Below are 121,896 nucleotides of genomic sequence, written 5' to 3'. Positions count from 1 at the left end.
ACGTTGAGCCGGCTATATTCGAAAGTGTATAAAATAAACCCATTTGGAGACACTATTTAGAAAATTTCTGCCATACAGATGAGTCTTTAATAATGAAAACGTATCAGTAAATTAAAAAAAAAAAAGAGTCATAGCCATTATGGAACACAGCAGAACCCTATCCTGTGCTCTTTCAATGAAACACAAGACCAGCTGCCATCTCCTTGCTTCAGGGACAGTCTCTTAGCGATCAGAAATTATTCCTTGGAATGATCTCTGATAAGGATCAAGGGAAAAAAAAAGATGCGCTGGATGAGTGCCGGATGACAGCTGCGAGGGAAAGCAGTGAGAAGGGAAGCTGTGGCCAATGACTCCTTGATCACCACTGGGTGCAGGGGTCTTGACACTGTTTCTCTTCTAGATGTTCTGAAGTGAATTTCATACACATATTTTCATACTTTAGCTGATTATTTCTCCATTGGCATGGATTTTCTACAGATCATGCAGAACATCCCATGCATCACCACGTATGGAACACATTCACTTATATACAACTATTTCACACTTCTACAATCGCTTTGGGGAAGCCACCATGACCTTCTTCAAGCACCACCCCCCCCCCCCCTTAAAATCTTCTCTCCCAGCCTCACCTGTCAAAGACCTCCATTTCTACCAGTAGACGCTTGCCCCTGGCACAGTAGCAACCCGCACAAAGGCAGCTTTTCAGTAAGTGCCACCAGGCACTTTTCCAATTGGTTGATCTAAAGTTCAGGCTGCTCACCCAAAACAGCAGGTGATGCTGGTTGTCAGTCACCCCTTTTGACAGATATAATGGATTTATTTAAAAAAAATAACCTTAGTACTACCTAGGAGCACTCTTGGAAACTCTGGCAAGGAGTTTGAGGTCAATGAAAAACTTTCCAGCAAAGCTGTCACTACTGCATTAACTCTTCCCATCCCCCATTACACATGAAGATGACCAGATAGCTCCATGTTATCGGGGACAGACAAAGCTAGTTCTGGTTCTCCTCTAAACCCCTCACCATTCCCAGTTATATCTTTTGAATGTGAGTCTCAGACAAATTGGAAATGCAATTAATACCAGAACGGTCGAGTCTCCTTCACCCATCAGTGCTAGAAATGAGTTAACTCAGCAGACAGCTATGCACTGGCAAAATATATATCTTTTTATAACAACACTTTCCTAAAGGGAGATATAAAAGCAGACAATAAAAATCCAGTGATCAATTGTTACATCTTCCTAGGCTTGGAGTATATATTGTCCAAATTAGACTCTCTCTGTCCACTTTGCTTACCCTTTAAGCATGATTTCCCCTCTCCCCAGGATCTATTTCCTTCAGATGGCCTCCAAGTTCTGACCTGCCAACCACCTGCAAGCTATAAGGAACAGTTTGATCCAGATCAGAGTCAGGCTCAGCCAGTCCAGACTTCACCATGTCCAGTGCATCTGTGGACTTGTAGTTCCACGTTCTCTACGAAAGGCAAGGACTACAAGTCCAGAGAAGACAAAGATAAAACCAGGATTGGCTTAGACTGTCCCTAATGACAATGGAGTCATCTGGGAAATCATCATACATCTTGCAGCTGATCTTCCAGGGGAGTGTCTTTTGCAAGGTTTTAGCTCTGCCTGGTCTGAAACCACACTTAAGTCCCCTGCATCTGGAATGTTTTTCACTGAATATGAGACTCTAGAACCTTTGCTACTGCTGAAGTTCCAGTGGGGACGTGCCCAGTTCCTCCATAAAAATGGATCTGGGTGTACTAGGCTGGCATACAAATGATACCTCAACATACTACATTTTCACTATCCAGTTGTAATCCAGAGGCAGAGGATGGAATGAAAATAAAAGAACAGGAAACAGGAGACCATGGGTAGACTTCGCTTCTGGATGAAGAGCAGGAACTGGAGCTCACATTGCTTGAGGTTGATCTGACAGACATATAATCGCGGAACAATGTGGTAAAAGGGGTATAAATCAGTTTCTGGAGTTTACTGTTATACCTCAGAATCTATCTGGTCCATCTCTCCCTTTGTCTGCTGTGCCCTTATCCTGCTGCGACTTGAGGCCTCTGACTGAAGCCTAAAGACACAGGTAAGGAAGAGTCTTGAGGCATGATTGAGGTTCATGGGGAGGCAGTGGGCCTCTGTGGTGATTGTAATTTCTGAGAAAAAAGCCCTGTCCCGAGAGAGTTGTGTATGGCTGCTTCCACCTTCCAAGTCCTCAACGACAGCCAGGATGTCTTGCCGCACTGCCTGGTTCCATGTGCCGCGCACATCCAAGATGGCTGCCAGGTGGCCCTTCCTGTGGAAGAGATAGGAACATAAGATGAAAGCACAGAAGCCATGATTCTTGAGGCACATCCTGATGGGCTGATCCAGTCCTGACTTTACCCCATTGTATCCATGGACCTGTAATTCCTGCTTTTCTTAAGAGAAACTGGAACTGAAAATATACAGATATAATGGTGCAAAAACAGGCCTTGATCAGCCTCTCTCATTTGATCTGGAACTGAACCCCCTGTGTTTAAAAAAATGTCAGATTTGGAATAAGAAACAGAACCTCTGTGTCAGCAGAAAACCAGGATCCTGCATTAAAAGAAATGTGATACACAGAGGTAAATGAAATCCAAAGTCCTTCTGGAAATGTATTATGGCTTGTGGGTAATATTGTTCTTTCTATTCTTCTGGATGTTGTCCTTCAGTCTGCATGACACATACATGCTGCCAGATCATCCACGCCAAATGTGATTGAATATGAGCTTTTTCAGCTGTTAAGAATTGTGTGTGTTTAGAAATAGGATTTAGGTTATTTTGTGAGCTTGTAGAAGTTAGTATTTGTAAATATTAAAATCATGAGTTTGCAAAGGTCAGTTTATCTAAAAAGGTAAGCACACTGATTCCTGGGCAACTAAGTAATTACTAGTTTGAATCACTCCCTCCCCAGGTTATTTTTATGTTAAATAGATAATTCCCCCCCCCCTCGCAGTTATAAGAAAAATCTTGAAAATGCAAGTCAATTAGCGATTTTGCAAAACAATTAACCCTTTTAGTGACTAATTTTAGTCTTGTTGCTGGTCATTCACAAATTAACAAAATTCAGCTAGTTATCAATTTAAAAACCTTAAATTTTAAAATACACTAAAAAATGTAAAACTCCTTAAATTAAGACATTCCTACTCTATAATCAGCTTTAAAACTTTAGCAACTTAATAAAATTAAGATGCAGACAGAAATCCAGCAGCATGTTGAGGGCTATCCAGTCTTTTGCACAAAGTGTCACATGTATGATTATCTGCCTATTGGTGAGATGTCTGCACCAGGTGCACACATACAACAAGTCCAATCTCTGGAGGAGCTGAGGCAGACAGAGAGGTATTATAGAGGAGACCTTCAGAGACATAGTAAAGCAATCCCAACTCCAGTCAAGCAGCCCTTGTGCTGCTTTGGAAGAGCAAGGTCACCTGCTAGGAGACTATCACTTTGTGTGGCATGAAGTGATCCCTTAGCTAGGACCCACCCTCCAGATGATGCCTTACTCTCTCACACCAAGGATGCATCTGCAGGGCTCTGTGTCCAGGAAGAAAGGGCTAGGATGGCCATTATATGAGTGATTCGATCATTAGAAATGTAGATAGCTTGATGACTGATGGGCATGAGGATTGCTTGGTAGCTTGCTTGCCTAGTGCAAAGGTAGTGGATCTAATGTGCCACCTAGATAAGGCTGTAGACAGTGCTATGAAGGATCCAACTGTCCTGGTACATGTGGGTACCAATGACATAGGAAAGTGCAGGACAGAGGTTCTGGAAGCTAAAATTTGGCTCTTAGGTAGGAAACTGAAATCCAGAACCTCCAGGGTTGCATTCTCAGAAATGCTCCCCGTTCCATGTGCAGGACCCCAGAGGCAGGCAGAGCTCCAGAGTCTCAATGTGTGGGTTCTGGGGAAGGGGAAACCTATTCTGGTGGGATGAGCTCCACCTTAACTAGAGTGGAACCAGAAGATAGAGCAGCTTTTAAACTAAATGAAAGGAAAAGCAGACTGGCTCAGAAGCACATGGTTTGGAATGATGTATCTTTGAAGGATACTAACAAAACAGAGATGTTAAAGCATCCCGATAGATGTTAAAACAGTCCAGGTACCTTTAAGTAAAGGAGCAGAAAGATTCCAAATTACCCCTGTCAATTGATAAGCAGGTTGTTAATACAAATAAAATACATACTTTGAAATGTCTGTATACAAATGCTAGAAGTCTAAAAATAAGATCACAGAGTTAGAATGCATAGAACCGAATGAAGGTGTAGATATAACTGGCATCTCAGAGACTTTGTGGAAGGAGGATAACCAATGGGACACTGTGATACCAGGGTACAAATTATATCTCGATAGGATGGATGAATTTGGTGGAGGGGTGTCATTTATACTAAAGATGACGAAGTCAAACAGTATAAAAGTTCTACAGGAAACAAAATGCACTGTAGAATTTTTATGGATAGAAATTCCACATGAGTAGGGGAACAGAATAACAGTGGGGGTGTATTACTGTCCACTTGGCCTAGAATGAACAGACATAATTAAATGCTGACAGAAATTAGGGAATCTAACAAAATTAGCAATACAGTAATAATGGGCGATTTCAATTACCCAGTATTGACTGGGTAAATGTCACATCAGGACATGCTAAGGTGGTAAAGTTTGTGGATGAATAGAGAACTGCTGCATGGAGCAGACAAAGAGCAGGTTGCTATTTTAGACCGAATCCTTAGTGGAACACATGATGTGATGAAAGAGGTAATGGTGTTAGCGGGCGACACTTGGCAACAGTGATCAGAACACGGTCACATTTGAAACATCTACAGTAACTGAATGTAATCCACTTTGAAATACCTGAAAAGCAGAATTTAAATCAAATAGAAAAATGGAGGGAAGACTACCTCGATAGCATTTAACTTTCATAAAGGGAGATTTTGAGAAAATGAGAAAAATGGTTAGAAAAAACTGGAAGAAGCAGTTGCAAAGGTCAAGAGTTTATATCAGACATGGATATTGTTTTAAAGCCTAAACCAGATGTATTCCTTACATTAACAAAGATGGAAGGAAGGCCGGCATGGTTAAATGGTGAGAGAGGCTGGTCTAGCCAAATGAATGGAAATGGGATCTAAAGGAAGAAAACAGCAAAAAACACTGACAAAGTTAGATGTAAAGCATTGATAAGGAAGGCAAAGAGAATTTTAAAAGAAGCTTGCTGTGGAAACAAAAAAAAAGCTTTTTCAGATATATTTGAAGCAAAAAGCCTACAAGGGAGTCAGCTGGACCATTAGATCAGGGGTCGCCAACTCCAGTCCTCAAGAGCCACAAACAGGCCAAATTTTCAGAATATGTACGAGATACATTTGCGTGCACTGCATCTTTGTATGCAAATCTCTCATTCATATTATTGTGGATATCCTGAAAACTTGAACTGTTTATGATTGTTGAGGACTAGAGTTGCCCACCTCTGCATTAGATGATTGAGAGGTAACCAGCTATTAATTAATCTGTAAACTATCATTAAAATCAGCTACTGTACCTGAAGACTGGATAGTGGAAAACGTAATGCCAGTTTTTAGAAAGTGTTCCGGGGTGATCCAGATGTCAGTGCCAGGAAAAATGGTTGAAACTATTCTAAAGAATAAAATTACTGAACATATAGACATACATTGTCCTATTAAACTAAGTCAATATGGTTTTAGCCAAGGGAGTCTTCCCTCACCAATCTGCTACATTTTTTTTTGAAGACGTGAATAAACATGTGGATAAAGGTGAGCCAGTTGATAAGAGTGTATCTGGATTTTCAGAAAGCATTTCTCAAATTCCTTCATGTGAGACTCTTGAAGAAATTTTAAAAAGTCATGGAATAGGAGGCAATTTTCTATTGTGAATTGAGAGCCGGTTAAAAGATATGAAAACAGAAAGTAGGGCTAAATGGAGAAAGGTGAATAATGGATTGCCTAAGGCATTCTAGGATGGCTGCTTTTTAAGATAATAAAAAATGACCTTGAGATAGGAACAGCGAGTGAGATAAGAACATAAGAAATTGCCTTGCTGGGTCAGACCAAGGGTCCATCAAGCCCAGCATCCTGTTTCCAACAGAGGCCAAACCAGGCCACAAGAACCTGACAATTACCCAAACACTAAGAAGATCCCATGCTATTGATGCAATTAATAGCAGTGGCTATTCTCTAAGTAAACTTGATTAATAGCCGTTAATGGACTTCTCCTCCAAGAATGTATCCAAACCTTTTTTGAACCCAGCTATACTAACTGCAGTAACCACATCCTCTGGCAACAAATTCCAGAGCTTTATTGTGCAGAGTGAAAAAGAATTTTCTCCAATTAGTCTTAAATATGCTACTTGCTAACTTCATGGAATGCCCCCTAGTCCTTCTATTATTCGAAAGTGTAAATAACCGAGTCACATCTACTCATTCAAGACCTCTCATGATCTTAAAGACCTCCATCATATCCCCCCTCAGCCGTCTCTTCTCCAAGCTGAACTGCCCTAACACCTCTTCAGCCTGATCAAATCTGCTGCTGATACAAAATTATTCAAAGCTGTTAAATCACAAGAGGACCTTGCAAGACTGGGAGACTAGGCATCCAAATGGCAGATGACATTTAATGTGGACAAGTACAAAGTAATGCATGTAAGGAAGAGCAACCCAAATTAAAGCCACATAATGCAAGGTTCTACATTGGGAATCACCAGGAAAAGGATCTAGGTATCATTGTGGATAATATGTTGAAATCCTCTGCTTAGTGTGCAGCAGCAGCCAAGAGAGCAAATAGAATCCTAGGAATTATTAGGAAAGGAATGGAGAATAAACAGAGACTATCATAATGCCTCTGTATGGCTCCATGGTGCTATGTCATCTTGACTAGTGTGTGCAGTTCTAGTCCCCGCATTTAAAAAAAAATAAATAATAAAAAAACACAAAACAGAATTAGAAGAGATACAGAGAAGGGCGACCAAAATGATAAAGGGGATGGAACAATTCCCCTATGAGGAAAGGCTAAAGAGGTTAAGGCTCTACAGTATGGAGAAGAGATGGTTGAGGGGAGATATGATAGAGGTCTATAAAATAATGAATGGAGTGGAACAGGTAAACGTGAATTGATTGTTTCTCTTTCAAAAAGTACAAAAGACTAAGTAACATTCAATGAAATTACTAGGTGATTTAAGAAAAATAGGAGAAAAGAGTTTTTTTACTCAATGCCTAATTAAACTCTGGAATTCACTGATGAAGGATGTGGTGAAAGCTATTAGTGTAGCTGGGTTTAAAAAAGATTTGGACAAGTTCTTGGAAGAAAAAGTTAATAATCCATTGTTAAGGTGGACTTGGGAAAATCTAATACTTATCCCTGGGATAAGCAGCTTGAAATCTTTCTACCCCATGGGACCTGCCAGGTACTTGTGACCTGGATTGGCCACTGTTGGAAACAGGATACTGGGCTTGATGGACTTTTGATCTGGCCTAGTATGGCAAATGGTATGTTCTTATAAGTGGCTTCCTTTGGTATAAACCATTTTACTACTATAACCCCAACTAGGGTACATAAAACACCACCATGTGCTAAGGGATTCCAATCCTTGCACTGGTCAGTGGTCAGTGTGTTCTAAGCAATGGTGGAGCAGATGGTGTAGTGAACTGGGTGCAAAGGGTTTTTTTTTTGTTGGGGGTTGTTTTGGGTTTTTTTTTTTTTTTTTTACTGGATAGGGATACTTCTCCCCTCTGGATAAATAGACAAACCATATAGTACTTATTTATCTAAAACTCTTTATATTCTGCTTCTTCCAATTTAGTAAAGTGCAGATTAAAATAAAACATACATAAAGCTACAATAAAAAATAAAACCACAAAAACAGCTATTAAATTATATAAAATTTCACTTTGCCAAATTAAAGACTGTTAAATATCACCTGTAAACACTTCATTAAAAACTTTGCTTTTAGCTGTTATCTAAAAATCTTAATATCCTTCAAAATACCAAACTCCACAGAAAGCCCATTCAATAAAACTGGTGCAGCGAAGGAAAAACGCAACTTGTATGCACGTGCCGAAGATATAAATAGCAGATTAGTATATGAAGTAACATAGTTTTGCAGTCTATTGGCTAAAGAACAAGGATTCTCAATTGTTAAAAGTTTAAATAGAATAATTAACATCTTGAATTGACATCTGGCTTTAACAGGAAGCCAATGCATTTCCCGCAACTTAGAGATATACGATCCCTAGGACCTGCCCCAACTAACAGCTTGGCTGCACAATTCTGTATTACCTGCAAAAAACTCGAAGATGAGTATTAGGCAATCCCACATATAAACTGTCACAGTAATCCAGCTGCTCAAAAAGCAACAATTGTAACAGCTCTAAATAACTCCATATTAAACAAGGTCTTCAGGCGGTTTAAGAGTTAATTGTTGAGTCAAGACTCCTACATTTCTAGTTTCAAATTTCACTCACAGTGTGACTCCTTCCTAAATCACATCCAACCTACTACCTGAAGGCAATCGTCTACCTATCCATATTATAATATTGCAGTTTTTTCAGCATTCAATGCCAATTCATTGCCAAGAGCTAATTTGTACTGTACTCTAATTGAACTTCACTTTAGGGATTTCACCTTAAATGGCATATGGGATGTAGAACTGAATGTCATTGGCATACAGATAATGAATAAGTCCTAAAGACTTTATTTCTAAGCATACGGACAGGTGGATCCAAAACCAGTGTGTTCCTCGGGGTATGCACCTCTACCAGCCGATGGAAACTGAGCAAAGCTGACATCATTGTTTATATACCCTTGAACTGACATCAGCCTGGCAGTATTCTCCGTCTCCAGCAGATGGTGGACGTGCATGTCCCTACTGGGGAGTGCTTAAAACATTTTTCAATGGAGAAGAGAAGAAGGAGGTTTATTTGCCCCGCTCTGCTGTGATAACCTTATGGTCCCTCCCCTCAGTTGAGAATTCCTGAGGTGATATCTTTGGATCCCTCCTTCAGTTGAGTGCCTTGGTCCGGTAGCTGATTTTTCAGCTGGTGTGCACTTAGCTGTAAAAAAAACAAACAAACAGAAAACAAAAAAAAACAGCTGGATGGATTGAGTAAAGGGTTGACCCTTAATTCATTAAAGGTACAGGTGGCGGTTCTTGCCTGTTTGAGGTCAGGTGAATGGTGGACCCTTTTTCGTCTCTTCCAGATGTGGCCTGTTTCTTAAAAGAATGAAGCACATTTGTCCTCCCTTGCGGATGCAGATGCCTTTGTAGAGTCTTAATCTAGCTTTGGATTTTTTTTGCGGGCCCCACTTTTTTGACCGATGCGTAGCCTTTCCTTGACTTTACTGACCTTGAAAATGGTGTTTCTTGTGCAATTTGCTTGGTCTTCCAAAGAAACGTAGTCATAGTATACAATTGGGTTCAGAATTCAGCAGCTTAGTTGCTGGCAGATTCTAAAAATCTAAGAGAGGACACCACCTATTTTAGCTTAGTTGCACTGGCTTGCCATAGAACAACAGGATTTGTTTTAAAATCCTCTCTGTCTGGAGCTCTTGTGTGTATGGATGGGATAAATAAAGTTGGCTGCCCTTTCATCAGGTGACCCTGGGCCAGTCATCGCCTCCGTGCATCGGTCAGGAGCTCAGACGCTTTACTTCATGCTTTGAAGCAGCAGACCAGAGGGCCTTGAAGCCAGCTGGAGAAGCGAAGAAAGCATTTCCGTTCTTTGAAGGTACCTATCGGCCCTAAGGGACCTGGAATCGCAGTGATTGCAGGATGTTGGCAGGATGTATAGGGTCAGGAACAAAGGCACAGGCTGCGGCTTCCCCGAAATCTGCACAAACCTCCAGGGCTCTGGCCTGGGGTTATCTCACACTACATACACAGGAGAACCCCCTCCTTCCACAGGACGAGCTGTTAATGAGAACAGAGCGTCTTGTGTCATGATCCCTAGGATCCATGCTCTGCACGTTTACAGTCCGAGCCTTACCTGGAGACCTTCCTTTTCCTCAGAACATTCACCGACATTAACTCTTTTCCTCCCCTCAGCAAGTGCTTTATGGCAGGACTGAGATGCACTGACAGAGTTGTGTGAATGTGAGAAGGTCTCAGTACTGGACCAGCAGGAGTGGTGCAGGGTAGGAATGAGGTGCATTGGCAGAGCTCCGTGTGTGTGTGTGTGGGGGGGGGGGGGGGGGAGGAATAGAAAGAGTGTGCTGAAGGCAGGAGTGAGGAGCACCGACTTAGAAGTACATGGGGCCCAGTTCAAGAACAGCAGGAAATGATTCTTTTGCCCTCTTGACATTAACAAACCCTTCCTTACTAATGTCCTAAAATAGACCTGTGTCAGTTTTCTATCTGCTTCCAATATGGCCACCCTTATGAGAGGAAGTTGCTCTTCCTTCCATTTCCTGTTTGAGACTGGCTGCACAGTTTTTCTCCTCCTCCAAGTTGCTGCTCTACCAAAACTCTGCTCAGTCACATAAAGGCCCAGATAAAACAGGAAGCGCCTGCCAGCCACACTTAGCAGGCACTCTGTCCTCTCTGGAAACAATACGCCAGGATGCAATAAGCAGGAAAAGGCAAAAGGAAAACAAATAAAGTTGTCTCGATAAGATGCTACCGGCCCACCCTGAGTGACGCAGGCAATGAGTGGCTAAACTTCGTTCTTCAGCACTGCACGGAGGAATATTTACACTTTGCTGGACTTTCCACCCTTATGGGAATTGAGAATTTGACACCACCAGCAGTGCAAAGAGCAGGAGGGCAGGAAAAATGTATTCCATCTCCTTTTCAAATCTCCTTTTTCAATTACACCCCATACCCTTTATTATAAATAGGATTTCCTATATACAGAGAGCTTATGAATATGAAGTTACAACTAACATCGGTGAGATTGGGAGAAGCCATGGCGGTGGTGGAATCAATTTGAACTTTAAGACAACACAAGAGTTCAGGTGACCAATGATTTTTCATTATCTCAGAGGATTAAAGGCACCGTTATAGGGTTACCAGATGACTCCAGAACATGGCGACAAAGCTGGGGCTGGTCCTGGTTTTGACCTCCTTTGCACTGGTGGACTCAGTCCAAATTTCTCTTAGAAAAGCAAGAAGCACAAGTCCACAGCTGCAAAGGGGCAAACCTAGGACTTGCTTAGCCTGTGTTCCAGATGAAGGGAGCCTGTCTGGTAAGGCTACGCTCCAGCCTTTGGTCCTCAGGCAAAATGGCTTACTACCCATCAAGTTCAGTCATCAAGAACGTTTTGAGCCAGTCCTAGCATTTCTGACAATCTCAGCCAAGAATTCCCCCAGGACACTCACCAGCTCCGTCCTACGCGCCTCGCCTCCTCCAATAGGAGCTAAACAGGGCACATGCCATATCTGCTAGATATGCTTCACCTGCCCACATAAGATGGCTGCTTTTCTCCATTGGACGGAAGCCTGGGTAAAAATCCATCATCTGTTATGCTCTATTCTGCAAAAAAGCTTCCACTGGCCCTGTATGCCACATCCTCATTCCAGAACAGCCTGCAAAACAGCTCGAAGAAGTTGGCTGTCTCTCTGCCAAGGGCCAACTCCTACCCTGTACTCAGCCCTCTCTTCCAACTGGTTCCTCACCAACCTCAGAAACAGCAGTAAATGATCAGTTCACACCCATGCCACCAGACTGTGTGTCCTGCAGACGTGTAAACTCCTCCAATAAATCATTTTCCACCTCACTGGGATCTTGCATGCTTCATAGGAAGATCAGGAACTGCATCCTGATCCCATGAGGGCAGCAAAGGCATGAACCCACAGAGCTCCTCAATTTTGGGAAGAGGCACACCTGCAATAAGTCACACATGGGCTCAGTGTCTCAAACTATCCATGAGCTCACCTATCAATGAGCCACATGCTGGCTGGACATGTCAAATCAGCCATAGCATCTGTAATGCCACATGTGGGCTCTGTGACTAAAACCAGCAGTGAAACGCATACTGTTTGAGCTATCCCAGTCAACGGCAGACACACCTGTAATGAGTTACACATGGTTTTTAAATGGGCCTTCATGTCACAGGTTTCTGTGAAAGGCAAAAAAGGGTTAACCCTTCATATCCCAGAGGGACGTTCTACCTTTTGTGCTTACCGTATGTCAGGAAATTCTGTCACCAGCACTCCAACCTCCATCTGCACTGATGGTGTGTCCTCGTGAAAAATTATCTCAGCAATATGAGGAACAACGCTATCCAGCCACGAGGCATCAGATTCCTGCAGGGAATAAGGGGAGTTACAGCAGAGCTCTGAAACCCAGATCTCACCAGCAGGTCATCATACACTACTTTTCTCCTGACTGCTTCCTGCTCGGCTCTCTTCAAGGAGCCATCGGCTCTCATCAGGGAGCCACTATGCCCAACAATTTGGCTCACGCCCTTGTCCAAGTTCAGCCAACCATAAGTCAATAGTATTAAAAACAACAAGCCTGCTCCTTGACAGTGGCTGTGTGCATTTTCTGAAGCAACAGATTGTAAAAAAAAAAAAAGCACCAGGCTCCCATCTAACGAATTCAAAATTATCCTTTGTATATAGAAATGAGGGGTTGGGAGTGGAGGTAGGGGAACATGGAGGGCATCACTTTCCCAGCAACGGTCGGCCCTCTCACCAGCTGTTGAAAGAACGCCTGTAGCTGCTGCGCCTCGTGCTGGAGCTTGGCCGCCATCTTGCCTCGGGCCTTCGCGGAATTGCACACCATCTTTGCCTGCAACAAAGGCCGGACGTACTCCAGCAGCACCTGCCGGTGCAGCTCCCGCACCAGGGCCTACAGCCAAGGAAGAAGCAGAGCATCAGTGATGGTCAGTGGGGGGGGGGGGGGGGGGGGGGGGGGGGGTGAGAGCAGACAGCCTACCTGAGTGGGCCTAGAGAAGACGAGAACGGCCTTACAGCTTGGAAAGGCAAAGAGGGAGAGAGACAGCAAGAGGAACGGGTGATAGACTAACTAAAGAAAAGAAAAAGCTAGAGATGGGAATGATTCAAACAGAAATCCTGACAAGCAAGAGAGAGAGAAAAACAAAAAGAAGTTGTGAGAGCAGAGTGCAGCATCCATTACCACTACTTATTTCTGTAGTACCTCGAGATATACACAGCGTTGTGCAGATTTACATAAGAGTCCCTGCTCCGAGGAGCTTACAGGCCAACAAAACAAGGAGGCGGCATCGAGAAATTTACTTAGTACAGTAAACATGGGTAAAATTGACAAGGCTATGAAAGAGTGAAGCCAGGGTTTAAGGTTTAAAAGTAACCTCAAAAGAGATAGGTTTAAGGGATTCGAATTAATTCTAAAAACCAAGAAAGAGCCAGGAGCAGATCAGGGCCCCTAATGCCAGCCTTCTCTTCACCCAATGCTCTCGTCAAAAGAGGAGGGAGACAGGGGAGGAAAGCAGGTGAGAGAGAGGCAGAGAAGAAAGGAGCGGGCGCGCGACAGCAAGGGAGGGAAGACTAGAAAACCTCCAAGGAGGTTAGAGAAAGACTAAGGAGGACCAAGGCCCTGGAACGCCGTCTCCTCCTCCTCCTCTTGCCCTCCCCCCCCCTCAGGCTCTCTCTGCCTCCCCCATTACAACAGGCACCTGGTAAGGCTGAGAGCTCATCTGCCGCAGCTTCTCGGAATAATCTGTCAGGGTTTCCACGATGCTTTCGAACGCCTCCGAGCTATTCAGCCACTTCTTCTTCATCAGCTTACCGAAGTATGGCTGGAAGGGGTAGGAAGCCAGCGTTACAGCCTTATAACTCAGAAGTGGGCCATGTTTTTTTTTAAACTGGGATTACATTACTGGCTTTTATGTGCCTCAGGAGCCGGGGGCCCTTGGAGCTCCATGAGCAGGGTGGGAGGTAGTAAAAAAAAAAAAGAAACACACGCTACTTCTGATATTTTCTGAAAAACACCCCATGGCACAATGAGAAGACCAAAACAGCACCAACAGCAGGAAAAACAACTCAGGGCACCTTGGCAGTACACTTTCTTCGCCTCCTGCTAAACTCTTAATTAAAACAAACTTTGCTCCCCAGTCTTCCCACTGTCCTGATCCCAACCAGTCTCTGTCGCTGCTCTGAGCCTACAGCTCGATTTAACCTCCATGGCAGTTCTAAGACTTTCGGGGCTGACTTATGAACTGGTTTGTTTGTTTTTCATGAGCACAGAAAAAAAAAAAAAGATAAAAATCTGCCATAAGGCCTCAATTTGCCTTCTCTCTTTCTCTAAGCACCCTGCACTTTCACTGAGACAAAGTACTTCAACCCTTCCTCCCAACTCACCAGTCCCAGAATCGGAGCAGCTGCTGGACCCAGGCCGTGAAGGGCACAGAGCCGAGTTCTCCCTCTGCCGTCACCCAATTCTAATGTGCGGAGCAGCGCAGGAGCAGTGAATCCTGGCCTCTGCAGGATGCAGCGCCGTCCCCAGCCCAGGCAGCCAACGTCCCCTGCCGGCACACAGGTGACCCTTCACTTGGCTGCTGGTGCGCGCTTCCAATCCATTTGCTCGCCCCGCAGCTCCTCCCTCACGCGTGACCCGCGGATCCGCCGCAAGGACAACACAAGCCTTCCTGGTGGCAAATTTATGCTGCTACTCTGGCAGGGCACCTCCAGAGCTCTGCTGTAGCTCAAGGACAGGTGCTGGAGCTCCTTCCTCCAACTGGCACTTGCAGCAGATCAAAGGCACCAATCAGAGTTAACAGCAGCGGCATGGCAGTAGGATACAATTATGAACGCGCGTGAGGTGGGAGAAGGCTCAATTCTGGCCCGTGAGCTTTAGTTTGCCCACCCCTGTTATAAATGTATGTGGAGGAAGAGGAGGCAGGAAGAAGTCATGGTACCTAATGCCTATCATACACCATACAAGACAGCACTGACCGTGCCTACTGACTTCTATATACCCTCTAAGAGCATCTACTAATTTTTGTTATACAACATAAGAAACATTGCCAGCATTGCCTATTAACTTCTGTAATACACCATGGCTGATAGCATCAAATACCCTGAAATACAATGTTGTATCTCCCACACCTGTCACACATGCTTTTCCCTTTCCCCTGCCACTATCCTCCCCTTCCTCTACACTAAGAGGAATCACACTTACCTTGAGGTCATCAAAGATCAGCTCGGTCAGGACTCCGTTACAGAGGTTTGTGACCCGGTCGAGCATTGCTGCTGCTCTCTGTCCCACCTCCTCGCTCTCGGCTTGGTCGAGTTGTGCCAGGCGAGCCGCATACTCCCTGTGCCGACACAGAGAGAAGGACTCGATCAGTCGCGCTGGAAACTGGGCGTGCCATCCGACGGCCCGGGAGGCTCTCTGTTTTGTTCTGGCGCGACCCTCTTACCTGAAAGGTGGGCAGCAGTTGCCAATGGCGATGGTCTTTGCAATGTAGGCCTCAGCGGGAAGCCTGTTCTCGGCCTGCCTCTTGTGGAAACCCTGCACTTTCTTCTGAAAGCTGAAAAAGGCCAAAGGAGACGGAAAAGAAACTGAATTATGAAGTGTAAAGTGTCCCCCTGCCGAACACATGCATGGCCCACTCTCCTTAGTTCTAGTCAGGAGCAGGCCTAGGTCCAAAGGCCCAGTGATTAGGCTTTTTGGGTCACCAAACACATCCACCTACCAGTAGCATGAGGTCTGTGGTGACCAAGGGGCCCAAGCTCCCCCACCCCCAGTAACGCTGCATGTCTCTGTCACAAGCTCTGGAAGCATGCAGCACGTGTGGCCCCATGTCTGAATTGCCACAAGGGGAAGAAAAATGGATGAACATCCTGCAATGTGAGGGAGTCATTCAGCGTGGTTACTAAAATGATCGTTTTTCTTCTATCCCATTAGGGACACGGGCCCTCAGTGCTAATCAGACGTCTCCCAAAACAGATTGAGAAGCCAGCAGCCGTTGGGCCTGTCACCTAAGGCCCTCACCCACACTTCCGTGACAGCTCGTGCATAGGCTCTGCAAAAGGGCTGGAAAAACGTTCTGCTCTTGAGATTTAGTATAAATTTGTTATGTTACATGTTTTTGTTTTTTTGGTTTTTTTTTAAGTAGGGGTTTTTTTTTCCTGCATTCTAAGTCCGTTATTAAATATTTAAAAACCGAGGTTGCATCATATCAGGATACGCCCCACAGTGGCCCTCCCCAATCATGTTCTATTAGTTCTAAGTTCACCGCCCCCCCCCCCCCCCATCCTGAGCCAAGTAATTCCAGGAAATGTTATGTTCCATCTTCTCCTCATTCCTTGCACAAAAATAAGCCAAACTGTCTATATATAACCTCGCCAGGGCTCCCAGACACGGCTGCCGCCGTTTAAATGACCCAGCACCTCGGCCACACTCTTTCCTCTGGAATTGCCAATGTCTGCTTATTAGCTTATTTTTACCTCCCAGTGTCTCGCTGCTCCGCTGCTGGGTTTCCTTAGGGCCCCTGGGGGAGGGGGCACTGTTTTTCACTTAATGACGGGCAGGTCAGCGTCCCCAGGGGTAGCAGCGACTCTGCATCTTCCTCCAGGAGGAAGCCCTTGTTTTTCCGGCTTGTTTTGATGAAGCATTTTTGGCGATGCTGCCAGTATCCATTAGCCGGTTTAATGTGCGTGTGGGACCAGTGCAGAAAGGGCCCATCTAGACTGTGACCTAGAAAGCAGTTGTGAGGGACAGAGGCGTATCTGTGGTGTGGGTGGCCGGAGAGCTTATTTGGCTCTTTCTTCATTATTTTTCCTAAACTGCATCTCACCTTCTCTATTCCCTCCCCTGCAGGAATATTTTAAGATTTTGTTATCTAGCGCGTCGAGCCGTGCCAAGTTTCCGCGTCAGTTCAATTCAACTTGCCCCTAGTGCTTTGTTTTTTTTCCTGTTTTATCAGCAGAGCACAAGGCCATCTCACCTAGGTCGGTCACGGTTAATTCAGCCTGAAATTCTTGGCCCCGCATATTCTGCTCCTCACTGCACCTCGTCCCTCTCATTCCTCCGCCCTGCAACCTCGTATCACAGCTGCCAAGCAGGACCGTGGACCGTCTCTCCTATTACCCCTCCCGGGCTGATGTTTACCCCCCACGGCATGCACTGGGCTTGTAGAAATACTGCAGTTTCTTAAAGGCCTCTGGTCAGTCCTGGTGGGATTTCTGATGCCTGGCCCTGTCTCCCTAATGCTGCTGATAGAGGAGCTCAGGTAAGAGAAGGGACTCGGCCCTTAGCGTTTATCATGCAGGTAAATGTTCGGCACTGGAAGTGGATGAGCCAGTCCTACTCCTTTTTCTCCCCTCTCTAACTTGCATGAGGACCACCTCCAGTACCTCTGTAAAAAGTCTGCCAAAGCGCACAGGCAACAGTGCCCAATCCTTGCACCAAACTCTTGTGTGATGGCGGGGGCGCGATCAACGTGAGTTTTCAACAACTGCCAATGGAGAGAAAAGCAAAAAAAGAAAACGAAAATTAAGAAAAGATAAGACAAAATTAGGGAGATAAGATTAAAAAAATGACTCTCTTGTATGCTCAACGTCTGCATAGAGAAACTAGAAAGAAAAGCTCAGGATGTGTTCTCTGAAACGAAGATATTTGTTAACCAGAAACAGCTTACTGTTTAAGCTGAGCTCTGTAATCTGTTTTTCCTCTACAGTAACTGAACATTAAAAAAAAAAAATAATGTTATTTTTGTTTAAACGAGTAATTGGTAGATATGCTCTGGGAATCACAGGACATATCTACCATATAGTGTCAAATACAGAGAGTTCTCATGGGTACTCAGATTGATGCTCACCAGGAGGCAGATCAAATAAAATGCCACCCCAGTTTCTGAAATGGGCTTACTTGAGTACCAGCCTCTCCTACACAACCCTGCCCATCAGTATTCATAATGGGGAAAAAAATAAATTTATAAAGTTTTGCAATTATAGACTGGACTTTTAAAAAGTATATTATATAATTAGAAACCAAGTGGAGTTCACAATGTGCGGCACAACAGTTACACACACACACGTCTTACATACAGGCAGTTATTCACATGCCCACTTCATTAGCAGAGCAAATAATTACACACTCTATATAGCAGGGTAGGACATTACATGTAACCCCCCCCCCCCCCCCCGATACACACCAGCACATTCAGATATAGACCAGTCAAGCACACACATGCACACTCACACACACTGATGCATTCAAGACACACGTGAAATGTGCATGCTGGCATGCGGACACACAGATGTGAGCGTAGGAAGCTCGTACAGAGATCACTTTGCTCGGCAGTACAGACTGGTATTCCTCCAGCTTCACCTCCCGAGCCCACCTTTCCCCCTCCGCCTGCAGCTCCTGTGTCATCCCGGGTTTGATTTTCTCCTGAAGGACAGACAGATGGATTTTTAAAAGGGAGAAAGATTAGAATTCTGAACGTCAGCTCATAAACATCTGCTTAAGAGAAGTGCAAACATTTTGCCCACCTAGTCCAATACCCGGGGATTCTAGCAATTGTTCCTTGGTAAATAATCTGGTCTATGCTGAATAAAAACATGCATTCATTTAGGGGGCAATAATCCAAACTGCCTACGTGCAGTGTTTGCCACATGTAATCAAAGCAAATGTATGTATGTGTGTCCTTCTGCTTCCATTGTTGCCATAGGTACACATTATGCACAGTATTTGCAACCTGCTTTTACTGAAAGTAGAAATTTACATACCAATTACACATGCACATTTCAAAATGCTGTCTAGGCCTGCGATTTTCCTCCCTGACCTGAACACGCCCATGGGAATGCCTTTTCTGAACATGGCTAATACTCTGCATGCTGTAAACAGGATTTTACTTGCATTGAGGGGGATGCAATTTTCAGCAGTCCATTTCTCTGAGTACTGGAACGAAAATTGCCCTCCCCCAGCACGATCTATTTATAGAGAGCCACCGGTAGACTCAGTACTGTACTTTTAACCCACAGAAAATTATCCCAGAAAAAAAAAAAAAAAAAAAAGTTACTTGCACATATTTACACTTGCTAATTTGTGCGGCAAGGTTCTCCAAAACAATTAAGGGCAGATTTTTGTATTTCCAAAAATATAGGTGGAAGAGCAAACCCCATCCCAGGCAGAATCTTGTGTTCAGGGGTACGACATGCCTATATTCACCCGTACACCCTCTCTCTCTATTGGCGAAGCACTGCTTTACCCTCGGAAACAGCTTTGAAAATGACGGCTCGATTTTCTGTGAGCGTATTGCGTTCTAAAAATCCACCGAGGAGACTCTGCCTCTATGCAAAACCTGACTGTTTTCTCATCTACAATAGAAGTAGGCATTGCAAGCGGGGGAGGGGATGGAGGAAGGGGGGTGTACTAGGGATAGAAAGAATTAACGCACACTGATTTTCCAAAGCCTGGGCATAAATCTTCATGCACAAAGTCACATTCTAGAGCTTGGGAGCGGGTGTAACTTTGTACGGTGTCTGTCCACGTGCGCACCTAGAGAACCAGGGACATCTCAAAGGCAAAAAAAAAAGGGGTTTTAATGTGCATGTCCTTGTTAAGAATGTGAGCTAAAGTCTGCATGCAAAACGCACTCTGCGAGTAGCTAGACAATGTCGCCCTCTGAGAACAATTTTCAAACTGTTCGCAGATGTGCAAAACCTGTGGATACTTTTTACCCCTGGACTTTGCACCAATTTTCAAAAGTGAAAAAAAAAAAGGTTCCCTTTGAAAATTGCCCAAGAAAACGTGCACAACTTTGTACCCGCTTTGTGCACGGGTACAGTTACATGCGTAAGTGCAAATCCTTTCCCAACTCTGCCCCAGAGGGAAAGGTATAGTACATGTGTAATTTCAGCAGCACCTAGAGCTGGGCAGTTTCCAAGCCCCCTCATTTTACCCATGGAAATGGGTTGTGAAAATATCCGAGTGACTTGTGAAGGTCAGACAGTGAGCGATGGTTAAGATGGATGGAACTGCCGTGAAGGGAGGTACAGGCTCCAGGTTGTCTAGACAGGCTTGGTGTTATCCTGTAGTAAACAAAAGTTAACAGAACCAAGCAGAGGCTGCAAGTGCATGCTGGCAAAAAAAAAAAAGGAGTCAGGACTAGACTGACCTGGCTTAAAAAAAAAAAAGAAAACAGCAATGCCGGTGACCCAAGTTAAGGTGGTAAGAGTGCAGAAGCTTTGTAAAACGTGAGGGGCATCAACTACTACTAGTGAGGATTTCTTTATAGCACAGCATAGGCACAGATAACAGAGGCAATTCCTGCTCCCTGAGGCTCCCAACTTCAAACCCCGCCCCCCCCCCCCCCATCCTCTGATGGATCTCTTTGCTCCTTTGCATCATGGGAAAGTTGCCAATGTCAAGCTCAGTAGTGGTATTAGCCCGCTCTCATAGGCTCCACCCCCTACGTACAGCAACCAGGAGGGGCTGGGCCTAAGAGCACACGCTGACTGACTTCCCACTCCCACGGCTCCCATCACTGCGCAGCCTGGGAACGGCTTCAACAGCTTTCCCCATGATTCAGGAGCAAAAGTCCAGGGTAGGGGGTGGTAAGGGGAAGCAACAGCAAAGAGGGCTAATATTCAAGGTTGGGGGAGCTGGGGCATGGCACCCCCAACCCCTCCATTCCAGCACCACTGACTCGGGCCATTACCTTCACAGCAGAGATGCATGCCTCCTCCAGGTAGCACTGTGTCTCGGGGGGCAGCAGTGGGCCTAGTTCCTCGGCATGGACTAGGGAAGCAATCTCCGCTCGCCCTAGCACTTCCCTGGCAGAAAGAGAGAGAGACCAGCCGTTAGCTACAAAGAAATATTAGCCAGAGGGAAAACCCCAGAAACTGGAATAGATTTATTTAGCTAGTTAACATTTCTTGTTGACCACTTCCCCAACATATCAATTGGGTCAGCCTGCTTCTGCAGAGCAGAGCTTGCCAAATCTGTCCTGTTGGCCCTACAGCCAGTTGATTTTTTAGGCTGGCCACAATGAAAATGCATGAGATAAATTTGCATGTATTGTAGTGCCGATGTATGCAAATTTCTCACACAGTCATTTATTTGGAGATCCTGAAAATGCAGCAGGCATTGGGGTCAATAGGATTGATTTAGGAAGCCTTTCTTTATATGTGATGGGGCAAAAATCAGGAATCTCATATTGTATCTGATAACCAGGAAGTCCATTAGCAGAGTTTTGTGTGGGGGCCTCATTACTGGAATAACAGGGGGGGGGTGGGGGTTGCAGGGCAGGAGGGAGGTGCATTGGTAGAGCTGTGAGTATGTATGAGGAAGGTATCTCAGGACTGGTATAGCAGTGGGTACTATAGAGTAGCACTGAGAGGAGTGTGTGTATTTGCGTGGTGGGAGGGACTCAGTCCTGGGATAGCAATGGGTACCATAGGGCAGTACTGAGCTGCACTGACTTATTCCTCACCTGCTGTAAGCATTACAGTTCCAGTCCAGCACAAAATAGAGATCACTGATATCCAGTTCCCCTTGGACAATTTGGCCCAACCAGCTGGCAATGCCTTCATGGTAACTCCTCATGTAGACTCTGAAGACCTGGAACTCCTTTGGATAGACACACACCAGGTGGTTCTTCACTGTGTAGAGATCTTCCACTGCACACTTCTTCAGCTTCTCCACCTGCGCCGGGATGGAGCCGCACTTGCTGTCCAGGCATTGGCAAAGCCTTTTGTCAGCTGACTTCTTTACTGCTTCCGCCCACCTTTTCTTCATTTCCCTGGGCCGGCCACTGGTGTCTGGTTTGGCGGTGTCTCCCCGGCCCTCCAACCACTTCCTGTCCATGGCCTCCTCTTGGTTGATCACATGGATGAGGCTCTCCAATGGTGAATAGATGCTCTTGACGGTCAGAGACTCTGCTACCATATCCCACAGTTCCTTCATGAGGGCTTCGTAGAGCAAGACCACATCCCTGGCCTTGCGGCTGCAGTCCTTGCTGCCCTCAGCCCCTTCACAGCTGCCCCAGTCACACTCAGCCTCCAGGTCAATGATATACTCGTCAGCTGTTTCTAATTGCCGATTCTGGATCAAACTGAAGATTTCTAAAACTGAAACAGATCAGAAGAAAACATGAAAGCAGCATGTAAGACATTAGTGGCAGCCAAAATGCACCAGCAAAGAACCTGGAATCTTGCAAGTCTCTAGGATTGGATGGTCTAGAGGACTGGTCCAGGTATAGCTAAGCCTTCGATATAGCAGTCAGGATGGAGACAAGCCACACTAAGATCCAAGTTTTGGATTTCAGAAATATATCTTGGTATAATGGGGACATACCTTGAGAAGGAGTTAGAAGACTAGGAGAAGATGGGCGAGGTGGAACAAAAGTGGGGCAAACTAAAAGAAGCTATTACAAAAGGCAACAAAACCTTTATGTCAGAAAAGTAAACAAAAGTAAGAGAAAACAAGAAACCAATCTGGTTCTCAAAGGAGATGGCTAATAAAATAAAGGCAAACAGGAACCACATTCAAAAAATAAAAAGGTTCCCAAAAAAAGAGGAACAGAGGAAAGAATATCTGGTGAAGCTGAAGGAGACGAGAAAAGAAATCAGTAAAGTTGAAGAAAGGATTGCCAAAGAGGTCAAAGCAAGGTGAGAAAAACATTTTTCAAATATATTAGCGAAAGGAGGAAGGTCAGAAGTGGCATCTTAAAACTGAAGTGAGAAAAAGGAGTAATGTTTGGCTAAAGATGAGGAAAAAGCAGAAATATTAAATAAATACTTCAGTTCAGTGTTCACTAAAGACGACTCTGTAGTAGGACCAATGCTGGTTGACAAAGAGTATGGATGGGATGCAACCCCATATACATAAGCGAATGTATGTGAAAAACTGGGAAATCTGAAAGTGGTCAAAGGCCATGGGGGCCGGATGAGGTACAACCCAGGATACTGAGGGAGCTCAGAGATGAGCTGGCAGGACTGCTGAAAGACCTCTTCAATAGATCCCTGGAAACGGGAGTGGTGCTGTAAATTCGGAGAGTAGTCCAGTTTCCCAAAGGTGATAGCAGAGAGGAGGCTGGAAACTGTAGGCCAGTTAGCCTCCCCTTGGTGGTGGGAAAATTAATAGAAACTTTGCTGAAGAAAAAGGGATAGTGAGCCTGTGTGTTGCTCGACCTGAGGCACTATTCTTTCACCAGGGGAAAGTGCTTTCAAACAAATCCCATTGATTTTATTTTTTTAATATTGGGCAATTAGAGAATTAGATCAAGGAAGCATAATCGATGTGATCTACTTCAAATTTCAGCAAAACTTTGATATGGTCCTGCATAGGAGGCTCATGAATAAAATGAGAAGCCTGGGAGTAGGTGAAAAATTGGTGGAATGGATTAAAAATTGGTTTGACTGACTAAACAATGTGCAATGGTAAATAGAACTTGTTATTGTTATTTTAGTTGATATTGATATTTTATATTGTTGTATGTATGAAATGGATTTATATGAAATGATTGTAAACCGATGTGAAGGTTAAGTCTATACATCAATATAGAAAAAAAAAAAATTGGTAAAATAAATAAATAAATAAAATACTCCAAAGAAGGATCAGTGTTAAGTGGAGTGCCTTAAGGATCAGTTTTTGGTTAGATTCTGTTCAATAGCTTCGTGAGTGACATTGCAGAGGGGATAGAAGGAAACAGTTGTCTTTTTGAGGATGATAGTAAGATTTGCAACAGAGTGGACACACCTGAAGGAGTAGAGAGAATGAAAAGTGGTTTAAGAAAAAACTTGAAGAATGGTCGAAGGTTTGGCATCTGGAATTCAATGCCAAGAAGTGCAGAATCATACATTTAGGGAACAGTAATCCCAAAGAATTGTAAGAGATGGGTAATGAAAGATTAATGTGCATGGACTGGGAGAGGGACCTTGGGGTGATGGTGTCTGGCAATCTGAAGGCAATGAAATAATGTGGCACGGTAGTGGCAAAAGCCAGAGGGATGCTGGTTTATATAGAAAGAGGAGTAACCAGCAACTGAAAGGAGCTGGTGAAGCCCTTGCACAGGGTCTTTGGTGAGGCTTCATCTGAAGTACTGCGTTCAGTTGTGGAGACCTTATCTCAAAAAGGATAAGGACAGGATGGAAGCAGTCCAAAATGATGTTGGCTCTACATCAAATTCCATATGATATGAGACTTGCATTGCCCTCAGCTCTTGTGCCTTAGCTTGAGCGCCTATGCAGTCAGTTAAACCTTATTCCCAGTTTAAAATACCAGAGAGAACTCAGTCCTTGAATAACAGATAACATTTATTAGAATGATGAACAGTTCAACACTCATGGAATGAGAAGGCATCAAGAGTAGCCGCACAGAAAGGAAACTGTCACATCTGTGATAAGTTTTGTCTAGAAGCTCAGTAGTCCGAAGGAGGCAACTGGGGCTGAGACAGAAGCTGTAGAATTTGAATGGTGAAAAGCAATGCTTCTGTAGAGCCAGAGGCAGGGATCATGAGTTGCTGCTAGCCTGCAGAGAACCCAGTTCCAACTGAAGGAAATTACAGGAAGCAAAAACTGTCCCAGCTATTCCTAGCAGCAAGATACCAAAGAGAGCAAGCAAGAGAAAACAGACAAAGCAACACAGGATAGATCCAATAAGGAGCTCAGGATCATTCAAAAGACAACCAATGTAGAAAACCCAAACTGTGCAATATCAATGAAATGACACAGGGTGGCAGCATAATAAGGAAACATATATACATAGATTTAAATATACTGTGAAGGCAGAACAAGACTGAAGAACTGAATACGTATACCCTGGAGGAGAGAAGGTGTAAGGGAGATATGAATGATATAACTTTAAATACCTGAAAGGTATTGATACACAAACAAGCCTTCTTTGCTGGAAAAGAAACTACAGAAACTAGGGATCAGGATATGAAATTCCAGGGGTGGGCAACTCAGAACCAACATCAGGAGATATTTCTTCACAGAGAGGGTGCTGGATGCATGGAATGCCTCCCGGAAGAGGTGGTGAAGATGAGAACGGTGATGGAATTCAAAAGGGCATGGGATAAATGGGGTAGTGTATGTTAACTCTAGGTGTAGCACTTCTGCATGGAGATAATATGGAAGGAAGGGTAGTTACTACTACCACCCTTAACAGAATGCAAGGGTGTAACCTGCATGGACCCTTAACAGTAGGCATGGGCTAAGTTGGACGGAGCAGCAATTACTACTAAAAGGTTGCTGGGCAGACTGGATGGAACTTTAGTCTTTATCTGTTGACATTTACTATGTTATTATATCTTCCAGAGAGGGAGAGACAAGGGTACATGTGTATGGAGCTGGAGGAACCTGCACTGCTGCTGCCTGTGATGTCTCTTCTAAAAAAAAACCAAACACACATCTTACAGTTGGCGTCATGAAACTCCCACCAGGTCACACACTGCTGCACAGCCTGCTGTGACGTTCACTCTCTGGCCTCTCTCATTGCCCTATTTATCCAGTCATCCTCTCTCCCAGTTCCATGCTATTAATGGGTCCCATGGTGTCCGAGGATAATTAGTAAGTGGGGCGAGATGGCGGCAGGGCGGGGGTTGGTGGCTTTAGGATATGGGTCACTTCCTGCCTGGCACAGTCTGAACCCACCTTCATTTCCAAGCTATTGTTTATGACAGTTTGCAGGATCAGCGCACGGCTCAGAGTTTAATAAAACCCATTTCAGGGTGTCATGGCATCCCCAGGACCTCAGGTCCACAATTGGCCACCTCCATGAAGCCATAAGGAGAAAGTGTCAGCACTACTTGAGCCAAGGGACCATCTCCATTAGCTGCAGTCAGGGGAGTAATGTTATCCTGTCCTTATTGCCTTATTGGTTCTCACGGCAGTGGCAGCTGAGCAGAGTAATAACTCAGTGAACTGAAACAGGACTAAGGGCAATAAGCGTCCCTTATCCTCTATAACCTTTGGCCCTGCTTCTGGCTGCTTAATGCGTCCTCCCATTTCCCGTGTTGATGGGGAATATGAAAAATGTGTATGAGAACTGAATATCCCCACCTCCCTCCCCCAACAGATTACATTTTGACTGACTGCTTTTAAGGTACGACAGGTCCGGGTGTATATGTGGAGGTGAACACCATCCACATGTCCTCCCAACACACAGAAGCAGGTCCCGCCTCCACCTGGCCTGCTGCCTTCCTTCAAAGCTTCTCTCTCCCTTTGTGCCTGTTAGTCGTAGTCTGAGGGGGCTGGTAAGAGACATGGTGTGTCTGTCACACTCACCCCACTATACCATGTCTCATCCACACTTGCCCTGTCTCATTCTATTTCTTTTTACAGAGCCGCAGCTAGCCTAATGGCCATAGGAATGACTGTATGAGCGCCAGCCACCGGGCCATGCTGTGGCGGCCAGCAGTGTAGAATGAAGCACCCAACCTACCACAGCGCCCATGATACTCTACAGCTTCGGAGATGGAGCGTTCCCTTCTTTGGCTTCCCTCCCTCCCGGGACAGGGTCATGGCATCGACTGGGACACTTACAGCAGGCGCAATGCCTGATGCAAGCAGACTGAAAGGGCATGGAAAAGGCGGAAGGAGGCCAGCTCAGCACCGGTGAGAGCAGGAAAGGAACGCATGTCTGGAAACTCAAGAGGCCTGGCCGATGGCTGCCCTAGCCCAAACCGAGGGAGAGGAAGACCCACGGCAGGCCTTGCAGAGCAGTGCAGCAGTAACCCCCTGCACCTGGTAGAGGGAGGGATATATTGCTGGTGTTGATGGTGGTTGGAGAGGGGAGAAGGGAAAGGGAGATAATAGTGCTGGCTGAGGGGGAGGAGAGGCAGGAGAGAGGAGGAGGAGATGTTGGCGCTAGCCTGATGGGGAGAGAGAGGAGGATGCTGATTCTGGCCCAAGGAGGGCTAACAGAAAGGGGGACATAGGAGAGGATGCGGATGGTGGCCCATTAGAGGGATGGGAGGAGAGGGTGAGGAAGATAGTGATCTCGCTGGGGGTGGCAGGAGCAGAGAGGGGAACATTGGGAGCAGTGAGGAACAGAGGCAGGAGCCAGGCAGGGCAAGGAAACACAGCGAGACAAGGCAAAGGAGAAGCAACCCGCACTGCAACACCCAGGAGGACCTGTTGCTGGTAGTCAGAGGAAGCCTTACCTAGGCAGGGAATGACGACGTCCCCTGAGTGTGCTGGGAAGTCTTTCCCACCAAAGATCATTTAAGAATTGGAGCAGCGGCCGCACGCACGCCTAGAGGAGCTCGGGAGAGGAACCGGGCGACAGCGTGTTTGGGTTGGACGGCATTCCTGCTGCAGACTAGGCCTGAGGCGAGCCCGACATTACAGAAATACTGGTGGTGGCCCATTGGGAAGTGTGGAGGGGAGGCAAACAGATACTGGGCAGGGATAAGGAAGAGAGAGTGGCTGGCAGAGGATATCTGCTTTTTCCACTTGGCCACAGGGGCCGGTGGCCTGGCTATGGCTGTTTATCTCTCACCCTCTCTCTCTCTCTTTTGCTCGCTGGCCTTGGCTCCTCATCCTCCCCTGTCCTGCATCCATCTCTCCTGTGAAATATTAATTCCTCTAATCTTCTAGGGGAATTCTATCCAGGCCATGCACTTCCCCACTTTTCTGCTGATTACTTCCTCATACACACACACACAACACCACTTAGCAAGAGTCCCTTAGCGTGCCACTGGGAGCTGGATATGATGCTATTTCTTAAAACGAGGAGATACCTGCCAATAGCTCCTGTTTCAGCTACCTATTGAACTGTTCATGTACCGTGCTTAACACACTCAGGGGCCGATGCGATAAACCACGCGTAAACACATGCGTCCAAACCGGGTGCCTGACACAGCCACGTGTCAGGAAAATGGACGCTGGTAAATTGAGCATCCGTTTTCCTAAGCTGGCCACCGTCAACACTTTTTTTTTTCATGTTGCTGCTTTCTGTGGTTCCCCCTACTTAGTATCGTGACGATACCAAAAGTAGGAGGCACCACAAAAAGCAGGATATTTTGGGTTTTTTTTTTGTTTTGTGTTTTTTTTTTTAGTGAGCCCTTGACTCGCAGCAAGACTTAATGCCAGCTCCAGGGTTGGCGTTAAATTTGCCGTGTTAAAAAACGTGCGTCAGGTGCACGGCAATTCTTTGCATCAGGGGTAATAGCCAATAGCCTCATCTACATGGCATTTACGTGTGATGAGCGCTGTTAGCTATGCGTGAGAGTTTGGATGCGCGTTTTGGACACACTAATCCCCTTGTTGCATTGCGTATTAGCCTAGCGCGTCCAGTCACTGGTTGAGCTGTCACTCACTAGCCTGAGCGCACGATATTGCATCAGTCTATTCAGTAAACCAGTTAGGGAAATAATTTCTCCCATATATTCAGCAGGATAAACATCCCGCTGAATATAATTTCCTAAAATCATCCAGTTATGTATGGGTTTTTAAGTTGTCTGGCATTATGTGGCCTGATAATTTGTTACTTGTCCGGATATCCCCCCAGAATACCTCCATCGCCACCTCTCTTTATCTAAATTTTGTGCTGGTGATGAATGAGCAATTTTTGGTTTTTCTCTGGGTATCTAGGTCATTGAATATTGATCTCTAGGTTACTATGTTGAGGCACTGTAGGCTGTCCCTGCAGGTAATGCCCACGTGTGCCTCTTCTCCAAGGCTCTCAGCTCCTGACTGTAACAAGTGCAGAAATGTGATTAGGAGTGGCCTACAGGCTGAAAACCAAGGAAGCCCGGGTTCAGTGCTGACGACACTCCCTGTGATCTCGGGGAAAGTCACTTCACTCTCCAATGTCTCAGGACAAAAAAAACTTAGGGGGTCAATTACTAAAGCGGCTGTATTTTTTCCTAGAGCAGAAACTGCATGGTGTTTTCCACGAGGAAAAATACCACAGGGTAAGTGACCCCCAAAACACACACCTGACGATGGAGCCCAGGGACACCATCTTCTTAAAAGGTTATAGCAGCCTCTCAACCCCAGCCCGTTCATGCACCCACTAAGCAGCCCTTATGTCCAAAAAAGTCCAATAAAAATCAGCGTTACACGGAACACACCATACCCGTCCCGTACCCCCGACAGATACAATAGAGGCATAGCTTTTATCACTCCGGCCAGCACCACTTTGAATGCCAAAATTGCTAGGCCCAGAACCTAGGAGTCGCTCCGGGCCCCAGTAGATCACTAGGTATGTCCAAGGGATGGGCTAGGGTGGGTCAGGGTAATAGTGAAACACAATGGCAGAAAAAGATGGTTTGGTCTATTTAGTTTTATAATTCTCGTCATTCCCTCAGAGATCCCCTGTAGTTAACCCGTGCTTTCTTGAATTCAGGTAACGTTTTTGTCTCCACCACCTCCACTGGGAGGCTGTTCCATGCATCCACCATCCTCTCTGTAAAGAAATATTTCCTAAGATAACTCCTGAGTCTACCCCTTTTCACCCTCATCCCATGACCCCCTCTCGTTCTAGAGCCTCCTTTCCATGGCAACCTTTGAGATATTTGAATGTCTCTATTGTATCTCCCCTGTCTGGCCTTTCCTCTAGGGTGTGCATGTTTAAATCTTTAAATCTGAGGGAGCCTGGGCTAGCATTTTTGCTGCGCTGGGTGAAGAGTTACTGTGCTGCCCCTCCCCCCCCATTTTGGTTTTTGGCTTTGTTTTTTTTATCACCACAAAAAACTTTGTTGTTTTAACCACCACACAATAGAAACGGGTCAGTCTCAAGCTCTGTCCCAGGCCCCCTTTCACTGCTGAAGAAAAAAGCCCTGCTCCCTCCAAAAACTGTCAAAGCTGACACAGCCCCTGAACTGATTTTCCCCCATCCAGAGGTGCAAAATTCATAAAATTATGTAGGAGTGGTCCCCAGGTGCTCCTGCCCACCTAGCGGTGCGCAAAATTGGTACCGGTTGGGCCCTGTAGCCGGCATCGGTTTGTTGTACATACACTGCTATGGAGCTACTCAAAAAACCCTGCGAATGAAGACACTTGGAACCCTTATGGCATTAGGCCTATTGTAAGGCATGTTGGGTTTGAGTTTGGGCCTTGGACAGTCTGGATTAAACTGAGCGACAACAATATAGTAAATTTCCCACACCAAAAAACAGTGCTAACTGCAAGCACTCAAACAGGAACAACCCTGTCTATGTCAAGTCAAGTATCATCCCAGGTCCCAAACATCACCTATTAGGAAAGCAGAACAGGCTCCCATTCACTCATCCATCCCAGACAGGCTCCCATTCACACACACAACCCAAGCAGGTAGTCCGGGTCCACAGGGTCTCTTACTCCTCCACTGCTGCCGCCACCATCGCTGGGGAACGAATCCTGTCCTCCCTTCCACAGCTGTAGGAGCCCTTTCTGTGGTTCCTCCTCCCGTGCCAGCCCCGTGGTAATTCAACGCTTGTGCTATTGGCAGTTCCTGTCTGCTCATTTTGTGATGCAAGAGATGAGCAGAGAGGACTTGCTAGCCCCTCGATTGTTGAACACCGTGGGGCTGGCACACAAGGAGAAGCTGCCGACGGGGGTCCCTCTTCTTCAGCTGCTGGGTCGTGTCATGACGCTTGGAGTGCGGGCCTCTTCCTTCTTCCCACCACTGGTGGGATGGGGTCCACATGGGCCTTTCCATTCTGCTACAGTGGGATGGTATCCGCCGGTAACTGCATGGGCCTCGCTCTTCTTCTGCTGACAGTGGAATAAGGGCCTCTCGCTGCTCCCCTTTGGTCGGCCCCTGGCATTGCAGCCGCCGCCCCATGCAATTGCACAGTTTTGCATGCCCAGCAAATCAGATTTTCAGGATATCCACAATTAAATAAGCAGGAGATAGATTTGCATGCAATGGAAGCAGTGCATGCAAATATCTCCTGCATATTCATTGTGGATATCCTGAAAACCTGACTGGCTAGGTGTGCCCCCAGGACTGGGTTGGGAAGGACTGGTATAAGGTAATTCAAATTTAGGAACCCCTTAGATTCCTCTCTAGTAAACATGATCCACTTGCAAATGCAAGTGGGGTACACATACTTATGTCCTTCAGCTTCCTCTCACATGACTTATGGTAGCAGCCTCTCTCTAGACTGCTCTAGTCTTTCTCTATCCGTTCAGAGGTATCGTGTCCAGAACTAAACAATATTCTAGGTGAGGTCTTTCTCTGCTGGCAATGCTTCTCCCTATGTACTTCAGTACCCCTTCTGGTTCTGCCCATTGCTTTATCCCCCAGTTTCACTACCTTGAGATCAGGTCTCTCCTGCTTGGTGCACATCAGTTTCTCACCCCCCCTGTCCATTCCCCCCAATTGAGTATTGCTCCCTCCTATTTCTGCAATTGAATTGCATAACTCTGCATTGAATCTAAAACTGCCAAGCACTTGAGCACTCCTCAGGCTCCCTTAAATCACTTCTTATTCTAGGTACTCCTTCAGGGATGTCTACTCTTGCAGACCTTCATATGATCCACAAACAGGCCAACATTTCCTTCTGACCCCTTTCAATATCATCCATAAGGATATGGAAGAGAACTGGCCCCAGGACTGGCCCCAGGACAGCTAACCAGCTTTCTTTCCATTTACCAGCACCCGCCGTGGTCTCTCTCACAACCAGTTGCTAATTCAGTCTTCCCCAGATTGTTTATGAGCCTCCTATGCGGGACTGTATCAAACGTTTTGCTGAAATCCAGCCCATGCCCTTGATCGAATTCTCTAACCATACAATAAAAGAAATTGCTAAGATTTGTCTGGCATGACCTCCCTCTGGCTTCTTTGGGCCCTGCTGTCACCACGTTAAACCTTTTTTTTTAAAGGGATTGTTTTCCCTTGCGTACAGTTAAAGCAGTGCAGAGAGAAAATGAATCAGAAAAACATCAAACACACCTTCTTTCTGCAGGTGTCACCAGCAAACAGGTCAGAAAATGCTGAGTGCCATCAGCGATTCATGACAACAGCTGCTAAGAGATCACAGCCTGAGCTTTGACATCTATTGTAGCCACTCAGCAGCCCAGGCGTGTTAAAAAGAAAAAAAAAAAAGATTTGTATTTTGTAACCAGGAAGTCTTGCCTCTTTCGGTAAATACAAATCTCATTCTCTCTCCGTCCTTTTGTCAGGCTATGTTTTATTTTCCCTCAGTTTGGGGAAGTAATAAATTTAAAATGTTTGCACAATGTGTACCGTGGCAGTAGTGCGCTTATTCCTGCTACCCCTAAGTGCCGTGTGGCTGCCAGAGGCCCGAGGAGGAGACGCAACAACAGGATGCAAGCAAGAATCATCCCTAGTGCGCAAATAATATCCTCCCGCCTGACCCCTGGGAGCTCTGGCAGAGCTCAAATTCATCACGAGCCATGTCTGCAGATGGTGAGGAGATTTGGGGGGAGGGGGGTGCTAGAGATGGAGAGGGAAGAGGTGGTAATCATAAAGCGCTCAGGAAGTCTCAGAGAGATATTATAAATCTCAGGAGTGGATTAGGAGGGGCTGCTGCAGGGCAGGACTAAGGTGTATTGGCAGAGCTAGGAGGGGAAGAAAGCATTTCGGTACTGGAATAGCCAGGGGTGCTGCAGGGCAGGACCAAGGTATATTGGGAAAAACATGCATGGTCCCAGCCTGTGCGCTGCTTGCCTTTAATCACTGACATTTTCTCTCCCAACATATTAATATATCAAAGGAAGACTGAATGGCTGACACTGGCCAGACTAACCTGACAGAGGCTGTTTTTCCACTCTCTTTGCCTCTTCTAGCACCGGGATGGCCTCCGTGGACTCGGGCAAGAGTACTTTGTCCACCATGGATTCCCGACGCGGTCTGACTCCACGCCCCAGCTTCAGAAGGCGTTTCATGGCGTCACCCCCATTGCCCCCCTCTTGGGGGCTTAAGTCCTGATTGGTGAGGCTCTCCTTCCGCTTCCCATTGAACATCTGCAGGATGCTGAAGTCCTCAGAGGATCTACGCGGCTTCTTCCTTTCTGGAACTTTCAAAAATTGGTCCCCCTTGGTCAACGGCATCATCATATGTCCCAAGAAGGATCTCCTCTCCAGTCCCTTCTCTCCATTCTGCTGCTTTTCTTTGGTTGCCTCCTTCTTGACCTTGCCCATCTTGAAAGGAGACAAGCCCACCAGCTTCTCCAGGGTGCCTCGGCGCGAGGAGGTGTTGCTCCGGAAGCTGCTGTTGAGCAGGTCTCCATTGAAGTCATTGCTCTCTTCCTCCTCGAAGGGGTTCCTGCTCCCAGGGGAGGGAGTCTGGCAGTCGCCCAGGAAAGAGTCTCTCTCGTTCTCCTCCGTGTTGCTCTCAAAAGGGTTAATGCTGATGTTCATCTTTTCCAGGATTAGCTTCCCATTGCTGCGATTCATGCTCCCATTTGCCATCTTGAACTGACAGGGGCTCTTAAGGATAGGCATCTTCACCAGTGGTTAATGGAATCTGAAACCAAGAAGAGTTTTCATGTCAAATATCAAAAGCTACGGGTAGATCCCCTGGTCCTTCTCTCTTCCCAACCTGCAATGCCACAAATGCCCTAAAAAGGAAACGTCACTAGGGCCACTTTAACCACTTATGAGGCCCTGGACAAACTTTTGTATATGGGCTCTTTTATATCTTCCCAGATTACATGGAGTGGGGGGGGGGGGGGGGGGGGGTTCCAAGAATGGAAACATTTTATCTATTATAAAACAGCTCTAATTGCCAGGACCCAGACAGTAACAGCTCAGCCTATGAAAAATATTACAACAGGTGCTAGATGATCAATGCACCACCTATTGGAAAACAGAACGAGCTGGACTGCTACAGATCGTAGCACAAACTGTACGTTAACAGAATCCCTCACCTCTGTCACATGTAGAACACAGATATTCTGCATCTGTTACAGGCTTATTGACCACAAATTAGAAACGTTCAGACAAAACTGAAATGGAAATCCTAAGAAGTCAGATTCTGCATGCAGTGCAACACTATGTTTAAATTTATGTTTATCTGTAAATTTAATATACTGTTTTTCCATAACTAGACTAGAGTATAAATTTGTAAAACTCCTTAAAAACCTGATTTGTTTCTAAAAGTTTATGCGTCACCTTACCTCCAGATCCCTGGATCCTGTGTATGTGTGTTTAAGAGCTTGCTTATGCAAGGCTCGAGCCAGTAGAGCTCCCTTTTAACTCAATGCTAATAGAATTTTTGTTGCGCAAACTTAAATTCTCTCTCCACCCCAGAGATCTGAAGGCGCTGTAAGTCTTCCCTTTGCAGTTCCACATAATATACTCTAGGAGGGGAGCAAGTATCTTTATGCCTCGCTTCAAGCTGACAGATCACCCTCTCCAAGGATTGTTCCTTCCTTTTCTGATCTTTATTTAGGTGACTGGCCAAACCAATGATCTGCTCTCGTATCACTGCTTTAAATGCCTCCCAGATTACAATAGGAGAGTGCGTGGCTCCCTGGGGCACCTCCCTGTACCACTGCATTGCTCTAGTTATGTTACAGAACTGTTCGTTGCTCAATAAGGACGTACTGAACCACCAGCGTTTGTCTAAGCCCAAGCCCTGTAAAATAAGCAATGGGAGAAGTACTGGATGATGATCTGAGATGTGGCAAGACAAAATATCCATATTACGGGCTAGTTTCATCAATAAAGCGAGAAAAAGTCTATGCGGCAGCAGGTTTACTGCCTTGAGGAGAAAAAAAAAAAAAAAAAAAAAGTATAATCTCGGCCCGAAGGGTATTGTATACGCCACATATCCACTAGACCTAAGCGCTGCATGAGGAAACGCAGACCTGAAGCCTGTCTCCCTGGTCCAAAAGGATCCAAGAAAATATTCCAGTCCCTTCCCATAATAAAAGGGATAAGGTGAGAAACGTTCCAGTTCAGCAGTCAGTTCTCTGTAGTGTGATCAACTGACCTTCATTCGGTCTGTGTATGTTAATGAGCACAAACTTCAGCTCATAAATAGCACATTGCAGGGCAATGAATCGACCTTCAGGATCAGACAGTTAGTGGGAAAGCCTTCTGTATCAGAATGTGCACCCCCTCTACTTTTGGAATTGTAGGCGTAAACCTGACCCACCCTGTCGTGGCATATAGTTTTAGATGTTCAGCCTGAGACATATGTGATTCCTGCAGGAGTGCCACCACGGCCTCTATTGCTTTCAGTAAGCTCAGGATCCTTTTTCGCTATACCCCTAACATTAAGGGAAAGGATATTCACCACAGTGCTAGCCATAAGATTCAATAAAAACTATATGTAACGTGAAGACCACGTTTCCAACCAGTAGAACTCAAACCCTCCCCACTCCCAGCAACCATTAACATGTAAACGTCACCCACAAAAACTCCAGTGGCCATAAGACAAGGTGGGAGACCTGTCTCCTTTCAATAATTGCTGCCCCCTTTAATGCTAGACTGCTAACCCTTACGCAGTACCCACGCAACTGGAGAAGCAGCGTGTCTGGATGAAGGAACCCCTGAAACCCAGCAACATTGCCCCTTAGAACAAGAAAATATCCCACCCCAACTTCACCCACCCTTTACCAAACAATTCCCCACCTATACCCATTGCCCCACAAATGAAACCATTGTCCGTTTCCCAGTCACTCCCAGCCCTTCCTTGAACCCATTGTCCAGTCCCTTGCATGTTGCATCTTTCCTCCGTGGAGAGATGCCAGACAACTTTGCCGTGCATCGTCACAGCACAGGAGTGGCCAACATCGCGCTATGCGCCACAAATCCACGGGGCTAGGCAGGCCCCTATCTGCGTCACAGCCTTCTCCATCACCTCGATGATAGTTATTGCGAACAAGGGCTGAGATTAGTGTAAGAGCGCCAAGGAAAATGTAAGGCACCTGCAATCTGGAGGGATAGAGCAGTGTGTACGAGATCTCCCGCTGCTGGAGCTCTTTTTTTTTTTTTTTTTTTTAATGTCAGAAAAAACAGTGTCTCTTCCATTGTACTTCAGTAGAGAAGTCTTGAAAAAAAGTAAACCCTATGTCCTTGGTATAGATCTCCATCTTTCTACTGGCATCTAGAATCCTGGCCTTGTCCCCATGATGTAATTGAATGTTCAAAGTCCCTGGGCCTTCCGTTGCTTGCTGATGCCAGTGCTCTATTCATTTTCAGCTTGCCTTGTTCGTAAGTCCTGGCGCAAGACCTCGGAGATCCAGAGCCCCCAAAAGCCAGAAGGGTCAGAACCCTCTATCTTCTCTAGCAGACCAACAATTCTTAAAAATTATTTCTGCGACCTCCATTCTTTATATTGTCCAACTTGTCCGCTGCAAACTCTGGGGCTTTTTTTTCCTATGTCAGAGTATGAAAATCCCATAAGGAATAAAAAAAAAAAAAAAAAAAAAAAGCACAGGACTGCTTCCATGGCCAAGTCCATAAGCAAAAGACGGCAAGCAGCACTGTCTGAATTTTCAAGAAAGCTCATCGCCCAGTAAAAACGTTGTCAGCTGCAAGTTTTAGGGGTTATCATAAGGCTTGGGGATACCTGCACGGAGCAGCTGCCACTTTTGCCCATAGGTAAAAAGTGGTCCTGGAGAGGAACACACCCCATTGATATATGATCTTCCCTCATGGGAGATGGACACAGAGGAAGAAAAGTCATTCAGGCAGTTCCTATGTTTTGGACTGAAGACAACTTTAATTAGCCCTTTCCTCCGCTTCCTAAGAAAGGCCATTTCCTGACACAGTTTCTGTCTGTTTATGCAGTGCGAGGTATTTGGCTGTAGGAGAGGGAGCTTAGGAAAAACCATGCCATGGGGAGAGAGGGGGCAGTTTAACAGTCACACTGAACACCTATTCACATGGCTCTTGGCCCACACCTATGCAATGCCCAGCAGCTGCCTTACAGGACATCTGAACGTGAATTCCTAGGGCAGGCTCCTTTTACAGCTGGCTGCAGCGGGGGACTGCAGGGGCAGCACCCACAGTCTCTAGAGAGAAAAAGAGGGGGGGGGGGGGGAGTCCCAGTCATCACATGGAAGGGGCACCTAACCAACCAGATTTAAGAGTCTTACTTTTTTTTAATTGGCTTGGAATAACGTTGGTTATAAATAAGAGCGTCTGGTTCCAGAGGGATACCTGGTCGATATCTCTCTGCCAGAGCACCTGTCCCTGCAGTGACTGGGGCAGAAAGGAGGGGGAATTTAAAAATAAGGGGAAACCCAGGTCGTTCCGAATGAGAGCTCATGGTAGCATAGCTCAGCGAAAGCCAGTACAGACTAAGCTGGAGGTCCAGTTGGAGCAGGAGGAGACAAATGAGCCACAGCAGGGTCTCTAGCACCCATTTCACCTAAGATCCGTGCCACAGTGCCACATCCACCTACTCCCATCACCCAAACTTGCACGGCTGAAAGAAAGATACTAGGAAAAAACAGAGGATGGCGCCAGGGCTACCTAAAACAGTGATACCTGGTGTGAATGCCTGAATGGTACCGATTTCACATGGAAGCAACAAAAACTCTGAATCCCACAATGCACTGGGATGCAGCCTTCAAAACCCAGGACAGGGCCCATAAGTCTCCCTCCCTCCAGAAACTGACCTGCTCTAGTGTGGACCAGAAGAAAACCATGAACTTCTGTACAAACATGGAGTGAACTGTGGATGGCAGGAGCCTGCTCCCTGTAAAACCTAAACTGGATAAAAAGTAGACATGAACATGCACTCTTTCACCCAGAGAACAATAAGGCTTTATTTTCGGTTGCTAACCCCTTTAGTGACGATTTTAAATCCCAATTGACTTCCCTTTTGGTTTGCAGTGCCAACACTGAACATTACTGACTCTGCCTCTGCACATCTGTAAGCAGATCTGCAGTGGTGATCACATCAGGAGCATGGCGTTCATGCCTGGATCTTCCTACTACTAAATTTCTTGTAGGATCATTTTTTCCCCCACAGAAGAAGCAGTTTACCAGAGCAGGTCATGGTGAGAAGAGGGACAGCAGCTCCCAGTATTTCCAAATGCAAGTAGTGAAACCGAGATATACTGTACCAGGAAGTGGAAACACTCAGTCCTCCTACAGAGTCTCTCTCAGCTATTAAACAGCACATGCTTTAGAGAGATGCTCAGTCCTCCTAGAAAGTCCTAGCAGTAAACCAGGGATATAATTTTTGAGAAGAGAGGAAGAGGGGGCAAGCAGGGGCAATAACAGAACAGAAAGTGGCAAGAAGAGTTATGGGGGCAAGAGGGCAACAGCAGACATAGGAAGGTTCAGATGGAGAGCAGCACTGTCAGCAATCTGAATTCCAGTTCCCGGGCACTATTTATTTTTATTTAACAATTTTTATATACCGGCATTCGTAGGACACATCATGTCGGTTCACATTTAACTGAGAAAGGAAATTACAATGAACGAGGATAGAGTCAACGATATTACAATGAACTAGGAACAAGGATAGAGAGAGTCAACGAGCAAGGATACAACTTTGTAAAACGAACTGGATGATGATTATGCATGTTAAGAGTAGGTATGCATCAGGATGTAAAGGATGCATGTACCCTTAAGAACTTAACATATGAAATTATTTACAATATTAATATTAAATGTAGGGGCAGGGAGAAGGGGAAGGGGGGTAGCGAGGAGGGGAAAGGAGAGGAGGGGGTAGGGGTATAGGAGAACGTTAAGGCAATGGCTCTTTCAAGGAAAGGCTGTTTGTAGGAGGAGAGGGGAGGGGTAGGGGAGAGGCAGCAGGGTGCTGGGAAGGTGAGGGAGCTAGAATGGTAGGGGAGAGGGGGGAGCTGGGAATTTTATTTATTTTGGGATGGCGAAGGGGAGGTTGAGGAGGGGGTGTGTAGGCTGAGCGGGAGCTCAACACGCAGGCACACTCCAGACAGCAATAATAAAATAAAAAGGTTACAAATAGTAAGAGTAAGCCCACAAATGGAATAGCACTTTCTAAAAGTCGGCAAATGGATACACTTCAAAGTTTTACTGGTACATGAAATCTGAATGCAAACAAATCCTGTTTCCTCACGGGTGTGGCTAGAATACCACCTGCCCCTGAAGCCCTACAGGAGAAAAACCATCTTCTCCCTGGGGTATCTGACCATTTTCAGGGCTCACTTGCTGCTGGTCAGGGGGGGGGGCTGTGTGGTACACACATTTTATCATGGACAGGGCCAGAAATCTAGAAATGACGGCAGAAAAGGACCAAAATGATCCACCCAGTCTGCCCAGCAAGCTGATGCCAGTATCTGCTGCGCTGTGCAGGTTACCCCCATGCTTATCAGTTTCCCAGACCATAAAAGTCAGGGCCCTCATGTGCTGTTTGAAATCCAATTTCCCTTAACTGTTGCTGTGGAAGCAGAGAGCAATGTTGGAGTTGCATCAAAAGTATCAGGCTTAGTAATTAAGAGCCGCATCAGCAAGTTGTCCCCATGTTTATTTGCTCCCCAAACCGTAAACGTCAGGACCCTCCTCGGTTGCTGTCTGAATCCAATTCCCCTTTTCCCACTGCTGTTGAAGCAAAGAGCAATGATGGAGCTGCATTAACAGTATCAAGGCTTATTGGTTAAGGGGAGCAACCGACAGACCAGCAAGTTACTCCCAGTTACCCCCATGCACCCTTTTTTTTTTTTTTATTCCCATCTTCTAGCCTTTATGGATCCACAGTGTTTATCCCGTGCCCCTTTGAATTCCTTCACAGTTTTAGTCTTCACCACTTCCTCCGGAAGGGCGTTCCAGGCATCCACCACCCTCTCCGTGAAGAAATACTTCCTGACATTGGTTCTGAGTCGTCCTCCCTGGAGTTTCATTCAAATCCTCTAGTTCTACTGATTTCTTTCCAATGGAAAAGGTCTAACAATTGTGCATCATTAAAACCTTTCAAGTATCTGAAGGTCTGTATCATATCTTCCCTGCTCCTCCTCTCTTCCAGGGTATACATATTCAAATCCTTCAGCCTCTCCTCATAAAAGTCTTCTAATGCTGACCCCTCACCATTTTGGTCACTCTTTTTTGGAGCACCTCTATCCTACCTTTATCCTTTTTGCGATATGGGCACCTGTACGGAATGCAGTTCTCCAGGTGAGGCCTCACCAAGGACCTGTACAAGGGCTTCACCACCTCTTGTTTCTTACTGGTTATTCCTCTCTCTGTGCAGCCCAGATTCTTCTGGCTTTAGTTATCGTCTTGTCACATTCCTTCGCCACCTTCAGATCATCAGAAGCTATCATACTAAGGTCCCTATCCTAGTTCGTGTGCATTAGACTTTCACTGCCCATCACATACAACTCTTTTGGATTACCACACCCCAGATGCATGACTCTGCACTTCTCGGCATTGAATCCCAGCTGCCAAAATTTAAGACCACTCTTCAAGCTTTCTTATATCACTTTTCATTCTCTCTACTCCTTCAGACATGTCTATTCTGTTGCAGATCTTAGTATCACCCACAAATAGACAAATGAAAGAGTTTGTCTCCCCAAGCTCAGTATAACAAGACTTGATTCCATAAGAACATAAGAAATTGCCATGCTGGGTCAAACCAAGGGTCCATCAAGCCCAGCATCCTGTTTCCAACAGAGGCCAAACCAGGCCACAAGAACCTGGCAATTACCCAAACACTAAGAAGATCCCATGCTACTGATGCAATTAATAGCAGTGGCTAACTGGCTATTCCCTAAGTAAACTTGATTAATAGCAGTTAATGGACTTCTCATCCAGGAACTTATCCAAACCTTTTTTGAACCCAGCTATGCCTTAACCACATCCCATGGCAATGAATTCCAGAGCTTTATTGTGCGTTGAGTGAAAGAATTTTCTCCGATTAGTCTTAAATGTGCTACTTGCTAACTTCATGGAATGCCCCCTAGTCCTATTATTCGAAAGTGTAAATAACCAAGTCACATCTACTCGTTCAAGACCTCTCATGATCTTAAAGACCTTTATCATATCCCCCCTCAGCCTTCTCTTCTCCAAGCTGAACAGCCCTTCAGCTTTTCCTCAGAGGGGAGCTGTTCCATCCCTTTTATCATTTTGGTTGCCCTTCTCTGTACCTTCTCCATCACAACTATATATTTTTTGAGATGCAGTGACCAAAATTGTACACAGACCATAAGAAGTTGCCACACTGGATCAGACCAATAGGTCATCAAGCCCAACATCCTGCTTCAAACAGTGGCCAAGCCAGGATACACATACCTGGCAAATACCTAAACAGTAAATAAAACCCATGCTACTAATGCCAGTAATAAGCAGTGGCTATTCCCTAAGTAAACTTGATTAATAGCAGTTAATGGACTTCTCCTCCAGGAACTTGTCCAAACCTTTTTTAAACCCAGCTACGCCTCAAACACATCCTATGGCAATGAATTCCAGAGCTTAATTGTGCGTTGAGTGAAAAATAATTTCTCCAATTTGTTTTAAATGTACTACTTGCTAACTTCATAGAGATCCCCTTAGTACTTGTGTTATCTGAAACAGTAAATAACTGTTCTAGTCCTCATGATTTTATAGACCTATCATATACCCCCCTCAGCTGTTTTTTCTCCAAGTTGCACAATCAAATAAAAAGTTATTTGATGGAAGTTCATTTGTTTATCAATTCTTAAAACACATTCATCACTGAAAATAGGTATTAATGGAAGGATAAGACCTCGGAATACAGCATATATGGTTTTAAAATATGCTTCAAATATTATAATCACTTGTCTAAAAAACCTTCCAATTTTATCAATCTCTTAACAAAAAATTTGTTGATAGTTTTATCTTAAAAAAATTTATCATGTGATAGGAGCAGAACTGCCACACCACCGACAATGGCCAGCGTTTTGCAAAATGTTGCTTCAGGACAGTGTATTTGTGGCGAAATAAAGTTCACCGAAGGTACTAGGCCATTCTCCATTACATTCACCATCGCTTACCTAATAAGTCCTAACACTGTTTCGTTTTTACCTGCCGCAACACACTGAGCCGATGATTTCAATGTATGACATTAATAAGCACCAGTCCAAGTACAGATCCTTGAAGCACGCCACTGTTTACCTTTCTCCGTTGAGAAAAAACTGACCATTTAATCCTATTCTGTTTCCAATCTTTTAGCCAGTTTGCAATCCACAAAAAGATATTGCCTTTTATCCCTCCAGTTGTCCTGAGGGAGAGTCTTGTGGCATTTCTAGGGAGAACACTGCTGGAGGGCCAGGTCTGCAACCTATCCAGGTAAAACACAGACAGTGCTGCGGGACAGAGGCCAGGGGTCTGTTCAGCAATGCCATCACCTGCTAGAGAGGCAAAGAGAGAATGAATACCTCATCTGTTGCTGCATCACCGGAGTTTTCCATACAGCTGAAGGGGGAAAGTCATCTTATGGAAGTACCAAGTTACCTTCACAGCAACCAGTCATACGTGTGCCACTCAAACACGTGTCTCCAGAGTTATCACCTCCTATCATGTGTGTCACTAGCTACAGTAATGTAATTAGTCACAATTCTCTTCTTTTGGATCTTTTTGCAAGTCTGCGGGTATTTCTAAGAAGCATCAGCAGAAACCAGCAAACCTGCACCAGGCACAAGCTATTCAGAACAGCCTTTAAACATTCACAGTCAAATTTTAAACCTGCTCTTGGCTTCCCGTGTGACACCAGTTCTACAGAGTGCAAAACATGAGACATGATGAGTCCTCATGCAAAAAAATGAAAAGGTGAAATTTGGTCTTACCTGTTATTTTCCTTTCCTCAAGTCCTGCTACACCAGTCCAGACCAGCAGATGGAGACAGAGGACACACCCCTTTTCAGTGACATCATCACTTGGTATATAGGTTAGGTTGGTGCTGCACCATCAATAGTCCGTATTCTTATGCCAAAGCAATGGAAAATATCAACTGCCCCTAAAACAATTAACTTCAGGGACAATAGAGTCTTCCTAAAGAGAAGGGATGGAGGAAACTCACCCCTCTGTTTGTCCTGCTTAGAAAGCAAACTCTGCTCTGCAGGAACCAGATCCCATGTATCTCTGTACAGAACTACACACATCAAGCAGTGCCACAGAGAAGATAAATAAACAGAAGCAGCAGCCTTGGGAATACCTCAAAGGCAAAATTGACATTTTCTGCCAAAGGATAACTGTGCACGCCTTGAATTCCCGGCAGGGTTCTGGACTGCTGTAGCAGGACTCAAGGAAGGAAATTAACAGTTAAGATCAAATTTCACCTTCCTTATCATTCTACTATACCAGTCCAGTCTAGAGAGGGACATATCTGAGCCCATTCCATCATGGGTGGGAAGACAATAGGAATGATCTGAGAATGCCTGCTCCTAGGCAATATCTCCCTTGGCTTGCACACCTAATCTATAGCATCTGTGAGAGACTATAATGACCAAGAAGCTGCTTTACAGATGCCTCCCAGAGCAGGCACTATAGCCTCTGTTCCAGAACAAGCCCAAGCCCTCCTAGAATAAGCTCGAAAAATCCTCTGAATCTGTTCACCTTTCAAGAAAAGATGAGGGGATCATCTGATTTCCAAGTGCAAAAAGGATTCTGCTGAAAGGAATTAGCTACCTTTTAGACACCGCAGGAAGGTTCAAAGATCCTTTAATAAGGGAAGAGATTACCCTTATCATCACATATTCTTCTTTATGGGACGCTGGAGGAGATATTGCCTATTTAACTAAAGGCAAAAATGACCTTGGATAAGGAAGACATCCTAGTTAAATATGACCAACTCTGTAAAAAGACTATGAGGATCACTGTCAGATAGGATCTGTAACTCTGAGCATAGGCCACTAGGGATCCAACTCTAAGGAATATCCTTCAAGAATGTGAAATTCAACATCTCAAAGAGAGGAAACAATAGTTCTAAGAGCCAGATCCAGATTCCACTGAGGCTCTGGAGTCCCAAGGAGAGGATAAACACGCTTAACATCGAACTCCCTGAATCTGATGTCTGTACCATAAAATAGCTGTAACTAAGACCCCCAGGGAATTAAAAGCTCAGCCCTTGTCCCAAACCCTTTCGCAGGAAGGTCAGCATGAACAGGAAGTCCACTTACCAGGATATGAGCTGTTCTCACAAATTGTCTGCCTTCGCTTGAATTGCTAAACAGTCAAGTTAAACCTTCTTTTTCCCAACTTCCCGATATCAGAGAAATCAGTTCTTGAATGCCAAACAATTCAACACTCACTGTGACTTGCAAGGTAACAAGGATAGCTGTACAGACAGTAACCTGGTTCAGCTATTATGAGTCTCTGGAAACTCAGTAATTAGACAAAGACAATTACAGCTGAAGCAGAAGTTGCGCTACTATGAACAGTAGGGAATAGTACCGGATGAGAAATAGATAAAGTTGAAAAGGCAATATTTTTAAGAGCTTGTAGATGACACAGAACAGCTTTTTTCCCCAACTGAAGCACCCCCCCCCCCCAACCAGGAAATAAACCATCCCAGACTGCTTTTTGTCAAGGGGCCAACAGAAAGAGGAGAAAGAACAGAAGACAGAGAGACAGAGCAAAACAGGAATAGATCCAGTAGGGAGCTCAGAAACATTGAAACAATAACCAATCAGAAAAAAAAAAAAAAACAAAACAAAAAAAAAGAGTCCTACACTCTGCAGAGACTCTAAGCTAAACAATATCATGAGATGACACAGGGTGGCAGTGTATTAAAGAAATATACATATACACTGTGGAGACAGAACAGGATGAGACGCTAGGGAGTTGAAATAAGTCCCAAGCCTAGTGTGACTCCAGCAGAAAGCATCACTGATGAAGAATATTCCTCTCCAAGCCAACACATTCCCCTCAAAGGTTATGCTGATATGGAAAAAAAGCTGGTTCCTGGCATACTAGGCCATGAGCAATTGATTAAATCGCTCTTCTTTTTTTCTGGAAGATGAATCATCTGCCAGCTTTGGGAACTTGCAATTTGGCATCAGATTTAATTGTGGGAAATCCCCATAACTTATTCTGTTCAGGAAGGCTTCCAGTCTGACTAACTCTGGGGACTAACTTGTTCCTGTTGAGGTGGTCAGTTTAAACATGAGCTACCCTTGCAATGTGAACTGCTAAAAACTGCAGTAAGTTCTTCTTTGCCCACTAGAACAACCTGCTTGCTTTCTGGGCTACCTATTGGTCTCCAAGCATCCCCTTGCCCGTTCACATATCAACCATTAAGGGCAGGATCTACAATCAGGCCGGCCTAATAACCTTAAGTTTCCTGGCTGTTTACAGACCACATACTGCTACTTCTTCTTTGAACCCAATTCCTTGAGCTATGCGAGGGGCGACATAGCACACCCAGCTTACTCTGATATGCCCACAAACAAACAAACAAACAGGGAGGATCCAGATCCATTAATTTGATAAGTCACAGTACTTGCCACCCAAGACAGGCAACCCTGACTGAGGGCAAGAGGGAGATGTCCCCTGCAATATTTTCACTTCAGGGACTAGCAGGACAATACAGACATGTGAAGTCACAGTGGTATCCTGGTCCTGGGAACTGGATTCAGAGAGGCCATCACAGAACCCAATAGCTAGTGATATTTCTTCACCTCAGGGGAACTCTGGGAAATAAATCTTCCACTTGAGCAAACCATTTACTGACTCTCTCCAGAGTCAGAAGGCCTCTATTTATTTTAAAAAAAACTTTATTGCTAGAAAACTGCACAAAGTGAGGAATAACCAAATTATCCCAAATATAATAATACCAATAACATTCCATTACCCCTCTTCCTTCCACACCCCTTTCTTTCAGGCCATTCCTCCCTCTCTATAACTTACCAATTTGTTTTAAGTTTCCCTCATGTACTAATTTGTTTAAGATGCGCCCAAGTTATCTCCTCCCTTGTTCTATGTAAGACAACTTTTGTTACTGTCAATGTTTTGTTGCAATGTAAACCGGAATGATAATTAACTCCGTTAATTGAACTTCGGTATAAAAAAGTTATAAATAAATAAATTAGAACAGTCAGGAAAACTACATTTAACAACTGCCACCTCCACCATTAGGAAAACATGCATTTGATTTGAAGAAGAATTACAAATACTTGGCATTTATCAGGTCACCCAAACTTTCTATTAACTCATTAAATCTTTTGCCCTATTACTGTTGCTTATCCCTGAGCAGGGCTGGCACATCAGTTAGGCGAAACTAGGCGTGCTGCTCGCGGCCCTGAGAAGCACACCAAAGCAGGTCGGAGGCAGGGGTGGCATGACCGGGGGGGGGGGGGGGGGGGGGGGGGGGGGGGGTGGGCGCGCAAGGCAGAAGGCTCGTCTAGGGCGCCTACTAACCCTTGCACCGGCCCTGCCCTTGAGCCAGTGATCAGTCTCACAGTAAGATACAAATGATGGCAGATAGAGCCCAAACTGGTCCATCCAGTCTGCCCAGTTGAGATTCCTCTGCTTTTTACCCACCACTGCCATTCCAGGGCCGATGCCAGAGTATTAGGTGTGCCAGGCAAAGCTTACAGCTTCGCATGACCCCTTCCAACACACAATTAAAAAATTATGCAGATATAATAAATTTCACATGGAAAAGGACATTCCAATAAGATAAAATAAATCTTTATTTTGTCCGGGATGGCATAGAGTCCAACAGGATAAACATCCTGCATGAGACTAAATGCAAAATTTAATCTTTATGGGTGGAAATCCCTTGTGTGTCGGGGAAGTCTATAGTGATAGGAGTATACTACCGTCCACCTGGTCAAGATGGTGAGACAGAGAGTGAAATGCTAAGAGAAATTAGGGAAGCTAACCAAAATTGGTAGTGCGGTAATAATGGGAGACTTCAATTACCCCAATATTGACTGGGTAAATGTATCAATCGGACACGCTAGAGAGATAACGTTCCTGGATGGAATAAATGATAGCTTTATGGAGCAATTGGTTCAGGAACAGACGAGAGAGGGAGCAATTTTAGATCTAATTCTCAGTGGAGCACAGGACTTAGTAAGAGAGGTAACTGTGGTGAGGCCGCTTGGCAATAGTGATTATAATATGATCAAATTTGAATTAATGACTGGAAGAGGAACAGTATGCAAATCCATGGCTCTCGTGCTAAACTTTCAAAAGGGAAACTTTGATAAAATGAGAAAAATTGTTAGAAAAAAACTGAAAGGAGCAGCTACAAAAGTAAAAAGTGTGCAAGAGGCGTGGTCATTGTTGAAAAATACCATTCTGGAAGCACAGTCCAGATGTATTCCACACATTAAGAAAGGTGGAAAGAAGGCAAAACGATTACCGGCATGGTTAAAAGGGGAGGTGAAAGAAACTATTTTAGCCAAAAGATCTTCATTCAAAAATTGGAAGAAGGATCCAACAGAAGAAAATTACCAACATATTTAAGCTCAATAAGGGATACCAAATCCTTCAAAAAAGAACTTAAAACCTGGCTATTTAAGCAAGCATTCACAGTCTGAACTTGATGTCCACTCTCAGCTATTTGAAATTCGCCTTTGTAAGAACCCTAACCCTCTCCTCCTCTCTATTCTTCCAATCCGCTTAAATTTATTCCCTACTCTTTCCTCCCCTCTTTATGTTCTCCCCTTGCTTACCTTGATCCTTCTCTCTCTCTTGACTTACCCAGCCCTTACTCTTATTTCTATTCTCACCCCTCCTCATCTCTAATCTGACTTTTCCTTCCACTTAAGCTAATATCCCCATTATACATCAGAAAACCCAATTATAAGATACTTTCTTTAATTATGTTATTTAATGATGTTCTATATTACTCTGCTTTAGTCGAGATGTTAATTATAATACTATTGTTTTATGTTACAAAATGTTCCATGTATGAAGTTGTTCAATTGTAAACCGGAGTGAAGGCTTCCCGCTATACTTCGGTATAAAAAAGAACCTAAATAAACAAACAAACAAACAAATAAATAGGATAATGCATGAACGTTGGCAAGTTAAAGACATTGATAAGACAGGCTAAGAGAGAATTTGAAAAGAAGTTGGCCGTAGAGGCAAAAACTCACAGTAAAAACTTTTTAAAATATATCCGAAGCAGAAAGCCTTTGAGGGAGTCAGTTGGACAGTTAGATGATCGAGGGGTTAAAGGAGCACTTAGAGAAAATAAGGACATCGAGGAAAGATTAAATGATTTCTTTGCTTCGGTGTTTACTGAAGAAGATGTTGGGGAGGTACCCGTACTGGAGAAGGTTTTCATGGGTAATGATTCAGAGGGACTGAATCAAATCATGGTGAACCTAGAAAATGTGGTAGACCTGCTTGACAAACTGAAGAGTAGTAAATCACCTGGACTGGATGGTATACACCCCAGAGTTCTGAAGGAACTAAAATATGAAGTTTCAGACCTATTAGTAAAAATTTGTAACCTATCATTAACATCATCCATTGTACCTGAAGACTGGAGGATAGCAAATGTAACCCCAATATTTAAAAAGAACTCCAGGGGCGATCTGGGAAACTACAGACCGGTTAGCCTGACTTCAGTGCCAGGAAAAATAGTGGAAAGTGTTCTAAACATCAAAATCACAGAACATATAGAAAGACATAGTTTAATGGAACAAAGTCAGCATGGCTTTACCCAAGGCAAGTCTTACCTCACAAATCTGCTTTACATTTTTGAAGGAATTAATAAACATGTGGATAAAGGTGAACCGGTAGATGTAGTATACTTGGATTTTCAGAAGGTGTTTGACAATGTTCTTCATGAGAGGCTTCTAGGAAAAGTAAAAAGTCATGGGATAGGTGGCAATGTCCTTTCGTGGATTGCAAACTGGCTAAAAGACAGGAAACAGTAGTATTAAATGGACAATTTTCTCAGTGGAAGGGAGTGGACAGTGGAGTGCCTCAGGGATCTGTATTGGGACCCTTACTTTTCAATATATTTATAAATGATCTGGAAATAAATACGACGAGTGAGATAATTAAATTTGCAGATGATACAAAATTGTGCAGAGTAGTTAAATCACAAGCAGATTGTGATAAATTGCAGGAAGACCTTGGGAGACTGGAAAATTGGGCATCAAAATGGCAGATGAAATTTAATGTGGATAAGTGCAAGGTGATGCATATAGGGAAAAATAACCCATGCTATAGTTACATAATGTTAGGTTCCTTATTAGGTGCTACAACCCAAGAAAGAGATCTAGGCTTCATAGTGGATAACACATTGAAATAGTCAGCTCAGTGTGCTGCGGCAGTCAAAAAATCAAACAGAATGTTGGGAATTATTAGAAAGGGAATGGTGACTAAAACAGAAAATGTCATAATGCCTCTGTATCGCTCCATGATGAGACCGCACCTTGAATACTGTGTACAATTCTAGTCGCTGCATCTCAAAAAAGACATAATTGAGATGGAGAAGGTACAGAGAAGGGTGACCAAAATGATAAGGGAATGGAACAGCTCCCCTATGAGGAAAGACTAAAGAGGTTAGGACTTTTCAGCTTGGAGAAGAGATGGCTGAGGGGGGGATATGATAGAGGTGTTTAAAATCATGAGAGGTCTAGAACGGGTAGATGTGAATCGGTTATTTACTCTTTCGGAAGACTAGGGGGTACTCCATGAAGTTAGCATGTGGCACATTTAAAACTAATCGGAGAAAGTTCTTTTTTACTCAAGCACAATTAAACTGGAATTTGTTGCCAGAGGATGTGGTTAGTATAGTTGTATTTAAAAAAAGGATTGGATAAGTTCTTGGAGGAGAAGTCCATTACCTATTAAGTTGACTTAGAAAATAGCCACTGCTATTATTAGCAACAGTAACGTGGAATTGACTTAGTTTTTGGGTACTTGCCAGGTTCTTATGGCCTGGATTGACCACTGTTGGAAACAGATTGCTGGGCTTGATGGACCCTTGGTCTGACCCAGTATGGCATGTTCTTATGTTCTTAACCCTACCTAAGAAAAAGACAACACTGTAAATATTACACCAAGCCATAAAGCATCAATACACCTATTAGGAAAATAGAGCAAACCAAGTTGCAGTAGATCCGTACACAAAAACTAGATGCTAGCAGAATACCTCACTTTGGTCACCCACTCAGAACCTCACCAAATACAGAAAAGAAAAAAAAAAGGTGACCATAAAGTATAAATAACACTGCAACAAGCCAGACTCTGTACAGAGTGCAGGAATGGAAAAATAGAAACATCACCATTCCTCACAAAACAATAAAACCAAGAAATCTAAACAACAAATAAAGAATACCTATTTCAAAATAGCTGACAAATAGAATAACATCCAATAATTCATATTATTTTTTTTTTAATTTTACCAAACACCAGTAAAATATTTCAAAACAGATACATCAAATAAAGTCCAATAATTAAAACAGAGGTGAAAAATATCCTCAGCTCCCGATCCCTGGAAACTTTTAATTTCCAGTCACATTGAAATTGTCTTGGATTAGTGGGGAGAAGGAGGGTGCTCACTTTATCCTCTCTCTCATAAACACACACACGTTCATTCCTTCTCGCTCACATATACACACGTTCACACTGAAGACACGCCCTCTCTTTTTCTCACCCATACACAGACGCTCACACGCACATTCACTGGCTCTGCAGCTATTCAACAAAGAGTCGGAATGTTAAACTTTTTGTTGCTTGCGCGGGAAAGCTGCAAAGCAAAGAGCCCTGCTGCCTTCGCAGGCCACGCTGACAGTGCCAGCCACTAGCTTGAGGCAGCCCATGTGGTCTCATGGAGGGCCGAGAGGGCGACTACAGGTAGAGAAGCTCCTTCCTGTTTACATGTGCACAGGTGTGGTAGGAACCCAGCGAGACCATGTGTTCAGAACAGGGCTTCCTGTTCATAGGGCACAGTGCTAAAGGCATTATGTAGGCTTGCAGCGCAAGCCATACTCTGAGAGCCTGTTGTGAATCTTGCATTCATGTTCTGCTCGTGGGATAATGCCTGGGCCCCAAGTCTCCCTGGCTAATAACAGCAACTCAACATGCCAGCAGACTGCCTACCTTTGCAGTGTACTCAAAACACAAGGTTCGAGAGAGTCAGGATCTCCTTGCTTCTGGAGACACAAGGACCTCCTGATCCCAGCTGGGTTCACAATCTTCAGGCTACATTCCTGGTCCCAAACAGGTTAAAGAGGGGAAAGAGTCACTCCATCACATCCACTATGTTACTTGCCTTGACCACGTCCTCTGGCAGCAGATTCCATACCTTGATTGTGTGTCGAGTGATAAAATATTTCCTATAAGTTTGTTGCAACCGTCCCTTTCCGACGGCTTCACTCCCTCTACCTCTCTTTGTTTGCTCCTCCTCATGCTGCGGATGGACGCCTGGCTGCCGCAGCGTCTGCCTGCCAACCTCTCCGGCATCCCCGGACCGGCTTGGGCGCTGCCTCCCGCCATGCTCCGCTTGTATCATAGGGCACGCGCGCCACGCAGCCCTTCTTATTTCCTACTTGGCGCGAACCTCCAGGGTGACCCCCCCGTAATGACGTCATGATGCCTGGATATTTAAGCCTACGATGTTTGCTAGCCTTTGAGTTAGCAAGGGGAATCTTACAGATGGGATTCGCTCTCCGTACCCAGCTACTCTGCCTCTCTAATTTCCATTGGACTCTTAACGCTAACGGGGTACCCGCTCCTTGGGGGCCTCACTTGCTTTTCAGGTCGCTATCAGGAAACCGGTTCTCGCTCCTCGAGGGCCCATGTTCCCTGACTTGCTGCCTGCTCCTACCTTCTCTTCTGCCTGGAAGGATTCGCTATCTTCAACACCAGTGAGTACTACCATCTTCACCTCAGAGCTGTTCCCCGGAACCAGGCACTTGCTCCTCGAGGGCCTGACTCCATTCCAGCCCTGGTGCCAACTCCTACGTGGAACCGCTGGGCGAGTACATTACCTTCAAGCCTCTCAGCTCTCAGGGATCAGATACTCGCTCCTCGAGGGTCTGCTCTCCCTACCCTGGGGATCTCCATACTGGGGTCTTGTATATTCTCCACTGTACTCATTCTCTCAGTTCTTTCCACTACAGCACTGCTACCGGAGGAGTCGCTGTTCCAGCACCTGAGGGATACTAGCCCAGCTGGGCTATTCCAGCTGCTCACTACTGCCACCTCTGGTGACTTCCTTACACAGTCTAATAAAAGATCAATCTCTGTGTTTGTGTGCCCTGAGCTAAGACTGACCTGTGTGGCCCCTCACGGGACTTCCCCCTGTGGGCATGGTCAGCTGCCACAGTGTCCAAGGGTCCACCCAAACCTCACAGCTTACAACAAAGTTGTTCTAAATATGCAGGTTGCTAGGGGAGGTGGAGTGTCCCCTAGTCCTTGTGTTGTGAAAGGGTAAATAACCGTTCCCTATTTACTCACTCCATGCCACACATATTATACATTTCAATCATATCCCTGCTCAGTCATCTCTTTTCCAAGCTAAAGAGCCCTAATCTGTTTAGCCATTCTCCATAAGGGAGCTCTTCCATCCCCTTTTATAAATTTTCATCACCCTTCACTGTACCTTTTCTGGTCCACTATGTCTTTTTTTGAGATGGAGCAACCAGAACTGCACACATTACTCAAGATGCGGTCGCACCATGCATCTATGCAAGGATATTATGATATTCTCAGCCTCGTTCTCTGTTCCTTTCCAAATAATTCCTAACATTCTATTTGCCTTTTTGATCATCGCCATACACCGAGCCGAAAATTTCAAGGACTCAAGAGATCCTTTTTTGTGTCATCTGCAAATCTGATCACCTCACAATGGCTGCTCCTGTTAAACTTCCTGTCTCTACAGGCGACTCCTTTATTGGGTGCAAGAAGCCTGCTGCAATTGGCTCTGCAGCCACATGACTGGCCTAGCCAGCACACTGGGACATGCCCACATAGGCCAATGCACCCCTGTGGACGGGGAAGCTGCAGACGCAGCGTTCACATCACCTGGAGAAGAGACCCCCCCCAATCACTGTGTGCGCAAAGTCATCTAGTGGCTGGGTTTAGGGCCCATAAGCCCAAAGGTTTGAAGACACCAGTGTATGACATCATTATCTGGATTGTCCTGCCAGCACCTTAAATTTAACCTGGACAAGACAGAATTTCTGGTTTCCCCCAAACCCTCTATCCTCTCTCTCTGTCATCCTCACTGTTCCCTCGGCCCATAATGTTAGGATCATCTTGGATGCCTCTCTCTCCTTCTCTTATGCATGTCAAAAGTAATGCTAAAGCTTGCCATTTTTTTCTACATAAAATCGCTAAAAGTTGTCCCTTTCTGAGTGTGCTACCTAAATGCTCATCCACTCCCTATCACCTCCCCTTGACTACTGAAACTTGCTCTTAACAGGTCTCTCACTAAACCACATTTCTCCACCGCAATCTATTAAAAAATCAGCCGAATAACTTCTCTATTTTCAATGTTCTTATGATCTTGTAATACCTCTTCTCAAGTCATTACATTGGCTCCGTGTCTGCTTCCACATACAGTTCAAGCATTTCTTACTCACCTATAAATGCATTCACTCTGCAGCTCCTCGTTACTTATTTCTCATCTCTCTCTCTCTACACATCCTTCCTCATGAACGCCGTTCACGGGCACCTCGCTCTTATCTGTGCCCTTCTCCTCCACCACAAAACGCCAGGCTCCGTGCTTTCCACCTTGCTGTGCCTTATGCCTGGAATAGACTTCCTGACTCGATGCTGTCATGCTTCCTCTCTGGCCGAATTCAGATTCCGTGCTTTTAAATCCTAAGTATGTCTCTACAATAAATGCAGTTCCCGTAGACTCATTTGTCAGGACCAGAAGCCATTCTATAGTAAGGCAGGGTGAAGCGGCCGCTTCAGGCAGCAAGATTGCCCCCTAAATCCTTCCTGCCACAGCCGCCTCACCCTTCAGGCAGGCAAATTCTGGCAGCATGGAGCAGTGACATGCTGGCGGGGTTTTCACTCCCTGCCAGTACAAGATAGGTCCCGGCATCCTGCGGCGGCGCAGCTTTGTAATGTGCAAGAAAGGTCCCGCGGCAGTGCCAGTGCAGAGTGGCAGAGAGAGAGCAGTAAAGCGAGGTGGCTGCAGCCCAGAGTCCCGGGGATTGAGATGGGGTGTGTGGGTGTACGAGAGGGTGGTGAGGGCATGCATATGATAGGGTGGTGAGTGCAGGCTTGGGTGTGTGTGGCGTGGGTGTGCATGTGTGAATGAGAGTGTGGTGGGCAGGGCCGGCGCATCCATTAGGCGAACTTCGGCGGTCGCCTAGGGCGTCAAGCAGTACGGGGCGCCAAAGAGCAGCCACGCGGTGCCGCAAGGGGGGCCTATCCCGCTCACGGCAAACAGAAAGAGAGACTGTGTGCTTCTCCGGCCGCGAGAAGCACACAGTGTTGCGCCCCCCCCCCCCAAACTGTTTCGGTGCCGTTTCTATTTCTCTTTCCCGTGAGCGGGATAGGCCTCGCTTGTGGCACTACGTGGCTGCTCTTTGGCGCCCCGTACGGCTCGGTGCCCTGAGAAGCACACAGTCTGCGCCCAATACACTTGCACCGGCCTGGTGGTGGGGGTGGTGAGTGTGTGTATGAGAGGGTGGTGGGGGTGGTCTGTATGTGAGGGTGGTAAGGGTGGGGTGGTAAGTGTATGAGAGGATGGTGGGGGTGGTGTGTTTTTGTGTGTGCACGTGTGTCTTTGTTCTGCTTGTGTGACTGAGGCTTTAGGTATTCTGCTAGCATGTAATTTCTGTGTAGGGATTTACAACAACCTGGCTTTGATCTGTTTTCCTAATAGGAGGTGTATTGGTGTTTAGGGCCTGATGTAATATTTGCAGTATGGCTTTTTCATAGGTTGAGTGCTGGCAGTTATGATATGGAAGGCTTACTATATTGGAATTGTAGTTTAGTTTATTCCTGGCTTTCTGTGGGCCAAGTCCACACCCAGTGCACTTTACCATAGGCCTAATACCATATGGGATCCAGTAAACCGCCTTGATTACTATGAGAAAGATAATAGTTTAATAGACTTAATAAACTATTATTGAAAGTATGGTTTGTTTTTGCAGTGTATGGCTATATAATATATATGTTGTTGTAAGTGATATTTTTACTTAAGAAGATTGCGCTTTGAATGTCTATTTTCCATATGCAATCTGCCTTTTTAGGTTGGTGAAGTTAATAAATTTTAAAATGGAAAAGAATGCATAAGTTTAATTATGTGGGGAAGGGAGGGAAGGGAGAATGAAAGGCTGAAAGGTTTGTCCAGGGGATCTAATACCCTTGTATCAGCCCTAAGAGAGAGTGTGTCAGACACACAGACTCTCACCATTCACCAACCTCTCACACCCCCAGGGGGCAGATCCTGGAGAAGGGTGGGGGGGCAGGCAATAGGGAATGGAGGAGTTCTATTTCTAGACCCAGGAGGTGGGGCGGCCAAAAGCCGCCCCACCCCACTAAACATTTCTCCAGCGCCCCCTAGTGTGGACGCCGAAGACTGAGAACAAAAAAATAACAGGCCCGAAAACTGAGTGGTCAGAGCAGTGAGCTGCAAACAAGGGAAGCCAGGGTTCAAATCCTATTGCCATTCCTTGTGACCTTGGGCAAGTCACTTCACCCTCCATTGCCTTCCCCCTGCCCCTTGGTGATTGCACCTGCACCAGGCCATGGGGAGGTGGGGGGTGCCGTTTCATTCTCGCGCCTCGGGCAGCAGATTGCCTTGAGCTGCCCCGGTCATGTATATTTGCCTGACTAGACCATAAGGTTCATGAAGCAGGGACTGCGTAGGTCTAGCAGTGCTTTAGAAATGATAAATAGTAGCAGTAAGTAGTATGGGCCCTGGCAGTGGACTGTCCCCATGATGACTGGGCTGGGTGAGTTGGGAGGGGATATAACAAGAAAACCTTTCAACTTCCCCCTCCCCCCCCCCCCCATAAAACAAAGTTGCTTATCTATCACAAGTGTTCTCAGAGGACAGCAGGATATAAGTCCTCAGCAATGGGTGGCATCGTCTGACAGAGTCTGGTGCGGAAGATTTGCAGCAAAGTTTCTGGAAGCTTTTGGCAGGCTTGACCGAGCACATGTTGTATGACCCATGGGGCCCCCTCCGTTCATTCGTAGTTATTAACAGAAATGCAAAGAACAAACTCCAAGGGGCGCCGGGGCGGTTTGGTGAGGACCTGTGTCCTACTGTCCTTGGAGAACACCTGTTACAGGCAAGCAACTTTTGCTTCCTCCAGGCACAAGCTGGCTTATGAATTCTCACCAACAGCGAAACCCTAGCCCACAGACTGCCTCAAACATTAAAAAAAAAGGGGGGGAATGCAATTAGAAAATACCTTACTCCCCCCCCCCCAATGTATTTTTTTTTTTTAAATAAAAGGCAGCTTGGAAACAATAAAAAGGGCCCTAGGGGGGATGGAATTGGTTCTACACCTTAGCCGGACTCTTGAAGCCATGCTGACCAAACCTGCTGTCCTATCAGGAGTCTCTAGCCAAACATTAATGAGATGTGAACGTGAGCACTGAACTCCACCACACAGCTCTGCAAATCTCCTCCATGGAGGAGGATTTCAGGTGGGGCCATTGACGCTGCCGTGCCCTACCAGATTCAGGTCTGCATGGGCAGAAAAGAAGATTATGTTAAACAATTACTCAGAAAGAGTGTGTTTGGCAATGGCGGTTTGTCTAAGGGCTTCAACCCACTCCGTAGAAGGCCAAGGCTCTCTTGCAATCCAAACTCTGCGGATGCTTGGTCATTCTTGTGGACACGAGGCCTGGAGAAAAATATTAGGATGACTGACTCGTTAAGTTGGAAGTCAGACACTACCTTAGGTATAGGAACGTAGGGTGCGCACGCAGAATCACCCTGTGCTAAAAACCTTAAAAAGTCAATTTTAAAAGCCCAGCGAGTGCATCATTTAGGGGATGCGCAAACAAGTCGGGCTCGCTCGCGTGCCCACCATATTTTAAAAGCCTTCCAGATACGCGTGCATCTCCTACTGAGTGCACAGCTCACTCAGCTTCTATAAGGAGTGGATTCTGGGCAGGACATGGGCATTTGGGGGCAGCGCATGCAAATATGCACCAAAAGTCGACCAATACCGCCTGGTGCCCCGATATCAGACCAACTGGCGGAAAATGACAAAGAAAACTTGGAAGACACTTATAAACCACCTAGTGAATCTGAGGAAGGTGGAATCCTGCATGAGAAAAATTAGTTCTGAGGACCTTTCCTTCAGACAGAGAGGGGAGAGGGAGAGAGAGAAAGAATGAACTGTGACCATGAGGGTCCATGAAAACATCAAGACTGAGGGGGTCCCCACTCGGCCAAGCCATGCTGCACATGCTCAGTTGACAATGCCACAAGCTTCTACAAACTCTGATGCACATCTTCCGCAGCGGGCTCCTTTAGATGACGTCTCCTGCTATTAAGGAGTTATCATACTACTTGTCCTCGGAGAAAAATTAATTGTACTTCGGTAGAAAAATAATCTGTTATATTACTCAAAACACAAATTAAGTTTGGTAACTAGTAACCTTGCTATCTAGTAATGTGAATAGCTAGTTTAGTGCTTCTTAAATTTGAAGACTTGGGAGAAAGCCTCACATTCAGCCAAGAGACGCTCACATTCTGGAACAAGTCACCCTGCTCAGGGCCCACTGCTCCCCGGGCCAGCTGAGGATGCTGCAGCTCTCGGGGGACCGGTGTGATGGATGTGGGGCAGCAGCACATGTCACTTGAGAGAACCAATGTGCAGAATGGAAGACAAATCTGTTGAAAGGCAAGCGATTATGTGAGTTGAATATGGGACAAGGAGGGCTGGTGTGCTGAATGAGACAGGCCTACAAATGCATTGAATGTGGGACAGGGGTATACACCTGCTGCATGTAATTCCTGGTTTAAACTCCAAGCCAGCTCTCCGTGTTCTTTGACCTATGACCTTTTCCCTCTCCTCCTCTTCCCTTGGGCATACAAGGACATTGCCTCATGATAAAATGCTAATCTAGAGAGAGCAAACAAACCTTAATTCCTCAGTCAATAGCTTGAGACTTTCAGCAAGAAACTGCAAATAAAAGAGGGCCTTTAAATTTTCAGTTTAAAAAAAAAAAATCTGCTTTAACAATGTTCCCCAGGAGCTCTGGGGTATATACCTTTATCTACTGTTTAAGTTGTAATCCTGCTGTGACTGAATACAATGTAAAGAACACTGGCTGGAACAGTTATAGGGTCTGCTGGAAAATTCATCCAATTGTACTAGCTACTGATTGGAACATGCATAAGAACATAAGAACATAAGAAAATGCCATACTGGGTCAGACCAAGGGTCCATCAAGCCCAGCATCCTGTTTCCAACAGAGGCCAATCCAGGCTAAGTACCTGGCAAGAACCCAAAAACTAAGTCTATTCCATGTAACCATTGCTAATGGCAGTGGCTATTCTCAAAGTGAACTTAATAGCAGGTAATGGACTTCTCCTCCAAGAACTTATCCAATCCTTTTTTTAAACACAGCTACACTAACTGCACTAACCACATCCCCTGGTAACAAATTCCAGAGTTTAATTGTGCGTTGAGTGAAAAAGAACTTTCTCCGATTAATTTTAAATGTGCCCCATGCAACTGGCCCTCCACATGTTAATTAAGCCTAAACTCATGAATATCATCTGATCTTCTCTCTGACATAGCCTAAGGAAAGTGCATGGACAAGCTAAAGGGCAGGTGACACCACGTGACTGCAAAACATTAAATATCCTGTTTTCCCAATTTTAAAGGATGTTGGTGTATTGTCAGTACATAAAACATGCCATGCTGAGTCAGACCATGGCATCCTGTCTCTGATAGGATCTGATGTTGCCCAATATAAACCTATCCATATTTGTGATCTATCACCCCCAAGTCTCCTCTTTCCCAGCGTGATCATTGGTGTCTATATTCACAGCCCCCAGCTATCCATGGGAAGAAATAGAATATTCTGCAACACATTTATATAGGATAGCTTATTAAATAATGTGCCATGTGTCAAGACTAGTAGAGGAGGCATGGAGACTGATTAAAAATGACATATTAGAAGCTCTGATAAAATGTATTCCCACAGGTTAAAAAAAAAAAGATCAAAAGAACAAATGTCTGCCAGTGAGACTAAATGGTGCTGTTATAAGAGGCCATCCAAGCCAAAAATGTCATCCTTTAAAAATAGAAAGCAAGATCTAATGAGGAAAACAGAGGTACAGAAGCACTGTCAAAGGAGATGTAAAACATGAATAAAAGACAGGCCGAGAGAGTTTTTGAGGAGACACTCGCCCATGAGGCATAAGTGGAACTAAGCTGCTGGTGTTTAACATTTATAAAGGAGATAGAGCAGCTTTTAAACTAGACAATGGGGGGAAAAATCCAGAGTCATTCAGAAATGCATAGTTTGGGTCAATATATCTTCCAAACATACTTGCAAAACAGGGAAGTTAGAATATCCTAGTAGAGAGACCATGATTAAGGCTCAAGTAGCCCAGACAGACAAAGAGCATCCAGATGTGAGTGACTCTAAACTGCCTGTGCCATTTGCTGATAAGCAGGTTGTGAATACAAAGAGAAAGGGAAGTACAAATAAAAAGCAAACATACTTACAAAAAATGTTTGTAAGCGAATACCAGAAGTTAGAAAATATGGTATTATACCAGGACATAGACATTGTAGGCATTTCAGAGAGATAGTGGAAGATAACCAATGAGACATTGTGATATCAGGGTATGAATTATATTGATGTGATAGGGCAGATCAAATTGGTGGAGGGGGTGACACTATGAGGTGCATAATCAGCCACTGAGCAGTTGTGCTAGTTAGCCAGTTATATGTAACTGCAATCCGGCTAACTAGCCTACAAATTTTAAAATTAATCACATGGATGTATAGTGATAATTTCTGTAACACTGTACATGTCACAAAATACATATACATACAAGTGTTTAGAGACCTGTCACCCCCACTATATAATTAGCTTTTATTTTGAAAGCTAATTATATATTAGGCTAATATGTCTCAATGCTTGTATGTATGTATATATTATGTTTATTGTATTTTGTGATATTGTGTAAAATGTTATAGAAATTGTTAGTTAATCACATGATGTACAGGGTGATAATTTTAAAATTTAACGTGAGAAAAAAAAAAAAAAAAGTGGTTTCGGGGAGCAGCCACGGCTTGGGGAAACAGCCGGGAGAACAGACGGAGGTAGACTCTGGCTGTTTCCACACACAAACTTTATTCACAATAACAGAAGAGTACAGCACAAAAAGCTGCGTACCTTTGCAGACCTTAACTTGCTCACAGTCCTCAATGCACAATAGCTTCCCTACCTTCTGTCTGATTCTTTGCAGTGTGGTGAGGGGAACCTCCCTTCACCTATATTCCCTTGCAGGGATGATTCTTAAGGCGGATCCTTGTAGATGGTATATTGAAATCCTCAGCTTTGTGTGTGGCAGCAGAAAAATCAAATACAAAGTTAAGAATGATTCAAAAAGAAATGGAGAATAAGACAGAAAACATCATATTGCTTCTGTATTGATGCATGGTGACAGCGCACCTTGAGTACTGAATGCAATTCTGGTCACCCCCATCTCAAAAAAAAAGAGACATAACAGAAATTAGAAAAGGGGCAGAGGTGACAAAAATGATACAAGGAATGGAATGGCTCCCCTCTGATGAGAGACTATGCAGGTTAGGGCTCTTCAGTTCGGAAGAGAGACAGCTAACAGTGGACATGGTACAATTAGATTTCACCTGCTAATTTTCTTTCCTTGAATCCTGATAGACCAGTCCAGACAAGTGGGATTTGTCTCCCCCATCAGCAGATGGAGGCACAGTGCAAGCTGGAACAGCTGGGAAGAAGTCAGTACTTTCTTAGTCCTCCAATTCACTTTGTTACTTATTTCTTCTTCTTTTGTTTTTGTAAATTTAGACAAAAACAAAACAAATGATGTAGTTCAGAGAAGTGTATACTAATGGGCTCCTCTGGGTTGAGCACACTCTCTTCTCTTCCTTCCCCAGGCTGCATTTCTCACCTGGTATGCAGGCATTTCTCGCTCTCTCTTTTTTTTTTTGCAAATATAACAAAAGGAAAGAGACAATTTGAAAAAAAAAGATATTCTAAAAAAAGGGAGCCATAGGGATGACCATCACCTCTGCTCTTCCTTCTCTCCCCAAGTTACATTTCTCACTTGGTGTATCTGCATTCTTCTTCCATACTCTCTCTTCCTGTTTCTGGCATGGGTTCTGGACCAGTCTATCAGGACTCAAGGAAAGAAAGTTAGCAGGTAAGACCTAGTTCTACCTTCCTCTTTGCCCTGCCAGACCAGTGAGATGTAACTATCCCAGGCAGGACATGCCCAGATCTATTTCAAAGACTCCCATAGCAAATTTTGCCTTTTCTTTCTTGGAGATTCAGTCTATAATGCTTCTCAAAATGTGTGCACTAAGGCTTATGCGGCTGCCTTGCAGATGCCAAATCGGTACTACTGTTCTGTTCTGCCCACGTCACCACTTATGCTCTTGTGGACTGTGCTTTTAGACCCTTTGGCACTGGTCTACTTTTTATCATATAGGATATCACTATTGCCTTCCTAATCCTTGGAAGCTGCTTCTCCATTTCACCCTCCTGTGAAAAATATGAACAGGCTTTCTGATCTTCCGAACCTCCTTTTTATATTCTCTATATTCTGTTTTCCTGAACCTTAGCAACAAATGTTTTGACTGAGTGGCATTCTGAGTCTAGCTTTGACAAGAAAGATAGCATTGAACATAAGAAATGCCATACTGGGTCAGACCAAGGGTACATCAAGCCCAGTATCCTGTTTCCAACAGTGGCCAATCCAAATCACAAGTACCTGGCAAGAACCCAAACATTAGATAATAAGCAATAGTAGCTTGTGATCTAATTACCATAATAGCAGTTTATGGATTTGTCCTCTAGGAACTTATCCAAACCTTTTTTAGACCCAGTTACACTAACTGCTGTAACCACATCCTCTAGTAATAAATTCCAGAGTTTAACTATGCACTGAGTGAAAAAGAATTTTCTTTGATTTGTTTTAAATGAGCTACTTGCAAACTTCATGGAGTGCCCCCTGGTCCTTCTATTATCTGACGGAGTAAATAGTCAATTTTAATTAAATTTGTTCAAGTCCTTTCATGATTTTGTAGACTTATATCCCCCCTCAGTCGTCTTTTCTCCAAATTGAACAGCCCTAACTTCTTTAGCCTTTCCTCATAGAGCAGCCGTTCCATGCCTCTTATTTTGATTTCCCTTTTCTGCCCGTTCTCCAGTGCAGCTATATCCTTTTTGAGATGCGGTGACCAGAATTGTACACAGTATTCAAGGTGCGGTCTCACCTTGGAGCGATACAGAGGCATTATGACATCCACTGTTTTATTCACCATTCCCTTCCTAATAATTCCTAACATTCTGTTTGCTCTTTTTGATCGCCACAGAACACTGGGCTGACGATTTCGATGTATTATCCACTATGATGCCTAGATCTCTTTGCTGGGTGGTAACTCCTAAGATAGAACCTAACATTGTGTAACTACAGCAAGGATTATTTTTCCCTATATGCATCAATTTGCACTTGTCCATGTTACATTTCATCTGCCATTCGGATGCCCAATCTTCCAATCTCACAAGGTCCTCCTGCAATTTATCATAATCTGGTTGTGATTTAACTATTCTGAATAATTTTGTTATCTACAAGTTTGATTACCTCATTCATCGTATTCCTTTCCAGATCATTTATAAATATATTAAAAAGCACCAGTCCAAGTACAGATCTCTGAGGTACTCTACTGTTTACCTTTTTGCACTGTGAAAAAAGACCATTTAATCCTACTCTATTTCCTGTCTTTTAGCCAGTTTGCAATCCACAAAAAGACATCGCCTCCTGTCCCATGGCTTTTTTGATTTCTTAAAAGTCTCTCATGAGGTACTTTGTCAAACACCCTCTGAAAATCTAAATACACCATATCTATCTACCGGTTCACCTTTATCCATATGATTAATAACCCCTTAAAAAAATGTAAAAGATTTGCGAGTCAAGACTTCCCTTGGGTAAATCCATGCTGGCTGTGACCCATTAAACCATGTCTGTCTTTACGTTCGGTAATTTTATTCTTTATAATAGTTTCCATGATTCTTCCTGGCGCTCACCAGTCTATAGCTTCCCAGATCACTTCTGGAGCCCTTTTTTTTTTTTTTTTTATATGTAATTTTTATTGATCTTTCCATTTTACAAAAGAAATACACAGCTTTGTATACTTAACTTGTGTATAGAAACTTACATTTAAATTTAAACAAAAACATAGTTTACATTCTGTGCATTCTAGAAAAAAATAATTCACTAGTAATTGCAGAAACTGGTGGACTGAAATTTGAGCAGACTATTGCAAAGAAAAATCTCAAAGATAATGTGTCTGATCCATATCTTTCTTAATCCCCCATATTATACTAGGAGATACTATAGGACTAGGAGTCCAGGAAAGCTCGTAGCTGGTCAACCTGATTAAAAATATATCTATTATTTTGATAGAGAACGATACATCTACAAGGGAAACTTAAGATAAACTTAGCTCCCCGCTGTGTAACCTGTTCCCTCAATACTAGAAATTCTTTTCTTCTTAATTGAGTATTTAAGGACACATCAGGAAAAATCCTAATAGGATAACCATGAAAATTTAAACTCTGATGTTTAAAATATAATCTAAGAATTATATCTCTTTGTGAAATGTCTGCAAATTGGACAACTAATGTATGGAACCCTTTTTAGATATCGGGGTTACATTGATCATCTTCCAGTCTTCAGGTACAATGGATGTTTTTAATGATAGGTTACAAATTACTTGCAATATGTCTGAAACATTTTTTTAATTCCTTCAGAACCCTGTGCATATACCATCTGGTCCAGGCAATTTGTTACTCTTTAGTTTGTCAATCTGGCCTACTACATCTTCCAGGTTCACCATGATTTGGTTCAGTTCATCTGAATCATCACCCTTGAAAACCTCTCTGCAAAATGAGTATCTCCCTTCCTTGTAGTGAATTGCGCATCTAGATAGACCAACGTCTGGTAGGGTACAGGTGGCTCTTGGCCCTGTTCACTACCTGACCTAGGTTCCGCAGTACTTCGATTACCCTTTCCGTTTCTTGGCAGCATTCCTGGGAGGAGTTGGCTCTAATAAACCAATTGTCCAGGTACGGATGTACTCTGATTCCTTCCTTGTGCAGGAAGGCTGCTACGACCACCATCACCTTTGTGAATATCCTTGGAGCTGTAGCCAGACTGAAGGGTATTACTTTGAACTGATAGTGCTGGTCTAGCACCATAAAATGCAAGAGGTGTTGGAACTCCTTCCTGATTGGGATATGATGGTTTGTCTCCAAGAGATCCAGAGAGGATAGAAATTCTTCTTACTGCTATCTTTACCATCCCTAGTGTCTCCATATAAAAATGTGGTACTCTCAGGGCCTGATTTACCATTTTTAGATCTATTACAAATTGAAAAGTTCTTTCCTTCTTGGGAACCACAAAGTGGATTGAGTAGGTTCCTTTTCCTCTTTCTTCCCATGAGTAGTCATCTGTCTACTGCTTGCAGGACTGCCTTTTCCTTGTTTGTGCTGCACAGTGATGGCAGGAAGGCCTCTCTCATTGGAAATTTCAGCTGTGGAGTGTATATAATGTCGAAAACCCACTGGTCTCCAGTGATGTAATATCCCTGCAGTGTTCCTCATACTGGGGGAAGCAAGGAGTGGACCTGCACATCATTGTGGGCCCTTGCTGGTGAGTGAAGCTTCTGCTGCTGCCCTCTCTTGGGATCTGCCTGATCCCGTGAAAGGGCTGAACCCATTCTAGTGGTTCTTGAACTGTGTGTTCTAGCCAGTTTGTACAACTTACTATCCTTTGGCCATTTCCGCTGGGCTGCTATCTACGTGGACCTCCTAATCCTGTCCTCTGGCAGTCTTGGCAGCTTTGACTTCCCAAGGTCCTTCACCACCCTCTCTAATTCTTTGCCAGATAGTATTTTCCCTGTAAACAGCAGCTTACCTAACATGGTTTTGGAAGCAGAATCAGTCACCCGGTTCCTTAGCCATAGTAAACATCTGGCCATTATTTCTGTTGCAGCCTACTTGGCTGAGACTCTTATAAAATCAGGAGGCACCCCTATGCCATAGAGTGCAGGAGTTGATGCTAATTAAAAAGTTTATGGTAAAGTGGAGATTTTCCCCTTATGGGAAATCTTTCACGTTTAACAAAGTAGAACCATCTGCTAGAGATGCACAGGATGTGGAAAGCACAAACGGTTAAGCCTGAGTGAGAGTAAGAATGTTCCAGAGCTGCTAGGTCTCCGGTCAGAGGGTGTTGCATGCCCTTCTTGATGGACAATGAGATACAGTCTTTATAGGCTCAGACAACAGGAAAAGTGATAAAAAGTCTCGACTCTATGATTCTGGGGCTGCTTCAGATTTGGAAGGGACAGAGTCAGGTTGGATCTGTGATCCTCTCCCAGGGTTGCAGAAGGAGGGCAGAGATTTTCTCTAAAATCTCAGGAGGCCTGAAGGGATGAAGTTAAAGTGCTGCAACACTGGCTGGAAGATGTAAAAATAAAACCCCCCCCAAAAAAAAAAACTGTACTTAACTGCTGCAGGCATCTGTCTGGACTAGGAGGACAAACTGTGCCAGCAGTGACTTGTTGCAGGGCTCGGTGGGTTCCTGTCTCCTGCCCCAGACGGAATCTCTCCTTGAGCCGAACAGGACTGTGCGAGTAAATATTATTTTAAAATGATGGAAAGGAAGAGGCCAGGATAGGCCTGTGAGAAAACAGAGTAAAGAAAAGAAACAAAGCTTGGTTTGATGGCAGCTATCCATGGGCAAGGGCGAATGTGTGTCCTTTTCAGTGCTCACTGCTGTTTGGTTGGAACCCACAGTCTGAGGACTATTCGGTTCATCTCCACTTGCCAATGGACATCTGTTGTCGCCTCCAGTGGTGGTTGCAGGAAGCTCATCGGAGAAGGGGACCCTGAACTGTTTGATGCTCACAACAGTTGTGAGTCTCCAGGGTTGGGGAGCTCACTGTCAGGAACTGATGGCCCAGGGGCGTTGGATGGCCAAAAAGGCCCTCTGGAACATCAATCGCCTGGAAGTCCAGGCGGTTCGATTGGCATGCTTGCAGTTCAGTCACAGACTACAGGGTCGAATGGTGCACGTGATGTCGGACAACGCAACGATGGTGGCCTACATCAATCGCCAGGGAGGAACCAAAAGCCAGCAAGTGTCGCAGGAAGTAGATCAACTTATGGAATGACATCTATAGATGATCTCAGCCTCCCACATCACCGGAAAAGATATTGTAAGCGCAGACTCTTTCTGCAGGGAGAGTCTGGACCCCGGTGAATGGGTGTTGTCCGCCGAGGAATTTCTCAACTTGGGGAGGGACCTTTAGGTATCACTGCAGGCGAGCGGGGCTTTCATTTCTCAATTTAAAATTCTCATTCCAAAAATCACAGCAATCCCCATAGGGAGATGCACGTCCTCCATCTGCTGAAGATGGAGAATACTGGCAGGCTGGGGGTCACTGCAGGCCTGCTCCATCTCCATCTACTGGCAGGGGAGCATAAACCCACTGGTCCTGGGTCCATCTGTCTACAGGCTAGGAAATGAGCCCTTTTCATTTTGACTAGGAATCTCAGTTTGCAAACTTCTTGCTCTGAACCCCTGAGGCAAAGGAACAGGCAGCCCCCCTTCATGGGATCCGTAAGATATTGCACCCCAGGCAGCCGAGCAGGTGGACAGAGCAGGAAACTCTCACAGGAACAGAAAGCAAAGAAACAAATCCCACCCTCTCTTTCTAAGCCCTCCCCCATAGGGTTGATCTCATCCTGGAAATAGGCAAGTTAACCATACCTGCTGGGAGATTGCCATGGTCTTTGCCAGCCCTCTGAGAAAGGACAAGTTTGAAGGATCAGGGTGGTCTCTCCTATCTCCAAGGGTCTGTATGCCCTGCAACGTTTAGCTCTCACCCTCTTAACTTGCCTTGTTTCACTTTCACAAAACACCTGGAGGGAGGAGCAGTGGCAGCATTCCCTGTAGAAAACCTGCTTGGTAAACACAGACCTTTGCTCTCTTGGCAGCTGGATAAGCAGTCCCGGAAGATTGCAACTGTTCTTCGGTTCTGGTTTTTATTTTGGCCCTGAGAAGATACAGATTTGAAAGCTTTCACTACTTAAGAGTTCTTAAGGCTAAAACATTGGATAGTGGGTAGCTCTGCTCCTTCAGGGCAGCAAAGCAGGGATTTAGTGTTTGAGACAGGCACAATGAATATGGATCAGGAACATTTGCATTAGTCTAACAGCAGGGGTATGGCTAGCCAGGGGGACACAGCGATCCTGTCCCAAATCTATTGGCCCCAATCTCACACAGCTGTCCTGTTTACTGCTCCCCCGCACCTTCCTTCCAGGGGTGAGACTAGAACAGCCACTTCAGGCAGTATGTGGGGTGAAAGCAGAGTGAAGGGGTTGGGAGAAGGGAGCATGAGCAACGGTTTCCGATCTGCTGCGTCCCTCAAGTCACATCCCCTCCCACCCTGTCTCAACGGGAGTGGAGGGGGCTGCACCAGATTCAGATAGCCACAGCCTGTAATCTTAGGGTTTCATACTTGGCTGAGGGCAGAGTAGAGGAGGAGGAAGGAGGCATCCTGGAGCACAAGAAGGAAAGGAGGTGGTAAATGCTGGTACTGCAAGGAAAGGTTGCAATGTGAGAGGGAGTTAATGTTAGGGGAGGTGAGGAGGGAGCTGAAATCAGCTGTCTGAAGTGATGAGAGAACCAGGGTATGGGGGTGCATGAGACCCACGTGGGAGGAGGGGATGTGGCGGGGAGTGCAGCAGGAACACAAAAAACTTTGTGAGCAGATGCAAAAGAGCTAGCGGTAATGGGGTGCAGGCTCTGTATGAAACGAAGTCTGAGGTGGTGATGGGGTGAAGAAAACTAGAGATAGCTTTGGGTTATGGTAGGGCAGAGGTGGTAATGGGGACAGGGGGAATAGAACTAGAGGTGACAATTGGCAAGAATGGAGAAAAGCCAGGGAGAACTGAGGGTAGCTGAGTTAGGAGGTAGTGATTAGGAGGAGAAAGAAATGGGGAGAGGGAGGATGGGGGGTTGGTGTGTAAGAGCAGAAGGGAATACGTATGTTAGAAAGCCAGAAATGACATGGGTGGAAGGAACAGTAAGTAAGGCGATGACGTAGGGGTGAGTGAATTAGAGAGAGGATGATATGGAGAAGTAGGAGAGGAGATAATTGGGGTTGAGGGAGTTAGAGCAGGGATGTTGGGTTGAGTGTGGGAGAATGTAAGAGGAGGTAAATGAAAAGGTTGCGACGGGTGAGAAAGTCAGTATGGGGATGAGGAGGAGTGATGAGAGCAGACTATTGGGGAAGGCTTAATTTGAGGGGGGTGGAGGAACAGCCAGGAGCACAGTTGCGGCACTGCTTTTCAGGCTTAAGAAGCAGAGCAGCAGGGGTGGTGTTCTCCAGCCCCTCCCCTCCCTTCTGGGAAGGGAAGAGGAGAGGCTGAGACTGAAGGGCACAGAGAAGAGAGCATCCAGCCCCTCTCCTCCTCTAGTGCAGGGAACAGAAGGGGAAGGGGCGATACTGAAGCAGAGTCTGCAAAGAACAGACCCAAAAAGCTGAAACTTGGGAGCAGTAAAACCAATTGGCAAGGCTTCAGCTCTGGCCCTAATGATTGGCACCAGTGCTCACAATGTTTAAACTTGGCTTAATTCAATCTCTTTTTGGGTTAAAGAGCTTCCATTTCTTGCAGAACCCATAAAGGTGTCCTGCCACCTTTTCTTCTGGAATCCAAGAAAGCAGAGCAGAGCTGGCAGTGCATATCAATTCTAGCTCCCCTGAGGAAACAGAATAGGAGCCAATAGGTGCATGGATTATTTATGGCCCCTCAGCCCTTGGAGGAAGCAGAGAACAAAAAAAAAAAAAAAACAGGGGGTGGAGCTCCTTACCCTGAGACAAGGGCGGACACATGGCTTTTGATTTTTTAGCATTTTTCCCAGCACGATTTAGGAGGCTACACTGCTTCTTCCTTTCCTGGGTGCGGTGGCTTCCTGCTTATCACGTGACTATCCCAGACCCTTCTGTCTCTGCTGCTGAGGACCACAGTGGGGTGAAAAGGGCCCGGAAGGAGAGAGTGATAGGATGGGATGTTGGAAGGCAAAAAAAGAGTGCGTGAAGGGATCAGAAAGGCTGTGGGTTTTTCTATTCTCTTCACCAGTGTTTAACATCTGTCAGACTTACTGTCCTCCTGGCCTACTTTCATATAATTCCTCCCCATTCATTAAACTATTAACCAATGTAGATTTTGATTTAAGATCCACTATTTTACTTGAAGATTTCAATGTACATGCCGATCAATATCTGCTGTCAGCTCCCTGGAAGACTTTTTGGAAGCAATGTCTTGCTTTGGCTTGGGAGCAAATTATTTGCTATCCCATCCATAAACATGGTCACAGATTGGACCTTGCGTTTGTCATCTCCACCCTTTACACCTATAATTCCTCAGCTGTCACTGCTGGAAGTGAGCTTTGGTCTGAACATTGCTTGTTACCTTTTAATGTTGTGTTATCAACCAACCAAAAAGTGGAAGTTCCTGGTCAGCAAATGGTGTTTGGGTGTGGTTGCATTGAAGTTGACCACCTTAGAGGCCACCTGTTGCCCCTACGTGTTGATTCCAGTGTAAAGGATTTAATTATGGTGGCTGACACTTGGCATTTGACAATGAGGAAGAATTAAAACGCTGGATTTTTTGGTGGATCCATATATTTTAAGTAGAAGGGTTGGGTTATTTATAAACATTGGAAGGGATGCTAGAGGAGTCCTCAACATTTTCGAACTGTGCGGCCTGATCTAGACACTGAAGGTTTCAACACTAAGTTGATACACACTTGAAGAGTATATTGATAACTTCAGAATCGATATTATTTAGATGCCATTTTGGTGCTGGTTATATGATGGTAAATGGAAGAGGTGTGTGTTGCAGTATGGTGAGTAGTGTGTATGATGATAGAGTGGTGTATTTTTTTGTGTATTTTATTTGAATGGGTTAATATATTTATTGATGCTAATGGGGTTTTAAAAAATTTTGAGGTTAAATTCAGAATGTATAGTGTAATAAAGTATTCACAATGTTAAGATGTTCTCTGATGAATAAATATATGAAGACTGCGTGATAGAGATAGCGCTGGTCATAAAAATGTCTTCAGGTCTTACTGTTCTATACTGGTTTATTTTTGTCTTTAGATAAAACAGTGGTAGGGGTCCTTTTGTATGCACATTTGATAATGACTGACAAATTAGCCCCCTTGAGACCAGTTTCCCTGCATCATCTAAAGAAGGCACCTTGGTTACCCATTCCTTAAAATATACCAGTCATTATATAGACTGGAGCACCACTGGCGTAATCAACCCACCATTTTGAGTCCTTTATGTTTATTAAAATTTAAGAAATTGCCTGAAGCACTAGGCAATTTACAAATGTAACATTCAAAATAAAATACAGAATTATAATAAAATTAATAAACAAGAGTATTGATTGCTTTAGATTCCTATAGGACATTGGTAAATAAAGCAAAAAGATCATATTATTCCCTCAGGATTCATTCCTCAGAGAATAATCCACATGAAATAATAATTCAGACTGAGACATCTTACCTGTCGTTATTCAATTGCAACTGATAGATCAAAATCTGCACTGTCCACTATATCATATAAGGACTTTGCCACCTTTTTCTCAAAAATTGAGAAATGTGGTCATTTTAGGCCATACTTTCAAATCCATGGTTAATAAGCCTAGAGAAAATGGGACCATTTTTCTTCAGTATTGAGAACTGAAATTATTCAAAATTATGAATAAGATAAATTACTCTTCATGTCCTTGAAAGCCATGTGCCATAGTTTAACAAAAAAAAAAAAAAAAACAACTATTAAAGAAGATAAGCATTTGTGTCACCAGAGTTAAATTTCTCCTTAACTGAGGGAGGAAGCCGATACCTGAATCCAGAGAGGAGGAGGAGGATCCCCGAGGTGAGAGACAGCTTGCCGCGCCGACAAAAGGAGAAAGTGAGGGAGAGGAACGCCCCCCTCGTGAGCCCTGACGTCGCTGGGAGGAGCCCGGAAGAACTATAAAATCAGGGGCACAGCAGCGCGCCAAAGGGGCGCGCCCCTGGGAGGAAAAAATGGGGAAGAAAAGAAAATCTAAGACCTGGACCTCTTCTCCTATACCCTCCACATCGATAAAGTTTGGGCCGATGGACGACCACGTGGTACATCTGGGTGGGTCACCCTCGGGGATATCTTTGAGTCCCGGCCCTGTGCAACCACCCCTACAACCAGTAGCCTTGCAATTGGACAGCGGGACACTTCCAGGGGCAACTGTTGTCACCCCCCAGGGTAACCACCACTCTTCATTAGGGGTGGAAGGACTTGGGGGAGGGGATAGCAGAGGTACTCCTCGTATTGAACCGGTTATAACTAATCTATCCCTTTTGCCTTTGCCTGTTGTAATACCTTCTATAACTGAGCCAGTTGGGGGAAGTACAGAACCAGAAAATGTCTCGTTGTTGGATTTGTGGAGACTTATTTCTCAGGTAGACAAGAAAGTGACAAGTACTATTTCTCAAATTCATAATTTCTCATCTCAAACGAGAGATAAGTTACTGGAACACGATAATAGGTTAAATAATTTTGCTACTTCTATTTCTACATTTAGTGCTCAGTCTGGTTCTTTGCAAAATGTATGTACGTCCTTTATTAAGGATAATTTATTTCTTCACAACCAGATTGAGCAGCTAGAGAATGAAATAAGAATTAATAATTTACGTTTTCTTAGTTTTCCGATTACCCGCCTGCTTTCCTCTAAGGAACTATTTAAGAAATATGTGTGTGATATTCTATCTTTTGAGGAAGATAGAGTACCTGTTCTATCAAAAATTTACTATATTCCAAATAGGAAAAAGATAACAGCACAGGAAGGGGGAATGGATGTCCTGGAAAGTCCAGGCATCACTACATTCCTGGAAGATTCAACTGATAATATAGCATCCAGAGCCACTTTGGTGGTTTCATTTTCTTTAAAATCTGAGAGAGATTTGGTTTTCCAAAAATATTTTCAAAATAAACATGTAGTTTTTTGTGGACAAAAAGTCCAAATTTTTCTGGACGTTTCTAAAGCCACCCAGGCTCGCCGGAAGCTATTTTTGTCTTATAAACAGAAGGTCCTAGACATAGGAGCTAGATATTTCTTAAAATACCCATGTAAGTGTTTAGTATGCCAACTCAGCGACTTCTTCATGGACCAACATCACTAAAAAGGTTGCAGACCAAATGTGCCCCATGACGACTAAATATATCAACCCTAACAAAGACAACAGGAAACCTTGGTTCACTCCTGAGCTGAAAAAACGCAAACATGAATTGAGATCCAAGGAACAAAATTGGCGAAGAAACCCATCTTCAACCACCCTCCTCATCTACAAAGAGTGCCTCAACTCATACAGAAATGACATCAACAAAACCAAGAGAGAATTCTTCTCCAAAAAGATCCACCACCTCATATTTGATTCAAGAGCACTTTTCTCATACGTTTCTACCCTTACTAAACCTCCTGCGCCTACCATTCCAGACGACCAAGCTCTCAACAAAGCGAATGAACTAGCTGCCTTCTTCGACAACAAAATCACATCACTCCTAGCCCCCCTCAAAGGAGCAGCTACACTTCCAAACCACATTCAACAATCAGCTCACTCAACCGCTCAACAATCTTTGGACACAACAGATCAACAGCCTCCGCACTCAACCGCCCAACAATCATTGCACTCAACCACCTTACAACCCAACACAACCCCATCAGTGCTGGACAAGTTTGATCCCACATCTACTTTAGAAATAGAGAACATTCTCAAAAAAATAAAACCTTCCTCTCACCCATCGGACCATATCCCTTCAAACACCCTGAGTATGATCACCAACACCATAGCCAAACCTGTTGCAGACATCATCAACTGCTCTCTCACTCAAGGTCAAGTTCCCAACCAACTCAAGTTAGCCATGCTCAAACCGCTCCTCAAAAAACCCAACCTTCCCACCTCAGATCCAGCCAACTTCAGACCTATAGCAAACCTCCCTATGTTAGCCAAAACTATGGAAAAAGTGGTTAACAAACAACTTTCAGACTTTCTTGAAGAAAATAACATCCTCACCCCAAACCAATTTGGTTTTCGTAAGACTAGGAACACAGAATCGCTATTAGCCTCACTATCAGACACCATTATCTTTAATCTAGAAAAAGGCCAACCTTGCCTCCTCGCTCTCCTGGATCTCTCTTCAGCGTTCGATACTGTAAACCACCTGTGCCTCCTGCAACGCCTAACGGACATTGGCATTACAGGAGCAGCGTTCAACTGGTTCAAATCTTTTTTGGAGGACAGATCATACAAGGTCAGGATAAATAACAAAGAGTCTCGTGCCATCGAATCTAAAAGGGGAGTTCCGCAAGGTTCATCCCTCTCCCCGACTCTCTTCAATATATATCTTCTCCCTCTCTGCCAATTACTCACCAACCTCAAGCTTATACACTTCCTATATGCGGATGACATACAAATCCTCATCCCTATAGAGGACACACTACACAAAGCCATGTCACACTGGAGTAAATGTCTCGCAGCTATCAACAACCTTCTCACCAGCCTCAACCTAGTCTTAAACACAAACAAAATTGAAATCCTCATTATAGCACCGGAAAACTATGTCCCATCCACTCCTCCGAACGCCAACCAAAGTCCGGATACCTTTTCTCAACAAGTAAAGGACCTGGGAGTCATCTTAGACAGTGGATTCAGCTTCAACAAATTCGTCAATAACACAACAAAAGAATGTTTCTTTAAACTACAAACCTTAAAGAAACTAAAACCACTCCTTCTGTACAGAGATTTCCGCATGGTTCTACAAGCCATCATACTCCCAAAACTGGACTACTGTAACTCTCTCCTCCTTGGCCTACCAGCTTGCACCACAAAACCACTTCAGATGGTCCTGAATGCCTCGGCAAGAATTCTCTCAAATGCCAAAAAAAGAGACCATATCACCCCAATCCTGCATCATCTACACTGGCTCCCGATAAAATACAGGATCCAATTCAAGTCCTTAATGATGATACATAAGGCCTTACATAATATCGCTCCACTCAATTTAACATTTCAAATTCAGCTACACACATCAGTGAAACCAACTAGAAGCGCATATCAGTACAGACTAACCACACAACAGGCGAAATCCTCCCTCAGGAAACGTGCTCTATCCACAGCGGGCCCTTCTCTCTGGAACTCGCTCCCTCCGGACCTTCGCCTTGAACCGTGCCACGCTACATTTAAAAAGAAACTTAAGACTTGGTTGTTCGAACAAGCTTTCCCATAGAACTAATGAGCAAGAAAAAAGGCATTTCATATCCTCCGTATCTTCCCCAGCTTATATTATATACCTTTTCTCAAATTAACTATTTTATGTTTATGTTTTCTCAAATTAACTATGTTCAATGTAAACCGCTAAATGTTTAATGTTAACCGCTAAATGAAGCGATAGTTACGGTTCCTTAGAGATAGTTTTGGTTCCTTGTAAACCGGGGTGATATGTATACTATACAGGAACCCCGGTATATAAATTCTTTAAATAAATAAATAGTAACTTACCAGAATAAAAAATTTGTGTTTGTAGATCCTATGCATTTGGATCAGTTTCTTAGAGACAAAATTGAACTTCAGGTAATTGCAGTTAGAGGGGCGGAAGGGGAAAGTAGGTTGCAATAAAGAAATGGATACTGTTTTCAGGTTATTGTTTTGCTTCTAACCTCTACATGTGGGCTATATAATTGTATAATTGCTTGATTGGTACATGTTCTATGTATTAATATATGATTATTATTTTATTTCTTAAATTATGTCATTGTTTAAATGTTATAATTTCAATAAAGAGTAAATAAAAAAAAATTTCTCCTTAACTGAAGGCCTGTTACATGTTCCAAAAAAAAAAGTCTGCTGAACCCATGGTTCTGGCGAACTATCGCCCAATCTCATCTCTCCCGTTCCTCTCAAAAGGTAACTGAGATAGTTGTGCTTAACCAACTGATTGACGTCATTGATGGATATTCTGTACTTCGTTATCAGCAGTTTGGCTTTTTGGAACACCTCTTAAAGTTATTATCCACCTTAGACACTATTAGATGGGGGTTTGACAGTAGTATAAGTTATGTTATTAGATATATCAGCTGCTTTTGATACCCTGAACCATCAAGTCCTGATCTCTAGGCCAGTTAATATCCGGATATCTGGCATAGCTTTGTCATGGTTTGATGTCTACCTGGCTGACTGCACACAACAGATCAGGATTGCCTCCAGGGTCTCCTCATGGTACCCAATTACCAGAGACTAAAGTAAGTTGGGAGCAGATATAAAAGGGGAAGCATCTCTGGATAGTTGTGGCTGAAGGTTTAGGGTGCCAGACCCTGGCCCCGATTCCAACTGAGCTGGAAGTACAAAGCAGCGGGAGGAAACTGCCAAACAAAAACAACGAAATCAATATATTAGAATAAAATAACCACGAGTCCTTGGAATCATATCCAAAGCGGGAACAGAATAAAACTTTGCAAGCTATCTGAATGCAGTTTAAAGTGATGAGACTCCCCACACACACACACTACACCGCCAACCCTCTCCTCCCCCCCCCTCCTATAAAAACGATTCTCAGCCACTTTTAGCATTTCCTTTGCAGTGTGTTGTGGGGCAAGTTAATTTGATCAGGCTCCAGTCCGTCTGTCCCAAGAAGCTAAAGGGACACTTGGAGAGGCAGAGAAGAGAGAGAGTTAGAATATGAAAGGGGCACTTGACCTTGATGCGGGAGGTCATTTTCACTTTCAAAATTTCAGTTTCCTTGTAACTGATTGAAGGCAGCGTCTCAGAGTGGTATGACGACACGTGGGCTGTACAGAGATGCACAGCTGACTGTGCCTGCTTTCAGTTAGGTTGGGCAAATACTACCATCCAGCTTTGGCTGGTTCCTCCATCCTTCTTCAGGGCAATGTCATGTCCAGATTTCAGCAAAGGCCACAAAGCTTAACATTCATAAATTACAAGAGATCACAGAACGAGCAAGACAGGTGACATCATCTGGAAAAGCTAATAGAAGCTGTGAAAGCAGAACAAAAAGTGGAAATGGAAGAAAAATAGTTAATAGCGTAAAATGGGGGGGGACAAGACTTTTTACAAAATGTTTTTAGATATGTTAATAACACCCCTTTTTGGGGGATCTCCCGGAATGCAGGAGCACATGGTTTCTCCCAGATCTCCCTCTTCTCACACCAGCATAATATTTGCACCCTGGGGTGCCAGGGTCTCTCTGGTGGGGAAGGGGATTCAACCTCCAGGGCCCTAGGCTTACTGGGATGGGGTCTAACACACGCTCTTGATCTCTCTACTGTTCATCTCCCAGTTGTACTCACAATAGGAAAGCCTTGCTTTAGGGCACTGGACACACTGGTGGAGTGTTCCAACCAAAAATTATTGCAACTAAAATATTTCAATGTCAATATTCAAAAGCCAGATAAGTAGGGCTTATCCAGCTATCTAGTGGCCACTGAATATCCCGTTATGTTCAGCAGCCACTAGATAGCTGGAGAAGTCACTTATCTGGCTAGCTCGTGGGCAGATCAGAGTGGTGCTATTTAGCCAGATAACTTATCCGTCTAAGCAGCGATATTGAGACTCAATAGCAGGTCTAAACTTATCCGGCTAAGTAGCAACTTCTATGTATATTCATATACACACACACATCCCTGGAACGCCCCTAATTTATCCAGCCAGACAAGTGCCCAAATATTCATTTACCTGGATAACTTTCCAGTATGGACCTTAAATAGTATTGAAAGCAAGATGACTGTTTTTGTGAGGAGCTAGATAAACTAAAAGTAGATAATGGAATGGGGCTGGATGGGATACATTGGAGGGTTTTAAGGGAATTTAGAGGCGCGCGGGCTGACCTTGCCTAGAGTCAGAAGTAGTTCGGGAGGACTGGAGGCAGGTGGTGGTGTTTCCTCGTCACAGGAGGCCGGGAACTGCAGGCTGATTAATCTGATTTCTGTGGTGAGTAAACTATTGGAATCGCTGCTAAAAAAAACTCAAAGGTTAATGCAGTTTCTGGAATTTAATGGATTACAAGATCCGAGGCAGCAGGGTTTTTACCAGAGGTTGGGCTTGTCAGACAAATCTGACCATTTTCTTTGACTGGGTGACCAAAGAGTTGGATCAGGGAGCGTTTTAGAAGTAATGTACCTGGATTTCAGTAAGGCCAGCCCTTTGACATGGTGGCACATAGGTGACATAAATAAACCGAGTGCCCTTGGTGCGGGTCCTAAAGTGACTGACTGGGAGTCAAAGGGTAATGGTAAAAATGGAGCTCACTCCAAGGAGAGGGGAGTTACTAGTGGTGTATTGCAGGGATCAGCCCTTGGACCAGTTCCATTTAACATTTTCATAAGCCATGTTGCAGAAGGACTACTGGAAAAAAAGTTTGTCTTTTTGCAGACGATAACCAAAATATGCAACAAGGTGTGGATAACAGGAGTTGGGATCTAGCAAAGCTGGAGGTATGGTCTTACTTTTCTTTGTATTCATTTTATATTCTTTTTGGCACTTCAAAGCAGATTACATTCAGGTACTGTAGGTATTTCTCTATCCCCAGAGGGCTCACAATCTAAGTTTGTACCTGAGGTAAAGGAGGGTAAAGTGACTTGCCCAAGGAGCAGCAGTGGGATTTGAACCTTGGTTTCAACCCTGCTCTAACCACTAGGCCACTCCTCCACTGGTCTAGTATCTGGCAGCTAAGATTTTATGCTAAAAAAAAAAAAATGCAGGGAAGCACTACAGTCTAAGGGGTGAAATTCTATGCATGAATCAAGAATGGGAACTGGGGGTGACTGTATCTCATGATCTCAAGCTGGACAAACAGGTAGGTAAAGATGATGGCAAAAGCCAGAAAGCGGATTGGGTGCATAGGGAGAGGAATGGTCAGCAGAAAAAAAGGAGGTGATATTAGCCTTGTCTAAGTCCCTGTGAGAGCTCGTTTGCAATACTGTGCATAATTCTGGAGACTGCACTTTCAAAAAGTATGGAGTTGGTGCAGATGGTGGTTACTAAAAGGATCAATGGTCTTCACTGTAAAGCATATGGGAACAGACAAAGATCTAAATATGTACACCCTAGAGGAAGGGTAGGATAGGGGAAATATGAGAGAGACATTTAAATAAATACACTGGAGGCAGGCCTCTTTCAATGGAAATGAAGCTCAGGAACGAGGGGGTCATGGGATGAGGAGACATATGTCTTTACAGAAAGGGTGGTGGATGCATGGAACAGCCTCCCAGTAGGTGGTGGAGATAAGGACAGCATCTGAATTCAAGCAAGCATGGAACAATCTCAAGGATCTTTGAATCAGGTGTAGAGATTGTAGAGCTGAGTAGTTGGAGTGGGCGGGCAGATCAGATAGGCCATAGGATCTTTTTCTGCCATCATGTTTCAAATTTTGAAGGTGTTAGCCAAGAACAGGGCAAGTGCGACATCTGCCCTGGGGCATAATGCATAAGAGAGCGCTGAACCATCACGCTGCTATTGGCAGTGCAGAATTGCCAATACGATGCTGTCAGGTGCCGCCTGTGAGAGTCAGACCACGCGGTATGCGACAAAGCCTGGATGAATCTGCTGCCGGTACAAGGGGGAAAAAAAGAGAGGGCAATGGATGCTGCTGGGGAGGGAGGGGGAGCGAGAGCAAGATGTGGTTGGGTGGAGGAAGGAGGGGTCCTACCGGGCATGGAAAGAGCTGGGAATGCTGTTGGGCAGGAGGAGAGAAGAGGCAACGAGAACAGAAAAAGGAAAAGTTGTGCCAGAGCGGCAGCAGGAGAGAGCACTATGCTGCCACTGCTGAAGATGGGGAGGAAGGCTATGAATTCAGTGCCTACGGGTGACAAGATCTTAAAATGTATTTATTTTACTTATGCACTTAGATTTGATACCTTTCCCAAAAGCTGGTCTCAAGATGGCTTACAGCAAAATCGACAGCAATTGAGTTATTGCCGTGTGGGCTTGTTGTTAAGGGCTTCCTGACCTAGTCCTGCGGCCAAAAACAAGAGTACAGGGCAAGAGAAAGTCCAGCGAAGTTTCCCAGAACAACAGAGGGAAGTTTCCCACAGATTTTTAGCTTATTTTTCTCACTACAGGAAAAACTGCGAGGGTCTGTCAGTCTTTGCCTTCCCTGCTTGCCCCTAACCAAAGACCGGGAACGAGAATCTGGATTGGGGGTGGGGGTGGCCTTCCGCTTGCCGGTTTTGGCCGCGTCAGACGTTCCCCACATTTTTTTCTTCCAGCTGCTTCCAATCGTTTCTCACTTGAAAGTGGACTCGGTTTGGTTGGATTCTTTGACTGTTTTTATAAGTAGGGTGGAGGGGGCGACGCAGAGCTCAGCAAAACGGGCTCCCGATGGCCCTGGGAGTGACCCTGGCTTTCCGAGGGAGTATTACTCCTGTGTCAGGGGAGACGCAGCGGTATCTGCTCCTTAATGCACCAGCAAAACGTGGATTCGTAAGATCCCCTCTTCTGCATTTGTATTTATTAAGGAAACATTAAGGTAAGAAGAGTTTATTTCTGTCTCAGCCACTAAGCAGATCGGAGGGTGCTGTGCAGATTAGGGATGTGAATCGTTTTTTGACGATTTAAAATATCGTCCGATATATTTTAAATCGTCAAAAATTACCTGGGGTCCAGAGGAAGGGTCCCGGTGTGATCTTTTACTCTCGGACCTCCGGTGCTTGTAGAAATGGCGCCGGCGCTACCTTTGCCTTGTCATATGACTGGTCAAAGGTAGCGCCGGCGCCATTTTGTTTTTGTCCCCCGAGGTCAGGAGCATAGGAGATCGCTCCCGGACCCCCGCTGGACCCCCAGGGACTTTTGGCCAGCTTGGGGGGGCCTCCTGACCCCCACAAGACTTGCCAAAAGTCCAGCGGGGGTCCGGAACGACCTCCTGCAGTCGAATCGTGTTGTCTACGGCCGGCGCCATTTTTGGCGCCGTAGACAACACAATTCGACTGCAGGGTAACCCGCATGGTGCAGCGGTTACTACCATTAGCCCAACGCACGGGAGTAGCCTGCACAATGAGGCAGTTACTACCATAAGCCACTTGCTGGGCAAAGTGCCTGAACCATTTGGTCTTTATCTGCCGTCACTAGGTTATCTTACTTACGGACGTAGCTAGGTAAACTCCAGAGCAGAGGCCTCATGGGATGGCTTGCTGGATTTGAGGCTTGGGGTGCAGGGTAAGGGGGCCCTCGTCCAAAGCTACGGACTCCTCTTCGTCTGTCGACGCAATGCTCGGAGCCAGCATTTGAGCCCTGTGCAGCAGCATCCCGTTTAACCTGCCCCCTTAAAAAGGCACAGCATTTTCTGATGTCGTGAAACATGCCTCTTAAGCTTTTCCTCCTATAGCCCAGGTATATTATCTTCGAAGGGGATAATTCTAATATGGATAACCTTGAATGGTCTGCATTTCTGGAGTCTTCTACGGAGCCTCTTGTTTCTAGAGTGCCACTGTTGGTCTCTCTGGCTTTTGACATCTTGCTTTTGAAAGAGAGATACGGAGCTCTGTAAGGCCAAGATCAGGGTTTTCCTTCATCTTTCCAGGCGGACTCAGGAAGATGAAAAAGCTTTTTTAGGACTCAGGCAAGCTGTTCTTGGATTGGGAGCAGATTTCTTTTTGAAATTTCCTTTTAAGGCATTTGAAATTTAACTAAAGAGCTACATAGGTGTTTTATAATCCCACTCAGCTTGAGAGATCTGTGGAGTCCAGGGTGGCGTCTGGGATTAGCCCCGCACCGATGGGGGGCAGTGGTTGATTTTGTTTGTTGCACTCACCCACCTGTTTTATTTAGTACTTTCCGATGTTCTTTCCTTTCCTGCTGTTTCTTCCTCCCTCCCTCCCTCCCTCCCGTGACCTTAACTCTCTCTTTCAATGGTACTAAATATTATGTTCACGTTATATTTGAATTATTGCTTGTTTCTAGGAAAGTGGGTATTTCTGACAAAGAATATTCCTCTCTTCTGTAAAATTCATTATAAACCTGTTAAATAAAAGGAAAAAAAAAGATGGGCTGGGCGTCACGGGCTGGCACACTGCATACAGAATGCGGAAACGGGCCCAGTGTGCCGGTGCCTACTACTGCCCCTGCCCCCAGAGAGGAGGGGATGTGACTGAGACTTTCAAATCCCCCCATGCACAAGATGCATTTCTTTCAATGAAACAAGTTCCAGAACAAGGGGGTGAGGATAGATGAGGCTTAAAGGCTTGGCTTTAACGTTACGGAAATTCTTTTTCTCCAAAAGGGCGGGGGTGCAGTGAACAGCCTACCAGGGGAGGTGGGAGGCCAACATAGAATCACAACTCAGGAAAATCACGGGCTAGTACAGAGGAGCAAGGGGTAAAGCCCGGGATGGGCAGAGGAGAAAGGGGTAAGCCTGGAAATCGAGTAGGCTCTGTGAAATCACAAGAGGAAGGGAGAATAAGCAGAGACTGGATGGGCCAGCTGATCTTTATCTGATTTTAGTTTCCCCAATTCTGTGCTTGCCAAATGAAAATAAGACGCAAGAAGCAAAACATGCCCTTCGGCCTCTTGTTTTACATAAACATAGTAACGTGTGTGTGTATGCAGTTAACACTATTTTTACACCTGATACCCATGGGATGTCAAGATGAGTTACATAAAAATTGTATATAAATAGAAGAAACATCTAATTGTAATCACATACATAATGTCTGGGGCATTTAATGTAATAAGTGACAGCAGAAAAAGCCCAAATGGCCCAACCATGTATTTTCCTTCTCAGTTCTTAGCTCCAATCTGTTTCTTTTTCCTTCCCAATCTCATGATATAATGTAAACGTTACTATATTAGGAAGCCTTATTGTATGCTCACGTATCACACTTAGGGGCGGATTTTAAAAGGGTTACATGCGTAATATACGTGCGTAACCCTTTCAAACCCGCTCCTGCGCGCGCCGAGCCTACTTTACATAGGCCCAGCGACGCGCACAAGCCCCGGGATGCGTGAATGTCCCAGGGCTTGAAAAAAGGGGCGGGGAGTGGGCGGGACCAAGGCCTCCAGCACAGCGACCATGCCGGGGGATCGCGTGCCGGCACCTGGAAGGCGTAAATTAAAAAAATAAAGGTGTGGGGGGGGGGGGTATTTAGGTAGGGCTGGGGGCGGAGGGAACGGGGAAAGCCAATTAGCTCTGGAATTCATCATTATTAAAGGACATAGTGAAAGTTGTTAGTGTAGCTGGGTTTTAAAAAGATTTGGACAAGTACCTGGAGGAAAGTCCATAAACCTGTTGCGCCCGGTTGCAGACGGCTGCAACCTTTGCTGCTCACCTCCTACGACTCTGGGAGAGATGGCCACCTCTACCTCTGCATGCCAACCTCCGTGGCGTTCCCGGGACGACGTGGGCAATCCCGGCCACCATCTTGGTTGGGTATAACCTAGGGCACATGCGCGCGCGCCTGCCGCACTCTTATCCACGTCATGGCGGGAACCTCGGGGGCATCCCCACCGCATGACGTCATTTGCCTATGATACTTAAACCCAGCTAACCTTCCTAGCTACGAGTTAGCAAGGATTTCCGTCTTGCTTCATTCCACCTTGAGACGTTTGCCTCGCTGTGCGTACCTTCCAGTCTGAGTATCTCAGGTACCCGCTCCTCAGGGGCCTCGCTATACTCAGGGCTATCCGCTCCTCGGAGAGCCTTCTCTGCGAGTCTCTTTCTCCAGCTTACTGACTATACGCTTGCTGCTACTACGGACGAACCTCCAGTGCTCCGTTGCCTCTGGTCTTCACTGTGACTACGACAGTAGAGTTGCTGCTGGACTACAGAGTGAGTACAAGATCTGCTCTACTCTCCTCTTCACTGTGTGGATTCTCGGGTTATCCCGCCCTGTGGACCACTATCGGATCCACACTGCCTCGTGCCTGCTTCTATCACCAGCCTCCGGCCTACCCCGTGCTGTGGGCCACTACCAGAGAATCCAGCTTGAGAACCATCTACTCTGGACTGTGTCTAATATACCCGCTCCTCGGGGTATCTTGCTGTACAATAAAACCTCTTGCCTCTAGTGTCCATCACTGCTGACACCCCACCTGTGATGGTGAGTGGGAAATTGCCATTTTGCTTGAATTTCCATGTTCAGTTTTGGTCTGTGAAAATCACTAACCAGCAAGATTCCTCAGCTAGTTAGTGATTTTGCATAATTTTTGTGAATGGCTTCACAAACACAAAACTCAACATGGAAAAACATCAGATGGTGCATAGAGACTGGGAAAGTGTGATTACACATGCTATTTGCCATTTTTAAGCAAGATATTGCTTCTGTGAAGCTCTTTGTGGGTTAGTACATTGGCCTCTAAGAGATTGCCTGGGTTAGATTTAGCATGGAGCAGACAGAGAAATCATCATCACCTTAATTAGGGACAAAAATCCATTTGTTCACTATGAAGCAACCAGACTCTGGGAACACTGGGACACTTATGCACCAGAAACAAAGCTAGGGATAAAATGATTTAAAATTAAACAAACAAACATTCTTTAGCCTGTATATTCAAATAGCTTTTAACATTTAACAATGAATTAATGAATGTCGATAGGTCACGGCAGTGTTCTTTTTTGCATAGATACCCCATCTTCCTTCTGTGTAAATGACAAAATGTGGAACTAACCTCAAAACTGAATCTATTTGGTAAAAGGAAAAAAAAACAAAACACTAGAAGAGGTTCCAAGGCTGAAGTGTGCTCGCCTTGCTTTTGACCCAGCAGGGAGGTCAGCAAATCCCAAAGCAGAAAACAGTTTAAACAATCCCCCAGCCACAAGAAACCGCTTTGACTTGCTTTTACCAAGACAGACTGAGGGGACGGAAGGGAGGTTCAGCACCCAAAGCCTCTTTCCTCTCTACTGCAAACAAGGATCCACTTCCTCCTTCCAGAAAGCCCGGGGCTCCTTTACCGACTCGGTTAATCTCTTGCTCTCACCTGGAGCTGGTAAAAAGGACCCCCGAGCGCTAGAAAACGCTTGTGCTCCCAACGTATTGGTTCTTACAGCCCACGAAGACTCCCGATAGCAGTTTGCAATGTCTAAAAGTGCAGGAGCATATTTTATGTACATAAGCGCCCCCCTCCCCCCGGTATTACCCACCTCCTGAGGGGACCGTGCAAAGCAGCTAATCCATTCGGCAGTCAACCCTGCCCCCACACCTCCGAGATGCCTCCTGCCACTGCGCCACCCTGCAAGCTGGAGTCCTACTTTTAGCGAGAGGGAAGATGGGGGACGTTTCCTGACGGGAAACCCCACCCAGAGCTGGGGCTGGACCTCAGAGGGGCTAAGGTCTCCTCAGGCTGCTATCTGTCTGTCCTGAAACACCCTCCCCGCCCCACTATTCCTGGAGGAGGGGGAGGGGCGGCGTAACCATTCACCGGCATGCACTGCTAGAGTCTGGAAGCATTCAGGAGAGGAAACACGGATTCTTCAGGCAAATTCAAAGAAGTCTTTGGTTGGGAATGATGTAACCCTGGAGGTGTTAAAATAACAGGAACCCTACCACCTCTGACTTGGGGAAGGGAGAAGCAAAAAGGGTTTATTATTATTATTTAGCACATAGGACATGTATGTAGCACCGTACACAGGCATAAGGAAAGGTTATTAGTGGTATATAAGAGAACCATGTAGCATAAAAACCTCTAGTTACATATAACTCACCTGCATCAGGTACTGGATTCTGTAAACACACAACGCATAAGTCACTTGGCTCAGTTCCTGTCTCCATGTGTTTGTGTGTCACTAATCACAGTCAGGCCGATACAGTAAAGTGCGCTTCGACGGAGTGCACTGTTAGCTGGCATTTGGACGCGCGTTTTGGACGAGCTAGCTTTACCCCTTATTCAGTAAGGGGTAATATTTATTTATTTATAGGTTCTTCTATACCGCGGTACGTATAGCAATACATCACCTCGGTTTACAGTGAAACATTAATTTAGCAACAGGCTTCACATGTAACCGTATAAAATAAACAGTAAAACAATTAATAGCAACAGGCTTAATTAATAGCGCGTCCAACCCCTCCGAACCTAATAGCGCCTGCAACATGTAAATGCATGTTGATGGCCCTATTAGGTATTCCCGCGCAATTCAGTAGCCTTTGGGTAAGTGCTAATTTCTCCGGGCACCGGAAAAGTGCGATATTAAGTCGGAGGTCCCGAAAGTTTAAAAAAGTTAAAAAAAATAATAATAAATAAATTAAAATACTGTATCACGCGCATAGGAGAGTGGCTCTCCCGCAATTTTACTGTATCGGCCCGCATGATTGGAGGATCCTGTCAAACCCCAGGCTAGAGGAAGATCCTGCCCCAGGACAGCACATCCACACTGCAGTTAGACATATTCTCCCTGGTGGAGGCTGTCACAACAATGCTTTATCTGATAATTCACAGGGTCACAATATCCCTGTCTCAAACATGAGTGAAAAATGTGCACTGAACTTTACTCACCAGTTAAAATAAGAGTTAAAGCCAATGCAGTAAGCAAATAGTATGCTAATGCTTTAGGAGTAAAAAACAAAAAAGCTTGCTAACCCATAAATGTATGCACAGACATGCCTATTGCTTAGCACATATAAAACATATTTTGCATAGAAAATGTGTAATGCTCACAAATCATGTTTTTCGTCCCCAAAACATGAGTTGTACATAAAGCAAGTTCTCTGCATATAAAACGCGTTTTCTCTGCATACATCACAAGTAAAAGACCCTGGCACCACAAACTCCAGGTTCAGCCCCATAGACTTAACATAGACCTAGAAACTTTATTCCACCTCTGACCAGGAGTTAAATTCCCACTGTTAAGAAAATGTGAGTTAAGTCTACACACCTCTCTGCGTTGGGGCGTAATAACTAATACCTTGATTCAGTGGCATAGCTACAGCTGGGCCTGGGTGGGCCGAGGCCAACTCACTTTGGGCTCAGGCCCACCCGTTCAGGGCTGCCCAACACCAAATGAGACCTGAAGAATGGCCGCCATGAACCGAAGAAGAGAGCCCGCTGAAGAAAGGCTGTCACGGGAGCCCATCTGTGGCAGTGAGAGGGCCTGCTAGAGCAAGGCTGCCATGGTTGGCCATCCCCATTCCATAAGGTCGCGCTTATTTGAGTCCTGAGAATCAGTGCTTTGATTGTATGATATGGCAAGGGTCTCGGAGCCTTATTATTATTTATTTATTCTTGCAGGGGGTTGTGTTATTTCACAAACTGTTTTGCAATGGAGGGAGTCTTTTTTTTTTTGCTGAGGTGACTCCAGAATTTGAATATAGTTTTTTTTCATATTGGGTTGTAATGTGAACTGTCATTGTTTTGCTGTGCACCCATTCTTAGGATTATATTTTATTGTAATTACAATGATCTCTGACTTTCTGGGAAGAGGATTCATGAACGAATACATTGATATTTGTTTTATGACATGATTGACTATTCTTAGATTTTTACATGATATTCTTGTGTATTTCTAAACTGCAATATAAAGATTAATAAGGAATTTTTTATGTTGGTAAATGCTTGAAATAATTGAGTTAAAATATTCTAAAAAGTTTCCCTCATGATGCATAACAGCTGTTCTAGACTACTTAGAAACCCATTGAAGGTGCATGCTAAGGCATTATTTATCAATAAGAGTACAACTAGTAGGGTTCAGACCTGAATGTCTACAGCCTATCCATATTAACCTTGGGCCCACCCAAAAAAATCAATTCTGGCTAAGCCACTGCCTCGATTAACATGGAATTTAAACAAAGCACATTAATGTGTGTGCAGTTTTCCTAATGTTTGTGAGCACATTTTTGTGCACTAAACTACTTGTATGGCGGGAGTAAAGTTGTATGTACAAAAATGTGCATACAAGTGCATGTTAATATGTACACACAGTCGAGGGCACCTTATTACATTGAGGCCTCAGTTTGCAAAAAGGGAAGGTAAAGTGACATGCAAAGGAAGAGGATGCTACCACATGTCCTGATGCTCCCAGAGTAACACCCCCTCCCAAGTGTGACAGAGATCTTGGAGGTCTCTGGAGACCCCCTGTCCCACCCCATTCCCACTGCCCTTACTGGAGTCCGAAGCTCCCAAAAGTTAAAAAAAAACTTTAGAACCCCTGGGTGCAGGCCCCGCCCACCCCCCTTGTCAAAAGAAAACCCTCTCCTTAGAAGTCGTGATATCTCTCAGAGATTTCAGCAGTGTGAGCAACGTTTCGTTTTCACATGGAAGACTTTAGTGCCTAGTGGCCTCAATATGAAATAGAATGGTCTACTTTTTTTGTAAACATCAATGATTGTGGTCGGTGATAGATGCAGCATTTATGGTTTAGGTCAATGTGTATACCTTATTGGTTGTTTGGTTAATCCCTCTCCCAATACGCAGAGAAATGAAAAGTTCCCAAAAAGGGATGGAGTGTGGGCATTCCTGGATTCCTCAATGAAACCGGCGCGTAAATACATGCACAAGCACTCACTGGGGTTCCCTACCATGGAACTTTACTTTGTTGTGAATGTGTGTTTGGTGGATCCTCGGGTGCATCCATGTGCGCAAGCCAGAAAGCGAGAGCACGTGCGCCTGCACGCCTGTTTAAAAGTTACCGTCTCATTTTAAATTGGTTTTCTATAGATAATTATTGGTTTGTCATTTGTAAACTGCATTTTCTATGATAAGAAATTTTGGCCTTTTGATTAGTAATTTATATGTATTAAAACGTTTAAAAATTCGTATATGGATATTGTGTAGTAAAAACATTAGAGTTCTCTCATTAGATATATATATCCCTTATACAACAGAGTTTGTGAACGTGCAGTGTTTGTTTGTTTTTTCTATAATAGAGATACTAACATATAATTTGACTGAGGTAGCAGCTTGCAGACCTGTGAGTGTAAACTGCATTAAATGAGAGGTGGACCACAAGGACATTCTTATTCAAACCCAGCCTGTGTGGTCCAAAAGGGTCTGCGAAAAAATCAGCATTAGAGCAAAGAATTTTATAACCAGCAAAAGCAGAGATATCCACCTGGGAGCCAACTTCCAAGCTGGGTCCAGACACCAAGATAAGAGTCGGATTATAGTCCCACGTCTCCCCCTAGTGGCAAAAATCCAAAACAATAGATTCCTTATTACTGCACTTTCTCTGAGTTTCTCGGGAGTTGAAAGACCACAAGCTATTTCCTTTTAATTACCATTGAGGTTATTTTATATTAAATATATTTTATTAAATTTTTAAATATAGTAAGAACCATCTTGTATATAAATTCTAATGTATGTCAGAAAACTCAGTCATTTAACTTGGTACACTGATAATCTGTTAGGAAGCGTTAGGAGAGCGGTTCCACTTTGCAGGGGTTTGTTTTATTTATTTATTTAAAATCTTTTCTATGCCGTCGCTAAGTTATATACCATGGCAACGGTTTACATGTAGGCACATAAAGTAGGTGAATGCGTACAATAGTACATTCTAACAGGTGCCCAATAGGTTCATTTACAATATATCAAAGACAGACAATCGATTGTTTAGTGATGTAGGTCCTGACCATGTGAACCTGTAAGGTACTAGTCACAGGTAAAATTCACAGTCTCTGTGTTTTACTATTATGTTAGTTGTGAAACAGAGTTATTAATATTATCATGCACATGTTGAGAATAGTGCTGTGTGCTGGTGCTCTTCTGCCTATTCCTGTATATTTTCTGTTCTCTGGTCTCTTTAGAAAATGCTTGTGTTCCACAGTGTAGGGCCTGCTAAAGATAAGGCCCTTTCTCTCACTTGGGTTAGTCTTGCTGTCTTTACTGAAGGAATGGTTAAAAGTGCTTTGTTTGCTGATCGAAGGTTTCTGTGTGGGATGTGTACTCATAATGCTGTGTTTAGCCAGTCCGCCAGTTTGTGTGTCCTTGGACCACGGCTCGACCCCAGAGAAACGGAGTCCAGGAGCAAACGAAGACCTTGGACGAAGAGTCAAGTGAAGACGTAGGTACTTGGACGAAGACTCAGGCAAAGACATAGGTACTGGAATGAAGACAAGGAGTCAGGTTCTGTAGACAAGGTATCAGGAGAGAGGTTCAAGACCTGGGTTGAGAGAGACTGTGATGCACCAGGCCTTACACTGCCCACCTGCGGGGCTGTTCGCAGACCACGCTGGGACCGATGTAGACTCTAGACGAGATAGTGGAGTAACTGAGAAAGGCATGTTGCAGAAACTGTAGAGGCCTGCACCGGGGCGCGCCCTACACAGCCGCCAGTGGTTGGTCGCGGACCATGCTGGTACGGTACAGGTTCTGGCAGAGTCTTTAGCAAGGATGGAGCAGGCACAAGGAATCCGATGGCTAGCAAAGTACAAGACACAGGACCAAGACAGGACTTGGCTTCAAGCAAGGATTACCCTCCGGAGGCTTGAGCTGCGGTAGTGAGGAAGTCATTGTACCACGAAGCGCCCTACTCAGCCCACCCATGGGACTGGTCGCGGACCACGACATGGCGCGCCAGGAAAGGTGGCGACAAGGAACCTAGGGTTCAGGACTTCTGGAATGGATCACAAACATCAGAAACAGGAGACGGATGTCAGGGCTGGATCACGGACATCAGGAACAGGAGACGGACATCAGGGCTGGATCACGGACATCAGGAACTGGAAGATGGACATCAGGAATGGATCACGGTCTTCAGGACGAGACATGGAGCTCCAACAGGAAACAAAGAACACAGGACCTTGAAGAAGAGCTGGAACAGAGAAGATTCCTGGAGCGAAGGACAGGAACATCCAGGAGCAACTAACTCCTTGCGAAGGCAAAGCTGGAATGAACGCTGGGCCCTTTTGCAGGGCTGAAGAGGACTAAGCCCAGGGAGGAGCTAGCAGGGGACACACCTGGCTGGCCCTGCAAAAAAAAGGAGAGGCATGCACCCGCACCTGAGGAGAGCTGGCGAAGAGAGCAGGGACGTTGCTGGCGTCCCTGCCATGTGGAAGGCCCGAACAGGAGAAGAACAACCTGCAGGAGTGGCTCCCTGCTGTGAAGAAGGCAGGCAGGCTGCAGGCACCGGCAGGGACAGCTTCCCTGCAGGCTGAAGACCCTGGCAGCAGCGATGACTGAAGAGGAAATGCAAGCAGGCTGCAGGCACTAATAGGGACGACCTTCCTGCCGGGCAAGGACCCCGGGAGCGGTGGCAGCGCGTAGGGGAGAGCAGGAGCAGTGATCCCTGACCGCGTGGGAAGGGTCCCAGCTGGCTCAGCCCTGCCGCGCAGGGCAGGAGGCGATCGGGGAGGAGCCCGGACACAGCGACACGAGTGCTGCGGAGGAAGCAGCACCAGCGGCCCATCTGGCTGCGAAGGTAGGAGACCTGCCCACGAGTTCACAACATAATCTTAACCTCCCCCTCTTCCTCATCCCACTCCTCCCTCTTTTTAGGTCATATTTCTTATATTGCCCTATCTATGAGCTTCCCACTCAAGAATAATGTCTGGAAAATGGGGGGGGGGGAAATCCCATCGCGGTTACTCCAACACCCAAACTCATTCAAAATCTGACTTTGAGCAGTATGTGGAAGCTTTGAAATAGATGGTAACCATATATCCAAAATTATTTTCTTTCTTCTAGGATGTGATGATTTACATGACATTTATTCCATCACTAACAAATGATGTATTTTATTTTGCCAGAATGTGATGGAAGGAATGATCAGTTGTCTCCAAAAATATAGCATAGTAAGTCTTGCCAACGACAGAATCTTCCGTATCCAAAGTCGCTGTGAAGTCAAGCAATGGGAAGATGTACGAAATATCTCCAAACAATGCAGATGAAGCGTCAAAGGTCAAGGACTGTGAAGTAATCCATTCCAAACAGGCATATACCCTTCCCCAGAAAAGTTGTATTGTACAGCAAAGCCAAAGAGAATGTCCCAAACGTCCCTCTTCAGTTAAACATTTAATAGCTTCTCTAAATCTGTTCTGTGTACTAGGAATTTTTGATGTTGTGAAATAAAAGCTCTATTTGAGAACTTAAATTGAGTTTCTCATAATTGCACATTACACAAAAATTGTTGTACAGATTCAAAACAGGTATCAAACAACTTTATAGGTAACCAAATCTGCAATTCTCACAACTTTTTATCCCACTAGGATGTATATTCCCATTTACCATCTAATCGAATCAGTGATTTATACAAAGAAGATAGAGTAAGCCTCCTTCTGTGGTCAATGTCAAACCAATCTTGTAAGATTCCCCAATTTTCTTTCATCAATTGAGAATGGTTCAGAGAGCTCACACAGTGATGACACTGTAAATAATTAAAGCAATATTTCCCAGTCAAAGCAAAAGATTCCTGCAAATCCACAAATCTAAGAACATTCCTGCGTTCTCTCAGGAATTGTCCCACCATTATTAATTCCTGTCTTTTCCAACTAGAAATATCTCTGTATACCCGGAGTAAAATTTTCATTTCCTTCCAAGGGTAAAAATGGGGAAATTCTAAAATTCAACTGGAGTTTACCACTTAACCCTTGCCACTTTTTTTTTTTTTTTTTGCAAAGGGACAAGCAAACAATGATTCTTCAAATGTGTAGATAATTATCCTCTCTCCGCAGCAGTGGTGCCGCCGTCGCAGCTTCCATCCATCCCATGGTCTATCCAGTCTGCCCAGCCATTTGGCTGGGCAGACTGGATGGACTTTTGAGGTACTTTTATAAGGTACTTTTGAGGTACTTTTATAAATAGTGGGCTGCGCATTTTGGCCTGTTCCCCTCGGGGGAACATTGCGGTAGGCTCGGGGGGAATTATTGAGGCAGCTTTTTAAAGCGCACAGCCGGCCTGATTAGCTCGATACGGGAGGTAAAGGGACCGGTTAACTTTCGCGGGGGGGGGGGGGCAGAATTGTTGAGGCGGCTGCGTTGGCCAATACAGGTGGCAGGGTTCTCTGCTTCTCCTGCCCTCCTCGCGGGGCAGCCAACCCACCCCCAGACGTCCAAGTCCCACCCCCGGACGTCCAAATTCCGGACGTCCAGGTCCCGCCCCAGACGTCCAAATCCCGCCCCAGACGTCCAAATCCCATCCCCAGACGTCCAAATTCGGACGTCCAGATCCCATCCCCGGACGTCCAAGTCCCGCCCACGGACTTGGACGTCCGAAACTTGGACGTCCGGGGGCGGGACGTGGACGTCCGGGGGCGGGACGTGGACGTCCGGGAGGTGGGTTGGCCACCCCGCAAGGAGGGCAGAAGCAGAGAACCCTGCCACCTGTATTGGCCAACGCAGCCGCCTCAAGAATTCTGCCCCCCCACTATTTATAAAAGTACCTCGCCGTGAAAGTTCACCTCCCGTATGGCGCTCACCAGGCCCGCTGTCTGCTTCAAAAAGGGGCGGGTTTAATGGCTCCACCCCTTTTTAAACATCTTTCAAAGTGCGATAACGAGCGAGACCGACCAACCAAAGCCCTCGGGTCAGCCGTGATGACGCCTCAACGGACGTCCCGACTCTCGCCCCTTCCCCTCGTATCCGACCGGACTCGGCGGAGCCCGGCTCGCACCTATATTATTGGCATCCAGCGAAACCAGATTCCCCCGACCTTTTATCATTCTCTCCTGTGCCTCCAACAACCGTTAGCACTGCCTTCAATGCAATGTGGGCCACTTGGCTCCAGCATTATTACCTCGTAAGCGGTCAAGTTCTTTTTCTTTGAACCCTTTTATTCAGAGTTCTGCAGACATCACTGTCTGACCCCCTACCCCGCAAACTAAAAAAAGTGCATATCAAGGAAGGTTTTGGCTTGATCATCATAGAGGTTGAGATGGTAGATATATTTTTAAAGATGAAAGGGCTTAGCGCGTCCAAACGCGTGTCTATACTGGCGCATACCTAATTGTGCTCATCACATGCAAATGCTAGTACCCCCGATGTAAAAAAAAAAAAAAAGGTTTGCCACTGCGCACATTTTAACTCTCAAAAATTAACACCAGCCAAGAGCTGGCATTAAGTTTTGAGGTACCCCAAGCCATGCTCAAGCAAAATATAGAGCTTTTCTCTGGTTCCACCTACTTAATATCATTGTGACACTAAGCAGGAAGAACCACAGAAAGCTGCAACATGAAAAATCTTAACAGCAGTCAGGTTAGGAAAAGAGGACGACTCAGATCACGCCCCCGGACGTCCAAGTCCCGCCCCCAGACGTCCAAGTTCGGACGTCCAGGTCTCAGTTCCGGACGTCCGAGTTCCGGATGTCCAACCCCCGCCGCCGGACATCCAAGTTCGGGTTATTACATCGATCCTGAAGATAGCTCAGGAATACTGAGTCGTCCTCATCTGCATTAAAGTAAAAGCGGCGATACGTTTCAAACTAGAATGATTTTTTTTTTAATCCAAAAGACCAATTCAGAAATTTTTAAAAATGAAGACATTTGTGACTTTAAATATTTTTTCAAAAGTTGGCAGTCTTTTCAAAACTGTACACTTTCTGTCTGCAGGGAAAATGCTGTTCTCACCCAGGTCCGGTTATTGTGGGTTGCTTTCAGCCTGGGGTTTGAGATTTGGGATTGGATGTGGGATCTGCTTTGGGACCCTTATCCAGACCTGCTGAACCTCCCAGATGGGGCAAAAATTTGGTATGCATTGTTTTCCCACGCACAAAACCTTATTAAACATGCCTTGAACGGGAAATCGCGTACATGCGTGTAACAACCCGCCCCTCCACGCGGGGCCACCAACTGTTCCAGACGTCCAGGTCCCGCCCCTGGACGTCCAAATTTCCGGACGTCCAAGTCCCGCCCCCGGACGTCCAAGTTCGGGTTTATTACATCGATCCCGAAGATAGCTAAGAGACTGCCAGCTCATGCTAATTAAGGGGGCAAATTCCAATCCCAAAAATCTCCCCAGTATTATAAGTATTCACATAACACTATTTATTTATAAGGAAGCCCATATTAGTCAAATCTTATACTTTTATAAAATGGTTCACAGCTCAGGAATACTGAGTCGCCCTCATCTGCATTAAAGTAAAAGCAGCGGTACCTTTCAAACTAGACTGATTTTTTTTTTTTTTAAATCCAAAAGACCAATTCAGACATTTTTAAAAAATAAAGACATTTGTGACTTTAAATATTTTTTTCAAAAGTTGGCAGTCTTTTCAAAACTGTACTCATGGGGAAGTGTTGTACATTTTCTGTCTGCAGGGAAAATGCTGTTCTCACCCAGGTCCGGTTATTGTGGGTGCTTTCAGCCTGGGGTTTGAGATTTGATGTGGGATCTGCTTTGGGACTCCTATCCAGACCTGCTGAATCTCCAGCTGGGGCAAAAAATTCTCAGACATTGCACCTGATTCACCAGGGCTCTTCTCTCATACCTGTGTCTATGGAAATAAAAGCTTAGCAAATTAGGACCATTATCATTGTAGTTAGTCAGTGATCACAGCAAAGGTCCTGCCAGAGCCGAGAGGAACAGAGAAGTAACTGCAACAGAAGAGATTTAGGGGAATTAGCAGCACTCACTGGCATACAAAGAGAGACAGAGAAATGCTTCTCCTGGGCATCTAAAACTACTGTGACTGTACCTCCCAAAGGCATTGCTTATTGATATGTAATAAAAAATTGATGTTTCTACTAAATTTGGTATGCATTGTTTTCCCACGCACAAAACCTTGTTACATGCCTTGAATGGGAAATCGCATACATGCGTGTAACAAACCGCGACAGCTTCGGCGCAGCTTATTACAACATCCCCATAAGCATTTTTATGTCAGAACCAAGGTCCCTCTTGTGGAGAACCTTCCAACCTGCAACAATTTCTCAACTGTAAAGGAACAGATAGCCGGTCAAATTCCCTCACCCCCAATGTCTCCTCCCTCCCTCATATTCTGGTCTCTGAAGTGGCTAACGGCAGAACAGTTCAGTCCAGACTGAATCAGTACAGAGGAATAGTTTACCCAGCAATTCTTGCACTGCTAATTGGTTCATTTTATTGGTGGAATGTTCACCTTCTGATTTGAGTCTGTATGTGGTAGGAACTTTAAACAACTCCTTAAATAAGTTTTCATTGAAAAATCATCTATTACTGGGGCCGGATTTACCTCTAGTGCATCTCTAGACTGGGAGCAGAAGAGGAGATCTCTTTGGAAGCTGTGGAACTGTGGTAAAGGGGTTTGGTTCCCCTCCAAGGATGCACCCCCTAATATTTGGGAGATCTTCTTTGCTTTTTCTTGGCAATTCCGTGGAGCAATCCTCTTATAAAGAGACCTGCTGTTCCTCTGTTTCAGGGCATTACTCGGTCCTGGCTGTAGCTTCTCCTCTGGTGTCATTATATGCCAAGCGTTCTTAGCCAAGGAAGGCTGTAGTCTTCTGCTTGTATTGCTACATTATTTATTCAAAGTCTTGTAGTCAGAGGGATGTATGGATTGCTAGCCATGCTTGGCTTGCTCCTTTCCTATCTTTTTCCACATAGTAATTCTGCTGTTTCTTCTATGCAATGTTTTATCTGGAGCCACTTTCTGTTTGGGTTGTCCTCAGATTGTTTGCTTTGATTCTATTTCTTAATTTCTTCTGGGACTCTGGTTTTATGTTGCTGTTATTGAAACATTCCAGTTTCTTACCCCCCCCCCTTTTTTTTTTTTTTAGAAATTCTTTGATTTGTATCATCCTGTCTGATGTCCATGGATGGCTAGCTGATCTCTTTTGTTCAAAACACTGGCGTCTGTGATCAAATTCTATCAGTCTTTCTTATTCCTTTCTTCTTTCCTTTAGTCCAAATAGACTGACAAGGTCCTGAGACTTTTGACATCCATCTTTAGCATTATAATCACCTTCACTGGGGGTCAAGATGGTGGTGGTAAGAGACAACATTATGTCCTGAGCTCTTAGGGCCCCATTTACTAAAGCTTTTCTCCCATTCTGTGTCAATGGCAAGAATACTTGATAAATCAGGCCCTTACCCCTAGATTCATCAAAATGTGTTATTAATGCCTGCGTTATTAATGCCTGCATTAAGAAAAAGGGGTGTGTTTAGGGAAATTTTAGAGTTACTGTACCATTCAGTAACCGAGAGGGACTAGGCAGAGATGTCCATTATCCCCACTTTTATTTGCTTTATCTCTGGATCCATTATTGCGGACTATTCTCCGTAAAACACATATACATAGTTTACAGGTGGGACACAGCAATTTATATTATCCATGTTTATTAAATGCATGTAATGGAACCTGTGGACTCCTTAGGTGAATTGCTTAGAGAATTCTAGGGCTTTGGCATCATATTGGGATTTAGAATATGTATATGTGTATTGCGGACAATAGTCCGCAATACACATATACATAGTTTACAGGTGGGGACACAGCAATTTAAATTATCCATGTTTATTAAATGCATGTAATGGAACCTGTGGACTCCTTAGGTGAATTGCTTAGAGAATTCTAGGGCTTTGGCATCATTTGGGATTTAGGATAAATCTGAGGCTCTTCCTATAGGGAATGGCGATCACATCGATGGGAGGGTACTTTTCCCCTTAAGTGAGCTGAACGGACAATAATAAGCCAGGATGGAGGCAGTCCAGAGAAGAGCAACCCAAATGGTGTAGGATCTGTATCAGAAGACCTATGAGGAGAGGCTGAAGGATCTGAATATGTATACTCTGGAAGAGAGGAGGTTCAGGGGAAATATGATACTGACCTTCAGATACCTGAAAGCTTTTAATGATTCTGTTGGAAAGAAAGCAGTAGAACTAGAGATCACAAAATGAAACTTCAGGGAAGACAACACAGAAATATTTCTTCACAGAGAGGGTGGTGGATGCCTGGAATGCCCTTCTGGAGGAGGGTGGTGAAGATGAAAACAGTGAAAGAATTGAAAGGGGCATGGGATAAACAATGTCGATCCCTAAAAACTAGAGGCTGAAAAATGCAGAAAAGAGTGCATAGGGGTAACTTGCTGGTATGGCAGTAACTACCCTTAACCAATAACCCTACATACTTTTAATGCAACTCCATCATTGCTCTTTGCTTCAACAGCAGGGGGAAAGGGGGAATGGGATTCAGACAGCAACCAAAAACGGCCCCTACTTTTATAGTCTGGGGGAAACAAATAAGCATGGGGTTAACTTGCTGGTGCGGCAGTTACTACCCTTAACCAATAAGCCTGATACCTTTGATGCAATTTCAACATTTGCTGTGTGCTTCGATGGCATGGGGTAACAGGGAATTGGATTCAGACAGTAACCAACAAGGACCCTGACTTTTACGGTTTGGAAAATTGATAAGCATGGGGGTAACCTGCATGGCACGACAGATATTACCATAAGATGGCTGGGCAGACTGGATGGACCATTTGGTCCTTTTCTGCCGTTATTTCTATGTTTCTGTGTTTGCTTGGAAGAATATATTTATTTAAAATGGTTGTATTACACAAATGGTTATATGTTTTTGGGACATTCCCCCTATATTTGGCAAAAAACTAAGGAACTACTTGTGGAGGGGGGAAAAACTGACAAAAAAACCAGCTTATGAAACCTCAAGGTAAGGGAGGACTAAGCTTGCCTAATTTGAATTTGAACAATATGGCAGCTAATTCACATCATATATAGAATTGGCGACAGGGGACTAATCATTATATATCATTTTGTTTCCAATCTGGATGTTTATCTTTTGTCTGTATCATTTGTTCATATTTCTGTTGCAAGCATGGAATGGGAAACTTGAGAGCTTGAGCCCCTGTGCTGTGGCGCAACCTGCACAACCCGGGGGCTGGCTGCGGTCCACGCCGCTGGAGGACGAAGGCATCCGGGCACAGGCTGACTGAAACTGGAACAATCTTTTCTTGGAACATGGCTTGAACTTGGAACACTTGAAGGCCTTGCTGAACCTACACACAGACCTTTGTGAAGGCAATGAGGAAATGACTGAAGAGCCCTTTTATAGAGCTGGCTGGAGATGACATCATCTGGGGGGCCCCATGGCATTTCCTGCTGCAGGTCCTTATGTGTGCGTGCACGCCTAAGGAGAGACCAGTGTGCAGGAGCAAGATGTCGGCATCCCACAGGCAGCAAAGATCCCAGCAGCCTCAGCGGTGCTCCTCCGCAGAGGCATCATAGATTGAAGTGGCACTCTGGCTGTGCCAACAGACAAAGCTGCGACGGCGGCACCACTGCTGCAGAGAGAGGATAATTATCTGTACATTTGAAGAATCATTGTTTCCTTGTCCTTTTGCAAAAAAAAAAAGTGGCAATGGTTGAGTGGTAAACTCCAGCTGAATTTTAGAATTTCTCCATTTTTACCCTTGGAAGGAAATAAAAATTTTACTCCGGGTATACAAACAGAGATAATTTCTGGTTGGAAAAGTCAGGAATTTAATAATGGTGGGATGTATATTCCCATTTACCATCTAATCGAATCAGTGATTTATACAAAGAAGATAGAGTAAGCCTCCTTCTGTGGTCAATGTCAAACCAATCTTGTAAGATTCCCCAATTTTCTTTCATCAATTGAGAATGGTTCAGAGAGCTCACACAGTGATGACACTGTAAATAATTAAAGCAATATTTCCCAGTCAAAGCAAAAGATTCCTGCAAATCCACAAATCTAAGAACATTCCTGCGTTCTCTCAGGAATTGTCCCACCATTATTAATTCCTGTCTTTTCCAACTAGAAATATCTCTGTATACCCGGAGTAAAATTTTCATTTCCTTCCAAGGGTAAAAATGGGGAAATTCTAAAATTCAACTGGAGTTTACCACTTAACCCTTGCCACTTTTTTTTTTTTTTTTGCAAAGGGACAAGCAAACAATGATTCTTCAAATGTGTAGATAATTATCCTCTCTCCGCAGCAGTGGTGCCGCCGTCGCAGCTTCCATCCATCCCATGGTCTATCCAGTCTGCCCAGCCATTTGGCTGGGCAGACTGGATGGACCATTTGTCGTGCTATGCAGGTTACCCCCATGCTTATCAATTTTCCAAACCGTAAAAGTCAGGGTCCTTGTTGGTTACAGTTCCACAGCTTCCAAAGAGATCTCCTCTTCTGCTCCCAGTCTAGAGATGCACTAGAAGTAAATCCGGCCCCAGCAATAGTAATAGGGGACTAAGAGCTGATTTTTCAATGAAAACTTATTTAAGGAGTTGTTTAAGGTTCCTACCACATAAAGACTCAAATCAGAAGGTGAACATTCCACCAATAAAATGAACCAATTAGCAGTGCAAGAATTGCTGGGTAAACTATTCCTCTGTACTGATTCAGTCTGGACTGAACTGTTCTGCCGTTAGCCACTTCAGAGACCAGAATATGAGGGAGGAGACATTGGGGGTGAGGGAATTTGACCGGCTATCTGTTCCTTTACAGCTGAGAAACTGTTGCAGGCTGGAAGGTTCTCCACAAGAGGGACCTTGGTTCTGACATAACAATGCTTATGGGAATGTTGTAATAAGCACAGCTTATTACATGTACGCGATTTCCCGTTGGACGTCCGGAATTTGGCCGTCCAGGGGTGGGACTTGGACGTCTGGGGTTGGGATCTGGACGTCTGGGGATGGGATCTGGACGTCCGGGACTTGGACGTCTGGGGCGGGACTTGGACGTCCGGAATTTGGACCTGGACGTCCGGGACTTGGACGTCTGGGGCGGGACTTGGACGTCCGGAATTTGGACGTCCGGGGGTGGGACCTGGACGTCCGGAATTTGGACGTCTGGGGGCGGGACTTGGACGTCCGGAATTTGGACGTCCGGGGGTGGGACTTGGGCGTCCGGGGATGGGATCTGGACGTCCGGCATTTGGACGTCCGCGGGTGGGACTTGGACGTCTGGGGGCGGGTTGGCCGCCCCGCGAGGAGGAGCAGAGAACCCTGCCACCTGTATTGGCCAACGCAGCCACCTCAACAATTCTGCCCCCCCCCCCCCCCCCGCGAAAGTTAACCGGTCCCTTTACCTCCCGTATCGAGCTAATCAGGCCGGCTGTGCGCTTTAAAAAGCTGCCTCAATAATTCCCCCCGAGCCTACCGCAATGTTCCCCCGAGGGGAACAGGCCAAAATGCGCAGCCGACTATTTATAAAAGTACCTCGCCGCGAAAGTTCACCTCCCGTATGGCCCCAGAGTCCCATGCGAATGAGCAGGGTGAACTAGAAAGCTTCTTCCTGCAACTTGGAGATTTCTCCCCAATCCCCCGCCAGGGGGATCGGGGAGAAATCTCCTTATACGCTTAAACTCCTTATACGCTTATACGCTTATACGCTTAAACTCCTTATACGCTTTCCCATGGAGGAAGTCTTCATGATAAAAGGGGGACGAATTGATGGACCCGGTCCATTTACCCATAAAAACCTTCCGCCAGGCATACCACATTTGAACAGTATACTGCATGGGCTGGGACATCTCATGCATGTTCGGCCATGCGGAGCGTGGTCGCCACACCAGAGAGGATAACGGGCGATCCCCCACAATTTCTTGTTCTAGAGCTATCCAAGGCTTCCCCCTCCCCTTCCTATGCCACTCCGCCACCACCCGAAGGTGCGCGGCAGCGTGTTTCCACACCAGATTGGGTACCGCCAGGCCTCCGTAGAGTTTAGGGCGGAAGAGCACCTTACGAGCCACCCGGGGATACTTACCCTGCCAAATATATTTCTTAATGCGTCTCTGCCATTTCACCAAGAGCCCCTCCGGTACTTTAACAGGGAGCGTCTGGAATAAATAACAGATCCTGGGTAAAATGTTCATCTTAAAAGCCGCCATACGCCCCAGCCACGATATGTGATATCGGCTCCATTCTTCCATTTCCCTATAGAGTTTAGACATTAAGGGAGGATAGTTGAGAGTAAAAATATCCCCTTTGTTACCAATATAAACCCCAAGGTATTTTAATTTATCCTTGGCCCATCGGAAAGGGAAAGCTGCCTGGAGTCCAGAAACCTGGGCGCTGGATAGGGAAATGTTAAGAATCTCAGTCTTATCCCAGTTTATGGAATAACCAGACACCTTACTAAAAGAGTTAATTAGGTCTACCACCACTGGGAGAGAACTCAAAGGATTAGTGAGGGTGAGAATCACATCATCCGCAAACATAGCCAGTTTTGAGGAAAAGGTCCCCACTTCAACACCAGTTATGGCCGCCGTCTCCCTAATTTTCTGTGCTAGAGGTTCAACGAAAATGGCAAATAATAAAGGTGACAGCGGGCACCCTTGCCGCGTCCCCCTCTCCACTGGGAAATATGTGGAATAGCCGCCATTCACTTTTATACATGCTTTAGGTCCCTCATACAATCGTTTTATCCACTGAATAAAGACGTGACCAAATCCCATAGAAGTTAGGGTCTGAAAAAGGAACGGCCAGTGGACCAAATCGAAGGCCTTTTCGGCGTCCATAGCCATTAATAAAAATAGAAGCTTATGGCGTTTAGCCCACCAGAGAGAATCTATGACTTTCCTAACGTTGTCCGAGGCCATACGCCTAGGTATAAACCCCGCCTGGTCGGGATGTACCAGTTGCGCAATATGATGGTTAAGCCGATTGGCCAATATTTTTGCCAGTAGTTTAAGGTTCAACAGAGAAATGGGCCTATAGGAGCCACACTGTGTGGCATCTCTGCCAGGCTTCGCTAACACCGTGATCCCTGCTACATTGGAGCTAGCAGCTAAGTGACCTTCCTCCCACAAGGCATTAAACATCCTTGCCAGGGGACCGGCAAGTTCATCCGTAAAACATTGATAGAACCTGGCTGTAAAGCCATCCAATCCAGGGGATTTGTTCACTTTCAGCTGTTTAATGGTAAGGGAAACTTCCAGGGGAGTTATAACAGCATCTAGGACCGCACTCTGACTCTCCATTAAGCGGGGGAGCGACACCCCACGTAAAAAACCCTCAATAGCCTCTTGACTAATATTAGGATTCCTTTGGTACAAAGTGGCATAAAATCGCAAAAAGCGGGCCCTAATCTCCTCATTTGTCGTAAGAGGGATTCCCTTTTCATCCTGAATTTTAGTGATAAGGTTCGGCATAACCTTCACTTTTAATTTATTGGCCAGAATCTTGCCCGCCTTGTTACCCCCTTCAAAATACGTTGTTCCACCCCGCTCCATGTCAAACGCTATCTGGGTGGCGTCCAAGGCTGCGATTTGTGACCTACAACTATCAATCTGGACCTTCACTGTCTCGCATGGCCGTTGTTTATGCTGTTGCTCGAGGGTCACTAACCTACCCAGTAGCGCCGCCCGTTCCTGCCTCTCAACTTTTTTAACAAAGGAAGCCCGGGCAAGAAGCTCTCCCCGCACTACTGCCTTCAGGCAATCCCATATTGTTATAGGTGAGACATCAGGGGACTCATTAAATTGTAAATATTCCTTGATATGTTGTTTACATGTGGACACAAACAAATGATCCTCCAGGAGGCCATCATTTAACTTCCAGAACCTCTGACCCCTGACATATGAGGGAAACGCTAAATCCACCCACAAAGGAGCATGATCAGACCACGTAATAGCATCCACTGAGGCTTTAGCCACCCGCTGGAGAAGTCCCCTATCCACAAAAATGTAATCAATCCTCGTATAAAGGTTGTGGGGATTGGAGTAAAAAGTATATTCCCTCCGCAGAGGATATAGAAAACGCCATGTATCCTCTAATTTGAAATGGTGGAGAAGTCTGATCAAGCTACCCCTGTCTTTTTTAGGGATAGATCCCCGGCCCACGGAGGAATCCAATTTGGGGTTAAGCATAATATTACAATCCCCTGCTAGAATAAGATGACCCTCGAGTTGGGTCTGCACAGTGCTCAGCAGATTAGCAAAGAAGGCTGCCTGCCCTGTGTTTGGAGCATACACGTTTGCCAGCGTATATTTTTCTCCCGCAACCTGAATAATAAGCAAGAGAAACCGCCCCGCAGGGTTAGGTACACACTTAATAAGTTCGTAAGCAAAGTCCTTCTGGAATAGAATTCCCACTCCCGCATATCGTGCAGACGAAGTGCACGATATGCGGGAGTGGGAAGTGTGGCGAGCGCATCCGGTGCTCATAGCGTCGCTTCAGGTGCGTCTCTTGTACCATGGCCACCGCCACGTTGCTCCTGCGTAGCTCTTTATACAAGAGTTTGCGTTTGTGTGGCGAGTTTAATCCTTTCACATTTAAGGACAATAGTCCGAAAGTTGTCATAGCAATAAATCAAGAGGAGAACACAGGCAATCCTGCCCGGCACCGAACGTATGTTCATCCCCGGGTCCCAAAAAGGGAGCCCGAGCCATGGTAGAAACTGAAGACAGGTGTGCACAGTACTCAGAGTCCTGCAAGACATTGAAACCCCAACCCCCCCCCTCCCCCTTTCCCTCCAAGCGACCGCAGTCGGCGGGCACAGGGCCTGAAACTAAGAGGCATGGTGCAGCAGTCCTTCCGCTGCCCCTTCCGGTGGGAATCGCAGAATGCAAACAAACAATTTCCTATAATGCAGCCATCCAGCTATTGCTACCAGCAGATATTAAAGAAACAACTGAATCCTGGGGCGGCCCCATCAGGTAGCTTCTGCGTATATTTTTCTCCCGCAACCTGAATAATAAGCAAGAGAAACCGCCCCGCAGGGTTAGGTACACACTTAATAAGTTCGTAAGCAAAGTCCTTCTGGAATAGAATTCCCACTCCCGCATATCGTGCAGACGAAGTGCACGATATGCGGGAGTGGGAAGTGTGGCGAGCGCATCCGGTGCTCATAGCGTCGCTTCAGGTGCGTCTCTTGTACCATGGCCACCGCCACGTTGCTCCTGCGTAGCTCTTTATACAAGAGTTTGCGTTTGTGTGGCGAGTTTAATCCTTTCACATTTAAGGACAATAGTCCGAAAGTTGTCATAGCAATAAATCAAGAGGAGAACACAGGCAATCCTGCCCGGCACCGAACGTATGTTCATCCCCGGGTCCCAAAAAGGGAGCCCGAGCCATGGTAGAAACTGAAGACAGGTGTGCACAGTACTCAGAGTCCTGCAAGACATTGAAACCCCAACCCCCCCCTCCCCCTTTCCCTCCAAGCGACCGCAGTCGGCGGGCACAGGGCCTGAAACTAAGAGGCATGGTGCAGCAGTCCTTCCGCTGCCCCTTCCGGTGGGAATCGCAGAATGCAAACAAACAATTTCCTATAATGCAGCCATCCAGCTATTGCTACCAGCAGATATTAAAGAAACAACTGAATCCTGGGGCGGCCCCATCAGGTAGCTTCTGCTGCCGGAGGCTCCGGATCAGATGCCGGAGTACGCCTCAGTCTTTTCCCTCCCTTTCCCATCCTTTGCCAACGCGGTACTTCCCTCTGCGAAGCTGTAGGGGACGGGGGCGCTGGCAGGTCCGGAGCCTTGAACCCCGCTTCCTTCAGACAGCTGGCGGCCTCCTTAAGTGAGTGGGCTTTGAAAGTCCTGCCTGGCTAGAGAAGCTGATCCCGAAGGGAAAGAGCCATCGGTAGCGTAGTTTTTCTCTCTGCAAGATCTCTGTGATGGGCCTCAAGTCAGCGCGCCTCTTTAATGTGAGAGGAGAAAGGTCAGTATAGATCTGCACCTCATGCCCGTCCAGCGCGACTTTCCCCTGTTGGCGGGCAGCCATGAGGACTCGCTCCTTCACCGCATACTCATGGAAGCAGACTATTATGTCCTTTACCCTGTTCGCTATCCGAGGACCCAGAGCCCTGTGTGCCCTCTCAATTTTCACGGTAATAGGTGCTGCCGGCCCCTCGCGCGCCGAAAGCCCCGGCTGCTGCAGCATATCCTCGCAGAGCTTTGTGATGACCTGGGTGCAATCAGCATACTCTGGCGTTTCAGGGACCCCTCGAAAGCGCAGGTTCATCCTGCGGCTCCTATTCTCCAAATCCTCCACTTTCAGGGCCAGTTGGTTTAGGTCCTGAGAAATGTTTTTAGTATCAGCAGTCACAGCATTTACCGCTTCAGCTTGGGCCTCTGTGAGCGTCTCGTACTCAAAGAGCCGCCTCCCCATGTCGCTGACTTCTTCCCGGAGCTCCCCCACCACGTCTCTGATTTCAGTCTTAAATGCCCGAAGATCATGCCTCAGTTCCCGAAACCAGGTTTTAAACTCACCCCGGGTCAGTATTTCACTGTCGGCAGCCAAGCTCCGATCTGCCTCCTCCTCCTCCTCCGAGAGCCCCGGGGCAGTAGCGGTCGCCATCTTGGATTTTTCGATCCGCGTTTCCCTCTCCACTTTTTGGTAGGAGAACTTCTGGAAATCGGGCCCTTTTTTACGGCACGACATGGGCTGGGTGCTGCCGTGGGAAACGCTGTGTTTGTCGCCAAAAATAAACGCTGGATGGCTGCAGATTCGATCGATTCCCACCGGGTCGGTCAGGAGCTGTGGATCAGGCTTCCACTCGCTCCGCTGACGTCATCAGCCCCCAGCGTTAGAGTATTCTAACCAAAGAAATCTAAACAAAGAAGAAATCTTACCTCTACAGACAAGCCCCGCTCTCCTGCGGTGATACCTATGGGTCCCTCCCCCAGTTGGGGAATCACGATAGGTTTCGCTTCCCTACAAATACAACGAATAGGGTCCTATACGGTGCGGATTCCCAATTCGTAGGGAACGAATGCACACCCCTAGGGGCCAGTCCTTTCTGAACAAACATAAGGGGAACCAGCACGGGTCCAGGCCCCAGCCGCACCCCGCAATGAAGATCAGCCGACCCATCCACAGGAAAAAGCCATAGGGGGCAGACTTGCCCTATTCTACCAAAGATGGGTCCGGACGTCCAGGTCCCGCCCCAGACGTCCAAATCCCGCCCCAGACGTCCAAATCCCATCCCCAGACGTCCAAATTCGGACGTCCAGATCCCATCCCCGGACGTCCAAGTCCCGCCCACGGACTTGGACGTCCGAAACTTGGACGTCCGGGGGCGGGACGTGGACGTCCGGGAGGTGGGTTGGCCACCCCGCAAGGAGGGCAGAAGCAGAGAACCCTGCCACCTGTATTGGCCAACGCAGCCGCCTCAAGAATTCTGCCCCCCCACTATTTATAAAAGTACCTCGCCGTGAAAGTTCACCTCCCGTATGGCGCTCACCAGGCCCGCTGTCTGCTTCAAAAAGGGGCGGGTTTAATGGCTCCACCCCTTTTTAAACATCTTTCAAAGTGCGATAACGAGCGAGACCGACCAACCAAAGCCCTCGGGTCAGCCGTGATGACGCCTCAACGGACGTCCCGACTCTCGCCCCTTCCCCTCGTATCCGACCGGACTCGGCGGAGCCCGGCTCGCACCTATATTATTGGCATCCAGCGAAACCAGATTCCCCCGACCTTTTATCATTCTCTCCTGTGCCTCCAACAACCGTTAGCACTGCCTTCAATGCAATGTGGGCCACTTGGCTCCAGCATTATTACCTCGTAAGCGGTCAAGTTCTTTTTCTTTGAACCCTTTTATTCAGAGTTCTGCAGACATCACTGTCTGACCCCCTACCCCGCAAACTAAAAAAAGTGCATATCAAGGAAGGCTTTGGCTTGATCATCATAGAGGTTGAGATGGTAGATATATTTTTAAAGATGAAAGGGCTTAGCGCGTCCAAACGCGTGTCTATACTGGCGCATACCTAATTGTGCTCATCACATGCAAATGCTAGTACCCCCGATGTAAAAAAAAAAAAAAAAGGTTTGCCACTGCGCACATTTTAACTCTCAAAAATTAACACCAGCCAAGAGCTGGCATTAAGTTTTGAGGTACCCCAAGCCATGCTCAAGCAAAATATAGAGCTTTTCTCTGGTTCCACCTACTTAATATCATTGTGACACTAAGCAGGAAGAACCACAGAAAGCTGCAACATGAAAAATCTTAACAGCAGTCAGGTTAGGAAAAGAGGACGACTCAGATCACGCCCCCGGACGTCCAAGTCCCGCCCCCAGACGTCCAAGTTCGGACGTCCAGGTCTCAGTTCCGGACGTCCGAGTTCCGGATGTCCAACCCCCGCCGCCGGACATCCAAGTTCGGGTTATTACATCGATCCTGAAGATAGCTCAGGAATACTGAGTCGTCCTCATCTGCATTAAAGTAAAAGCGGCGATACGTTTCAAACTAGAATGATTTTTTTTTTAATCCAAAAGACCAATTCAGAAATTTTTAAAAAATGAAGACATTTGTGACTTTAAATATTTTTTCAAAAGTTGGCAGTCTTTTCAAAACTGTACACTTTCTGTCTGCAGGGAAAATGCTGTTCTCACCCAGGTCCGGTTATTGTGGGTGCTTTCAGCCTGGGGTTTGAGATTTGGGATGGGATGTGGGATCTGCTTTGGGACCCTTATCCAGACCTGCTGAACCTCCCAGATGGGGCAAAAATTTGGTATGCATTGTTTTCCCACGCACAAAACCTTATTAACATGCCTTGAACGGGAAATCGCGTACATGCGTGTAACAACCCGCCCCTCCACGCGGGGCCACCAACTGTTCCAGACGTCCAGGTCCCGCCCCTGGACGTCCAAATTTCCGGACGTCCAAGTCCCGCCCCCGGACGTCCAAGTTCGGGTTATTACATCGATCCCGAAGATAGCTAAGAGACTGCCAGCTCATGCTAATTAAGGGGGCAAATTCCAATCCCAAAAATCTCCCCAGTATTATAAGTATTCACATAACACTATTTATTTATAAGGAAGCCCATATTAGTCAAATCTTATACTTTTATAAAATGGTTCACAGCTCAGGAATACTGAGTCGCCCTCATCTGCATTAAAGTAAAAGCAGCGGTACCTTTCAAACTAGACTGATTTTTTTTTTTTTAAATCCAAAAGACCAATTCAGACATTTTTAAAAAATAAAGACATTTGTGACTTTAAATATTTTTTTCAAAAGTTGGCAGTCTTTTCAAAACTGTACTCATGGGGAAGTGTTGTACATTTTCTGTCTGCAGGGAAAATGCTGTTCTCACCCAGGTCCGGTTATTGTGGGTGCTTTCAGCCTGGGGTTTGAGATTTGATGTGGGATCTGCTTTGGGACTCCTATCCAGACCTGCTGAATCTCCCAGCTGGGGCAAAAATTCTCAGACATTGCACCTGATTCACCAGGGCTCTTCTCTCATACCTGTGTCTATGGAAATAAAAAGCTTAGCAAATTAGGACCATTATCATTGTAGTTAGTCAGTGATCACAGCAAAGGTCCTGCCAGAGCCGAGAGGAACAGAGAAGTAACTGCAACAGAAGAGATTTAGGGGAATTAGCAGCACTCACTGGCATACAAAGAGAGACAGAGAAATGCTTCTCCTGGGCATCTAAAACTACTGTGACTGTACCTCCCAAAGGCATTGCTTATTGATATGTAATAAAAAATTGATGTTTCTACTAAATTTGGTATGCATTGTTTTCCCACGCACAAAACCTTGTTACATGCCTTGAATGGGAAATCGCATACATGCGTGTAACAAACCGCGACAGCTTCGGCGCAGCTTATTACAACATCCCCATAAGCATTTTTATGTCAGAACCAAGGTCCCTCTTGTGGAGAACCTTCCAACCTGCAACAATTTCTCAACTGTAAAGGAACAGATAGCCGGTCAAATTCCCTCACCCCCAATGTCTCCTCCCTCCCTCATATTCTGGTCTCTGAAGTGGCTAACGGCAGAACAGTTCAGTCCAGACTGAATCAGTACAGAGGAATAGTTTACCCAGCAATTCTTGCACTGCTAATTGGTTCATTTTATTGGTGGAATGTTCACCTTCTGATTTGAGTCTGTATGTGGTAGGAACTTTAAACAACTCCTTAAATAAGTTTTCATTGAAAAATCATCTATTACTGGGGCCGGATTTACCTCTAGTGCATCTCTAGACTGGGAGCAGAAGAGGAGATCTCTTTGGAAGCTGTGGAACTGTGGTAAAGGGGTTTGGTTCCCCTCCAAGGATGCACCCCCTAATATTTGGGAGATCTTCTTTGCTTTTTCTTGGCAATTCCGTGGAGCAATCCTCTTATAAAGAGACCTGCTGTTCCTCTGTTTCAGGGCATTACTCGGTCCTGGCTGTAGCTTCTCCTCTGGTGTCATTATATGCCAAGCGTTCTTAGCCAAGGAAGGCTGTAGTCTTCTGCTTGTATTGCTACATTATTTATTCAAAGTCTTGTAGTCAGAGGGATGTATGGATTGCTAGCCATGCTTGGCTTGCTCCTTTCCTATCTTTTTCCACATAGTAATTCTGCTGTTTCTTCTATGCAATGTTTTATCTGGAGCCACTTTCTGTTTGGGTTGTCCTCAGATTGTTTGCTTTGATTCTATTTCTTAATTTCTTCTGGGACTCTGGTTTTATGTTGCTGTTATTGAAACATTCCAGTTTCTTACCCCCCCCCCTTTTTTTTTTTTTTAGAAATTCTTTGATTTGTATCATCCTGTCTGATGTCCATGGATGGCTAGCTGATCTCTTTTGTTCAAAACACTGGCGTCTGTGATCAAATTCTATCAGTCTTTCTTATTCCTTTCTTCTTTCCTTTAGTCCAAATAGACTGACAAGGTCCTGAGACTTTTGACATCCATCTTTAGCATTATAATCACCTTCACTGGGGGTCAAGATGGTGGTGGTAAGAGACAACATTATGTCCTGAGCTCTTAGGGCCCCATTTACTAAAGCTTTTCTCCCATTCTGTGTCAATGGCAAGAATACTTGATAAATCAGGCCCTTACCCCTAGATTCATCAAAATGTGTTATTAATGCCTGCGTTATTAATGCCTGCATTAAGAAAAAGGGGTGTGTTTAGGGAAATTTTAGAGTTACTGTACCATTCAGTAACCGAGAGGGACTAGGCAGAGATGTCCATTATCCCCACTTTTATTTGCTTTATCTCTGGATCCATTATTGCGGACTATTCTCCGTAAAACACATATACATAGTTTACAGGTGGGGACACAGCAATTTATATTATCCATGTTTATTAAATGCATGTAATGGAACCTGTGGACTCCTTAGGTGAATTGCTTAGAGAATTCTAGGGCTTTGGCATCATATTGGGATTTAGAATATGTATATGTGTATTGCGGACAATAGTCCGCAATACACATATACATAGTTTACAGGTGGGGACACAGCAATTTAAATTATCCATGTTTATTAAATGCATGTAATGGAACCTGTGGACTCCTTAGGTGAATTGCTTAGAGAATTCTAGGGCTTTGGCATCATTTTGGGATTTAGGATAAATCTGAGGCTCTTCCTATAGGGAATGGCGATCACATCGATGGGAGGGTACTTTTCCCCTTAAGTGAGCTGAACGGACAATAATAAGCCAGGATGGAGGCAGTCCAGAGAAGAGCAACCCAAATGGTGTAGGATCTGTATCAGAAGACCTATGAGGAGAGGCTGAAGGATCTGAATATGTATACTCTGGAAGAGAGGAGGTTCAGGGGAAATATGATACTGACCTTCAGATACCTGAAAGCTTTTAATGATTCTGTTGGAAAGAAAGCAGTAGAACTAGAGATCACAAAATGAAACTTCAGGGAAGACAACACAGAAATATTTCTTCACAGAGAGGGTGGTGGATGCCTGGAATGCCCTTCTGGAGGAGGTGGTGAAGATGAAAACAGTGAAAGAATTGAAAGGGGCATGGGATAAACAATGTCGATCCCTAAAAACTAGAGGCTGAAAATGCAGAAAAGAGTGCATAGGGGTAACTTGCTGGTATGGCAGTAACTACCCTTAACCAATAACCCTACATACTTTTAATGCAACTCCATCATTGCTCTTTGCTTCAACAGCAGGGGGAAAGGGGGAATGGGATTCAGACAGCAACCAAAAACGGCCCCTACTTTTATAGTCTGGGGAAACAAATAAGCATGGGGTTAACTTGCTGGTGCGGCAGTTACTACCCTTAACCAATAAGCCTGATACCTTTGATGCAATTTCAACATTTGCTGTGTGCTTCGATGGCATGGGGTAACAGGGAATTGGATTCAGACAGTAACCAACAAGGACCCTGACTTTTACGGTTTGGAAAATTGATAAGCATGGGGGTAACCTGCATGGCACGACAGATATTACCATAAGATGGCTGGGCAGACTGGATGGACCATTTGGTCCTTTTCTGCCGTTATTTCTATGTTTGCTTGGAAGAATATATTTATTTTAAATGGTTGTATTACACAAATGGTTATATGTTTGGGGGATATTCCCCCTATATTTGGGAGATCTTCTTTGCTTTTTCTTGGCAAAAAACTAAGGAACTACTTGTGGAGGGGGAAAAAAAAAAAACCAAACAGCTTATGAAACCTCAAGGTAAGGGAGGACTAAGCTTGCCTAATTTGAAGTTGTACAATGTGGCAGCTAATTCACATTATATATGGAATTGGTGACAGGGGACTAATCATTATATATCATTTTGTTTCCAATCTGGATGTTTATCTTTTGTCTGTATCATTTGTTCTTCATATTTCTGTTGCAAGCATGGAATGGGACACTTGAGAGCTTGAGCCCCTGTGCTGTGGCGCAACCTGCACAACCCGGGGGCTGGCTGCGGTCCATGCCGCTGGAGGACGAAGGCATCCGGGCACAGGCTGACTGGAACTGGAACAATCTTTTCTTGGAACATGGCTTGAACTTGGAACACTTGAAGGCCTTGCTGAACCTACACACAGACCTTTGTGAAGGCAATGAGGAACTGACTGAAGAGCCCTTTTATAGAGCTGGCTGGAGATGACATCATCTGGGGGGCACCATGGCATTTCCTGCTGCAGGTCCTTATGTGTGCGTGCACGCCAAAGGAGAGACCAGTGTGCAGGAGCAAGATGTCTGCATCCCACAGGCAGCAAAGATCCCAGCAGCCTCAGCGGTGCTCCTCCGCCGCATAGATGGCAGAGGCATCATAGATTGAAGTGGCACTCTGGCCGTGCCAACAGACAAAGCTGTGACGGCGGCACCACTGCTGCAGAGAGGATAATTATCTATACATTTGAAGAATCATTGTTTGCTTGTCCCTTTGCAAAAAAAAAAAAAAAGTGGCAATGGTTGAGTGGTAAACTCCAGCTGAATTTTAGAATTTCTCCATTTTTACCCTTGGAAGGAAATGAAAATTTTACTCAGGAAAACACCCGGTGATACCTACGGGTCCCTCATCTGGGGGAGGGACCCGTAGGTATCACCGCAGGAGAGCGCAGTTCGTCTGTAGAGGTAAGATTTCTTCGGTTAGAATACTCTAACGCTGTGCGAGCGTCTATAGAATCCTGAACTGCTATGGAGACGGAAAATACTGAGGAGCAGGGCTTCCTGCAGGGGTATATGTTCTAGGGCTGACGTCAGATTGAAATCTGATTCCGTCTCCAACTGCTATCAGGAGCACACTATACCCATTGGTCCTGAGTCCATCTGCTACAAGCTAGGAAATCAATGATTTATACAAAGAAGATAGAGTAAGCCTCCTTCTGTCGTCAATGTCAAACAAATCTTGTAAGATTCCCCAATTTTCTTTCATCAATTGAGAATGGTTCAGAGAGCTCACATAGTGATGAGACTGTAAATAATTAAAGCAATATTTCCCAGTCAAAGCAAAAGATTCCCGCAAATCCACAAATCTAAGAACATTCCTGCATTCTCTCAGGAATTGTCCCACCATTATTAAATTCCTGACTTTTCCAACCAGAAATTATCTCTGTTTGTATACCCGGAGTAAAATTTTCATTTCCTTCCAAGGGTAAAAATGGAGAAATTCTAAAATTCAGCTGGAGTTTACCACTCAACCATTGCCACTTTTTTTTTTTGCAAAAGGACAAGGAAACAATGATTCTTCAAATGTACAGATAATTATCCTCTCTCTGCAGCAGTGGTGCCGCCGTCGCAGCTTTGTCTGTTGGCACAGCCAGAGTGCCACTTCAATCTATGATGCCTCTGCGGAGGAGCACCGCTGAGGCTGCTGGGATCTTTGCTGCCTGTGGGATGCCGACATCTTGCTCCTGCACACTGGTCTCTCCTTAGGCGTGCACGCACACATAAGGACCTGCAGCAGGAAATGCCATGGGGCCCCCCAGATGATGTCATCTCCAGCCAGCTCTATAAAAGGGCTCTTCAGTCATTTCCTCATTGCCTTCACAAAGGTCTGTGTGTAGGTTCAGCAAGGCCTTCAAGTGTTCCAAGTTCAAGCCATGTTCCAAGAAAAGATTGTTCCAGTTTCAGTCAGCCTGTGCCCGGATGCCTTCGTCCTCCAGCGGCGTGGACCGCAGCCAGCCCCCGGGTCGTGCAGGTTGCGCCACAGCACAGGGGCTCAAGCTCTCAAGTTTCCCATTCCATGCTTGCAACAGAAATATGAACAAATGATACAGACAAAAGATAAACATCCAGATTGGAAACAAAATGATATATAATGATTAGTCCCCTGTCGCCAATTCTATATATGATGTGAATTAGCTGCCATATTGTTCAAATTCAAATTAGGCAAGCTTAGTCCTCCCTTACCTTGAGGTTTCATAAGCTGGTTTTTTTGTCAGTTTTTCCCCCCTCCACAAGTAGTTCCTTAGTTTTTTGCCAAATATAGGGGGAATGTCCCAAAAACATATAACCATTTGTGTAATACAACCATTTTAAATAAATATATTCTTCCAAGCAAACACAGAAACATAGAAATAACGGCAGAAAAGGACCAAATGGTCCATCCAGTCTGCCCAGCTGGGCAGACTGGATGGACCATTTGTCGTGCTATGCAGGTTACCCCCATGCTTATCAATTTTCCAAACCGTAAAAGTCAGGGTCCTTGTTGGTTACAGTTCACCAGCTTCCAAAGAGATCTCCTCTTCTGCTCCCAGTCTAGAGATGCACTAGAGGTAAATCCAGCCCCAGTAATAGCTGATTTTTCAATGAAAACTTATTTAAGGAGTTGTTTAAGGTTCCTACCACATAAAGACTCAAATCAGAAGGTGAACATTCCACTAATAAAATGAACCAATTAGCAGTGCAAGAATTGCTGGGTAAACTATTCCTCTGTACTGATTCAGTCTGGACTGAACTGTTCTGCCGTTAGCCACTTCAGAGACCAGAATATGAGGGAGGAGACATTGGGGGTGAGGGAATTTGACCGGCTATCTGTTCCTTTACAGCTGAGAAACTGTTGCAGGCTGGAAGGTTCTCCACAAGAGGGACCTTGGTTCTGACATAACAATGCTTATGGGAATGTTGTAATAAGCACAGCTTATTACATGTACGCGATTTCCCGTTGGACGTCCGGAATTTGGACGTCCAGGGGTGGGACCTGGACGTCCAGAATTTGGACGTCCGGGGGTGGGACCTGGACGTCCGGGACTTGGACGTCTGGGGCGGGACTTGGACGTCCGGAATTTGGACCTGGACGTCCGGGACTTGGACGTCTGGGGCGGGACTTGGACGTCCGGAATTTGGACGTCCGGGGGTGGGACCTGGACGTCCGGAATTTGGACGTCTGGGGGCGGGACTTGGACGTCCGGAATTTGGACGTCCGGGGGTGGGACTTGGGCGTCCGGGGATGGGATCTGGACGTCCGGCATTTGGACGTCCGCGGGTGGGACTTGGACGTCTGGGGGCGGGTTGGCCGCCCCGCGAGGAGGAGCAGAGAACCCTGCCACCTGTATTGGCCAACGCAGCCACCTCAACAATTCTGCCCCCCCCCCCCCCCCCCCCCCCGCGAAAGTTAACCGGTCCCTTTACCTCCCGTATCGAGCTAATCAGGCCGGCTGTGCGCTTTAAAAAGCTGCCTCAATAATTCCCCCCGAGCCTACCGCAATGTTCCCCCGAGGGGAACAGGCCAAAATGCGCAGCCGACTATTTATAAAAGTACCTCGCCGCGAAAGTTCACCTCCCGTATGGCCCCAGAGTCCCATGCGAATGAGCAGGGTGAACTAGAAAGCTTCTTCCTGCAACTTGGAGATTTCTCCCCGATCCCCCGCCAGGTACCTGATATTGAACACTTTGATTCCCCTTCCCTTATCCAGCCACCCCTTAAACTCCTTATACGCTTTCCCATGGAGGAAGTCTTCATGATAAAAGGGGGACGAATTGATGGACCCGGTCCATTTACCCATAAAACCTTCCGCCAGGCATACCACATTTGAACAGTATACTGCATGGGCTGGGACATCTCATGCATGTTCGGCCATGCGGAGCGTGGTCGCCACACCAGAGAGGATAACGGGCGATCCCCCACAATTTCTTGTTCTAGAGCTATCCAAGGCTTCCCCCTCCCCTTCCTATGCCACTCCGCCACCACCCGAAGGTGCGCGGCAGCGTGGTACCACACCAGATTGGGTACCGCCAGGCCTCCGTAGAGTTTAGGGCGGAAGAGCACCTTACGAGCCACCCGGGGATACTTACCCTGCCAAATATATTTCTTAATGCGTCTCTGCCATTTCACCAAGAGCCCCTCCGGTACTTTAACAGGGAGCGTCTGGAATAAATAACAGATCCTGGGTAAAATGTTCATCTTAAAAGCCGCCATACGCCCCAGCCACGATATGTGATATCGGCTCCATTCTTCCATTTCCCTATAGAGTTTAGACATTAAGGGAGGATAGTTGAGAGTAAAAATATCCCCTTTGTTACCAATATAAACCCCAAGGTATTTTAATTTATCCTTGGCCCATCGGAAAGGGAAAGCTGCCTGGAGTCCAGAAACCTGGGCGCTGGATAGGGAAATGTTAAGAATCTCAGTCTTATCCCAGTTTATGGAATAACCAGACACCTTACTAAAAGAGTTAATTAGGTCTACCACCACTGGGAGAGAACTCAAAGGATTAGTGAGGGTGAGAATCACATCATCCGCAAACATAGCCAGTTTTGAGGAAAAGGTCCCCACTTCAACACCAGTTATGGCCGCCGTCTCCCTAATTTTCTGTGCTAGAGGTTCAACGAAAATGGCAAATAATAAAGGTGACAGCGGGCACCCTTGCCGCGTCCCCCTCTCCACTGGGAAATATGTGGAATAGCCGCCATTCACTTTTATACATGCTTTAGGTCCCTCATACAATCGTTTTATCCACTGAATAAAGACGTGACCAAATCCCATAGAAGTTAGGGTCTGAAAAAGGAACGGCCAGTGGACCAAATCGAAGGCCTTTTCGGCGTCCATAGCCATTAATAAAAATAGAAGCTTATGGCGTTTAGCCCACCAGAGAGAATCTATGACTTTCCTAACGTTGTCCGAGGCCATACGCCTAGGTATAAACCCCGCCTGGTCGGGATGTACCAGTTGCGCAATATGATGGTTAAGCCGATTGGCCAATATTTTTGCCAGTAGTTTAAGGTTCAACAGAGAAATGGGCCTATAGGAGCCACACTGTGTGGCATCTCTGCCAGGCTTCGCTAACACCGTGATCCCTGCTACATTGGAGCTAGCAGCTAAGTGACCTTCCTCCCACAAGGCATTAAACATCCTTGCCAGGGGACCGGCAAGTTCATCCGTAAAACATTGATAGAACCTGGCTGTAAAGCCATCCAATCCAGGGGATTTGTTCACTTTCAGCTGTTTAATGGTAAGGGAAACTTCCAGGGGAGTTATAACAGCATCTAGGACCGCACTCTGACTCTCCATTAAGCGGGGGAGCGACACCCCACGTAAAAAACCCTCAATAGCCTCTTGACTAATATTAGGATTCCTTTGGTACAAAGTGGCATAAAATCGCAAAAAGCGGGCCCTAATCTCCTCATTTGTCGTAAGAGGGATTCCCTTTTCATCCTGAATTTTAGTGATAAGGTTCGGCATAACCTTCACTTTTAATTTATTGGCCAGAATCTTGCCCGCCTTGTTACCCCCTTCAAAATACGTTGTTCCACCCGCTCCATGTCAAACGCTATCTGGGTGGCGTCCAAGGCTGCGATTTGTGACCTACAACTATCAATCTGGACCTTCACTGTCTCGCATGGCCGTTGTTTATGCTGTTGCTCGAGGGTCACTAACCTACCCAGTAGCGCCGCCCGTTCCTGCCTCTCAACTTTTTTAACAAAGGAAGCCCGGGCAAGAAGCTCTCCCCGCACTACTGCCTTCAGGCAATCCCATATTGTTATAGGTGAGACATCAGGGGACTCATTAAATTGTAAATATTCCTTGATATGTTGTTTACATGTGGACACAAACAAATGATCCTCCAGGAGGCCATCATTTAACTTCCAGAACCTCTGACCCCTGACATATGAGGGAAACGCTAAATCCACCCACAAAGGAGCATGATCAGACCACGTAATAGCATCCACTGAGGCTTTAGCCACCCGCTGGAGAAGTCCCCTATCCACAAAAATGTAATCAATCCTCGTATAAAGGTTGTGGGGATTGGAGTAAAAAGTATATTCCCTCCGCAGAGGATATAGAAAACGCCATGTATCCTCTAATTTGAAATGGTGGAGAAGTCTGATCAAGCTACCCCTGTCTTTTTTAGGGATAGATCCCCGGCCCACGGAGGAATCCAATTTGGGGTTAAGCATAATATTACAATCCCCTGCTAGAATAAGATGACCCTCGAGTTGGGTCTGCACAGTGCTCAGCAGATTAGCAAAGAAGGCTGCCTGCCCTGTGTTTGGAGCATACACGTTTGCCAGCGTATATTTTTCTCCCGCAACCTGAATAATAAGCAAGAGAAACCGCCCCGCAGGGTTAGGTACACACTTAATAAGTTCGTAAGCAAAGTCCTTCTGGAATAGAATTCCCACTCCCGCATATCGTGCAGACGAAGTGCACGATATGCGGGAGTGGGAAGTGTGGCGAGCGCATCCGGTGCTCATAGCGTCGCTTCAGGTGCGTCTCTTGTACCATGGCCACCGCCACGTTGCTCCTGCGTAGCTCTTTATACAAGAGTTTGCGTTTGTGTGGCGAGTTTAATCCTTTCACATTTAAGGACAATAGTCCAAAAGTTGTCATAGCAATAAATCAAGAGGAGAACACAGGCAATCCTGCCCGGCACCGAACGTATGTTCATCCCCGGGTCCCAAAAAGGGAGCCCGAGCCATGGTAGAAACTGAAGACAGGTGTGCACAGTACTCAGAGTCCTGCAAGACATTGAAACCCCAACCCCCCCCTCCCCCTTTCCCTCCAAGCGACCGCAGTCGGCGGGCACAGGGCCTGAAACTAAGAGGCATGGTGCAGCAGTCCTTCCGCTGCCCCTTCCGGTGGGAATCGCAGAATGCAAACAAACAATTTCCTATAATGCAGCCATCCAGCTATTGCTACCAGCAGATATTAAAGAAACAACTGAATCCTGGGGCGGCCCCATCAGGTAGCTTCTGCTGCCGGAGGCTCCGGATCAGATGCCGGAGTACGCCTCAGTCTTTTCCCTCCCTTTCCCATCCTTTGCCAACGCGGTACTTCCCTCTGCGAAGCTGTAGGGGACGGGGGCGCTGGCAGGTCCGGAGCCTTGAACCCCGCTTCCTTCAGACAGCTGGCGGCCTCCTTAAGTGAGTGGGCTTTGAAAGTCCTGCCTGGCTAGAGAAGCTGATCCCGAAGGGAAAGAGCCATCGGTAGCGTAGTTTTTCTCTCTGCAAGATCTCTGTGATGGGCCTCAAGTCAGCGCGCCTCTTTAATGTGAGAGGAGAAAGGTCAGTATAGATCTGCACCTCATGCCCGTCCAGCGCGACTTTCCCCTGTTGGCGGGCAGCCATGAGGACTCGCTCCTTCACCGCATACTCATGGAAGCAGACTATTATGTCCTTTACCCTGTTCGCTATCCGAGGACCCAGAGCCCTGTGTGCCCTCTCAATTTTCACGGTAATAGGTGCTGCCGGCCCCTCGCGCGCCGAAAGCCCCCGGCTGCTGCAGCATATCCTCGCAGAGCTTTGTGATGACCTGGGTGCAATCAGCATACTCTGGCGTTTCAGGGACCCCTCGAAAGCGCAGGTTCATCCTGCGGCTCCTATTCTCCAATCCTCCACTTTCAGGGCCAGTTGGTTTAGGTCCTGAGAAATGTTTTTAGTATCAGCAGTCACAGCATTTACCGCTTCAGCTTGGGCCTCTGTGAGCGTCTCGTACTCAAAGAGCCGCCTCCCCATGTCGCTGACTTCTTCCCGGAGCTCCCCCACCACGTCTCTGATTTCAGTCTTAAATGCCCGAAGATCATGCCTCAGTTCCCGAAACCAGGTTTTAAAACTCACCCCGGGTCAGTATTTCACTGTCGGCAGCCAAGCTCCGATCTGCCTCCTCCTCCTCCTCCGAGAGCCCCGGGGCAGTAGCGGTCGCCATCTTGGATTTTTCGATCCGCGTTTCCCTCTCCACTTTTTGGTAGGAGAACTTCTGGAAATCGGGCCCTTTTTTACGGCACGACATGGGCTGGGTGCTGCCGTGGGAAACGCTGTGTTTGTCGCCAAAAATAAACGCTGGATGGCTGCAGATTCGATCGATTCCCACCGGGTCGGTCAGGAGCTGTGGATCAGGCTTCCACTCGCTCCGCTGACGTCATCAGCCCCCAGCGTTAGAGTATTCTAACCAAAGAAATCTAAACAAAGAAGAAATCTTACCTCTACAGACAAGCCCCCGCTCTCCTGCGGTGATACCTATGGGTCCCTCCCCCAGTTGGGGAATCACGATAGGTTTCGCTTCCCTACAAATACAACGAATAGGGTCCTATACGGTGCGGATTCCCAATTCGTAGGGAACGAATGCACACCCCTAGGGGCCAGTCCTTTCTGAACAAACATAAGGGGAACCAGCACGGGTCCAGGCCCCAGCCGCACCCCGCAATGAAGATCAGCCGACCCATCCACAGGAAAAAGCCATAGGGGGCAGACTTGCCCTATTCTACCAAAGATGGGTCGAGATAACTTCGGACAAGTGGGTCCTAACCATCATTCGAGAGGGATATTATCTGGACTTCCACAACATTCCTCTGGACAAATTTGTGAAATCTCCCTGCCACGACCTTTCCAAGAGGATGGCAGTGGAAACCAAACTGACCAAATTGCTCGACTTAAAGGCCAAAACGCCAGTGCCCACGCATCAACAAAATACTGGGCACTGTTCCATCTATTTTATCGTTCCCAAGGAAGAGAGGACGTTCCGACCCATCCTGGACCTCAAGTCCGTCAACCGCCAAGTCCAACCCCCGCCGCCGGACATACAAGTCCTGCCGCCGGCCGTCCAAGTTCCGGCCGTCCAAGTTCGGGTTATTACATCATAGAAACATAGAAATAACGGCAGAAGAAGACCAAATGGCCCATCCAGTCTGCCCAGCAAGCTTCCCTCATTTTTTCTCTCATACTTATCTGTTTCTCTTAGCTCTTGGTTCTAATTCCCTTCCACCCCCGCCATTAATGTAGAGAGTGGAAATATCTAGCTTGATTAGTTAGAGGTAGTAGGGGTAGTAACCGCCGCAATAAGCAAGCTACACCCATGCTTATTTGTTTTTACCCAGATTATGTTATACAGCCCTTATTGGTTGTTTATCTTCTCCCCTGCTGTTGAAGCAGGGAGCTATGCTGGATATGCGTGAATTATCAGTTTTTCTTTTCCCCTGCCGTTAAAGCAGAGAGCTATGCTGGATGTGTGAAGTAACAGTTTTTCTTCTCCCCTGCTGTTGAAGCAGAGAACTATGCTGGATATGCATTGAAAGTGAAGTATAAGAATGGAGTGATCAAGCTAGTTGAAAGGCATCAGGAATAGAGGAAGGTGGAGGTAGTAATTTGGATATTTGGTTTGGGGTAGTAACCGCCGTAACAAGCCAGCTACTCCCGTCTTTGTGAGTGCAAATCCTTTTTTCCCACATTTCCTCTTGCTGTTGAAGCTTAGAGTGATGTTTGGAGTCACAGTAACCATGTGTATGTTTATTGAATAAGGGTATTGTCTCCAGGCAGTAACCATCATTCTGGCGAGTCACCTACTCTTCATTGGCGGCCTCTTGACTTTATGGATCCACAGTGTTTATCCCACGCCCCTTTGAAGTCCTTCACAGTTCTGGTCTTCACCACTTCCTCCGGAAGGGCATTCCAGGCATCCACCACCCTCTCCGTGAAGAAATATTTCCTGACATCGATCCCGAAGATAGCTCAGAGACTGCCAGCTCATGCTAATTAAGAGGGGCAAATCCCTTAGCAAAGAATAAACCCAGAACTAGGGGAAATACAAATAAAAATATCACAAGCCCCAAAATCTCCCCAGTATTATAAGTATTCACATAACACTATTTATTTATAAGGAAGCCCATATTAGCCAAACAGCTCAGGAATCCAGGCACCAGGAGGCTGGCGATTGCTGAGAAGCCCTGTGGAGCCCTAGAAGCGGTAGCAGTTGAATGGAGAGCCAGGCAGCAGGGCTCTGATGGCACAAGGAGAAGCTGGGGCAACCTAGGTAAAGTGCAGACTGGGTGGGGAAGCAGCTTCTGATATATGCCCTTCCCCCCATCTACTACTTCTCCTCCTGTCTCCACCCAGATGCATTCACCCACATACACATACAACTTCTATGCAGGCAGGGTCCACAGGTCTCTCTTGCGCGTACACAGGAAGTACTAGCAAGGCTACTTCCTGAATACTCGCTGCTACCTGTCCTGGGCCCCCTTCCATCACAGCTCCGGTTTCAGCTGATTTATCTGGCAAGGCTGCTGATATGGGTGGACAGCACATGGAAAGCTGTCACACTCCAAAACCTATGTCCCAGTGTGCCTCGGGTTGCTGAGTTGTTTCTACTAAATTTGGTATGGTATCCTTGTGTTCCTGGAGAAGCTCCTTTAAGTGTGCTTGGCACTTAACAGAATACCCTTTTTTCACATAAAATCTGTAATTATAAATACTTAATTTTTTATTGAGGAGGAGAAGAAACAGGCAGGAACCAACTCCAGCACTGAAGTAAAGGCTCATGGCAAAGGAGCCTGCCCTTGTTGAGTCTGCTTGTTTCTGTATAGTTTGCTCACAGGGTAAGTTAGCTTTTGTAACTTCCACTGCAAGCAAGCTGCACCGAAGGTAGGGGAAGGGGAATCAAAGTGTTCAATATCAGGTACCTGGCGGGGGATCGGGGAGAAATCTCCAAGTTGCAGGAAGAAGCTTTCTAGTTCACCCTGCTCATTCGCATGGGACTCTAGGGGCCATACGGGAGGTGAACTTTCGCGGCGAGGTACTT

The 121,896-nt window shown here is 45.5% G+C and overlaps 1 protein-coding gene and 1 long non-coding RNA gene across 5 annotated transcripts; one reads left to right on the top strand and one right to left on the bottom strand.

Moving 5' to 3' along the window:
* Window positions 1-1,143: 1,143 nt before the first annotated feature.
* Window positions 1,144-84,316, bottom strand: EXOC3L2 (exocyst complex component 3 like 2). Of its 4 annotated transcripts, none has more exons than XM_029571194.1 (12): window positions 84,100-84,315; window positions 32,614-33,332; window positions 21,403-22,039; window positions 20,629-20,743; window positions 18,246-18,356; window positions 17,318-17,418; window positions 15,379-15,489; window positions 15,138-15,273; window positions 13,633-13,755; window positions 12,672-12,827; window positions 12,159-12,280; window positions 1,144-2,303 (listed from the first exon to the last, which is right to left on the bottom strand). In XM_029571194.1, exons 2-12 carry the CDS (start codon window positions 33,308-33,310, stop codon window positions 1,997-1,999), a joined length of 2,616 nt encoding a protein of 871 aa, XP_029427054.1. In that variant the 5' UTR covers window positions 33,311-33,332; window positions 84,100-84,315; the 3' UTR covers window positions 1,144-1,996. The 4 variants fall into 4 exon arrangements, with proteins under 4 accessions (XP_029427054.1, XP_029427055.1, XP_029427056.1 ...); XM_029571195.1 differs by lacking the exon at window positions 84,100-84,315 and adding an exon at window positions 83,937-84,020; XM_029571196.1 differs by lacking the exon at window positions 84,100-84,315 and adding an exon at window positions 83,802-83,906.
* Window positions 84,317-90,014: 5,698 nt separating this feature from the next.
* Window positions 90,015-90,975, top strand: LOC115073399. Its single transcript, XR_003852004.1, has 2 exons — window positions 90,015-90,303; window positions 90,632-90,975. It is a non-coding gene; the product is annotated as an uncharacterized LOC115073399 (long non-coding RNA).
* Window positions 90,976-121,896: the final 30,921 nt, after the last annotated feature.

This window comes from Rhinatrema bivittatum, chromosome 11 (assembly GCF_901001135.1).
Source record: "Rhinatrema bivittatum chromosome 11, aRhiBiv1.1, whole genome shotgun sequence".
In the NCBI taxonomy this organism is placed as follows: Eukaryota; Metazoa; Chordata; class Amphibia; order Gymnophiona; family Rhinatrematidae; genus Rhinatrema; species Rhinatrema bivittatum.
Note: the sequence above shows the minus strand (reverse complement) of the source record. Positions and strands in the feature narration are given on the sequence as shown.

Excerpts from the sequence above, each read along its gene's own strand:
- EXOC3L2 (XM_029571194.1), bottom strand. The coding sequence starts at position 33,310 with ATGCCTATCCTTAAGAGCCCCTGTCAGTTCAAGATGGCAAATGGGAGC. Across the intron at positions 17,419-18,245 it reads TGCCGAGCAAAGTGATCTCT|TTGTTGAAAACTCACGTTGA; the intron begins GTACGAGCTTCC and ends CTCCATTGGCAG. Across the intron at positions 15,274-15,378 it reads AACTGCTGCCCACCTTTCAG|GGAGTATGCGGCTCGCCTGG; the intron begins GTAAGAGGGTCG and ends GTGTCGGCACAG.